The sequence below is a fragment of the Pelodiscus sinensis genome, chromosome 23 (assembly GCF_049634645.1).
Source record: "Pelodiscus sinensis isolate JC-2024 chromosome 23, ASM4963464v1, whole genome shotgun sequence".
NCBI lineage: Eukaryota > Metazoa > Chordata > Testudines > Trionychidae > Pelodiscus > Pelodiscus sinensis.
In genome coordinates, this window is record NC_134733.1 from 13,393,830 (window position 1) to 13,535,949 (window position 142,120).

Genomic DNA, 142,120 nt, shown 5'->3' on the forward strand with positions numbered 1-142,120 from the left:
TTATATGTGAAGTCACTACTAACTATGGGTATGTCTACACTACCCCGCTAGTTCGAACTAGCGGGGTAATGTATGCATACCGCACTTGCTAATGAAGCCCGGGATTTGAATTTCCCGGGCTTCATTAGCATAAGCGGGGAGCCGCCATTTTTAAATCCCCGCTGCTTCGAACCCCGTGCAGCGCGGCTACATGGGGCTCGAACTAGGTAGTTCGGACTAGGGTGCCTATTCCGAACTACCGGTACACCTCGTTTCACGAGGAGTAACAGTAGTTCGGAATAGGCACCTAGTCCGAACTACCTAGTTCGAGCCCCGTGTAGCCGCGCTGCACGGGGTTCGAAGCAGCGGGGATTTAAAAATGGCGGCTCCCCGCTTATGCTAATGAAGCCCGGGAAATTCAAATCCCGGGCTTCATTAGCAAGTGCGGTATGCATACATTACCCTCCTAGTTCGAACTAGGAGGGTAGTGTAGACATACCCTAAGTGTGTGTGTGTGTGTTTCTTCTCTCCTTCATTGATGCACTACAGCTGATTGGGAAAAGGTGGGGGTGGTTGGTATGTCAGATTGTCCCTACTGAAGAACTTAGTCTGTTCAAAAAAACACCCCGAAAATCAAGTCAAAATATTTTCAGCAACTGAAAACATTTCCCAAAAAACTTTTCTTCTAATAAAGAAACTTTTTGAGGACAGTGGACATTTTACCTGAAAAAAATTAATATGTCAAAAACCCCATTTTTGCATCTGAGAAAAAGTTTTCATGGAAAAGTATTGACCAGCCCTAATAGGTACCCAACTCCTAAAGCAACTATCCATAATAGAAGCCGAGGGTGTGACACTAAATCCTAGCATCCAGGATTTGGACCAGGCAAGATCAGGTCTCTTGCTCCACTTGCTCTGAGTCCCCTGGAATTTTGTACATCTTCATTGGTTGCATTGTGCCAAATTCTGCCTCTGGCGGTGCTCATGGTACCTCTCGCAAATCAAGGTGGGCTTCCCAGGAATAACAGACGATATAATTATTCCATGTGGCCACTTCTATTCTGTATTTCACTGGCTTCCATCACGGTACCTCCATGTCCTTGAAGAGTCTGTCAGGCTGCCCAATTGCTCTGAATTTTAATATATTCCTAATGTCTAGCGAAAGTTCTCCTTCCTTCACTTCATCCATTATTGCTTGTTCTGCTCTCTTCGGAGAATCTGAATAATTCCCTTCTTTCCTTTAGGCTGTTACCTTGGTGGTATTTATAGACTGTGTGTGCGCATGTCTCTCTCTGTTCTGCATTCTTCTCTTTACTGGAGCCTGTGTCACTGTAACGAACTGGATAAATATCCTAGATCTTGTGATTGCAGACTGTGCTTTCTTTTCATATGCACTTCTTGATGGCTTGTTCCATGTTTATAATAAATAGGGGACTTCCAGCTGATGGATTTTGTTCTGATTTTTTTTTTGGCAGCTTAGTCTTTAGCACATTATGGATCTATTTTAGAGGATTTAGCGGAAGTTGAGCTAATGTTGTAGGGTTTGTTTTTAAAGTGGGGATTTTAAAATACGTTTCCTCCAATTATATCAAAATACCCCCCTCCCTTAGGCTCAACTCCCAGCAAGCTGCAGAGATCCCTCTGGGGCCAACTTTCAATCTTTCAGTGCTGAGAAAATGCAAACCTTTGGGTGTATGTGTGTGTGATCTTCAGTATAAGCTGCCTCTATGAAACTCACAGTAGGACAAGCTGCAGTTCTGAGAGTGAGGCACGGGGAGGTGGAAAATATTGGGATCAGCCCCCGCAACTGCAAAGATTCTCCGCTGTGCCAGGGTTTGCAGTGGGAAGGGGCAGCTCTATGGGAGGAGGTTTCTTTTTTATTGAGCCCATGGAGTCGTGCCTGTCTGCATTGGGGGAAAGAAGGGAAATGCTAGTTCCTGAGATTAACTGTTTCCATGATGGGGCTCTTCATAGCTTAACGGTCATTTTATAAGTCTGTTCTTGCAAGGGGAATTGTAAATGTTAGAGATGGAGGATCCCTAATCGGTGAGAGGCCAGTGCTGGACTGCCTCTATTGTATATCTCCTACTATGTCCTGTCTACCTACAAAACGTCTCCCATGAGACTCTCTGTGCACTGACTCCGTGATCTATACCAGTGGTTTTCATACTACGGGTCACGACCTAGTACTAGGTGGTGGAATGTCAGGCACCGGGTCACCTTGCTGCAGGGGGATCAGGTGACCAGTGGGGGTGCTAATGCCTGTCCTGGCACTGCAGACTGTGCAGAGCCCCAGAAGCTGCCGGCAACAGGCCCGGCTGCTTGGTGTGTGTATGGAGGGGAAGAATACAGGGCTCTATGCATGGGCCCTACTCCGAACATTAACTCCGCACTCCCACTGGCTGCGAACCTGCTGCTGGCTGCTTCTGGGGCGCAGCATGGTCTGCGGTGCCAGCAGAGGCAGGAAACCTGCCTTAGCGCCCCTGCTGCACCACTGACCAGCAGCCACTCAAGGTAAGCCCCTCCTGCCTCAGACCTGACCCCCCCCCCCCCAAGCCAGAGCTTCCTCTTATACCCCAACGCTCCTCCTCAGCCCCGCCCTGGAGCCCACACTCTAGTCAAATTGTGTTGGGTGGTAGCATCAATAGTGGGTCATGAGAAGAAAAGTGTGAAACCCCAGCTAGTAAAGGGAAAGATCAGGGTAGGCTCAAGCCCTCACATTGCAAACCCGGAGAGGAATCATTTGCTTGCAATTTTTGTAGCCCTTCTAAAACTGGAACAAGCCTGAAATTCACACGCTTGGAAACGGCACTTGGTTCCCCTGCCTTCGGCTCCCCACATCACTCCTTATCTCTGGCCTGGGGAAGCGGGGGTGGGTCCCACACCCTTCGCCCTCCCAGCCCTTTGCCCTGGATGTCCTGAGCATGATGAATCTCAGGCTACCTTTCCCCCACGCGCATGCACGCACTAGCACTCTCCCCACGAGGTGGCATTCCCCTTTAAAAGTCCCAGCACATGCTGAGCTGCGGCGCTCCTGCAGGCTGTGTTGCGGCACTGAGGGACTCTGCTGAGCTGTGCAGTTTGAGCTGCCAGAGATCCCGAACAATGTCATTGTGATCAAAAGGCACTGCAGCACGCAACTTTCTCCGGGGCTCTCCTCGCCGCTCTCCTTCCCCGCCGGCTTTCCCAGGCTGCCAGGCAAGCAGCGCAAAGCAAGTAAGTGATACAGCCCTTTGGCAAACAGCTTCCCTTGAATCCTGGCCTTAGCGCTAGATAGTCCAGGGTTTCGGTCTCTGGTTCCTACCGAGACTGGTGCCTGTGCTTTAACCTTTCTGCGGTCGCTGGGAAGGAATGTGTCATACAGCAGCTTCACCAGCAAACTATGCTAGAACTTCAGGGCAGAGTAGCCTACTGATAGCAGAGGCTTCCAAATTCTCTCCATTTTGGCAAATCAGATGACTGTGCACAGAAGTTCTTATTCACTAGTGAGGCATTGGAAGGTACCTTCCATGGCCAGGCGCACACAGCGCTGCAGGTGTCCCCTTTATGATGTTTAAAGGTTTCTTTTTTTTTAATGATCAGTGTCTTAATGTCATTACAACCTAGATACCTATAGCCAGGACTGGCTCTGAGCCACTCCGTCTCTTTGCAAGTCATAGGGAAAGAGCAGAGAGAGCAGCTGCAAGAAGGGTTAGTGTACAAGCAAGTTCGGATGATCTTTGTGACCTCTGGCCGTGTCAGTGGGAATTTTTTATTCCTTGCTGCCTAAGAATCACAACGTTGGGTGTTTTTGACATAGTTGTCATTTAGTATAGATGGCTGGATTTGAGGGGCCTGTCCCTGTGTTCTGTTACACAGCTGTGCAAAAGCCAAGTAACTCAGTTGAAGTCTCTGGAGTTGCACTCACCTGAGAGCAGAATCCAGCTTAGCAGCCTTGTCAATACATAAAAATAAATGTGACCATCCCCTGATAGGGGAAGGGGGGATGGGAAATATTGGCCTTGTGAGACAGCAGAGGGGAAGCTACTGCAGCTGTGTGTCTGATGGGTTCTTTATTAATTAGCCGGGTGTGCTGCAATGAATGAGGAGCAGGGTGCTCAGCTCCGAAGTGTCTTCTCTCGACCTCTTCCCTCTTGGAGCACAGCTAGTGTGAGAAGAACAGAACGGTGCTGGCTGGGTGGGCAAGAACTGGAGAGGGCAGGAGGAGGGAATCCGGTGGAACCTGCCGGAGGGATCGGTCGCTCACGTGCGTGCCTGAAACCCGGCTTCCCTGCATGGTTGGTTTGGTGATGTCATTGCTGCAGTATGTCTTGGCAGTTGGCTCTTTCTAGTTACTAAAGCCTCCAACGTGAGTGCACAGTTTGTGGGTTACGCTCCTTTTCCAGGAGAAACCCCGGCATTCTTCTTGTCACCGGTGTCTTTCAACACAGTGGATCAAATTCTGCACTGGGGCAACTCACCTGAGTGATCTATACCTGCCTCTGTCCGCAGGCTGTGTGCTCCTGGTAGCGTGACAGGCCGCCTGCGGTACCCAGCTTCAGGGCACTTAAGACTGATCAGTCTCTTTCTCTCTCCTCTCTAACCAGCAGGATTAGGAAGTGGCTTCGCTTGGGCTTGTCTGGGCTTGTTCAGGCCTCAGCCTGCCTCTGTCGGTGATCAGAAGGATCGGGGGTGGCTCTAAAGGAAACTTGCCTCATAGCTTTGCAGCCACTGCGCTGGCCTCAGAGCTTCCGACAAGCCAGCCAAAGAAATCTGCTTGCCTTTCTGCTGGGTCCTTTATCCAGGTAAATAAGAAGGTGTGTGTGTCTGTCTGTCTGTCTGTCTGTCTGTCTGTCTGTCTGTCTGTCACATGCATGTCTGCAAGTATGATGTACTCGGTGCACATGCCTGCTTCATGCATACCGTGTGCGGCTCGGTGTACTCGCGTGTGGACAGCGTGTGGTACGTGCAGTGGGAGCGGCACAAAGTCTCACCTGAAATGGACTTACCGAAACTGAGGTCACTAAGCCACCTGGAAAGAGTTTACACAGTAACGCTCCTCAGCCCATCCCTACAACAGCGTTAGGGAACCCCTTGGGCGCCTACCCCACCCTTCTGCCCCTTCCCCTCCCCCAGATCCCCTGCTTCCGGGCTCGAAGGTCAGCGAGGGGCCTGCGTGAAAGCACACAGGGAGAGGATGGGGAGTCTGGAGGCCAGGTGCTCTCAGTGCTGAGCAGAGGGACAGTCCTATAGGGGCCAATGGCAGGGGAGTCCCTGTTTTTCAGAAGGGGTGAAGCAGTTCTGTCGGCAGGGAGCAGAATTTGAACGTTCCCCAGGGCTTGGGGGGGGGGGGGCCTGGCATTGGTGCTCTTGCCCTTAGCTGCTGGGATCTGAGGACTTGGTGATTTTATAGAGGATTTGCTCCTTGTGTCACCAGCTTCAGAGGGCTGCTTTGATGGCCTGTCTTTACCTGGGACTGTGTCCTGTATGGAACTGATTCCGTTCTGCCTCCAGCTCCTTGCAAGGTCTTTTCCTCTCCCATTTCTCCCCCTCCCCCCAGCTCTCTCACACTCCCTGCTTTGCTTGGCTTAGCAGCGGTACCTGCTCCATCAGCTTGCCCCAATATCTGTTGGGACATGGAATCGCTGGCAGTAATTGTGTCTGTGTCCTGTGCTCAGATGTGACTAAATGCTGATCTCCCTCTCATTCTGAGCTCTGGAGAGGTGAAACCTTATGGCGCCCTGTGTATTGCCTACCTATTTATCCCGAGGTTTCAGATGTCTGTGGATTCTCTGGTATCTAGGTAGCGATTCGATTACATGAGAGAGGAGTGAGGAGTGCACGCTGGAAGACAAGAATTCAAAAGACAGCAAGGAGCCGCCAGGCGTTACCCCTGCTTCTTGGCTGCTAATTCAGACTCTTTGCTGGGCCTTTCTCTGAGTTGCCCCACTTGGACCCAAAACCCATTGGAGCTGATATTTCTGCAGCGGGTTCCTTCCTCTGAGATTTGGGAGGCATCCCCAATACCAGCCTTATAATAGTCCCTGATCTTAGCACGGTCCAAAAAACGTGCTTAATTCATTTTATTAATGATTTCTCCCCTTGCTCCACACTGTAGTTTCTAATGTGGTATCTAAACTCTGTTTCTCTTTAACTGTCATCTTCCCTCCCCATTTCACTTGCACATGCACAAACTGGTTTGTCATTGTCGGGTTGCTTTGTAGTGTTGCGCTAAGCACACCTGTGTGTTTGTCACAATCCTCCCAGAGGCAGGCTAGTTTGCATGCAGGTTTATTGTAGAACCAGTCTTTTTTTTGTAGGGGAAAGAGTGAGGTTGGGGTTTTATTGTTGTTTTTAGGGTAAATGAAAGGATAAAAAAATTTCACTGAAACATGTATTTCCTGCTTTGCAAAACATACTTAATACTCCACACACGTAGTTTTCCTCCCTAGTTGCTGGTCTGCAGATAACCTACTACTGCTTCAGGTACCAGTAGGGTAGAGGTCAGTGCTGTGCTGAAGAACCTAGATTTATTGTGAGCTAAGGGTTGTTCCACTTGTACAAATATTTACACGTTTGCAGACAGGCAAAAGGAGTTTAATTTGGGTCCTAGCAGACTTTCATTACTACTGATAGTGCTGTACAATGTAGTTGTAAGCGTGTCGGTCCCATGGTATTAGAAAGATAAAGTGGGTGAAGCTCTATATTGTACTGGAGCAACTTCCGGCAGCAACACCCCTGCATACAACAATGGAAGATATTGAAGGTAGCTGTCTGAAATGCAAATGCCACACCAGGAACAAAAAGGAAGCAAAACTTAACAGCAACATCTACTTCCTGAGTAAATGCAAGAAACAAACCAACATCCCGGGAGGTCTCACCATCTATAGCCTAGGGATGTGAAATCCTAGTTAGTTAGTTAACCAGTTAAATGTTAGGTTTGCCTATTTTTTAACTGGTTAACTGACTAAAGAGGGATCTCAGGCTGGGGACTGCTCCAACCTGGCTGGATTGCCCCATCCCCGCACTGGGGCTGGAGCTGTTCCCAGCTGGAGCAGTCCCTGCCTGCATGTCACCTGGGTCCACCATGGACAAGCGCTGTTCCAGACAAGAGCAGTCCTGTTCATGGCAGGCCCCCTGCAATGCTGGAGCAGCCCTTTGCCCAGGGTAAGCGGAAGCTGCTTCAGCCCACCCTCTCATCCCCGATCCTAGTTAACCAGAACCGGTAAACATTACCCGTTTAGGGTGATGCTTCCAGGTTAACCGGGTAACCAATTAGCCTTTCTCATCCTACTAGAACAGAAGTTGGTCCAATAACAGATACTACCTCACCCACCTTGTCTCTGTACATACAGTGCTGTCAGTGAGCATGGTATTGGACAAACAGCACAGCTCTTTCTCCTGAGGCGTTTATGTTCTAAAGACATTTGCAGTGTAGTGCATAGTTGAGTGATGAGAAGGCATTAATAACAACAACATGCAGGCTCCTATGGCATCCTTGGGCTTTTTTAAAGTTGGGGATGAACTGAGCTCCTCATTCCAGGAGGAGTAACAATCAATTTGAACTAAGGACTTAGTTCGAATTACCGTTTCACTGCCGCGTGTAGCCGTGGGGAGTTACTTCGGGCTAGTGGAATTTCAAAATGGCGACCGGACGGGAACATGCAAATAAAGCCCTGGATATTTAAATCCCGGGCTTCATTTGCAAGTTTGAATGCCTGCATTAGCCTCCCTACTTCAAACTAGGGGGCTAGTGTAGACATACCCTATGTGTGTGGGATCCTAGATCAGAATTTCCCAAAGTTTTGGGGGCGTGGGGTAGGGGATGAGGTTGAGTGTTTTGGCTTAGGCCTCTCTCCCGGAATTCATCAACCAAGCATGTTCTTTGTAAAACTGCGACAGCAAGTGTTCTGCAGAGACTGCTGATTCCAAGGATGTGCAGGGCACTGGAGGCCCAATTAATAATATTTCCCCCACTCCAACTTCGTAGGGTTACCAGGTGTCTGGTATTCACCCGGACAGTCCGGTATTTTCGCCTTCTGTCCGGTAAAAAAAAATTTCAGAGAATACCGGACACCTGAGATGTCCGTTATTTTCTGAATTTTTCCCCGGCCCGGAGGCGAAAATGCCGGGCATCTGGCAACCCTACAAACACTCAGCGCCTGGCCTCCTCCCAGCTCCCAACACCCCCCAACTCCAGCCCCCATGCTTAGCTGGTTCCTCAAGGCTGCCAGCACAAAATGGCTGCTGGCCAAAACCCTAGGGGAAGCAATGCTTTCTCCTGGGTCTTAGTGCTCAACTGCTCCCCATTTCCTATCCCTGCACTAACTCTTAAAGAGGACATGCTGTTTTAATGCTGTTTTTTTTGTTTGTTTTTTGTTCAACAACTTTGGTCTCCTCCCCTCCCCTTTTTTTCCCCTTCAACAGAATTTTTCCCCCGGTTTTTGTGTGTGTGTGTGTGTGGGGGGGGGAGGGGGACATGTTCGGTATTTTTGTTTCAACCATCTGGCAACCCTAATTCCAAGTGGAGTATGCAGCTCCCACTGAGTGCAGTAGAATTTCTGAGGGCCAATGCCTCTGGAAACTTGAGTCTTATAATGTGTTTCTTAATGCAGATAAAAAGTTATTTGAGTATTAAATGGCTATGAAATGCCTAGGCACAGATAATAGAAGAGGCAGGGTGAACATTGAAAGTTACTGCTGCAGTTATTTAGAGCGCCAAATTCAACAGTGTTTTTTACACCAGGGATGCTTGGGTCTGTCCTGATATTGAGTTAAAATTCTGGCAAACTAGTTTAGTGTTCATGTTTTGTTTTTTAAAAACATTCCTCTGATTCCCATTGCAAAAATCTTTGTGCCAATAACATCCATCTAGGGAAATTTTTAAATGCAGGATCAGCTCTTCTGATGGTCACTCACTGGAGAAGTAGCATGGGCAGACAAGTTAATACCTAATATAATGCTTCATGAATAAGCCATTACTCTTGTGAATAAACTATTGTATCAGGTGTTACCTTTCTTTCTGTTGTCAGGTGTTATGTATTGCTGGTGCGTGGCCAAGCTGATAACATAGATGAGATAATAGTGGCTTTAATGGCATTAATGAGAAAGAACAATAAAACCGCTCCCTTTATTTCTTTAAAAGGAGGCGGGGGGAGGGGGGAGGATGCGGGGAGAGAATTTCATCCTCCTATAAAAGTTACCTTTAGACGCTTCTAAACCAGAATCAGCCCTCCTTATGCTCCTGCAGAATGGGAGACTGTGGAATTCCCACATCCTCGAAAACAGTGCAGAAATGATCTTGGTTTTAACATTTGTTCAAAAGATTCTGATCCCTTAAACTATGTGGGATGCTGTTTATCTTCTCAGGAAGCTGAGTCACACCTGCAGGGATATTGAATGTGTGTTTGTGGGACCTCCAGCTCTTGCAAGCTGAGGGTAAAATTTTCAAGGGCTCCTAAATGACTCAGGAGACAAAGTCCAGTTTTCAAAGTGACGTAGTCATTTTGGGAGGCAGCGTCTTAATGAAAGGCAGTGGGATTCCATCTCCTAAGTCCCTTTGGTGCTCTTGAAAATGTTACCTGGACCCTTCAGCATGGGATTTTCCAAAGCATTTATTTTGTAGGTTCTAATATTGCCCTCATGGTGTCTGAGGGCCTATCTCCAAGGGCTTGTGTTCCACAAGGGCTTTTGAAAAATCCCACCCATCAGACTCACTATAAACTCCCCTGGAGGCAATTCTGTACTCCCAGGGAGTGTAGCTGGAACATTTTGGATTCCTAAGGAGGCCTTCTCTTTAAACAAAGAAATCAGAACATTTAGTTCTCCCTGCTGCTCCCCCGAACATAGAGTCCTGATGAGATGGTACAACATTCCATCCCAATTAGGGATGTAAAATCCCGTTTAATTAGTTAACTGGTTAAACGTTAAGTTTAACCATCAAGAAAAATAACCCTGGCTATAGGTACAGTATGTTGGGGGCTAATTTGGCTATGACAAATCAGGAAAGAGATCTTGGAGTTATCATGGATAGTTCTCTGAAAACTTCCACACAGTGTGCAGCGGCGGTTAAAAAGGCAAATAGGATGCTAGGAATTATTAAGAAAGGGATAGAAAATAAGACACAGAGTATCTTGCTGCCCCTGTATAAAACTATGGTACGCCCACATCTTGAATACTGTGTACTGACGTGGTCTCCTCACCTCAAAAAAGATATTTTGGCCTTGGAAAGGGTTCAGAAAAGGGCAACTAAAATGATTAGGTGTTTGGAACGGGTCCCATATGAAGAGAGGGTAAAACGACTGGGACTTTTCAGTTTAGAAAAGAGGAGACTGAGGGTGGGGGATATGATAGAGGTATATAAAATCATGAGTGGTGTGGAGAGGGCGGATAAGAACATAAGAACGGCCGTACTGGGTCAGACCAAAGGTCCATCTAGCCCAGTATCCTGTCTGCCGACAGTGGCCAACACCAGATGCCCTAGAGAGGGTGGACCGAAGACAATGATCAAGTGATTTGTCTCCTGCCATCCTTCTCAAGCCTCTGACAAACAGAGGCCAAGGACACCATTTTATCCCCTGGCTAATAGCCTTTTATGGACCTAACCTCCATGAAATTATCTAGCTTCTCTTTAAACTCTATTATAGTCCTAGCCTTTGGTCTGACCCAGTACGGCTGTTCTTATGTTCTTATGTAACTAATAAAACAGGGGTGGTCCAGGAGCCCCATGCTGTGGGCAGGATCTAGACACAGGAGGGTGGGGAGAGCTCCCAGCCTTCAGCCTGCACTGCATCATGGTCTGGGAGTCAACAGGCTTGTGCGGGGCAGAAGCATCACCATTACGAGTGATACTTACCAGTAACTAGCTAACCGGTTACCTATGCACAACCCTAGTCATAAATCCCCTTAGAAATGCAATTAACGTACTCTCCCTCCTCCCTGCATGGTGCCTGACCTTTCTCTTCTCTGTAGCTGTGCCTGTGATGATGACTTGCTCAGCCAGTTCTCTTTGGCCCTATGTCTACACTGGCACGATCTTGTGCCAGAGATATGCAAACGAGGCTAAGCGTGGAATATCGCTGAGCCTCATTTGCATACCTAATGAACTGCCATTTTGCGGAAGAGGCTCTTGCGCTAGAAGAACCCTCTTGTGCAATGCCATTATACTGTCTTCGTGTGCCAAGTGTTGGTAAGTAAAGGGGAAAAAGCCAATAGTCCCCCCAACCCTCCCAACTAACCCCCCCTAATTTTATCCACCTCAAGGATAAAGCTGCTGAATTTCTCCCTCTTCTCACCCCAGGGCCAGTGGGCTGCTTTCGTTTGGCTAGACCTTGATGTTCGCCTGGCGGTACCTCCACTTACACTAATACACCTTTAGCCCCTTTCCACACCTGCAGCCGCGTGTCCCCCAGATAATCCACCCTGGTGCTGTTAGTGCAGCAAAGCCAGGCAGCATGGATCCAAGCATTTGCCCAAGAGGCCTGTTGGCTGCAGAGGGGCAGGCTCTACTCGGCAGAGGGAAGGGCATGGACGGGGACTAGAGCAAGAGGGCAGTGTTGCTGGGGAGGGCAACCTCTTTAGACAGCATCCCAGCCTCTTCACCAGGCTGTCTCTGCATAGGGTGTATCCTTCGCTTCCCTGCTAGGCAGGGGTGGCGGGTATAATAGGCAGGGGAAGGCTCTGCCTTCCCAAACTGCCAACCTGGCCCCCCCCCACATCCCTCCCCTCCCTGCCCCGCAGAACGCCTGCTGTAGGTGTAATGCGGGCTGGAGTGTTGCTGCCCCCGAGTGCCTGCCCTCCCTGTGCTTTGGGACTGGGGGGGGACTGGGGCCGTGAGCCACCCCACCTTCCCCTGGTGCTCTGAGCAGGGGGGTGGGCTCATCTCCTGTGGGGGCGGGGCTTGGGCAGAAGGGGCGGGGCCGGGGGCTTACCTCCCTCAGCCCTGCTTTCACCCACTCCTCATGCTGCGAGGGCACAAGAGCCAAGCAAAGAGCTGCTGGAAACTCCTCAGAACTTGCCTACATGCTTAGTGCATGACTGGCACCTGCCAGCAAAGAGCAGGGGAACGAGCGGGAGTTTCCAAAGGTCTGTGACGGTGAGTGGCTGGCCAAGTAGGCCTGCACGCAGCAGGCCAGATGGCTTAGTACGGTCCATCCTAAAGACAAGTGCAGCAAGCGATTGGCCCGTTGGGCCGTATCTGCCATAGGATGGATGGAGGATTCAGGACTCCAGTTTCCAGGAACATGCTGTTCTGGGTCCTGCTAGCAGAGGCGGGTCCTGAGCTGGCCCAGGCCCTGGATGCATCAGTACATTGGTCAGGAAGGTGTCCTGAGCTTAGCCAATGGCAGCGGACAGAGCTGCTCTGACCAATGAAGTGATGGCCCTACAACTCAGCCACAGCAGCATGAGCCTGCAGGACTGTGGGTGGCTTGTGTGTTTCAGACCCTAGGATGGATGACTTTAATCAGTGGTGTGCAGCCAAACCCGGCGTGCGAACAGCAAGGCCCCTGGGTGTAGGTGGCAGCCGCTGTCACCAGTCCTGCCAGCTACTGACTCTGGGTTATTGCCTGATGCTGTCTCTATCAGTCTGCTGGGTTAATAAGTCACGGGTGCATTAGGTGGGGCTTAAAGTCCTCTGGAAAATGTGCAGGGGTCTGGACTCTGCCCAGGCCTCTCCTGGGATTCTGAGTCACAGCGGGGCTGCCGAATGGACGGGCCTCCAGCTGCAGACTTGGCACTCAGCAACGGACCTAGAGCCGAGCCAGCTAGGAGACGGGATGACCCTGCTTCCAGGAGCTAGGCAGTATTACACAGGCCGTGGAGAATTTGCTTTCAGCTTGACTTTGCATGAGCTTCTCCTACACGCCCCTGCCCTGCAGGCTCTGGGTGTGTTAGTGCCCCAAGAAGAAGAGGATTTCTGTGCTCTGGATCAGTGGGCATTGCATCTGCAACCACTAGTGTAAAAGTGTGTGCAAGTGCTCTGCCTATGGGCTTCCTGGTAGGGATGTAAGAGGTTAACCAGTGGGGGCTGGAACAACTCTCCGCCCGCTGTGGCTGCTGCAACCTGGCGGGGCCTGCCGCAGACAGGGGCGCTCCAGACCTGTTCGACCAGTCCCTGTCCCCGGTGGGCCCAGGCGTGTCGCAAGTAGAGGCTGCTCTGGCCAGCCTGGAGCAGCCCTTCCCTGTAGTGTGGGGGCCGCTCCAGCCTGGCCACGTCTTGCAGGGAGGCCTGTCAGCCCAGCTGGGCTGGAGCAGCCCTCCTGCCCGTCCCCCCTTTAATCAGGTAACTAGTTAACCATCACATTTAACCAATTAAACAGGATTTTACATCCCTACTTCTTGGCCTTCAGCCTGTCCTCCCGACTCCTGTCCATCCTCTAATGGAGTTCATTGCTCTCCGTGGGAGATGCTTGTGAACGAGCTTCATTGCCCTGTGCCTTCCTTCCCTACCGTCAGGTTCTGGCCATTACAAATAGGGCCACTTTGGAGGGGTGAAACTAGAACTGAAAGGCCCTGTATCCTCCTGCCAGCCTCCTGCACCATCCAGTTCTCCTCAGACGAGCCAACTTCAGCACCTTCAGATAGCTGGGATCCTCGGGCAAGACCCACAGTGCAGGCATGAAGGGAGGGGATGCTGGCCCAGTCCTGGGCATTGGGCTGGTCCCGGTGTGTTGGCAAGTGTGTGCTAGGCCACCCTGTTCCAACATAAAGGTACACCAATGGTGGTCCCCACCTCCCAGCATATGGCGTAAGGGAAATGGGGAAGCAGCAGCCGTGCGTGGCAATTTGGAGCTGTGTGTTTGGTCCCATTGTTCGTGGTGGTGTTGGGACTGGAATTAAGTGCAGCTCCAAGGCACGAGTGGGGTGGGAGAGGAGAGAGGGACTGGTTGCTTCTTCCTCTCCTGGCCAGAGAAAGCAGGAGAGGGATGCTTCTGAGGTGCGGCAGCAGGCTGAGGATCACAGAATCATAGAAGATGAGGGTTGGAAGAGACCTCAGGTGGTCATCTAGTCCAACCCCCTGCTCAAAGCAGGACCAACCCCACTGGAAGGAGGGGATGCAGATGTCAGACAAGCAAGGGGGGAAAAGCTCCCTGCCTTCCCCTGTGTGATCTGTGCTGTAACTAGGGCTGTCCCTCCTCCTCCACTCCATGGACTCGAGGCTGGGTCTTCTCTTCTCCCTGTATGTTAGCTTCCCTGTCTGCCTGCCTGTGTGCCCCATGCCCAGAGCACAGGTCAAGCCTGCCCAGAGAACACCAAAGGGCGAGGCTCCCTGTTTACCCTCTGATACAGTAAAGGGGCTGGCGCAGTGGGGAAAGTGAAGTTTTGTGTAGCTGGGGAATGTGTGTGCAGCCAGCTCCAGATACTCTGCCCAGCTGACGGGAAGTTGGCACTAACTCTGTTGCACGGATGCTTGCTGATTTGCTGTGACTACCGGTCCCTGGAGTAAGCTGGGGTGTTGAGTCTCTCAGTTCTTACTGTGTGGACACAAGGAGGTGACTGGGGAATTCCAGATGCTGGGGGGTCTCAGCTTTCTCCGGATAACGCAGCTCACGTCCTTGATTTTATTCTGTCGGGTTTTTTGTGCCCCAAATCATTTGTTCCGGGATGACTTTAAATCTTGGATTCCCCCACATTCTCTCGGCGAATACCTGGCATGCTCCTAGTGCTTTCACCGTCTAAGCATTGTACACATGTTCCTTATTTGACCATGTCTCACTTCCCCATGGGGTGTAGGCCACCATCATTGCTCCCATTTGGACAGGTGGGGAAACAGAGGCAGAGACCGGTTAAGCAGCTTGCCCGAGGTTTCATGGAGTGAGTGAAGGAGCTGGGAGTTCCTATGAATGATACATGAGACCTTCCCCCCTTTTCTGTTCCTTCTGAGGGAAGTACTCAGAAGTGTGGGGAGACATCGGATGTGGGTTGGAGACCAGTGTCTCGTTAGCAGAGATTGGGAGGGGAAGGTGGCGGGGGAGGGGGAATGTCCTATCACAGAAGTTCTCTTAGTTGAGTCACACAAGGGAAAGACAAATGTAAACCATTCTGAAACGATAGCTCAACCGTTGGTCTTAACACAGTGGGATTGTGTGAGTTCTGGGCCTGATCGGAAGCCCGTTGAGGTCAATGGCAGACTTTCCCCATTGACTCAAGAAGCTGTTAGTGCCAATCCTGGCAAACAAAGGCCTAATCTTATCCACTGAACAGATGCAGCTGTGTAAGCTTCCCCCTTCCCCGTGTTACCTCAGCCCTGATCTCGAGGGACCCATTTCTGAGGTGGATGGATTATCTACAGCCCATTCAAACCTTGACACCTCTTCCAATTGGTTTTGGTTGTATTGGCAGAGATGCGGTAACTGGGACATGGAGCAAGATGTCGCTCAATTTTGGTTGTCTCAGTGCTTGTATAAACTCCAAAATGTGGACTTTTTAGAGACATTTCTTTGTCCTGTGTCCCTGTGTGGTTACAGTGCTGATAATCACAGAGGACTGTGGCTCTGATTCTGCAAAATGCTTGTGCACACGCTAAAGGGCTTTGCGGAATAAGACTAGGCTCACCCATGTGCTTTGCTACAGCCAGGCCTGAAAGCAGATGTCCTTTGTCAGGAATCCTGGTATGTGGGTGGCCTCACATGCCGATCTTGGGGTGGGAGGATGTGTGGTAGCGTGGAGCTGTCTTAAAATGTGGAACCTTTGTTACTGTTAGTGCAATTCCACCAATGAACTAGACACTCCTTGGTCAAATGAGTTCATATGCCCACCCTGAAGCGTTTGCAGTCTGAGGCTAGGTCTACACTATAGAGTTTTTGTGCAAAAACAGCCTTCACACCTCAAGTGTATTTTTGCACAAGTAAAATGAAAGAACAGAGGGGTTTTTCTGGTGTAGGTATTCCTCTTTCTACGAGAAATAACTCCTTTTTGAACAAGAGCTCTTGTGCAAAAAGACGTGTGTGGATGGGGAACAGGGTTTTTTTTTTTTTCAAAAAGAGGCAATCGAAAAAAGCACAGGTGCCCTGGTGGCCATTCTGTAAATAGTGATCAGAGTTTCCTTTCGAGAGAGCGTCCATGCAGTCTGGACGCTCTCTTGCGCAAAAGCGCAGTGCTTTTTCGATGTGCTTTTGCGGTGTGGACGCACTCTTGTGCAAGAAGTTTTCTGCAAAAAGCTTCTTGTGCAAGAAGAAGCCTGTAATGTAGACCTAGCCTGAGTGACCGCCTGATAAGATGAGGGAGGGCGGAGCTGGGCTACACTATAGCAACAACTCCCTGCAACTGCGTTGGTTCGGAATGGTGTCTCTTGAAGGATTTTTGTTAAGGGTGAGATTGTTCCAAAGAGTGGGTCTGAGCCGAGGTTAGACGGGTGTGAGTGTGAGCCGCCACACTGGCAAACCCTGCTCGAGTTACTGTGTTCACCCTGCTGCTACACCCACTGGGGAAGGAGCTAAGGCTTTTCTGGGAGCAGGGCTCTTAGCACTGCAGTGAGCTGAGGGGCTCTAGGATTCTCTCCCCATAATTGGGGGGGAAACTTGTCAGTCCTCCAGTGCCTTCCCGCAATTCCCTCTGCATTCCCAGAAGGACAGTGGGCACGGGAGTGGGTTAGCCTGTGTCCTCACAACAAAGCAGCCCAAGTGCACACAGCACCTGGTCTTTAGTCAGTCACCCCAGATGGGTCAGCTAGTTTGGCTATGAAGCCCCACTTCACCCAGACAGGTAAGAGCCAGGTTAATTGCCAGGAAGAGCAGCCGGATCAGCAGTAAAATAGCTCTTTCCCCTCTCCTGACTTGCCGGCAGCTGCATTTAGTGCCACTTCCCACCAGGTTTTGGCCTGTTGCCTCCTGGCTGAGGTGGAGTCCGTCAGGATCGGGTGGCAGGGCTTGGCAGTGGTGAGGCGGTACCAACGGCTCGAGCATGTGTCCAGGGGAACCAGTGCTCCCTCCCTGCCTTCGGGAGGAAGGCCGAGAGAGGGAGGTCAGCCTCTGGTGTTGCCAGGAGACTTAGTGTAGGGGCCTGAGATGTTAGTACCGCTGTGCCTCAGCTGCCGAAATGTGGGCATGGTCTCCAGCTGCCAGGAGGGCCACAGTGCTCTTCAGCCCTTGCTTTTCTCAAGGGTAATGCGACGGTGACCCCTGTGCGGAGCCAGCACAGCCTTTGCACACACACTCCCGCCCTGGTCTCTGGGCCTCAGCCGGTTTGAAATAGCTTCTGGGGCCGGGCCCGTGCGCAGGCCTGAACTTCACCTGACGGGCTCTGCCTGCAGGGTGGAGGTGGAGGCAGCCAGCCAGAGAGGAACCCAAGTTCTTCCTGGTGACTTCAACCTGCTGGGGGTGTGTGATCAACAAGTGAGAGCAGGTGAGCCCGGGGCCGCCCTCTGCTCAGATCTCTCTCTGTTCCTCCTTCTCCTTGCCTGCCAGCAGCGTGGGCAGCCCAGAGGGCGGTGTCTGGGTCAGCTACCCCGCTGAAGTGCCAGGATGAAACTACCTTCCTGAAATAGCTGCATGTGGGGAGAAGAGTCCATTTGATGTTGGGCAGATTGGACCCTGCTCTGATCGCGCCTCTGTAATTTCTCCTCCGCCCTGTCCTTCCCCATCATGCTCCCTTTCCCCAGGTCCCTGTGTGTCTAGCAGCCCATCTCCGACACCGGCTGTCTCTGCCCATCGCATTCTCCCCTTTGCCTCACAGGGAGAGTTGCGGGCGCTGTCTCTCCTCTTTCCCTTCGTTTCTGATTTCGTTCCAGAAGACAAATGACTCACTGCAAAGGTATCTCCCCAGTTTTCTCATTTGTTCCCAGGTTCCCTGACAGGAGGGTGACGAGGGGCGGGGCCGCTACTGCACAAACAATGCTGATCTAGGAGAGTGACCGCACGGTGCAACCGGTGCAGGCAGACGGCGCTGGGCTCAGGTGCTGCAGTGCCTGTCTCGCAGGCAGGAGAATGAAGGTTAGTGGGGGAGCTAGGACAGACTCGCTGGGCTAGCTCAGGGCAAGGGGGGAACGGACCCAGGAGAGCCTTACGAAACTGGTAAATGTCTCTCCTAGGACAATTTACATGTCTCCGAAGGGAAGTTTGTGTGGTGGATTTAAAAAAAAATCTGTCCAAGAGGAAGATGTTAAACCCTTTTCACTTACTGGCAGGGAATTTGGGTGCTGTGGGAAATGGAGGTGGAGACGTCGAGATATGATGCTAATAAGCGCTTGGAAAAGGACAGTGCCAGACCGTGGTTGGCTTGGTGGCAATTCCAGGATGCAGAATCAGTTTTCTAAACCACCTGCCATGCAGCACGGAAGAGAAAACTCTGAGGAGAAGCTGAACCAAAACCCTGGGTCCAAATGTCCTAGTGTTTTGAGGGAATTCCGATTGGGGTCAGGGAGGAGGGGAAGGGAATTCCGATTGGGGTCAGGGAGGAGGGAAAGGGAATTCCGATTGAGGTCAGGGAGGAGGGGAAGGGAATTCCGATTGAGGTCAGGGAGGAGGGGGAACTTTTGTGGCTCAAACTTCTCAGGGTTTGTTTTTTAAGTGGACATAGTGTTTGAACTTGCAGGTGGCAAGAATCCAAGAGGGCCTTTTGCTAGCCTGTTGAAAAAGGAAAATTGGCTTGAAGGCTGGGTCTTGTCTGGAGCCTCTGTCTGCTAGCTCAAAAGAGGGAGGTCAAATGGCAACTGCTTTATTGGGGTGGAGGCTGGTAGTTTGTTGGGAAGGGGTTGATGTGTCTGTCTTCCTGCGCCCATAACTTTTTTATTTTGTGTAGCCTGTTTCTGATGCCCACCTATGCAGAGTATGGCTATGTCTATACTACACTTTTTTTTCGGAAAAAGGTATGCAAATTGCACTCCACAATTTCCGTAACTTTTTCCAACTGTTTTTTCAGAAGAGGCTTTTCCGAAATTTGGCCCGTCTACACTGGACCAAATTTTGGAAAAACCTCCTCTTTCGGAACAGCCCTTCTTCCTCATGAAACGAGGTTTACAGGGCTTCTGAAATAGTGTGTCTGCTCTTCCGCAAAAAAATATCAGAAGAGCAGACGCGTTCCCTGGATGAGGTGGAGTTTTTCCGGGATACCGGTGGTATCCTGGAAAAACCCCGTAGTACAGACATAGCCTGCATGTCTGTGGTTTGTACGGGGAGAGAATTGGTCAGAAAGGCTAAATCAATCTCTATAGAATAGGAATTGCTTTAAATAGTCATCTGACAATCTTGGGGTGCGTGATCGCCTCTGGTAATCCTGGGTTCCACCCACAAACTGATGGGCTAATGTTAGCCTCATAGGTGTTCTGGCCTGATTAGAAACAGGAAGTATTGGAATCCTCCATGGGGAAGGATCTCTCCTCATGAAAATCCCAGCAAGATTAACTCTTCAGAGGAGCATCTGAACATCTCTGAAACTTGTCCCATCACTGCAAGAGGCTGGCCACAGGACCCTAATATATCCAGTTCCTAAGCTGTGATTTCTGGCCAGTTCAGTCATTTGGGTCCAAAGTCATCTCGGGTAATTCTACAGACTTGAGTACAATGGTGAGATGTTGGAAATGAACTTGGCCCTTTCTTGGTTTATTTGTTAAAGGGAGGTTTTCAGCAGCAGGGGGAATACCGTGCACATTCCTGCACATCTCTTTTGGAACTGACTCCCACATTCCTTCTTGCACTAAAGGGTTGATCCAATAGCATCTTCTCCCCTGCCTCTTGGGGTGTGTCTGCACTGCCAGGCAAACCAAACACTGCAATGAGGCTCAGAACCTGGGTCTACAGACTGAGCTTGTACGGCTCCTGCAGTGGTGCCAAACGTAGCATCATAGACATTCCTGTTCTGTGTCTTGGATCCACTCCCTTGCTGGGTTTCAGAGTTCTAGCCCGAGCAGGAACATCTACAGTTCTATTTTTAGGGCCATCATGTGAGCCCTACCAACCTGAGTCAGTAGATCTGGGCTCTGAAAGTCGCTGCTGAGGCTGTTAGAAGTTTGAGAGACGGAGCATGGCTCCCAGGAGCCAGGGACTGGAGCTTCAGCCCTGCTCCTGCTGAAGCCCTGAGTCCTGGCAGGTGCACTCTGCTGGACAGAAGCCCCAAGACAGTGGGCAGAAGCCCCTATCAGACCACCCTGCTGCAAGACAGAGATACCAAGTTCCTCCTACCACCTCAGTGTAGTAGTCAGAGAATGGGAGGTAGCGCTGCAAGCGACACTTTCATAGTAAAAGAGCCGCATGTGACTCACAAATCCCAGTCTACGTCTATACTGTGCTCCCTTGCGCAAGAAAATATGCAAATGAGGTGAAGTGGTGAATATCGCTGCGCTTCATTTGCATACTTAATGAGCCGCCATTTTGCACAAGGGGCTTTTGCACCAAAAGGAGCCATCTACACGGATCCGTTTTGCGCAAAAAAACCCTCTTGTGCAAGAGCCATTCTCCCTGAAAAAAAGTGGCAGAATGGCTCTTGCACAAGAGGGGGGCGGTTTGTGCAAAACGGAGCCGTGTAGAGGGCTGCTTTTTGCGTAACAGCCGCTAGTGCAAAAATGGCGGCTCATTAAGTATGCAAAGGAGGCATGGCGATATTCACCACTTCGCCTCATTTGCATGTTTTCTTCCACAAGAGAGCGCAGTATAGACGCAGCCCATGTGTGGCTGCCCCATAATAGAGTGACTCACACTCATTTTCTCTTTGTGGGTTAATCTGTTGTATTGTGACATGATCCACAAGCAGTTTCTTCCTGCTCGCTAGTCCACCACCCAGACTGGTAAGGCAAGGGTGGAGCATGGAAGCTTCCAGTTCTGTGTCCTTCTAATATCTCAAATGCAGGGGAGCCGACAGCCTGCATGGGCCCCTGGGCAAGGTGTGACAAGGCCCAGCTCTGCATTCCCAGAAGTGGCAGGGCCCCGGGTGAAAGGGGCAAGGCCAGAGGCAGCCACCCCTTCACTTCCTTCATCGAAGAGTAGCAGCAATGGTGGCCGGAAGCCCTGAGCCCCTTTGTAGCTCCAGGCCCCAGGGCAACTGCTCCCTTTGTCCCCTCCCTGTGCCCCCTGTCAGCAGGTCTGCTCCAATGAACAGCCAAGGCCCACCAAAGAAAGCAATAGATTGGGATCTAACTCCAGAGCTGGTGTGAGCTGGTGTAATTTGCGCACCAAAGAGCTGAGTTGTACTAGGAAAGGCAACTGGAAGTGGGGGGTTGCATCTTTCTTGCATCCTTCCCCCCACAAATCCTGGTTGGCAGCCTTTCCAGAGGGAACCCCTGTGTTTCTGTGCACGACTTAACCCCATTGAAGTTTCACCAGCATCTCTGTTGCCTTTGCTCCACAGTAGTCATGCTATAAAACACACACCACCGTGAAAACGTTAGATGGGAAATTGGAGTACATTAGAGGGGGAGTAAGTTAGATGGGAACTTGGAGCAGTGGGGAGTGAAACAATGGCTGCTTGGACAAAGGAAATACAGTCACTTCAGTGACTGTCCAGGACCAACACTGCCAAGCAAAACTCTTCCAGTTCTCTTTCTACACGAGTGAGCTTTGTTTTGTGCCACAGCTGGTTCTTGGGCAGCCCACCAGAGAGAACCTCCATCTGGCTGGAAATGAAAGAGCAAACAAATTCCCTCTTACACGTCACAAATGCCCGCCTTTTCTGCAGCAGCATGGGGCACAGTGTGAATGAAATGACCCTGGCTCTTTGCAAAGGAAGATGATGCTTCCCCTCTTACCCCTTCACTTCCTTCACACAGCTTTTAAAATATACATGGATCAATGACATATAGGCCACAATTTCTGGTGACAAATCCCCTCCAGTGTCCATGGAGGAGGCATATATGTTTCCTGCTTATGAGAAATCCAGACATCCCAGACTCAGAGTATGGCATAAAGATTTTAGTGGCATGCCATCAGATGTTCCGTGTGTGTCCGTGTGTGTGTGTGTGCACTCAGTTGCCTTCATGGCACTCTGATCTTAGGTCCAACCTAAGAGGGAAAAATTACCTTTTTTGAATAACTCTTAATAGACTGGAAAGAGGAGCTAACATATTGTTCGGGATGTCCTAATGCCTTCTAGATATTCAGAGATTTATATTGTAAGCTCTTTTGTGCAAGACTGTTCTTTCCAGGTATGTCTCTGCACAGCATCTAGCACCATCTTGCAGGTGGGCTGCGGGCTTGGGGCTCACCCCCTTCCCTGCAGTGGGGAGTCCATGATGACACTCCTGCTCCTTCCTTCCCCCCCCCCCCTCGCCGCCCTGCGAAGTTGGAGTGCCAGCTCCAGCTTCCTACGGTGGGGAGGGGTGAGTCTCACAAGCTGAATCCGGCTAATGGGGGCAGGAAGCGGCTCCAAGGGGGAATGGCAGCGCAGGAAACTGCTCGCCTGGAGGCTTTGCCCACTGCTCCCATTGGCTGGAATCATGGCAAATGGGAGCAGCAGGGGGTGGTGCCTGGGAGTGGCTGGAGGCACAGAGCCAAGTAAATGCCCCCAACACTTTCATGCTCCCTCCTACTGAGACCCCACATCCCCACTCTGCTCCTGCACCCTCTGTCCCACCCAGGTCCTCCCACCATCAGTCCGCTCCTGCATCTTACCTCTGATAAAGAGGCAGCAGTGCTTGTCTGGGGGGGGGTCTGAGCTCCCAGACCTGGTGCAAGCCAAAACTGAGTCAGGCTGCTGGCCAGCCTGCTAAAAAATTTACTGGCAAGGGGTGGGAGAGGGAAATGCATGTAGTCTATAGCATTAACCTATAAGCTTTTGCTTATTGGTTAATCGGTTAATTGACTACACTATTACATCCCTAGCTGAGGATCATCATTGACCGGGCAAAATAATTTTGCGTAGATTACTCGTATAGGAAAGTTCAAGAAATTAAATATATGTAATAGAATTCTTTATTAATGTGCTGTAGGATTTCAACTTCAAACATTATTCATTTTATTGAATAATTACCATGATAGTAAATTTGAATCAAACATGTAATGCTTCCATTATTCTTTCCGTAACGAATTTCAATTATTTTATGATTTCTAACAGTACACATTTTCTTTGCACTAAAATGACAGTTGAATAGGCAACTCGATTTTAATTTTGTTAGCAAATATTTTTTATGAACTCTAATCATAATAGTCATGACTTTTTTCCCAATGAAAAATAAATATAATTATTTAAACCCTTCACCCAGCATATTCTGGTGTAAAAAGTAGTGCATTCAGCTAATTTAGGTGGCAGGATTGTTCATGCAAAATTTGGAATCTGTAGGTAATCGCGAAGTATGACTTTATTTTGCACAAACAAATCCACAAACAAACGCTTCAAAATATAATACATAGGCAAAATATAATACATTGCAACCACATATCTCTGTGGGTTCATTATTATTTCTGGACATATAACATAGCCCCATCCAACAGGATATTTCAAAGTTCTTCCTGTGGTTGCAGAGGGACTCTCATTCACCCAAATCAAGCTCCTTCTTCCCACCTCAACTGGAGTTTCCCCTCTCCAGTCCTCATGTGCACACAATTAAAGAGCAGATTGGCTCTGCCAGTCCCAAACCCATGAGGTGCAGCATCTGATTTGACCTTCCGAGACCCTGGGGACTTGGGAGATCTTCTGCTGGTTTCTTGCATTAGGTGCTGCATTATTATCTAAAATGTATTGGCTTCTGGTGCTCTTGGCAAAGATGAAACAAAACCCCAAGCAGAGATCTCTGCATGTCTTCCTGGAGCTAGATTCCAACTAGTTAGACCTAATGGAGAGATTAAATCATGTCAAACTTGGTTCCAGCAACTTGTAGTTGAATGCTTGAGTAGATTAGCCCTAAATAGCTGAGACACAGCAATGCCTTGTTCTCCACCTCCTCGTCCCCACTTTGGCGGTGCAGCATGTGCATTCAATTGAACTGCTCATCCATGGAGGTTTGAGTAGAAGTCCGTAAGGCAACGATGGCCAACCTAGACTAGTGGTTGGGCCACATAAGTGGCCCACCTTCATCCCAGTGGGCCACAAGATTGTTGTAACCAAGACGTTCTCCCGGGATTGGGTAGTTTTGCTCACTGCATTCGCATGTCTAGAATTTGCGGACTGTGCCGATTGAACCGTAGCAGCGCTTTGATTGGATGCAGAGGGAGCACACGGATCTCAGTCAGTGTCGTGTGCAAGCAGTACGCACCTCCCTTCATGTGGTCTGGCTTTACATGCGTGTCACTTTAGTAACACCAGTAGGGAAAAAAAGCTATATGGACAGAAACCAATGGAATCTGACAACTCCGTGTGTGGCCATACTGGGGCTATGTCTAGACTGCAGGCTTCTTTTGGAAGAAGCTTTTCCAGAAGAGATCATAGGAAAAAAATTCTTCCGAAACAGAGCATCTGCACAGCAAAAGCACATTGAAAAAGCGATCTGCTTTTTTGAAATATAGAGTCCACACTGAATGGACATTATCTCGCATGAAAGCTGTGATTACTATGGATGGAGTGGCCACCAGGGCACCTGTGCTTTTTCCTTTTTCCTCTTCTTTCGAAATAACTCCTCTTCCCCATCCACACATGCCTTTTTCCGAAAGAGCTCTTTTGGAAAAAGGCTTCTTCCTCGTAGAAGGAGGTTTACCAGTGTTGGAAAAACACCTCTGTTCTTTGGAGTTTTTTTGAAAGAACACAATTGCAGTGTGGATGTAAGTGAAGTTTTTCCGGAAAAATGGCTGTTTTTCAAAAAAAAAAAAACAAAAAAAATCCCAAAAAACTGCAATGTGGACATACCCTGAGTCAGACCAAATGTCCATCTAGCCCAGTATCCTGTCTTTTGACAGTGTCCAATGCCAGATGCCTCAAAGGGAGTTAAGAGAACAGGAAATCATCAAGTGATCCCTTTCCTGTCATCCATTTCCAGCCACTGACAAACGGAGGCTAGCGACACCATTCCTACCCATTTTGGCTCATAAGTATTGATGGACCTAACCTCCATGAATTTAATTCTTTCTTGGACCCTGTTAAAGTCCTGGTCTTCACAACCTCCTATGGCAAGGAGTTCCACAGGTTACTGTGTGCTGCATGAAGAAAAACTTCCTTTTGTTTGTTTTAAACCTGCTGCCTATTAATTTCATTTGGTGACCCCTAGTTCTTATGTTATGGGAACAAGAAATAACTTTTCCTTATTCACTTTCTCCACACCTGGCATGATTTTATGATCTCTATCATATCCTGCCTTAGTCTCCTCTTTTCTAAGATTAAAAGTTCCAGTCTTTTTAATCTCCCACATATGACACTTGCTCCAACTTCCTAAACTGTTTTGCTTCCAAACAGTAAACAAAATATCTCACAGGCCACGCACACAACCTCGCAGGTTGCCCACCACTGTGATAGAGAGTTATCATGTTGGCTCATATTCCCCACAGCACTAGCAGAGTTGGATTATTGGCACCCTCCCTTGTCAGAGCACTTTGAGCTCTGCAGATGAAAAGCATTATAGATCTACATCTAGACTGCATGCTTCTTGCACAAGAGCGCGTCCACACTGCAAAAGTGCATCAGAAAAGCAATGCACTTTTGTGCAAGAGAATGTCCAGACTGCATGGATGCTCTTCTGCAAGAAAGATCTGATTGCCATTAACAGAATGGTCACCAGGGCACCTGTGCTTCTTTCTATAGGCTGTTTTTGTGCAAAAAAACCCCATTTCCCATCCACACACACCATTTTGCGCAAGAGCTCTTTCACAAAAAGGCTTATTCCTCATAGAAAGAGGAATAACTATTGTGAAAAAAGCCCTCTCTTCTTCTGATTTACTGTAAATTTTCTTGCACAAAAATGCGCTTGTAGTGTGGACACTCCGTAAGTTTTTGCTCAAAACCAGCTGTTTTTGGCGCAAAAACTCTGCAGTCTAGAAGTAGTCTAGAAGACCTAAGCATTTGCTGGCTTTAATCTGCCCAAATCATTGCACTAAGTAGCCCAGAGATATGAAACTGACTAGGTCAACTAGCCTGCACCTCTTGCCCTACCCATACAAAATTTTCTCCTGGAGTTTGTCCTGTCCAGTTTTCAGAAGCCCAAGTGATGGGGCTTCTACCATTTCTCCAGAGAAGCTATTCCAGTCTCACAGACATCACAGAGAAGGTGACTTGAAATACCAGTGTCCCCTCCTCCCATTTCTGCATTTGACTGCTTTGTGCCCCAGGAAGGCACATCAGTGAACTATTTGCTTTTGAGATAAAGTCTGACTTGTTTTGATACTGACAAGGCATACTGGAGTGCCGGTTAGATCACTATTCAAACAAAGCAGCTAGTTCCAGATTTTGGGCCGTCTGGGTGCTAGGGAAGGGGCAGATCACTCACCAGCCTGGGAGGTGATTGTTGCTTGTTTGACCCTCTGACTTTCTTGCTGGGGTGATTCAGCTGCTTAAATAACAATTGCCTCCTCTGGGATGGACTGGTTGCACTGCTGGTCACCTCTGCTCTTTGCTGCACTGGTTTTATTGGAGTGCAGTTACTATTGCTCACTCCATCAGTTGGCCTCCTCAGACAGACCATTTGCAGAGCTGGATTTATGCCTTTACGCGCCCCTAGGCACAGCATCTTCAGTACTCCCTCCCCACCACTTGCAGCCGACATTCATGTTTTCTATTTAAAAAAATGCAGCTTTTAATCCACTTTTAATTTTGGGGTGTCCCTCGAACTAGGGTTGTTAAAATGTGTTTAATTAAGTAATTGTGTCACCACTGAAAATTTCAGCGATTATGCAATTTACATGTGGGGGCAGGCAGCTCCACGGGAACCGGTATGCGTGGGGAGTTGGTTAGAAAGCTGGCTCCCCGCGTGTGCAAGCTCCTGTCTGCCTCCTGCTGCTGCCTCTGATACAGAGGCAGCAGCACAGGGGTGGGGAAGAGGCTGCATGTAACTGTGCACATTAACCAATGAGCCCAGGCTCATCGGTTAACTGTATACATGGTTACACTTTCATATCCCTACCTAGAACACCAGCGCCCAGAGGCATGTGCCTAATTGGAAATCCAACCCTGACCATTCAAAGAGTTAACATAGTTAAGAGTTAAGATGACGGTTAAGACCTCCAGCTTAACACAGGCTACAGAACTTCAACCAGTGATTCCACCATCAAGCCCAATAATGGACTGGACCTGGGGATGCTTTTTAGGAAGACATCCAGTCTCGATATAATGCCTCCAAGTGCCAAGAGACTGCCACATCCCTTGGTAATCTGCACCAGAGCCTAAATACTCAAGATATAGTTTGTTGATTTTAAAGTCTTATTTCCTGTTTAAAATTTTCTAGCCTCAATTTCTGACAAGTTAAAAAGATTTGGTTTTGGACCCAAGAAGATGTGGTTTCTCTGGGAGCAAAACTGGGTCACTAAAAGAAGTCACTGTGGCAGTGCTCCTAGTTCAGCTACTGTCCACACACACAAACCTCCGCTCACATCCAAGGTTGGGACTCTAACCCAGGCCAACAGGGAAGTCAGAGGTAAGATAGAGGGAGTAGAGGATATTCTATAGCATTACCAGCTGACCATGCAATGGAAAATAGACAGGAAAATCTGTACAGAAGAAAGGATGGGCTGCCATATAGCACATCCTGTTGTTGCACTGGGGTGTTAACCCTAGTACCAAAGGCCCTTAGGGAAGGCTCACAGCATTTAGGATTAGACCTTAAGGGTAAACTTTCTTTTTAAGTAATCAAAGTTGACATTTTCGTTCTCATTCTGGCTGGGTAAAGGGAAGTGATAGTGGACTTAGTGTAAATAAGAATGGGGCCCTTTTTCTGTTTCATTTGCAGATGGATCTGCTCAGAGTGAGTTCTTCTCCAATCCTGAGCATGGCTCAAAAATGGCCGTGTGCACTTAAGGGAAACCACACATGTGTCTCAGAAGCTGTGTGTTAGGCATTTGGAAATGAGTAATATTTCCATTCTCCTGAAGGAGGCTCTCTGGAACTAGAGGACTAAGGTAGGTAAGTACGGAATCCAAACAGGAGCTGGCTTTCTTTGTTGTTTCAACAGGCTGTATCTGAGATTATGTTGCATGTCTAATTTTGAATCTCTCTGGAGAGTCACACTTTTTTTCCTCGCTGTTTTAGCTGTTTGTTTATTGATTGTTTCTTTGTCCCCAGATTCTCCTACCGTTTTTCAGTCAGAGAAAGAAAAAGGGAGACAGAATAACCTGCCACAGCTCCCATCTCGTCAGTTAATGCCAGCTGTGAGTGTTTCTTTGGCAGTGTCTTAGCTGGTTGTTGTGAGCAATAATCAAGGAAGCAATCAGCAAGTATACTGCCCTAGAAGTGCTGCACGTTGGGCCCACACCACATCTCGACGACACACAAGGAGGCTGCCCATCTGGAGTGGAATGCGGCCCCGTTGGTCCCCTCTCCTTTGTGCTGGGTTGCAGAATGGTGTGGTGGGAGCAGAAGACGGAGGTGAGAGGTGCTGAAGGATGCCAAGATAACATGGTGATTGTATCAGAGGTGCCAAAAGCGGCTGAACTGAGCATTGCAAGGGGGTGCTTGCTCATTTTCCCCTCTATCCTCCCACCCATCTCCACCACTGCTTCAATTATGCCTGTTAGTGATGCAGCAAAAACCTCTGGCTATTGGGAAGAGTCTCTTTGGGTTCAGGGCCTGGAGAAGGAAAAGTTGAGACTGATTTTGGCCCTAGTGTTGCTTGTTCCTGTAGTCATTGCAGTGCCAAGGCCCTGTTCAGCAGGGAGGACAAGCTGTGGAACAGGCCAAGCAAGGTGTCACCCAAAGACCCCGGGCCTGGCTGTGCTGCCACGCCTTGCCATTCTGTTCAACAGCAAAGTCATTCGGGTCACAGCCATAAGAATCACATGATAGATAAGTGCAAGCCATGCGGATGCATGAGGAAGTGGAGGGGTTGTCAGATTTACATTGCCCCATGCCCTGTGCAAGCTGTCTTTGCACTGGATCCTAGGCACTAAAGAGCCCATGTGTAAAAGCACTTTTCAGCTGTTCCATGTTTTCGCCTGTATAGGCAGGATACTTCTCTAAACGCTGGCAGCTGGCATTAGAACTCCCCTGCCTGATGGTTTTTAGGGTATACACAGCTGTTTCTCAGCCTGAGACATGCCACTCTTATATATGTAGATCCTGCCAGGACAGAGTTAGGTGGGTTTTACTGTGGACTTATTAATCCACCTGGATATAAGGAATACAGGGAGTGGCTTTATGGAGGTAAGGGATCTAGGGTGTGGGCTGAGCAGTTCTGAGGGAGGAACCCTAAGAACAGCCAAGATCAGGGAGAAGAATAGAACTGAACGTTATCTGTGTCTGATGGTAAAACAAACTCCAGGAAAGGGATGAGAGTGCAGGTTGTCAAAGGCTCTCCAAGAACTGGAGGCCAGGGACTCAACAGCTGGAATCCCAGCTCTAAATGGACTCTCACTGTGATCTGGGGTGAGTCTTAACTTTTGTACCTCGGTTTCCCTTGATTTTAAAATGGGGATGATTGTACAACCTGCCTGACAGAGCAGGTTGTGAAGCTTTAAGGTATGAATGTTCGTAATGCAATTTTGAGATCAGAGAGTGTAAGATGCTAGAGAAATAGGAAGTCGTGTTTTGTTGCAGCTGTTCTGGAACACTGGACTATGCCTTGTTCGAGACCATAAGAGGTCTGGTGGGGGAGAATTGGGGCCAATACTTCACCTCTCAAATGGCAGACACTGTCCAGAAATCTTCTCGGGACAGGGGTTTTCCTAATTGCGACGCAAAAGCTGCAGTTAGTCCCTGTGTTTGATTACCCAGGTGACAGTATTCTGAGCATTCTTTTATGGAAATCCCTAAAGAAACAAGAGTTCTGTCTTTCATGAAACACCATTTCTCAGTGCTCCCCTTCTCTTTACCCCACCCTCAACCCCCTTCCCAAAACTCCACTGCCCTGCATGCTTGAGTTCCACCAAGCTGGGTGTTGGCCGAATGGAACTGATACAATGTGTGGAATGTGGGTTAGGATGACAGTCAGACACTTAAGGCCTGGATCTACTCTTACTTATGCGGGTGTAAAGCCATAATAACTCCACTGATGTAACAAACCAGTGCGGCTCCATTTACAGCAGCCAGTAAAATTCCAGCCCCTTTTATGATTTTTCTGTAAATACCTTCTAGAGTTGACTTATGTTTAGTGGTATGGACTGTACTCAGCTGAGAGTACATGGTAGGAATGACACAGCAGAAATAAACTGGATTGTAACTGGGCTCCTCCTGTGCTCTGTACAACCTCGATGGAAACATAGCACACTGCTGCGTCCAGGTGCAATGATGCTGGGGGCAGAGCCGAGCTGGCAGCTAGGAGCTCTGCGTTTGCTGGGACGATTACTTACGTGCCAGCCTATCTGAGGGTCATGCCTATTTGATGGCAAATTGGAGTGTTCAGAAACCATCCTCGGGCGGGGAGACGGGAGGAGAGTCAGCTCATTTATAATTCATCGGGCACTTTTCCTGCAGCTTTTCATTAAGAGGTAAATGAAGGGAGCAACCGGCCCTTTGTTGCTGTTTAACACTCACAGAGTCAGCTGGGGCACAGAATTCTGGACCAGGGCCCTGCATTAAAAGCCATTGGATGCTGAGATATTATCAAAGGTGAAAGCAAGCTGGTGCGCCTCAGTGCAGCACACTGACAAGAGACTAGGCAACTTGGGCAGGGCTCGGTGGTCACCAACCAGTAGATCAGGATCTAGGAGCCTCTGACAGGTGATCTTGGCTGGGAGGCTGTCAAGTGTCAACTCTTCAACTGCGGCTCCCTCCACTGCCCTGCTGCTCCTGCCCAGAGACTCAGAGCTGCCCCCTGGGAGCCTCCTGCTTGGTGTGTAAGGTGGAGGAGACCAAGGCAGGAGGGCGCTGACCTCACTCTGACCCCTCTCCTGTGCCCCATCTTCACAGAGTGAGGGGGTGGGGTGGCACTACGGGGGCTCCACTGCCCCCGTCTCCTGCACCCCCGTAGTGCCACGAACAGACTCTGCCAGCCAGTAGAATAGAGGGAGTTTATTGCTTCTCCAGGATACATCGCAGCATAGATGTAATCTGGTTACAGGGCAAGCCTAGGGTGCCTCAGCCCCCATGAGATGGGGGAGTCTGGGCCCCTAAATCCCAGCCCCTTCCTCAGGCTTCTTCCTCCATGATACCAGACAGAAACTAAAAACCTCTCTTCCAGCCCTGCCCCCCAGCCAGGTGCTGGTCTCCGCCTTCCTCCCTTTGTCTCTCTCCCTGGGAGGCTGAGCCTGGGTGTCTGGGTTAATCCACATTTGGGAGAGTCAGTGAGAATCTCCCATCACTGCGCAGGGGGACCCCGGGTCACAGAGCAGACAGCCCCCCCCCACTCCACCACAGGGGCCTCAGCGAAGGGCCGGGGCACGGGCAGGCCCTTGGAGAAGGGGCGGGGGTAGGGGTATTTGAACTGACTTATATTCAAAAAGTGATCTTGTGCTTAGAAAGGTTGGAGACCACTGGATGCTGCCGGCACCCCGGGCGGTGGGGCCACAGCCCACGCAGGCTCCAGCCCTGGTGCTTGGGTGGCTGGGCAGCATGATCCCCACTGCCCTGCCCAACCCCGGGGGTCTCACAGCCAGGCAGTGCAGTGACCTCGTTCCCTGCCTTGAGCTCCACCCCGCCACCCAACTGCTTTCCTTGAGTCCTCCCTAACCACCTGTCCTGACTCCTGCACACTACTGCCTTAACCCCCTCACCCTCCACCCGCGTTGACTCCTACACCCCCAACCCAACCCCCTGCCCTGACTCCTGCCATCCCCCAAATCACCAAGCCCCCACACTCCTCAGACACCTACCGTGAGCTCCCACATACACATCCTGACCCCCCCGCACTCCATCCTACACTTACATTTCTTACATGTACTGTCCTTTACCAACTTTCCCCAACCCCCTGTCCTGACAGACACACACCCTGCCCCCGAGGGGGTTGCAATATGACAGTATGTGTAAGAAATTAAAGTTGCTTTCACTCTTGGCTTATATCTTTAAAGAAACTATAGTTCTGCTGCACCCCGTTCGGGTCAAAAGCAACTGGGTTCTTGCACTGAGCATTTCATCAGCCAGATGAAATAACTCTGAGTTCGGGTGTTTCTTCTCAGTAGTAAAGTTGACATCTCATCACAACACTTCTCCCTGGTCTCACCATTGTATTTTTCACTCTTTCCTCTCTCTATGCTGCTATGTCGTCTGGGTTCAATGGTAAGTACTGTAGGCAGGAACGTACATTGTAACTGTATATACAATAAAACCTGTGTTATCCAGCACGCCCGGGGATTAGGACATGCGGGTAACCTAAAAGTTCTTGTTATCTGAGGGGGGAGTGGGAGTTATGCAGGGCCTAAGGGGTGGGGTGGGGAGGGGAGCTGTGCAGGGGGCGGGATGTGGCCTGCGGGGGGGGGGGGGGGACGGGGTGGAAGCAGGGAGGTGGAAATGGCAGAGGTGGCCTGCAGAGGGTGCCAGGAGACACGGGGTGGGAGCTGAGATGCTTGCTGCTTGCTTTCCTCTACCATTCACCCTTCCCCCCAGGTATGTGCTGCACACTCCTCCGAGGAGCGGCCCAGCACTTAAAGGGCTAGTTTCCCTTTTTGCTTTTCCTGGCGTCAGAAACTTGCCAGTTTCTACAGTTTTCCAGATGCTTAAGTTCCAGATAGCACAGGTTTTACTGTATTACTGTACTATCCTGTATATGGGAAAAGCTGCACAAAAAATCACCAAAAATACAATAAAAAGAGGTGGGTGTCTTTCTTCAAAGGGTACATCTACACTACAGAGAAGCGGGAAGCTGCCGCTGTAGATCTTCCAGGGTTTGAATGAGCAGGTCTAGTGAAGACAGCTAATTTGAACTGAGAAGGGCACTCCGGTTGATGCCAGTAATCCTCCTTCCTCGAGGAGTAAGGGAAATCGAAGGAAGAGTGTTCTCCCTTCAACTTCCTGCAGTGTAGACAGTGCCAAAAGTTAAGTGAAGGTACTTTAACTTCAGCTACACCATTAATGTAGCTGAAGTTGCTTATCTTAATTCGACCTTGTCCCACAGTGTAGACATACCCAAACAGAGCAGAATTTCACTCGATAGGTGTTTTATTAGAAGACCAGATCTGATAAATTATTGATTGCTTATGCTGAGTGCCATTGTGAACATACCATCCATTCAATAACAGTAGCTGGAAGGAGTATCTTTTAGCCCCCTTGTAATTTAAATTTTAAAAGAAAACTATTATAACACTGGAAATGTAGCTTAATTCAGTGATTGTACTGGCCTGATTCCAATTCCAACTAATTACCTTCTGCCTCCATAACATTTCCCTATGTAGTTGGTGAGGTTTTTGGTCAATTACTGTCTTGTGCTGTCTTGCAGCCTCACTACAGCTCTACCACAAAGTTTTCATATTAATGGGAAACTTTTCAAAGTGCTTAAGGATTTGGACATCTTTGATATCATTCAGCAAGCATAGGTACCTTTCTCCATCAGTAGTCTTAAGAGAGACAAAAACATGCAAGGCTGCATGCTGCCAGGACTCCTGCAATATACACAAGCTATCTGTTAGCCTAATGGGAGTGCACGTAAGTATATTTGCATTGAGTCACCCCCTGCACTGATGCTAAGTTTGCAAACAAAGGATTTGGTCTGGACCCTGAAAATTTTGCTATGGGGCAACAGAGCTTTCAAGGCCAATATTGGTTTGTTGGCCTAATAACCTAAAGTGCGTCCATAAGGCAGCACCTCACAATAGGTGGATTAAAGGTCTTTCCTCACAGCAGTGAAAAGGGGGGAACTAATGTGGGGTTGGAGGTGGGAGAAATGACTCAGATTGTAGCAGCTGCATGAGTACACAATGTTTTGGTTTTATGATCATAAGTCATAGAAGAAATTCAGAAAAAGTCTGTTAATGAAGCAGGCTGCTGGAGGAACTTTAATAGTTGGTTTAAAATGCTTAATTCTGAGGGTGTTTATATATTAATGAGCATTTCTGTCATGCTTCACAGGTGTGGCCTTTGGCACTCAACCCATCCTTCCTCTGCTGTAGGGTAGGTATGTTGGCATGATCCTCACTGAGTCAAACTAAAGCAGAGCAAGGTTAGATGCCTTGCCAAAGGTCCTAGAGGGCATCAGTGTCAGGAGTGTAGTGCAAGAGTTTGAGACTTTGTAAAGACTCAAGCTGCTGAACCTTACATCACACTTAGCTCTTTCTATAGTTTTTAGGACTAACTCATGTACTCCCACAAGATAAAAGAGAGTTCTTTAGCATCCATTAGCCCTTAATCCTTGGAAGTACTTCTTGTTTGTAGGTGGACACTTAATCCTGCTGCCGTGCTTCAGCCCTTGAGTGAATTTACGTCATGCTTTGGCCTTGAATCAGGGTGTCTGGGGTTTATTTTAGATTTAGTGAAGAGCTTTCCCAGTGGGTTATTTCTAATGAAAGGGAGAGCCCTCTTCCCAGCATCCACTGGATACAAACAAACCCATTAGCATGATCAGTTTCCAGGAATGGGCGCAGACGCAAGTAGCCCTTGCAGGTCCGGAACGGCAGTCTCTAGCAAAGGAGAAGCAGTCAGGGCAGAGTTACAGACCGATGAACGATGCATTGGGCCGACGGGTCATAGTGGTACTAGCCTCTGTCATGCGCACAAGGATCTGGTCTAACAGGCATGCCCAGGCCTCATCTGATGTCAAGCAGTGATGGCTTATCATGGTCCATGACACAACGAGGTTTCTAGCCCATGAAGGTTGTGATCTCAGGGGCCGGGAGGGGAATACAGGGTCTCCGTTTTGGTGACGACGGGCACTCTTTCTTGTATGCAAGCACTTGCAGGAAGGGATTTGCGGTTTAGTCAATTGTAGCTATTTGCCACGTTGAACGATGCTAACCGTGCATTAGAGCCCAGCACCTGTCCTCAACCGCTGCAACCCAAAAGTTCCTTTTCCAGGTGCCGTTCAATATACCAATGAAAGCCCTTCCTCTCTAATAATAGCCTGGTTCCCTCCAACACGCTGGCACTGCTGGCGCAGTTGCACTATGAGGGTTTTTTTTTAACAGCCACCCAAACAGTGAGGCCCTCTGGCTCGCAGCTGCTGTGAAAAGTGACACTTGGAGCAGCATGGCGCAGTTTTTCAGCGCTGGATGCTTGGACGTTGGTTCTGTGCAGGTGCAGCAGGAAGAGTTCCACCTTGCGGACGGCAAACACCACTCACTGCAGTCCCTGGGGTTTTCCTGGATGGCTTTCCACCCACGTACACATACCGGCTCAGCCTGTATTGTCAGATCACGCAAGGGATCACTACCTCAGGTGCTAGGCCTGGAAGGCTATCCACAGCCCTATGCTCTTGATGGCTGTCATCTGATGTCTTCACGTGAATTTGGATGCATAAATACCAATATGTATAACTAATATCTCTGCATGTAACAAGAAGCTGTATAGGCTTCACATAGAGAACTCCCAGTGTGACCGCTCACCTCTTGCATCTAAAAAGTCCTGTACATGCTGAGGATTCAGCCAATGTATCAGTCCTTTTACCTATGCAAATTTTGACTCCAGCCCGGTGGCTAACATATGGCTGTGTGTGTGGCTTAAGAGCAGCTACATTCAGGGATGTGCAACTAGGTTTTCCAGAAATATTACAGGGTCTCTCCTAATGCTTCTTTCTGGGCCAACTTATTGCAAAGGGCAGTATCAGAAGAGGAATGTATTTGTAGACTGGCCTTACAGGTTTTGAGGGGCTTTTCAGAGTTTTGCTGTGTAACCTCAGTGTTCCCCTTGCTACCTATTCACAAAGCTCTGTTGTATTAGACTGGACCCAAGAAAGGCCTATATTGAGGGAACACAGTCATTTTTCATATAGCTAATCTGGGGCAGGTCTGTTGGATGTGTAGACACTAATTCACATATCATAATACATAAGAGAACAAACATTGGAATTACCCTGCCATGAGGAGACTGGCCCTTTAATGGGAGAGGGGCCCCTGCCCTACCTGTGACTAATCAGCTGCCTCTCAGGTGATGTTCAGAGGCCAGGGATCAGATGATAGCTTGATGATCATCCAGTCCTCCTAGAAAAACAGAAAGATTGCAGTTGCTAGGCAGGTGTGGGTTAGTTCCCTCCCGCCTGTAGCAGTCCCCAGGTGCGGGAAAGAGGACTTTGTATGCAACTCTCGCAGAGATGGCTTGCAGAGCGCAATGCTGTAGGGTTAAGAGGCCGCAGAGGGAAATAGCGCAGAGTCACTGCCTTCTACCAGGTAGACGTGTTGTGGAGCACCATCTTGTCAGGGGTGGGTAGGGCCCTTGCAGAAGACCTTGGGTCAAGGCAAGGGGGACAAATGTGATGCTGAACCAACCTGTGTTATTTTGAAGAAATAAAACTAAAGCTGAGGAGATGGGGATGTTGTTGCTGGAAGGTGTTTAGGATATTGGTCAATGAGTGAGCCCCATGGGCTTACACCACACCAGTGGCCCATCTTGTCTATCATCCTTTCTCTGTGCAGCCCCAGGGATGTCGGAAGAAAGGGTGAAATATCCCCCATCCGCTGTGACTGGCCTACGCCTGCAGGTAGCTAGCGATAGACTGGGAAGTTACAATGAAAGTGGACTTTGACCCATGCTTCCAAATGTGAGCATTTCATAGGACAGAGTTGCTCCAATGAACATGTAAATGCCCATTTAATGCACACAGATGAGGCCCCAATTCAGAACAGCACTGAAACACATGCAAAACTCCATCTTCTATTCTTCAGGACGGCTGTTCACATGTGCTGAGCTGCTGGAATGCTTTGTCTGTATTCAGGTGAGGGATTTGCCTGTCCTTTGGTACTCTGCTTACTTGTAGACTGGGTTCCACAAGGCTAGGAGTAAAATGCAGAAAACTAGTACAACAATTTGCCTGCGGGGGTCACTGCACAATGATTATAGGGCACAACTACAATGGAATTGAAATGGAGGGGGAAAAAACCTTTAATTCTCTCTGCGCGGTGTTTTGGGGGGTTTTCTCTAAGATTTATACTGGTATTCATTTCTTTGCTCATCTGTATTGCACTCTGCTTTCCCACACCTGATTCTCTATCCTTAGGCTGGGACCTTGCCTGCCCTGAAAATTCAGTACATATTTATTAGTTAATCTGCAGTGTCAGGCCAGGTGAGGTGAGTGAGGATGATCAGGGTAAGAATATTGGCCATCGACACACTTTACTTTAGTTATGATCATGTTATCATCGGGAGGTATTTGTCCAGTGAAACTATTTGAGAACATCTGCTTCTTGGAATAAAGCTTAACTGTGCTGGCAACTGGAACAAGAGTGACATCTTGAGGCTGATAAGAAGAATCATTGATCTGAGTTCTAAATAGGCATATGGCAAGAGGGCAGCTAGAGAAGAGTTTTTAAAGGATAATTGCAACAAGACAAAGGGTGCCACCTTCCATGTTTTCCCAGCTGTGCACCTCTGTGATTGGTGCTATTTCTCTTATCCCTCATACAAGTTATTTCAGTTGGAGGCCAAGGTCTTAATTGGCCATGGACTCCCCAGTTCCTTCTTGCCCTCTTTCATGCCCTCTTTGAGATAAGTTTGAGGCATATTTGAGGGAATGGTGGGAAGTGTATCTTTTCTTCCCCACTCTACCCCAAATAGCCAGTTATTTCTCCAAAGACACCTTCCATTCCAGTCTAGCAAATTTCATGAATGTAACCAAGCTGGTTGGCTCCCAGACAGCCCCATCCTCTCACAAAACAAGCAGACTTGAAGGCTGCATTTTTCAAAAGCACCTGAAGATGCCTTTGAAAATCACAACACAGAATGTAGTTGCTCAACTTCAAATATTGAAGAAAGTGCCATGAGCTTTTGAGTCAACAGCCAGTAGTGGTCAGGGCCTTGGTTTATGTCTCATCCAAAAGAGGGAACTTCCCTCGTTGTGTCAGTCGCTGATAGATTTCCAAAAAGTACCTTCTTCCCAGCCCGAAACTGATATTTTATTCGTGGAAAGTTTCTACAAAAATCCCTCTTGCTGGCTTAGTTTAGATGGGAAGTGACAATTTCTTTAAACTGTTTACAGGAATGTTCAGATTTATTTTTGTTTCAGAAACAGCTTATTTTGAAAACTTCCTCACTCCTTTCAACTCAGATCTGCCTGAGGGCATCACCCTTGACATGACTGAAGAAATCCTATTTACAAATGACATGTGAAATGCTAAAAATGGTGTGGAGGGCCAGACTTGATTCCCCTTCTCCCCCCCGGTATAGTTTACAGTGTTTGGGCAAAGGTGCAGCCTTAGCATTATGCATTCAGATACAGCTTAACCACAATCTCTCCAGCCAGTCCGTCATTCCTTCCAGTCCTGTGACCTTACATGTTACCTGACAGATTCTATAGACTATAGTATGCTATTCCCCCTGAAGCACCTGCATTCTCAAACTGGCAGTCGAGATGGACTCACTAGATTAGTGATGGGCGACTAAAAACGGAATGTGGGCCGTATGAGTGGCTTTCCTTCACCTCAGTGGGAAGCAGTAACCTACAGCCCCCTCAGGCTCTACCCGCTGCCCACAGCTCCCCTGCCTGCCCTCCTCTCCCATGTGTCTCTTCCACACAGGGGCACCGGAGCCCTCCACTTACCTGCTCTTCCCCCTTCCTCCCAGAGCTGGAACAGCTGTGAACAGCTGAATCTCCGTGTTCCAGCTCTGGGAGGGAGGGGAATGGAGCAAGCATTACACACTTGGCATGCTCCAAAAGTGCTGGGAGGGAGGGAGAAAGGGAGGAGTAGGAAGTGCAGGCTGTGGTGCCCCAGTGTGCGAGAGCCACATGAAGGAGGGGGTACGCAGGGGGGCCCATGAGCCATGGGTTGTCCGCCATTAACAGTGGTTTCCTAACTTCCACATCATACCCCCTTTTTGATTTTTGAGAAACCCTCACGCCCCACCCCCACCCCAAAAAATATAGCAGCAAAACTTGTTGAGCGGATGCCCGAGCGGACGGATGGACCGGGCTCTTTCTTGGCGGGGGAATTGATGGGGGAAGAGGAAATGGGTCACCTCACACCCCCCCTGGAATTTCTTCACACCCCCCAGGGGGGCACACTCCCCCAGTTTGGGAACCCATGCACTAGATGGACAGCCAGACATCACACTGCCCTTCCAAGTCTATCTTAAAAGTAGGAAAAAGCTAGTGACCCCATGCCTCATCCTGCCCCACTGTCAGTTTCAAATTGCACGTTTGATAAGTAGGTTTGGAAGATTAGATCTTTCTCAGTAAATGTCCATTTCACTATATACACACAAGCCCAAGAAAAAATATTTCCATTAATAAGCATCAAAATTTACAGATAGGCAAAGTATGAAAAATGCTGAGTTTGATTAAAGGATGTTTGGACATGATATCGACAAGTTGTGTTTTAATGATTGGGAGCTTTAGGTGTTTGAATCTCAGTATCTCATGTCATTAAATAATTATTGTGACTTTCCCTCACCTCTAAAAATTTAAATTGATACAAAATTTTAAAATGCTTAAAATAAACATTATCTACCAAAATTAGATTTTAAAAAAACAAATTCTGTCAAGCTTCTTTTATAATGAGCAACTGTGAAATCTGAATTAATTGTATGATCTCACATTCAGCTAGGGCCCTGATCCTGCAATCTGAATCACGCAGTCACACTTCTACATGTCTGTGGGAACCCTGTTGGATTCCTTGGGACTCTAATGGTACGTCTAGGCTACATGGCTCCGTCGATGGAACCATGTAGATTTGTTTGTTCTGCAAAGGGAAATGAAGCCGCAATTTAAATAATCGTGGCTTCATTTAAATTTAAATGGCTGCCCTGCTCTGCTGATCAGCTGTTTGTCAGCAGATCAGGGCAGCCTGGATGCTCCCCTGTCGACATGAAAGCCCTTTATCGACCCCCCCCCCCCCCGGTAAACCTCATCCTATGAGGCATAACGGGACGGTCGATAAAGGGCTTTCAGGTCGGCATGGGAGCGTCCAGACTAGCACGCTGAGCCGACAAACAGGTGATCAGCTGTTTGTCGGCTCAGCGCGGCAGCCATTTAAATTTAATTTCCCTCTGCTGATCAGCCTAATCTACATGGCTCCATCAACGGAGCCATGTAGTTTAGACACACCCTAAAGGTATAAACTGCATAGCTTATTCAGAGCTTATTTTGAGATTGTTTATTTGTCTACACAGCACCAAATTTTGAAATAGACTGCTATGCCGACAAGTCCCTTAATCCTCGTGGAATGAGGTTTACTGGAACGTTTGACTAGCACGCCCGTTATTTCAATTGCATTTCGAAATAATGGGCATGCTGTAAAGTTGTGGAAAATGCTATTTCAGGATACCAGATGTATCCCGCAATTGCGCCTCAGTCTGACGTACCCTATATGAGCAAAGACCTACTCAAATGGATCAGATTGTGGCATGCGGGCTAGATCTTCAAAGATATTTAGGCTCCTAACTTCAATAGATTTATTGTAAGAACCTCATTGGGTTGTATCCTTCCGCTTTTGTGTGATTTTTTTGTGTGCACATAAGATGAACAGTACCAAACTGCATTCATGTAATCTAGAGATGACTGCCCCCTAACCCAGAGCACATGAACAGCTGTTTTTCTCTAGCTACAATTCCTACTGTCAGACATATGAAATGGGACAGTTGTCAAATCAATAGAAATGTTTGGAAACTGACTAAAAATAAGTGACTAGCCAGTGTTCTAATTCACTGTGTGCATACAAAAAATCTACTGGAATAGTTTGCTTTAAAAGCAACTGACTAAACAAAATGCCCCTGCAAAAGTCTGATAAGATATATTTATATGCCCAGTGAAGAGTCAAAGCTGGTAAATGGTAGGGACAGTGATGTGAGATGTCCCCTGGCTTTCCGTTTATTGCGATGCTAGTTAATTGCACAGTAAAAGAGCTTCTACCTCCTTAACCTTCTGGCCATTTCAAGTTATGAAAAAAAATTGTCTGAAAATTGTAGGTACATAAATACTTAATTTTTTAAAGGGGGGTACTTTATAAAAAAAAAAAAAAAGGTCGGGAAACACTGGTGTAGCTGCTTCCACTGGAGAGAAGGGGTTTCCCACTGATGTAGGCAAGTCCCCTCCCAGAGGGGGCTAACCCCGCGTTTGAATGGATTCTTCCGGTGCTCTAACCCCCTCTCCTTGTGGGACACGGGCCGGGCTCAGCACAGCTCTCGGGGTGTGTGGAGTGTTCACACCCGCGCGCAGGCCGGAGGGGCTCCGCCCCAGAGGTGGCTGCACGCCAGGAAAGGCTCCCGGGGCGGGGCGGAGGAAGCACCCAGCGCTGCAGGGAAGGTGAGGGGCAGGCCCGGATGGGGCGTGGGTTTCTCGGCCGGCGCAGACACGCGTGGCTCCGGCAGGGCTGAGAAACGCACCGGCCCCAGCAGCCGCCTCCTCCGCGCCCCGGGCAGCCGGAGCCCGGCGCTCACATGATGCAGTGAGCCGCGGGGCGGGGGGCGGCGGAGTGTGGGCGCTGGAGCCCGGCAGAACTTTCCTCTCGCAGCCGCGGCAACTCGGGCTCGCCCCCGGCTCTCTCCCGGGCCCCGCCGGCACTTGGAGCCGCTTCGCTCCGCCTCGCTGGCGGCTTCCTCTGTTCCCTTCTGCAGCTGCCTGCCCCTCCCCTCCGCCGGGCCCCTTCCCCGGGCTTCCCCTCCTCCTCCAGCCCTTCGGTTTCCTTCCCAGTCTGCTGATTCCTCCCCCTTGCCTGCTCTCTCCCCTCTGCCTGCTCCCCAGAGCGCCCTGCCCCCCCCATGCCCCACTCCCCCATGCCCATGGGGGCCATGCCCCCGACGGAGCTGCACCCCTTTGAGCGGATCATCGTGCTGGTCTCCTGTGTCCTCTCCTTCCTGGGTGCCAGCCTGCTGGTCTTCACCCATGCCCTTTGGCCCGAGCTGCGGACGCGTCCCCGCCAGCTCCTGCTCTACCTGTCCCTGGCCGACCTCCTTTCGGCCGCCTCCTACTTCTACGGGGTGCTGCAGGACTTCGAGGCGTCCTCGTGGGACTGCGTGCTGCAGGGCGCCCTGTCCACCTTCTCCAACACCAGCTCCTTCTTCTGGACCATGGCCATCGCCCTCTACCTGTACATCACCATCGTGAGGGGCACGCCTACCGGCATGGGCTTGCTCTGCTTCTTCCATGTCATGAGGTGAGTTTGGGCCACACAACCCGTGTTTCCCTCACCCTGTGTAGGTGACGCCTGTTAGCACTTGGGATGTGCGCCACCCTCCTGTGCTCTGCTAAAATTTTAATGGCTAAATAGGGTGCCTCCCCCCGCCCCCCTCCTTCTTCAAGGTGGCCCTCCCTGCACCCCTTTTCCCCACAGGCACCAGTCGCCTCTGTCACCCGGGGCTCTCATTCCAGCCAAGAAGTGCAACTGAGAGCCACTGGGTATCCATCCCTGGATGCTTGGTTGGTTGGTAGGAGGGCTGGGTCCCATTGTCTTCCCCTTAAGCTGTCAGGATGGGTGGTGAGCTGCTGAGCCTACTTTGCCCTTTGTTAGCTTCTTTCAAGCCAGAGCTTTGTGGCCATTAACAATTGTCTCAGTGTTTTTGGGAGGTGGCTGTCATTAAAGCCAGACGAGGAAAGTGAGATGCGGAGGGATGAAATGGCTCGCAGGAAGTCAGACAGCGAATCTAGCAGACACAAGAAACGAAACCCAGGAGTCCTGGTACTTCTGATTTCCTCTCTGAGTGTCCCACTAGAACACCCACATGAATCCAAGCATAGAGGCCTCTGTTCTAATGACGAAGTCCTTCATTTAGAGCGTATTTACCTAAATTCTCTATACTCCCCCTGCACCTGTAACTTATAACTTTCAGAGCATGCAGTTTTAAAATGAGGAGGCTGCTGGAAAAGCAGGCAGAAAGCTGTTTGGCATCTCAGAAGGAAAGCAAAACAGACTAGCTCAGGGTTTAACTTTGGCCAGAGTGTTTACTGTTTAGCTAGCTGATTTTCCACATCATGTTTAATAAAAGCCTTCATTATGCAATCCATGCTTGTGTAATCATGTGCCACCTCCACGCTGTGCCTGACAGTGATCCTTTGGTGCTTTGGGCTGCCAGGTTTTTCTAATAAATTATATGGAAAAGGAGACAGTTAAAAAGACCCTCCGAGGCAAGCCAAACAGTGGGTCTGGAGGTCTTTTTTTTTCTTTGTTGAATGCTTCAAATTGTCATCTTGTCCTTGCAAACAGCATTATTTTGCAGACGATTGGTTAACATGGTTGTGCCAATCAAAAAGACAAGTCAGAGAAAACAAGTCTAAGGGTTAAGTGGAGAAGAAAATTGAATTCCTACCCTATCTCTTTGAATTATCATCCAAGTGTAACCTCTACCTGAGTAGAAATCAGAAAGTTTGCGAAAGTTTGCTTGGTAGCTCAGAGAATGTGTGTGACTAATGTGTGACCTTATGTTACAGGTTTGGGGAGGGGAGGGGTTTCATTCTGACTTCAAATAAATAGAAAATGATGGCAGTAGGGAATGGAAACTATGGAGAGAGAAGGGGCAGGCTAGTGGGAACAGGAATAGGAGGCAAGATACGTGGGTCCAAATTCTGTAAGGACTCATGTCTCATCAGACTTGATAAGAATGAATGAGTCTCTGCAGAATCTGGCCTGTTTGTTCTTTTCCTGTCTTGGCCCGTGATTTATGGGACCATGGTCCGCGCCTCAGTTTCTCCATCTGTTTAATACTTCCTAACCTAACCGAGGGGAGGCGAGGAGATTGTAAGGATGGATTGATTAATGGCTGCAAAGCAGCGTGCAACCTGCGAAGAATTTAAGACAGTTCTTTGCCACCAGTATTCCCTGTAAGCTGAGCTCTTGGACAGCCCCCCAGGGGAGATTCAGGTGCTGCCCAGCTGATTAGCAGAGCCAGCAGTATGTGTTTCTACTGGTGGTACACACCGTACAATGTATCTGTACATGGGTGGGGAAAAAATGAGAGGGAATGCTGGCATGGGGAGAGAAGATTGAGAAGCTTAGCTTTCCTCTCTTTGTGAACCTTGCGTGGTTTTATTTTCACACTCTGTATAGTCCTATCGCCATGTTCTCTCTGCCCTAATATGCGTCAGCAAGATGTCTTGGCATCGTTCAGCTCACACTTTGCTATGTTCAGAGGACGAGGCAGGTCACTGACATCCAAATCCAATTATTGGATTCTGCTTCATAAATGACCCTGCAAAACCTGTGAAATATTTTTACCAGCTTTAAATCTTCTGCAAGAAGTCCAGGAGGAAAGCATGCACCAGTTGGGGCTTGTTCCGTGTGCTGCCTAGCACCACACCCTGTTCTCTTTCCCGTCCCCTTTTTGTTGTAGCATAGAACTTGACTACGAAAGTACAACCTGGGAAGGACGCTGTCTGCTGTTTTGCAAGGGTCCAAAGTGCCATTTCCCAGATTGAATTGATGAACAGATTTATTGGGACATAAGCTTTTGTGGGTAAAAACCACTTTGTCAGATTCAGGATGTGGGCTTTTACCCACAAAAGTGCCTGCCCAAAGAAATCTGTTCATCTTTAAGGTTCCACAGGACTTCTCATTGGTTTTGAAGATACAAACTCACACGGTTACTCCTCTGAAACTAGCCAGACTGAATTGTCATTTGTAGACTGTTCAGAACCCCTTAGCCAACAAAGCAGGTCAAATCTGGAATAGCCACAAATTAACAAATACTGGAGGAGGTGGTGAGAAATAAATAGAAGGGCGGGTGAGAGGGGACTTCATCTGAAGAAGTGGGCTGTGCCCATGAATGCTCATGATACCATCTACATGTTTTGTTAGTCGATAAAGTGCTACCAGACCTTTGTTGTTTTTTAAGTTTAAAGATAAGCTGTTATAATTAAGAGTTAAAGACAAGATAAAATCATTAGGATCCTTGAAGCATGATTAGGGGTTAATGGTCGATTAGATAAGAGTTTAGGCATCTTTGTGATAGCTCACCAAGGCCTTGATATGCACTGGCAATAAAGATTCCATACAGACATAGGGGACTAGCTGTGTGTAGGGTACACATGGCAAGATTGGGGTTGATCAGAATTAAATTACCGGTAAAAGGGTTACAAGTCTCAGAGGGGTAGCTGTGACTTGAGAAACAGCAGAGCTGCAATTCATTTGCAAGTTTAACAGGATTAAATTAGGACTGAATAAAGATTTAGAATGGTTCTCTCACTACAAAGGCAATTTCCCCTCTCTTGGTCAACCTTCCCATCAGCTGTTGGGAGTGAGCCACATCCACCCGGACTGAACCGACCTGTTCCTAAGTAACTCCCTTCTTTTGATATGTTTCTATACATATAGAACTCCTTGCCTCTGTGATTTCCACTCCATGCATCTGACAAAGTAATTTTTATACCCAGGGCTCGAGAAATAATGTAATCTACTCACCTGTGGCGAGTAGATTACAACCCAGAAGATTACAACCCGGAAGAGCTGGCACAGAGCGATCTGCGCATGCGCAGAACCGCGCGGCTGGCGATGTTAGTCTTTAAGGTGCTACAGGACTCCTTGTTGGTTTTGTAAAAGGGTCGACATTTTTAAAAAGGCAGATGCTATCCTGTGCTTGCCTGCATCTCAGGATGGGAAACGGAGTTGCAACTCTCTTTTCACACTGTTTAAAATCCATTAGAGCTTTTTTTAAATTGACTTGTCCCTATGACAGTTGAATGTGCTGGATGGTTGTATCCTGACTTTTTCCTGTTAAGGAAATAGGCTTGTTGCTTTAGATGAAACCGGCCAAACTGGTTCCTTGGTTATTGACTCAAGTGGCAACACATGCTTAGTTTTAACAGCCAATCTGGGGAGCTCCATCATACATATACAGTTTTGTTGAGCTAGGCTCAAGACAACGGATTTAGTTTTGAGTTTGTTTAAATATTTGCAATTTGTGTGTTAGTTCTAGGATCCTGGCCAAAAAATTCCAAGTTAATTATGTTCTTATTCTCTTAATAGCCCAGAGAGAATCTCATGTGGGCACAATATTCTTGGTCTTCTGTTGTAATTGTGTAGAATGGTTGTGTCTCTGCTGTCCAGAAGTGGCTGCATTCCATTGGAGAGCTAAGCAATTAGCATGTGTATATGTTAATGTATCAGACATGTCTGCAGTGCACTTTGGGATGCTTTCAAATACTGGTCTGTGTAAATGTATAATTTTACCAGTCTCAGATTTCAGTACTCTGAAACTTACTCTTAAACTTATTGTGACAGTACTAGTGACAGATTGTTTTCATAGGGTGTGATTGTCCATAAACTCCCTAGTGCTGTTGGCAACATGTAAGAATCTGTTGCAGTTTGCTTTGGCCTATTGGATGTCTCACCAAAGGCTTTGACAGGGTAGATCAAGTTGACTGCAAGCACCTGATCAGTAGTGCTGTAGCGTGGAACTCCTTAGTCACAGGCATTCATGAAAGGTGCTTTCCCTCGTGACAGAAAGTGCTGTACTGTACTGGTGATGCACAAACCAAATACACTCAACAATCTAGAGTATGGATTCCCAAACTGGGGTGTGTGCCCCAGCCTCCCCCCCTCCCCCCATCAAGTTTTGCTTCCCTGTTCCTTCTTTACTTTTTTTTTTTTTGCTCAACAAGTTTTGCTGCCATTTGGGGGGAGGGGGTGTGAGAGTTTTTCAAAAATAAAAAAGGGGGGGCATGATGCCAAAAAGTTTGGGAACCACTTATCTAGAATGACTGGATCTGATATTGGTCCCCCACAATTGCTGGCTACCAAGGCTGGTAGGAAGAGAAAGTGAAGATAGTGGAATAGAAGAGAAATATTTTTTTTATCAAAGGATCCCAAAGCGTTTGGCTAATGACATACATACAGCACAACTGAAATGCAGCTGCCTCTGAGGTGGCAGGCAGCAGCCCGCCAGTGACTGCCCACAGATCTTGTGAATGCTGAAGATACCAGGGCAAATGGCTGATTTGATTCAAAAGTGCTGTGTATTCTTCAGTGTCCATTGGGAGCAAAGGGAACTTCAGCTTTTAAAGTTTCCTGAAGAGACCCGTGCACAGAACTTGAAGTATTGGCCTCCCCCACTTACATAACCTAATACCATGTTTGTATATTACACACCTGAGTGTATTAATATTAGCAGGTATCTATTAAAACCAATACTTAGCTTGTTGCCTGATAGCTAGTAATAGCTGGGGACATTTCTTCTGGACTAATTGTTCTAGGTCTGAGTGTGTCTGCTGAGCATCACCCGCTGTTACTAGGTAGAGTACCATTCGTGGCTGCATACATGTCCGAGTATTTACACAGTAAGGCAGCACCAGTCGGGTGTTTATGCTTCACTTGACCAGATCTGTAACAGCCTTTCGTGAGTCCCTATATAATAACGCAAATTGCAACACTTGACCTCAGTGTGTCTCAAAGTACTTTACAGAGAGGGTGAGTATCATTATCTCCATTTTACAGGTGGGGACGCTGAGGCACAGAGGGGAAGTGACTTGCTCAGAATCTCTCAGCAGGAGGCTGGTGGCAGCGCTGAGAACAGAATGAAGGTCTCCTAGGGTCTAGTCTGTTGTTCTAACCTCTAGGCAACACTACTAAGTGTTTTACAAAAATAGGGGAGCACAGCTTATCTCATTTGATGAGTGAGGGAAACTGAGGAATACAGAAACTGAATTAGTTTAGTGTCCCCAGCCATAATTTTCTATGTTTAGAAACAGCCAGTGCACCCAGGTTTCTGATTCACATTGGTAGACACCTCTCTTGTTCAGACCCACATTGTTCATTTACTCTTAAGTAGCTGGGAAGCTCAGTAGAGTGGAAACATTTCAAAGATTTCAATCAAATCTCATTTTCAGCCACAGCAGGGGCAGTTATTGTGAACAATAATCAGGAATTTACTCCCCTCCATTTATGAGTCCATCTGGTATCTAGAAATATTCACTGGCTGCAACTCTTCAGCCTATGCGGTGACTTGTGAACTGTTCACTCCCCATATTCATGGAGTGTGTGATTGGTCATCTCTGTCACATAGACGTGGTGTTATTTTTTGCTTCCTGACTGGATGAGCATATGTTATAAAATTGGAGAATGATAAAGTAGTGAACAACACAAGCTTAGGCAATAATTTTCAGGCAAGCGATTGTTCATGCCAAGATGTTCGAAACTCCTGGGATTCAACAGCCATTTTCACAAATACTCAGTACTTGTCTGAATATTTCTGAAAAGCCAGTGCATCAAGGGACTCCTTCATGAATGAGAACATGTGGAACATCTTACTGCAGAAGTATTTTCAAAGGGGGGCCTGGGATCCGCTTTATTAGTACTTACAGCTGCCAAAAGCTTTCTGAAACATCTTTGCTTCTGCTGTTTGAATGACGGGCTTGGTGTGGTGGAGAAACTTGAGTGCTTTTGTGACCCTGAGAGCATTTCACCTAGGAATCTCCGCACTCCTGTGAGGTCATCCAAGGCAGCAAGGTCGAAGGTAAAAGTCCAGGCAAACAGCTCCCGACCCCACCCCGAGTCCTCAGCATCAGAGGCAGGCGGATGAAGAAATCATTTCTCTCAACAGCTGTGAAGGTGGATGAAGGCTACAGCATAATGAAGATCTCCAACCACCTTGGTGTCCTTGTTGTTAGATTATGATCCTCCTCCTGCCAACCACTATGTGTGCAGCAGTGACTGCACATTCGAAGAAGTCCCGTACAGATGTCTTCCATCCAGATCTGTCTCTTCCCTTGGGAAGTTCCTGCCCCAACTGGGACAAGATCTGGGGATCCTGAATTGGTCTCATTAGCTACCTGCAGGTCCACCACTGATAAGTGGTGATTGTTTTATGGAAAGCAGCTATCCTTGAATGCTGAAGGAATTGCCAACCATGGCAAATTCTCATTTAATGTTGTGGGAGAGGATGAGCTGAGCCCAAACCGCAGCACCAGGCACCCCATGGATAGATGGATGCAGTGCTTTTTTTGTGACGGTACGCCCCAGTCCCTGCTGGCCCCATGTACAAGAGTCCCCTTCATGCAAAGTTTCAATCTTTGAAACATGCACGGTCCCCATCGGGGATTCGTACATTTCAAAGATAGAACGCACGGCACCTTCGCCTTTTGAAATGTAGCAACAGCCGGCTGGGCTCTTGAAACATTTCAAAGTGGAAGCGCCCATATCAGCTAATCGAATAGTCGATGGAAATTCCATCGACTATTCAATTAGTCAATAATTCTAATTTTGATATCCCTAGTGGCAGGGCCAGGTTTTGGTCCCAAGTAAATGTGGGTTGGTCTTTTGCAATGGAGAGAGTCACAGCTAGCTGGATCAGAGGCTAGGATTGTCCTTTGCACTATATGTTGGGTGGGATGTATGCTTGAGTCTGTGGATTCTTGTGGTTCTCATTTATGGATTTTTGAGAGCTGCCCAAACTGTCTCGTGACTTCATTTGCCTTCTGGTTTTGGCTGGAATTATCTACTAGATGTGATCCTGAAACAGAACACTCTCTGAAGACCCTGAAACTTTGGAAGGTTCCTCTCTGGGTCTGAGCTCTGTGCATCAGGCTCATCTCTGTGTTCTTATAAATTCTTGTATTTGCCACCAATGCTTTTCCCTAAAAATATGCTTGTACATTCTGCCCCCTCTCCCCAAAGTTGCTACCATGTGTCCAGTTTTCCAAAATAGTTGCTCAAAGAAGCAGTAGGATGTTTGATTCCTCTATTTATTTAGATGTCTAAATGCAAGATGTAGGTGCCCAATGTCATTGTCCATGCTTGAAAACTCTCTAGAATTTTCCAACTGGAGCAGAATTGTCATACACACAAGCTCAGGTGCTTGTGTGTTTTTCAGGGAAAAGACTGAAGAGTATAGAGCTACTGCAGATAATTGCAATTTGGCAGTGAAGAGCCAAGAAAAGGGTCCAAGTGTCTCAGAGGTTTTCTTGTAGAACTCAAGAGTTTGGGCTGCAGAGAGAAAAAGGATGAAAGATTATATTGCTGTTCGCCTGCGGTGGGAGTAGCAAATTATAGATCTCTGAGGGCATGTCTAGTCTACGTTCTATTTTCGAATGAGGATATGCAAATTCCACGCGAATTTGCATATCTTCTTCCGATTGCTTTTTTGAAAGCAGGTCTTGTGAAAGTAGTCTGGATGCATTTTTTTCAGGGGGGAAAAAAACCCTTTTTCCAAAAAACTGCTCTTCCTAAAAAAAGGAAGTAATCAATGTTACTGATCGACCACCCTATGTAGTTCCCTTCGGCGGGTTTAGTTGTATCCCTCTTTCCCCACTCTTTGAGGGGTTTTTTTTCTTCCCAGTGTTTGGCTTTTCCTTCCATCAGATCGAAGATCTGCTGCGCTTCTGACTCAATGATCTCCCTGAGTCATCCCAGTGATTGTCTCTAGAGACGAGAAGAAATGCCAGGATGATGTAATTGCTGCATCAGGCCTCTCTTGAACGGAGCAAGCCACATTGCCCTGTTTAAAAAACCAAACGCACCTCTGCTTCAGTGTGACGGTGGGGAAAACAAGGGACTAGAAGAGGAAGGAGGGGGATGAAATGCCATGGTGGCTCTTTCACACAGCTGCCAGGGTAGATGAATAGGGATGTCTCCGGCTGGTGGGCAGATCCAAAGACAGAATTAAACCAAGGGAGTTGACCTGCACTGTGCCTTGCTGCAGCATGGGGCTCCCCTGTGTGCTGATGGGATTTCCCAGCTGTCTAGGTGCTGGAATCACCACCTGATTATCCAAGGAGAGTTCAGTGTCCTCAGCGATGGGGGTTTGTTTACTGCCTGGGACCTGTTCCCCTGCTCTGAACTGTGTGTGATTTGTGAACCCAACTCTGTCCTCTCCCCTTCCTGTTCTCTCCTCTCAGCTGGGGAGTCCCACTTGGCATCACGGTGGCTGCTGTCGCTCTGAAGAAGATTGGTTATGATGCATCGAACGTCTCTGTGGGCTGGTGCTGGATCAACTTGGAAGCGGAGGATCGGATCCTGTGGATGCTGCTGGCAGGGAAATTGTGGGAGTTGCTGGCATATGTGATCCTACCAGTCCTTTACATCCTCATCAAGAAGCACATCAGTAGGGCGGTTGGTACCCTGGCTACTTAGCTTTAAACAAGGCTGAATGGTGATGGTATTGTTATATCCCTACAGATCTCAAGGCACACTAGCAAGTGCATAAATAAGAACTACTTCGCTTACCTCTGAAATGCAGCCACCTCTGGGGAGCAACAGTGCACAGCACTGCTACCCAGTGACTTAGCATGAGATAAACAGGGCATTTAAAAACAGTAAACAGGGAGGGGCATGGAAAGGTAGAATGTAAATATTGGAGTAGGATGTTAGGGGGCAAAATCCAGACCTGGTGTAATTGTAGGCAACTTCAGTGGAGTTGCATCCACTTACATTCACTCATTGGCCCCTTGAGGTGGGGTCAATGATCCTTAGCCAGGCAAAAAGTGCTGTGTGTTTTTTAGTGGCCGCACTGTGCTGGGCACTGGATACACACACCTAATAAAAAAATTGAGCTCCTGCCCCAAAGAGCTTTCAATCTAAACAGCAAATATAACTGAAATCCCTGGCGAGCGCAGGAATTAAGAGGGCCAGGTTAGCATTTGAATAATGTGGAAAGATAAACCTCAGCTATGCCGCAGTGGCAGAGCACAGGGACTATAGAGGACAGATTCCTATTTTTGACCTAAATTATGGATTTAAAAAAAGCCAGCTCTAAAAATGTCTTCCCCCTGACTGCCAGCACAGCGACAGATCTGCTTGTTGGGGTGGTAATTAGAGACCACAGAGAGCAAACGGGTTTGCTACATGCGGACCTGGGGGCGTTTCTCTTCTGAGCTCTGATCAGGAAACCTGGCTGGCCGGCTTTCCTACCATGAGATCGGGCATCACCTGGTCACGTCTGTATGGAAACACTTGACTATCCCCAGTGCCTGGAGATCTACAAAGAGGGGAAGAGGAGTCTAAGCAAGTTTGCAGCTGTGGGTCACCTGTTATCCGTCTCCGAGACTCTGTGTTCTAGCAGCTGTCAAAGATGCCAGCGTGACTGTCTGGAAACCTGATCTGCTCCCCTCCCGCCCGTCTGTCCTGGGTGTTCAGGCACTGTCCTCTCCCTCGTATGCCTTGGGCTCTGATTCCAGTGCAGGATGCGGGCTGAATGCAGGCGGTTGTCAAAGCTGATTCTTGGTCTAGGGGCTGCAGGCAATAGCAAGCTGGGTCATCTGGTTTCCCTTCTCCTGTGGCTTGGAGCAGTTCTGAGCCTGGTAACCCTGGGACTGTAGCCTCACAGCTCTCTTCCCCTCCGCCCCCCAGCAGGGTGCAGCTGGCTTCGGAGCGCCTTATAAGCCAGTGTGGGTTTGCGACACGTGCTTTCTCGTGATTGTGAGAGGAGTTGGGTTATGCCAGGCATGCAGAATGCTGGCAGGGTGTCGTCTTTCCCCAGAGAGCCTTGTCCCCCTGTACAAATGGCTGGGGGTTTACGGATGCCCTTGGAGGGGGTCTGTGAGCACTATATGTGATTGCACTGAGCTCTTCTAGGACAATGGCCTTTTCCTGGTGGGGCTGTTAGCGTTGGGAGGTGCAGGAGGAATAGTGGTGGGGGAAGGGTAGAACATTCTATATACTCTGCAGCACATGTGAGGGGGAGGAAGAGTTTTCTGTTGGACTCCTGTGCTGGGTTTTGAGCGGTGTCAGTTCAGTGGCGCTCTGTTCATTTAGACAGGGAAGGATCTGTTCCTTAATCTCTTGATTTCCCCCTCTGTAAAATGGAGATAATCCTTCCTTGCCTCTCAGCATAAGCACATGGAAACTGCTAAGTCCTTTGGAGACCAAAGAGGCAATAATAATTAATACTTTACTCTTCATAATGGCTTTTTTTATTTGGATTTTGGTTTCATGAAAGCAAGTCACTATTTTCCACCCATCTCATAGGCACATTGAGATAAAGTGATTTGCCAAAGGCCATCGAGCAACTCAGTGGCAGAGCCAGGAATGAAACCCAGGTTTTTCAACAATCAGAGAACCTATTTTGTAAAGTGTTGCTGGTGTTCATGTTGCTATAGCTGCAACTGTTTTTAATTATTTAGCAATGTAGGTGTGATGTTCTCATAGAATATTGAAATATCAAGGTATCCTGTTCTGCCTTCTTTTACATCTGGATGGCCTTCTTGGTTTCACTAAGGGTTGCTTATATTAATGAGCAAAATTTGGTCCAAAATCTTTGTTTCAAAGAACTAATAGCAGGACTCGAGCCCAACTTGGGCAGTCTCTGTCTGGACTGGCCATTTCTTTGGCTGACAGTGTAGCCGAGGGCAGGTTTATCGGCTTTGGCAAGAAGCCACCAGATTGTGCATTTGCCATAAATTAATATTGGAATATCAGAGTCTGACTTTCTTTCTTTCTTTCTTTGTTTTTGAAGCGTGCAGCCCTCTCCGAATATCGCCCCCTACTGGCCAGGGCTCCTGCCTTTCAGCCCAGGACTTCCATAGCAGATAAGAAATTGATCCTCATCCCCCTTATCTTCATCTTCCTCCGCATCTGGAGCACTGTCCGGTTCATCCTGACCCTCTGCAACTCCTATGCCGTGCAAAATTCAGTCCTGGTGGTCCTGCACGTAAGTACCTGTCGGGCGCTGCACTCCCCTGACAGATTCACAAGGAAGATGGGGGGAGAAGTAACAGGCTTTGTCTCAGGCAAGCAGTTCTCGGTCCCTGCCATTTTTGTGGCTAGAAGTAACAGTGCAGGGACTCTGCAAATAGCCTGCACGATTTGTGCATGCAGGCCGCCCGCAAAGACATCATGCTAGCCCAAGATCATAGAAAGGTAGGGCTGGGATGGGCCTTTAAAGCCCTGTCCTTTAGAAGGACCAAACCAATGTAGACCATCCCTTGCAGCAGAGGCGACAGATGATGAGGGAGCTGGGGGGGAGCACATGACACCCCCTCCCCCACTCCCAGCCTGGGGAAGAGCTGGACAATCCCCCTTTGCCTCAGACCCTGCCCCCACTTTGCTTCTTCCCCCCCCCCCCCCCCACCACTGCTCTGCCTTCTCCTTACCTTTTTCCCCCAAGAGGTGGTTTGGGAGACTAGGGCTACGTCTACACTGGCACCCTTTTCCGGAAATACTTAAAACGGAACAGTTTTCCGTTATAAGTATTTCCGGAAAAAGCGCGTCTACATTGGCAGGATGCTTTTCCGGAAAAGCACTTTTTCCGGAAAAGCGTCCATGGCCAATGTAGATGTGCTTTTCCGCAAAAAAGCCCTGATCGTCATTTTCGCGATCGGGGCTTTTTTGTGGAAAACACTACTGTGCTGTCTACACTGGGCCTTTTACGGGACAGTTTTCCGGAAAAGGGACTTTTGCCCGAACGGGAGCAGCATAGTATTTCTGGAAAAGCTGCTGATTTCTTACAGTAAATCGTCAGTGCTTTTCCGGAAATTCAAGGGGCCAGTGTAGACAGCTGGCACGTTTATTCCGGAAAAGCGGCTGATTTTCCAGAATAAGTGGCCAGTGTAGACACAGCCTAGGGGTGTTGCAGGGCTGGAGAGGGAAGTAGGGATCTGGTCCCCTCCCCTGCACTCACTGGCAGCAGCGGGGGGGGGGGGGGAGTGGAGCCAGGAGGCCTTCGCTTGCTTTGCTCCTCCAGTCACATTGCTCCACTTCCCACCGGGGAGTATGGGAAGGTCCCACCCCCTCTCCTGGTTGAGCAAAGTATCTGGGGCTGCCTTGCTCTGCTACTCCTCCCCCCCCCCCCCCCCCAGCCCTGCTGCTGCAGGTGAGTGTTGGGGGGTCAGATCCCTGTTGCTGGTGTGGCCTCCCATCCCCGCTAGTCCCCCTGCCAGCTGCTGGTTGTCCCTCCCACCCACAGCGACTAAGGGACACATGATCCCCCCCATGCTCCCTACTTATGGCCTCTGCCTAGCAGGTATTTGTCTAATCTCTCTTTAAAAGCCCTCAACAGTGGGGATCCTGTTAAGCTCTGGAATAGGCTTCCTACTCTTGTGGTTAGAAAACATCTAACCAAAATTCCCTGGCTACTGATTAAACTCTTGACTGCCTGTGGGCACTGAGAACAATTGATCACAGTCCTCTTTATAGCATAGTCAAAGACTATTATCAGATCCTAACCCTGACCAGAGTTTTTTTTAACTTTTCCTAGAAGGTCAGGTTTTTTGAACCTTTTATCATTTTTATTTTTTGTTGCTCTCCTCTGGACTCGCTCCAGTTTGTACAGATCTTTCCTAAAGTGTGGTGCCCAGAACTGGACAAGGTACTCCAATTGAAGCTTTTCTCCTGTTCTCACTGAATGCTGTGCACAAACTATGTAATCTGCCGTAGGCACAGGATGCACACTGAACGGGATACTGTATGATTCTGCCAATTCTTCTTACAAAGCACTTGGGGGAGGGTGAAACTGTGCTTCCTAGAAGAAGTACTTTGCGTGTGTCTCTTGAATTTCACCTTCCTGAAATGCAGACCACTTCTCCAATTTGTCAAAGGGGTTCTGAACTTGTATCCTCTTCTCTCATGTGCTTGCAACCCCTTCCCACTTGGTGTGTCTGCAAATTGTACAAGCATCTTTTGCGCTCCCTTAGCCAAATCATAATTGAAGGCCTGAGATATGGGGGGCTGCTGTGCTTCAGGGTATTGCAAAGCCACGCTGGTTTGGGGTTAGTTTAAGGAGGAGTTGTTAGAGCCGAGTCTCTTTGAATTCATAAAGAAATGACCCATTCTGTAAAGCAGGGCTTTTGTGAAATAGAACTGCCTTAGTTTTCCTGTCCCTGGTCTCTTTCTCTCTCCATCTCTTGACACACTTTGATTGTCTGTCTGTCTCTGATCAGCTGTCACCAGTGTTCCTTGTAAACTGTGCAATTGTACGGCCACTCTGCAGAAATTGCAACACCGCCCAGTTGATTAGCAGAGCGCCCACAGCTAGGTTTGTGTTTCTATGGGTGGTGCACATTCGCATGTCTTAGTGCACATTAAATTATTCTGCACATGAATGAAAAAGATTTAGTGGGAACATTAGCTCTCACTCTTTTTTTATTAAACACTCTGGTTTGCTTTCTGTCCTGACTCCTTTTTTCTCCTTGTCTCTGCGCTTTCCTGGTCTCTCTTCCCTAGTATATCTCTCTCCCCTCATTTCTCCATATCCCTATGTCCTGATGGGGCCAGAGCATCGGTTGTCTTTGACCTCGTAATGCAGGTGATTGCTTAGGAGGGGCATGTGACTGTGGGTCTGTCCCCTTCCGAATGCAGGTGAGTTGTCAGTTTTTCCCGACTGCTCAGGATAGCAGTGGGGGGTGTCTCTCAGAAGACAGGCAGGTTGGGTTTTCTTTTGGTGTAGGACTGATGTCCCAGATCCTCTTCCTTTCTTAAAGCCAAAACCCATGCTCTGCCTGTTCAGTGACTGTCGTGGCCAGATTGAGAATCTGGAGGTGGGGTGGGGAAGAGACATCTCCCGCAACTGCTTGGAGTTAATTTTCTCTTCCTGCCCTTGCAGGGAATTGGGAACACGTTCCAAGGAGGTGCCAACTGCATCATGTTTGTCCTCTGCACCCGTGTGATCCGGACCCGGCTGCTCTCTTCCCTTTGCTGTGGTTACTACAGAGGCTTGAATCAGCCTTCGCAGAGCCTAGAGGGGGGTTACCAGCCTGCCGAGCCCTGCAAGAATAAGGATGTTGAAAAGACAAAGGCTAAACTCACAAGCACCTGAGCCTTGAATTTCCATGGCTGAGTGTGAGACTCCATCATTCTCGGTAAAGGTTTTACTGCGAGTCCTAGCTGGGCACAATATGGGCAGCGCATGAACTGCTGGTTGTGGGAGGCTCATCCCCAGCCCCACCCCTTCCAGCTGAGGCCTCGCCCCACAGAACCCAGAGCCCCCTCGCTGTGGCTACCTGCCCCAGGCTGGCTAGTACTGCACATGGCCCTGGGAAGGTAGGCAGCTTGACCTCAGCCCCTGGAACCCAACGGCATAGCCTGGGGGGTGGAGTGAGGGCAGGGCCACACCTGGCTGTCTGGGGAGATACGTCCTCCCTGAGCCTTGCCTACCCGCTTCCCACGGTGCATAGCCTAGCTCCTGTATTCAGGGTAGTTGCCATTGGCAGAGTAGGAAAACAACAGCTAACTTTCTCGAGCGAGAGAGAGAGCAATTCAGCTGCAAGAGCGAACAGTTTTCCGTTATAAGTATTTCCGGAAAAAGCGCGTCTACATTGGCAGGATGCTTTTCCGGAAAAGCACTTTTTCCGGAAAAGCGTCCATGGCCAATGTAGATGCGCTTTTCCGGAAAAAAAGCCCCGATCGCGAAAATGACGATCGGGGCTTTTTTGCGGAAAACACTACTGTGCTGTCTACACTGCCCTTTTCCGGGACAGTTTTCCGGAAAAAGGACTTTTCCCCGAACGGGAGCAGCATAGTATTTCCGGAAAAGCGGCTGATTTCTTACAGTAAATCGTCAGTGCTTTTCCGGAAATTCAAGGGGCCAGTGTAGACAGCTGGCAAGTTATTCCGGAAAAGCGGCTGATTTTCCAGAATAAGTGGCCAGTGTAGACACAGCCTAGGAGTGTTGCAGGGCTGGTGCCGGAAGCAGGGATCTGCTCCCCTCCCCTGCACTCACTGGTTGTGAGAGAAGTGAGAGAAGAGAATTCCACGGCAGCTGCTTCTGTAGCACGCCTACAGGAGGAGTTTCCATCTCAGGGTGTTTTACGAGCATCGGTGAATTGATCCACACATAGCCTCTGACAAAGAGAGGTATGGAAAATGGGGAACAAGGCACAGAGCCATTTGTGATTAATACAGGAATAAAAGCCGCATCTCTTGGTGGTTTAGCTGCCCAATCATGTCTCCCCCTATGTCAGATGACAAGCATGCTGCTGAGTGTAGATCAAGATCTGTACTTACTGCTACTGTCTGCGATACATATTTTACCCTCCTACGCACTTTATCGCATTTATCTGCACTGAGAAGCTAAGTGACTTGACCCCCTGGTCTCCTGTGTCATAAGTTAGTGTCCTGATTGCTGGGCCATCTTCTTTCATGATTCCTGACTGTGATATTTTTTAAGATGTGCCCATATCTTGAGGTGTAGCCTGGCATGAGCTGAGAGAGTTCGGAGACTTCGCTCACCTGAGCACTGTGTGGGTAGGAGCCTGAATATCATGGAGCATTGGATGGAACAGATTGTGACAACATCCTCTGACTTCAGTATGGAACTGCAGCCCCTGGAAACAACAGGTCCCACGATGCCATGTTCAGTCTGCTCAGATTCATGTACTCACTGTGCACCAGGTCTTGGAGTCTCTGCAAAAGCAAGTGCAAACCTTGCTGAGTTCCCTGACCTGCAGCGCCCACCAGCGTTAGTACAGAGGGGCGAGCTTGAAAAGGGCAGCAGCAGGAGTAGCCCGAGGTGGGCTGCGGCAGCTGGCACCCCAGGCAGAACGCGTGATTGGCGCCCCCACCTGCAGAGCTGTCAATGGACTGACATCATCGGGCGCCCCGGGTGCTCAGTTGAAGGTGGTGCCCTAGGTGGTGGCCGAGTCTGCCTATAGTCACGGGCCACCCCTGGGCAGCAGTCTTTCTGGAGTCACTGTTAACAGCTGGGTGTGCATGGACTTTGGTGAAAACTGGGTGTTGCACGCGAGGGAGGGACACGACGTATCTTTGGGCAAGTGGCCCCTACCATCCATTTTTCCACCTTATTCTCTCCTGATCAGACTCACCGGCGGGGACAAAAGGGGCATCTGCCCCGGGGCCCAGAAATTCAGAGGCCGCCAGACCCCGGGCCCTTTAAATCGCTTCTGTCCAAAGCCCCACCCCTTCTAGGAACACTAAGCCACTCCCCAACACGTTGCTCAGGAGCCCTGCATCAGCTTCCCTGCTCCTGATACAAATGCAGGGCCTGAAAATGAAGAGCCGGATGTTGCTGCCTAGCCAGACTTGTTTTTTAAAAGCTGCATAAGCAGCTTTTGCAGAAAACTAGCCACTCATGAACTGTCTGGGGACAGGGAGCAGCAGCCCAGCTCCCCTTGCTCTGTGCGCACAGCTGTTGAGAGGCTGTGCTCCTGAAGGTGACTAATATTAATACTGACCACATGACTGTTGAATAATGTAGTATGCATCCAAGGTCTGACCCTGGCTGGGGTGACGAATTCGGCTGTGGCATTGTGCAACGTCTTGATCTTCTTTTCTTCATCTGTGTTTGTAAAACGAAGTGCACCCGGGAGATGGGTGCCGGTATTATTTTGTATTATAGAAATGCCTCCGCTTCCTGCTTGGGGTGGGATGCTGTGGTGCAAAATGCTACACAAACCTATAGGAAGGCAAGGGCCATGCGCCAAAGAGTTTATGATGTGACCCGGGGATGTAAAATGCCATTTGAAAGGTCAACCAGTTAAAAACGTTTAATCGGTTAACCGGCCCACCTGCAGCACTGTGGGCCCAGCTGGGCTGCTCCACCAAGGCTGGGCAATGGCTAACCAGTTACCAGTCAGCATCAGCTTGCGAGGCTGAGGCTTATAGGTAACTGGTTATCCGTTTACATCCCTAATCTGACCTGCCACCTCACCAGGGTGTTGAGTGGCTGACTCAGTTAATATTGGTAAAGCACATGGAAGGCGCGTTCACATAAGTATTAGGTGCAGATGACTTAGTTAAGGTCACTACCTTTGAGAGAAAAAAAACCACCCATCCTACTCCCCCGCAATCCCTGCAGCAGGCAACTCTGCAGCAGCCCCTCCCCTTCACCAGCCACTGGGCAGATGGATAACAATGCAGGTCTCTCACTCTCACACTCACACACACACAGTGCCGTTGTGTGGTAGGGGGCCGACAGCTGCTCTGTTCTCAACAGGGTTGGTTGGTTGTCACTTAAACTGCAGAAGTGGGAATGTTACAGTGTCTTCTGCTGGAGCCAGCAACTTTTAACGTTTGGTTCCCCCCTGTGTTGTGAGAATAATGCCAATATAAGAAAAAGCTGGCAGAGGATGTGATTTTTCTGGCAACTCTGTTTAAAAAAAAAACCTGGCCAGGCTGGTCAGATACATTGAAGGTGGTGACCCTACACCTAGAGTGTGTATGCACAGCAGCTGGAGGGTGTGACTGCAGCATGTACAGATTTACCAGAGCTAGCTCTGGAATAAGAATGGTGGCATAAGCTTGCTACCGCAGGACATTCCTAGGGTCCCCGGCACGATTATGCACAAGCAGCTAGCCCTGGCTGCCATGATTTCACTATTCGTGTTATTCCAGCCAGCTAGATCAAAGATAGGGCAGGTGAGTCGGCACCTGCTGCAGTCACACCCCTGACTGCAGAGTAGACAAACCCAAAGAGCGCCATCCTCCAATCACAAGCTTCTATTACTGTGATAACAAGCAACAAGGGTGGCAGGTACCATAGGCTGGGGGAGGCTGTGCCTCCTCAAACTGCTGGCCATGTCCCCCCACCCCCCGCTCTGCACCCAAGCTGCCCCCAACCCCCACATTTCTGCTCAGCATGGGTATTCCAGTCTCCCTGTGAGGTGGCCCCAGCCTGGATTGTGCCATGTGCACTTCAGGGCTGGGGAGACTGGGGCTGTGCCAGCCACCCTCCCACAGCGTCAGAGTTGGGGAGGCTGCAGCTGCATCACCCACTTCAGAGCTGGCAGCTGGCGGCACTAGTCTGGTACAGGGGGCCAGCAGCTGTGAATGGGAGGCTGTCGGCTGGGGGAGGTTGCAGAAGAGATGGGACCTCAGTTAGAAGGGGTGATGAGCAAGTAACCAGCCCAGTGGCTAAGTCTCATGTTCCCAGTGGTGAGCATTGCATGTGGTTTGGTGACGGGCAGCTGTAGTTTGGAATGCCTTCCTTTTGTATGCGGGGGGAGGGGAACGACTAGACATAAAAAGTGAAATTAAAACCTTTTGAGTTCTTTGAAGCTGCCCCCAGAAGAGGAAATAAGAATTCTGATAGTCACCAGGATCGTTGTGAAAATACAACTAAACCACCGTCTCTCTCAATTCCTGTTTCCATACAACTCTAAAGAAAGATTGAAAAGACTGGATTTGATTAGTGTGGAGAAGAGAAGGCAGCAGGGGGTCTGTAAAACTTCAAGTATGTAAACGGTGGTTATAAAGAGGAGGGTGATAAATTGTTCTCCTTGTCCAATGGGGACAGAACCCGAAGCAATGGGCTTAAATTGCAACAAGGGAAATTGATCTTAGACATTAGGAGAAACTTCCTGTCAGGGTAGTTAAGTACTTGAAACAAATTACTCAGGAAGATTGTGGAATCTCTGGCCTTGGAGGATAGCCAGACTCCTGGTGGGGTGGTCTGGATGATACTGAGTCCTGCCTCAGTGCAGGGGGCCGAACTAGACAAACCAACCAAGGTCCTGCCAGTCCTATGTTCTGTGACAGCTCTGAGAGAAACAGGCTCTGTGCTAGACTCTTGCTAGCTGACCTGATGAGCATCGTCGGCTGACATACCAGGGATTTAAGAGAGGATCTTGCGAGCTAAACGCAGGAGCTATTGCAGCTTGAGCTAAAGAGTCCAGGCTCTGCATGTAGTAGTTGTAACAATGCATGACCAGTATGGATCAGCACAGAAGGGGACCTGTAAGACAGCCCAGCAGGTCGCACTAGCACATCTGCAGCTCAGTGGCAGCTGTAAACCTGGTCGGGGTGAGTCGAGGTGACCGTGATGGTGAGCCCTGGCTGCCGTCCACACTAGTGCTCCCGTCAGGAAGCCAATGTGAAAGTTGTGCTATGTTGACTCCTTGTGTCACCTCTGGATCCACAAACCTTCCACTTCTACCTTCCTGGGCCATGATTGCTGAGCCTGCCAGCTGCTGGGGCTCAGGAGCAGAGGACACCTGCCTGTGGGTTGGGGCCAGCCCCAGCCTGCAGGGGATGACTTACCGAAACAAGGCTTCTTCCCAAAGTTGCTGCACCCTCATCGAAGCCACAGTGGAAGGAAAAACATGGGCAATGCCCCTAACTTGGGCTGAGCAGAGGGAACCTGCTCGGGCACCTTCTGCAGCAATACCCTGCCTGGCTTGGGGCCACCATGCTCGGCCCGCCCCGCCAGAGTTACCTGCTGCACGTGCTGCTGCCAATTCCACCGCTGGGCTCTCACAGGCAGTCACCGCGCTGCATCAAGGCAGTGACCTGGAGCAGCCGCGGGCAGGAGAAGTGGCTTCATCCCACCCCTTTTGCTCCCTGCCCAGGCCCAGCTGTCAGGGAGAGGGGCCAGGAGAGCCTGATATACCGCAGAGGTGGGGGGTTAGGCACAGAAAGGACAGAGGCGCCATTCTACAGCAGGCCAAGCAGAGCAAATCCTGCAAGGGTAGCTTGGTGCTCACAGAAATTGGCAGGGGGAGGGGTAGCATGTGGCCTTGTGTCCTCCCTCTCTTCCCCCCCCCCCACACCCTGTGGGGGACAATGCTCCCTTTATGCCTTCCCCAAACTGCACCCAATAAAAACACTGGTGTAGACAAGGCCAGGGACATGAACACACACGCAGAGGAAGCCAATGGAGGTGGGTTTTAGTTCCCTTTGCTGCGACTGAGAGCTGCCTAAAAATAAGCAGCCGTGTGGTGGGAAGAGAACTATGAGCTGGTTTGTAGAAAACTGGCAGCTCCTGGCGCTTGCTGCTGACCGCAGTGGCATTTCAGGGAGATGGGGTGGGAAGTTGCTGATGACAACGCTTCTTGCAGGCTATGCTTCCTGCGAAAAGAGAGAGCTTGGTCATAGCCCTTCCAGGCCAGCATAGCTCTGGTATCCAGCTACAAGGGTACCTATGGCAGGAGGGGGTTAGTCCATACTGGAGCACATGTGATACTAGCGTCAAAGAAAATTTCCATCAGCTGGCATAGGGAGTCCTGTCCAGTGCTGCATATCTTCCCTCTGTGCACAGTAGCCCATGTGCTTCTGGTCCACAGGAAGCTTGGTACAATGACTAGGCACAAGGATGGCTCCAGAACTCAGCAAGGCCCTCAATCTTAACTGGTTTGCTTTTGTCTTAAAACAGGGAACTGAAGTACCTCCAAGTGCCTGAAGAGGGAGCCAGCGACCTGAGAAAAAGAAACTCCCTCTTGGACAATTAACAAGCAGGCCAGGACTGATGGGGTCTTTATGGAAATCTCCCTCCACGGAATTGAGATCTCAGCTGCAGCTACCTTAGCTCAAGATTGCCCCAAATGCGCTACTGGGTGGCATCGCAACTTCCAGTCTCATCGCCACAGCCCTCCTGCGGAGGTTTACCACTTGTGCTGTTTTACTAAGGGGATTTCTCACCCGACGTGTGGGGTGGAGGGAAATCCACAAGTGGAAGCACCTTGGACATGGGATATATTTATCGCCTGTTACAAGAGGCCTCCTGCTCTTCCCTTTGTGGATGGGGACAAAGTTGGCCAACTTTGTCTTTGTTCTCCTTGGCTGGGAGGTGAGGGGTTGTCTTGGATGTTTTGCTCCTTTTTCAGGGCCTCAGCAGTTTGTCTTCCTTCTAGATTTGAGATGTGAATGAGCTAGGGTAGCTGCTTGATTAAAGGTTGGTTCTGTGAACAGTTTGGTACTGAGGGTAGCTAAGTGGGCAAGCATGTCAACCCAGCCATCAAGCGACAGCATAGCTGTATAGACACATCTTGTTGCAAAAATCCTACATCCAGGTTTTCCTTTTTCCCCGAGGCATAATTTGTTGATATTAATGCTCTCCTCCTCCCACCATGCTTTTTAAAATCGCAGCTGGGACTTGAGGAAATGCTGTCCTTTTTGGAATACGTCCTGTTTACAGCTCCTCGACTTTCCTGATGAACTTCCAAAACTTTTATCTTTTTAACAAAGTCCTTACCGGATTTCTGTGTCTGTATATGGACAGAGATCTGCTTCCGATGCATTTTTTTAACGGGGTTGTTATTGTTTTAACAGAGATGTTCTTGTGTGATAAAGGCACACAGATTGGTCTGCCAACACTTCCCCAGAGTGAGTGGAGGGAGAAGCGAAATTGTGACAGTGTTTTTACAAGTTCTCGGCGTGTCTGTAATTTAACAAATGATTGTGATTGTCTAAGGCATGTACATGGTGACTAAGCGCAAATCATTTGCAGATGCCAGTCGTAGATGTTGTTCTTCCTGATTTTTTTTTCTTTAACTTGGGGATTTCGAGCTCTCACCAGCACAGGGATCAACCTGCTGAGCTGTAGGCTGGTTGATGTCACTTGGAATGTCCACTGCCCTCTTGATATAAAATTAAAGGACTGTGTGAAATGAGCGGGTGGATCTCTGTTAGATTCCCAGCACACACGTGCATATCTTGGGCACTCCCACCACTGCTGGCATTGTCAGGTGCTGGTCTCAGCAGAGAGTTCAAGGCCTGAACAAAGCGATGGAAGTTTGTGCTTTCTTGATATGGGGTCAGCCCTAAGGCACGGTGTTGGTGAGGTGTAGAATGCTGATGGCTTCCCGAAACCCTGTGCGAGGGAGATAGATGATATGATGAGCAGCGCTGTCTTGCCCTTGCTGTGGACAGAGCCACCCTTACCTATATGCAGCTGCGTAGGGCACCAGAAAACGTGGGGCACCACTGGATCTTAATGTCTGCCCACTCGCTTCTTCCTGTCACTGGTCTGTGGTTCTGATTCCTCCGGAGAGGATCTACTTACCTTAAAAGTGAGAGAGCCCACCAGGTCCATTAGCAACACACTGAACCTGTGACAGAGCCAGTCACGTGGTAATGAAGCCATTGAACAAGCATTTGCCAATCCCAGGTATAGACGGTCTGCTTCTGAATTTACTGTGTTCGTCGATTGTTTTGTTATTGTTTGTTTGTGGTCTCACCTTCAGGAGTGTCTGCCTGCCTCCAGGGCTCCTCTGCCTCCAGGTTGCACCTCTAAAATCCCAGATTCTCTGGTCTAGCGATATCTGTGGTCCAGCAAGATCATGGATGTTCCAGGACGAGAGAGTCCCAGCATGCTGTGGGGACACCACCAACCTCATCTTAAGATAAGCCAACTCCAGCTATATAATCTAGGTAGCTTGAGTGGTGAACCTTAAGTCGAGCTGCCGGGCCTAGTGTAGACCTGGCCTAAGTTACACAACTTTAGCTAGGTTATTCACGTAGCTGAAGTCGATGTACTTAGGGCTGCTCTGATCTCAAAACAAAGGAAGAGAGAAAAAAACCCTCTCTTGGTTTGAAATTCCTATCTGCATTTCATTGGCTGAATGCCCGAAGCCCCCAGGTAACAAGGGAGACAGGCTCTCCCAGGAATGGACTTCCTGAAATGCATAAATAGAGAAAAGTTTAGATAGTCCATCAAGTTTTATTGTTTTTCTTGTTTCAGGAGTTGGAAATCATGGTTGAGCTGGTTAATTGTTTTTTCTCTTTTGTAACTAAAGATTACAACCCAGTGATTTCCCCTGAGTCTATTTCACTTCATAGCTTTTATCATCCAGTCATTTATTATGCTTGCTACAGTTGTTTTGTTTTGATAATAAAAGTGTTTTCCTTTTTGTTTTGATTAGCCAGTATTGGCTGATTTTTGTGTCTTTAAACCTACGAGCCCAAGTTATCCGTTTTACTGGAATACTGGAGTCAACAGGAAAGCACTCGGTGGTCAATTCATTGTGTCTGTCAACCTCCCCCAGCCCCGATCTATCTCTGCCCAGTGAAGACATGCCCTTCCATAGGGAAGCGGAAATAGGCTGTAATGTCTGTAACAGCTCCATCACTGTATAATCTGAACACCTCCCTTCCCCCCACCCCACGTTTCAAACACAGCTGTGTTGTCTGGTCTCTTTCACACTAATAATCTCTTCATTAGGCCCTAACAAAGATTTATGGTTCAGCCCTAGCTCCTGCTCTATCTCCTCCCCTTTTTCCCTTGCTCACAAGCTGATTTTCTCCAGTCAAGCATGATTTGCTGAAACTTCCCATCCTAGAGCCCATTGCTTCTTCTGAAAAAATCAAACTTGGGAGCTTTGAATATTTTGCCCCTTTCACCACAAAATTCAACTTTTCTTTCAGCTCCTAGTTTTGTGACCCTGGACAGCAGGAGTAAATGCAGAACGTTCCCAAACTCTCACGCACAAACTCCTCCCCCCTCACAAGTTATTCAACAGGCACAGGACTGCTGTGGGCAGCCGAACTGTAGCCAGTGTCTCCAAACAAGTTCTCCTCTTTGGATTTGGGTGCAGGGGTGAAGCATGGACCCTTGGGAGCTGGAAAATTCTTTGATGTGCACGGTGGCTGAAATTAAACCCTGCCTGTGAAATGACAATGCTGCTGCCACACTGGTGCTAGAGGCAGCAGATAAAAGAAATGGAACACCCTGGAAATATTTCCGGTACAAATACTTGGTTGGTTGTTTTCCTTTTATAATTTGGATTCAGGTGGCCCCTTACAGCTCCTGGCAACATCAGGGCCCTGCTGTGCAACATGCTGCACCAAGGAAGAGCAGCAACGAGCTCAGGCCCATAGGTCAATGCCTGATGCAGGAATGGAATCCGGGTGTCCTATGTCCTATCTACTGATGCTGTGTGTGTGTACCCAGCCTGTAACAAACTGTGTGCGCACATACTTGGGGGGGTGCCCTGTAACATGCTGGCTTCCTGGAGAATTATTAGCTACAGCAGATTAGACTTTAATCCTTGGTTCTGGGCTCTATTTGTTGTCCAAATGACCATGCAATCACAAAAGAAAAACAAAGCTTCCAGCTGGGTCTGTATACCCAGTCACAACTCCTGGAGCTTGCCACCTGGAATCTTATTGCAGGAGCCTGTCCCTTCCTACAGCTTCTCCCTGTAATCTCCCCCCTCAACTGAGTCACTTACTGGTTGTTGTAATCTCTTGCTCTTTTTCCACTGTGTGTGAAAATTGACCAGGGCTGGCTGTCTCCAGGCCATTAGCCTTTAAAGGATCAGTCCCACCTGTTGTATTCCCTGCACTGGATGGACTTGGAACTGCTCAAGCGTGTATCATAAACTCTGTACTGCTGTGAGTTAATGGGGAGTCTCCACGTGAGCAGGGGCCTCCTTTAAAAGCATGAGGCAGCACTTTCTACCCTGTTCTGAGTAAGAGAGCACGCAGCAGACTGATTCCTGTGAAGTCCTTTAGGTTATCACATGTTTGTTACAGTCTGATAGGGCACCTGGTTGCCATAACAAAAGGCTTAGCGTAATCTATGCACTTCTGAGACTAAACCGTGTGCTTATCTCGGAAGAATGTGACTGTTATAAAACAAAATTAAATGAGGCAAACAACTTAATTTGCTGTCAGGTGGAGCTTGATAAGTTAATGAGTGAGTTTGTATGATGCGGCTGCCGGGGGTGGTGGAGAACTATGCTGGGTAGGACTGGAGGGTCACTTCTGTCTGATGTTCCTAAGATCTCCTGCTTCAGAAGTTCAAGTGGTCGCCTGTAGGGGTCAGGAGTGGATATTTTTCCTCCAGTGTATTCTGGGATCTTTGCTTTGGCTCCGTCCCCTGCAGCCTGGGATACGGCAGCTAGATTACTTGGTGGGATCATCTGAGCATACGTCCCTTAATCAATACCCTGGCATGACGGGGGCCTCCGGCATTAGTCCAGCTAGCTCCCTCCTGTTCCCTGTCTGTGGCACACAGTTTAGCCTTCTGAGGGCAGTAATAGTTGGGTCTAGTTCTGGTTGTTGGGCCTGGTGTGGAGTTGGCTGGGTGCTGATGGGCAGCCTCTGATCTGGTGGTCTCCTGTGATCTTGACTCTGACTAGAAGGCCGGATGGCTGGCTAGAAACTCAGCAGCAATTTGTTTGGGCTGCAGCATAAAGCCGCCTTCCCCGTCTCAAGTTCCTCCAGCTACTATTGCCAAACGGCCTTTTGCTAATTGACCTTGATGAGAGAGGCAAATCTTCTGCCAAATGCAAATATTTGCCCCCCACCCCACCTCCCCCCCACCTCCCACCCGCCAAAGGGCATTTAATGCGCCCTCTCAGCCCAGGCTGGTTATGGGGGAGGGCAGTGTTTTCTTGTGTGGGAGGGATGACCTCCAGGCCCTTTCTACAGCTTGGAAGATCTCTTCCTTGCCTGTCTCATCCTGTACCCCATCCCACTGTGGTTGTGGAGACTTGGCCAGAGCTCCCTTCAGAACTTCGGCTCTCCTTCATAATCAGAAGAATTTATTTATTGAATTAAACTAGGCAGCCATTCATCTTCCCACTCTGCCAACTCTGGAACCCTATGCCACACTCCCATACCTCTCAGCCTAGGGACACATGGGACTAGGAATCAAAATGAGGACTACCCGGGGGCAGTGCACGTCACCTTGATCTCAGGCAGCGCTCATGTGCTTGGCACATTTTAGTCCAGCAACCAAAGGCAGTAACTAACTCTGAGTTCCATTGCATATGGCAGAGTTTCCCAATTTTATTTGGCCACGGAACCCTTTTCAGCTTGAAAGAATGTCAAGGAACCCTTAGGATTGCCAGGGTAAAAAAAAAAAAAAAAAGACCCGACACAATTTGTTGAGCAAAAATGTAAGAGGAGGCGGGGGAGTGCCGACTTCTCGCGGAACCCTTAGCTTCGCCGAGTTCCGCGGAACACCAATTGGGAAACACCGGTGTATGGGTTAACACAAACACCAAGCTATCCCTGCTGTGTTCTGATTGGTTAGAAGAGCTGATAAATGTTCTGCAGATTATTGTTACAATTAATGTTCTGTCTGGCACCTGTGTCCTAAGACTGGTGATAATAGCTATGCTGAAGAGGTGAGATACTAATAGAGAGAAGCAGTTTTTGTAAGATGAAGAAGCTGCTGTTCAAGCGCTTAGCTGTTTAGTATCTCCTTTCTTTAAGAGGTTAAGGATTTTGTTAAGGGCATTCAGTGGGCATTACAGTTTTTTATTACAAAACAAGCAGCAAAAAGCCACTGGGGAACAATTAGTTGTGGAGTGTGTGTGTTCTTACCAGGACTGGAGAGCTATTTTTGTTTGCATTTTTAAATCCTAAGAATGTTTGTGAGATATGTAACATTTTTGGCTTCCAACAAAGCAAATTACCTTCTGCTTTAACTGTTCTACTGTGTGCCATAGGGCCTGTACTGCTCACAGAGATTCTCCTTCAGCTCAAATGGTAGGGTCCTGTGTTTTTTGAAATAGAAGAATCTGAGTTCCATCCCAGCTGCCGCTGATGTGTACATAATGCCTCTCAAGTACTTTCCTGACAATGAATTTGCTACAACTTAACTTTTTCTAACAGCAAAATTCTACTAAACATAAATCCATGGAGCTGCACAGATATAATGAGGTAAAATCTGAGCTTGTGATGTTCTTTTGTGTATCCATAGACAAGGATCTGTTATTGAATTATTCCTCCACAGTAGGATTTGCCAATTATTTTTTCATAGAGTGGATCACATCTTAATAGATCATCTCATAAACCCCTCTCCTCCCCTCAAACCACATAGGATGCTTCCCCCTCCCACTGGCAGTCATGTAATTAGAGCCCTGCAAATCTGCCAATATCAGCATCCTTGGATGCAGATTCAAATTATATATTTGTGCAGGGCTGTATGTGTAATGCCACTGTGGCAACTACAGCAGTCACTTCCAGAAAGCTAGAAACAAGGAGACCAGACATCATGGGACCAGCTGGCTCCCTATGGGCCTCCAGGAATTCACCAACTTCTGCTCTCTGATTAATTCTCCTCCACAGTGAGATTCTTCTCAGCCAGTGGAAGTGTGATTTTAGACATCGTTAATTTCCCTCCTGCTAGCACAGAATAGTAAACAGACCATTTAAACAGCTGCTTTCTCTAGTTCATTGCATCTGCAGCACCATGTGTACTTCGATTCAGTGTTCCTTCATTTCCCAACCCTGGCACATGTTTTGTACTGACATCAGTAAAGAATTGTGCAGTGCTGGATATTTCTTATTGCCAGAATGTGGATGCCGGGATTTCCTTCCTCCATTGATAGGCAACTCAGCCCCTGCATACCTTCTTGCACACTTTAAGTCCTAAAAGTTTGTGGAGAGGTGCAGCTCTTGGGGATGCCTGCATAATTAAGCTTAATTAGAGAAATCAGAGCTTGGGGCATCCATGCATAACCAACCCCCTTCCACACTGGATCATCAGAAGGATTTTTAAACCCAGGATTGTTCAGCATTGCAGTATTGCCCTCCATTTGTATGTGCTAAGCAGTAATTAGCTCACTCATTCTATTAGCTGCTGTCAGCAGTAGGCTGTTATCCTACCAGGATGCTTACATGGGCAAGTTAACATTGGGCATTGGTCTCTTTTCTGCTGTTGGAAGGAATCCTTCCTGGAAAGGCAGCTGTGCTCAATCTGTTTTGGCGTACACAGAATGAAGTTGTTTTGGAACGAGTGTGGTTTTTATGAGTCTGTTAGTTTGCTGCTTTCGGATTTATCTGTTCCCCTAATTTTTCTTTCCTATCCCTCTACTAGCCTTGTTTCTAATAGGTTCATTTGCCCTAATTACAGTCAGATAGCTGTTGATTACTATTTACATTGTTGCTCAGTATCATGTGTACACTTTTAGCATGGCCATTTGTAGCACACATCACATGAGCTTTATTTGCATCCTGGGTTTGGGTTAGCTTGAAAGGGACTTGGCATAAACAGTCACTACTCTGTGTTGAAAACAAGCCATCCCCAAAACAAACCCTGAAGACAAAAGAAAGGAAGAAATTAATTATGGGAGCTGCTGCTGAGATGTTGTTACTTTGGTCTGAATGGCCATCTCATTCCTTTGATATAAACCGGGGGGGGGGGGGGGGAATGCTGAGTGTGGATTCTGTGCCCTGTCTTGTGTTAAGTCCCGTAAAAGAGGGAAAGAAAAGCAGGCCCATGAGCGACCCACGTGCAACTCATGAGGTTCCAAGAGGGCAAAGTGCAATTAAAAACAAGGGTGGCCATGAACAGTAGCAATGGTTGGTAGTACAAATCCTAGATGAGATGAAACAATCTGTGAACTTCGCTTCCTAGTTTATCAGCAGGCTGCAACCCTGGTTAACTTATAACAAGGTGCCGTGCCGTGCAAAAAAAAACCTCTCGGAGTTAGAATGCAGAGGAGAGTTGTACCCGATCCCTGCCACTCTTCCCCCTCTTGTCCCCCCCCCCCCCTCCAGTGCACTTTGTATGCAGTGGGATTTGGGGCCGGAGGGGTTAATACGCTTTGGGGCAAAAGCAGCAGATCAGACAGCTGAGCCAAAATTGTTAAGACCTTTTTAAAAATGAAGGAAACGTGTCTCACTTGTGCGACCAGCAGCAATGCCCTGAGCAGCCGGCCTCGGACAAGTCACCGCGCTGCGCACTGTGCTGCATTCCAGGGCAAACTCGCTGCCATGAGAAGGTTCTAACCCAGTCTGGACTCGTGCCAACAAGCAGGACTAAAACCGGGCTGTCCCGTAGTTGGGGTTTGATCTGTCTGCACCGAAGTCAAGGGCAAGACTCCCACCAGCTGCAGGATCGGACCCCGAGAGCGCAGTGCTCAGACAGGGAACGCTGTGTAGCCGAAGAGGGCCTGGAGCGAGACTGAGACCAAATGAGAACAGACACGTGCTCTGCAGGCCCCATGCTAAGCTTCGTCGGCTGAGCCTGTAACGTTGGTTTGGGCCAGTCTCGGAGCCCTGCCGACGCCAGCAACGTTAATACACGGCGGCTTCTGTCTTCGTTTCCCTGTGCAGCATGGACGAGGGTTTTCTCTCGTGCAGGACTGTAGCAATACCAAAGACTTACCGTGAGCAGGGCCTGCGATTCAGAGGCGCCGAGCACTCTCACCATCCAGTGATATTAATATGAGCTCAGAGTGCTCTGCCCCTGTGTCTGGCTCAGTACCATGTGATGGTTTCCCGAGCGCTATCAAAGCGTAGTTCAAACAAATGCCCGATTACCCACTCCAGCGGTGGCCCCAGACTCTTCAGTAGCCCTGTTGCATGATGCAGAGGCTGGATTATTGGTGGATCGTGCATGTGTAATAGGAGCATAATTGGGTGTGTGATTCTACCCTGATTTAACAAACGGAGAAAGCGGGATTCAGTGACATGAACTTGTTCCATGCCGCAGAGGGTTGGAATCCCAGGAGTTCCTGGCTCCCGGTCCTGTGCTCAGGCACCTAGATTGCGCTGTCTCTACCTGAAGAGCAATTTACAGCACCTGAGAAAATATTATCTCTGTGCCCGCAGGCTGGCTCGTAGTGCTGTGTCTGCAGATGTGAACCTGCTCTCCTGGGGCAGAGCCAGCCTGTTGCAATTGCCTTTCCAGCTGCTTTCCCCACCGCGAGGGCAGCACAGAGCCTCTTCAAACAGCCACAGCAGCAGCAGGCCAGTCTGAGTGGGAGTTTGGCACAAGAGAGACTGATCCTCGTGGGGACGGGGCCTTCAACAGAGGAAAGGAAAGCCGAGCCATTAGGGAGACACGAGGGAGTCATGCAGCCCCCAGGAAGGTCCAGAGGACAGACTGATTATGGTGGGCAATAAAGCGCATTATTGGGTGTCCCTGCCACACTCTCAGCGCATTATCATTCCTCTTGGGGCATCCCCGGCCGCACTTTGCCTATAAAAGTCTGAAATCTGAGTGTTCGCCTCACCCACCAAAATGAAGCCGACAAAGAAGCTGGAGAGCGCTGGCACCTGTGAGGGCAGGAAGGGGGTGAGTTCACTTGGTTCTTTCTGGCTGACATGGTGAAGACTGCAGAAAAGTTTCATTGGGGAAAATGGGGAAGGGGGAGAACAGGAGGGTCTGGCAAGCTGTGCTCAAACTGATCCATGCACTATTACAATTATGGACCTATTGATGTCTGGGGCTGTGCTGCCTAGGGGACACAGGAGCTTGGATCTATTCCAGGTTCTGCAATTGACCAGCTGTGTGAGTCTTGGGCAAGTCACTTTGCCCCTCTCTGTCTCTCCCGTTGATCTCTCTTGTCTGTTCAGTAGGTGTTTGGGGAACTGTCTGTCACTGTGTGTTTGTGGAGAGCCGCACAGAGTGGAGCACCTCTGCGCACTGCTCTCAGGCTGGAGATAGGGTTGGATGGGGCTGGCTCCCCCCCAGCATAATCAAGAAGACTGAGAATGGAACTGGGCGTCAGGCATGCCTAATCCTGCCTCTGAAACTGACTCACCGCAGGACCTGGGGCAGCTACCTCACCTCTCTGTCGCTGGTTTGCATGCAAGCTGCTGAGACAGCTAGGCTACGTCTACACTGGCACCCTTTTCCGGAAATGCTTAAAACGGAACAGTTTTCCGTTATAAGTATTTCCGGAAAAAGCGCATCTACATTGGCAGGATGCTTTTCCGGAAAAGCACTTTTTCCGGAAAAGCGTCCGTGGCCAATGTAGACACGCTTTTCCGGAAAAAAGCCCCAATCGTCATTTTCGCGATCTGGGCTTTTTTGCGGAAAAGACTACTGGGCTGTCTATACTGGCCCTTTTCCGGAACAGTTTTTCCAGAGAAGGACTTTTGCCCGAACGGGAGCAGCATAGTTTTTCCAGAAAAACACTGACAATTTTACAGTAGATTGTCAGTGCTTTTCCGGAAAAGCAAGCAGCCAGTGTAGACAGCTGGCAAGTTATTCCGGAAAAGCGGCTGCTTTTCCGGAATAAGTGGCCCAGTGTAGACACAGCCCTAAAGAGCAGAGTGTGAACAGGGTGGGGGAGGAGGGAAAGTACTGCCTACTCCTGAGAAATCCTCCAGTTAAAGAGGCTGAACAAGTCCTCTGTGCTGGAATAGATACACTGATGACTGCATTCCGGAAGGATAAGGTCCAGGGCCACTAAGGCAAATGGAGGCAGGAGAAAACAACCCATGGCTGAATGGAAATATAATTCAATTGCCCACAAAAAACAATAGTGTGCATGAGTAAGCTGTAAAAGGCAGCTCTGCCTACAGCACAGCTGGCTGCAGATTGAGAAGTCCTTAGCAACCACCTGGGATACTGTAGCCCAGTGGTTCCCAAACTTTTCGGCATCACGCCCCCTTTTTGATTTTTGAGAAACCCTTACCCCATCCCCCACCCCAAAATAGCAGCAAAACTTGTTGAGCAAAAAAAAAACTGACTGGGGCAGCAAAACTTGATAGGGGGAGAGGGCTGGCTCACCTTACACCCCCTCTGGAATTTCTTCCCGCCAACCCAGTTTGGGAACCCATGATGTAACCTATTGTGGAAGATTAGTGGCTGGTGATCCCAAGAACTGTCTGCCTGTGAACAACATACACAGATCCTGCACTCAGGTTTTCCCCTCTGGACAACCGCAAAGCACTGCTCCCATAGGGCACAGTCTGACATCCAGGGAAAGGTTCCACTTGAGTTTAACAGCAGCTGGAATGGGCCCATCAGCAGGTTGATTCCAAAATGCAGCTGGCAGAGCGGCCATGAGAGAGAAAATAAGAGCAACGGGGAGGAGGGGAATTGTATTCATTCTTCAAAATTTTATGATATTTATTTTGGCTCTTGGCATCTCTTTGATTTCAACACCCAATTGATTCTAGAGAAAGGGTGTTGCCTTGAAGTTTCATATAAGGGAAAACTCAGGCAGAATAAAGTGAGTTTTACTGTGAGCGATCTTTCAAATGTTCCTTTTAAACCAAAGAGAGACATAAAGGGGCAGGAGCCCAATTGTTTCAATGTCTTTTGCTGTAACAAATGACCTGGGGGGTTCTATATGTAAACGTGCACAGGGAGAAACCAGTGCTATTTCCACATATGTAACTGCTCTTCTTCCCTGCAGAAAATGACCCTTCTGCTTGCATGTGTAACACTGGTGTCTGCCTTTGGATCCTCTTTCCAGTATGGTTACAATGTCTCCGTGATCAACAATCCAGAGGTGGTAGGTTGGGCTGACTGGGGGGGCAGGAAACCGCCTCCAAAGGGGAGGAAAAACAAACAAATGGCAGACTAGAAACAGTGACGTGTGTGTGCATGCTTGCACACTTATGCACAGCCTAGGCTTTCTGAACTCCCTCTGCCTTAGGATTACCATGGTGGGGAGGAATCCCCCAAGACAGAAGTGTTCTCTCTCCTCCTTCTGCCTGTGTTGGTAGCATGCCGTGATCATGGTTTGTAGGCATGAAATATAACCTCAGGATAGCCCTGAAATTGGCTCTGTTGTCTTCCTAGGCTTTGCCTGCTAACACTTGGTTCCAGCCCCTGTTCCGTTCTGTATGTATTTCTCTTGAGGGCCTTTGCTTTCCAACCCTCATAACCCATTGTATGAATTCTAACCCCCCAACGCATCTGGCTAGTGTGTGCTGGGTGTAGGAATTCCCTCTGCGCCTGCCCACTGGACAGCTGTGGGGATGGAGACAGTGAAGCACAGGCCTGAAATCCTTTATCATGGAAAGTTGAGAGGGCTGGACCCTTGGTAAGATTCCACTTTGGGCTTCGGGCATTTCTCTATAGAGCTGGTTATCCTGTAACACTGTAGTGTGGTCATATTGGTCTTGATAAATAAGTAGACTTTGTTCCCAAGCACAAGTGACGCATGGCAGCACTCAGGAGGTGCACCCTCCCTATGCTCTCGCCAGAATTTTAATTGCTAAATGGGGTGTCCCCACCTGTCCCCTCCGTGCCCCTCTGGGTGGCTGTTCCTGCACCCTTCCCCACACAGGCATCAGTTCCCCCTGTTCCCAAGGACTGATATTTTTAGATCCATCTGAGACCCCAACATTTCTTTTACCTTTTGCCCATAAAGTCACCATCCTCCTACGTATGACCAAAATTCATGTTCCAGTGGGCCCGCCCTCTGCGCTGTACACTATCATACTCACTTCCTGGCTCGACTTCTGCACTTCCTTCTTTTATGATCTTCCGAGGTCGGCCTTGCTGAGGAATGAGACCTTCTCCTTGTGTTCGTTTGCTGGTCTCTTATCGAAGTACGGTTTCCCTGAGACTCTGAAGGGTAGCATTGGTCATGGGAGGCCTGGGATACATTTCCCTGTGCCCTGTCTCTTCTTAAGTGTGTCTACACTGTAACTGGGAGGTGTAATTTCCCGCTTTTGCCACCAGACATACTCACAGGTCTCTGACTGAGCTAGTGCAGTAAAAACAGCAAAGCCTGATATATCCACTCAAACTGGAAACTCTTTCTGTTCTGGTGTGTTGTATGCTTGGAACTGGACATATGACTCGAATAGATAAATAGTTGTGCAGCACAGGAACAGCAAGTGGCACAGGCCAGCTGTACTGAGTACAAACCACACATATAGGCCGTCATTGCTATCACTGCCTGCCTGTGCATAGCAGCCAGGGTTGCTACTATTTTTGGGGCTGTAGCTCCATGAGAGCTAGCGTGTACTCACACCAGTGTTCCTTCTAAGTGAGCACTTAGTCAGCCACCCAGGAGGTATTAAAATACCACCCAGCTGATGCACAGTGTGCCAGCAGCTGGCAGCATATGTTTCTGTTGGTGGTGCACATCTGCACATGCCTCCGTGCTCATGACAAAATTTATTCTGCACACTAATGGAAAAAATTAGAGGGAACACTGACTCACACCCCTAGCTCCAGGAGTAAACTTAGCTTAAGGGTTTGGTGCTCTGCTGAAAAGTTTAGGGGGAACCACAATTGGGAAACAGGGTGTGGTCCAACATAAACATTTTCCATATGCATTATGGGATTACATGTGTTTTGGGCTTTGTGCACAGAAAACATAGGGCCCGATGGCAAATGAAATCAATGGGAGTGTTGAAAATCAAGCAAGTAATTAATGCAACAGGACCTTTTAAATAAGTCACGGCCTTAACTGTAGGTTTGTTAAACCTTCTCTTGTTAATACAAGCCTTAAACTAAATCTTCCTCTTTTAGCAAGAGAAATTGTTCAATGGAGCTTTACTCTGTTTGGCCCCCTGCTAGGTTTATTGCATGAATAACCAGAATTTTCTCCCCTGCCAAACCAATTAAGTCTGGTTTTGTATCTTTTTCTAGATCATGAAAAACTTTTACAATCAAACCTACTTTAATAGGATGAGCAACTTCATGGACAGCAGCTTCCAAACGCTGCTCTGGTCTCTCACAGTATCTATGTTCCCACTGGGAGGCTTCTTTGGGTCCCTTATGGTAGGCCCTCTGGTGAACAAGTGTGGCAGGTGAGTGATGGGCCCCATAAGATGGCCTGTCTGTAATCTGTTCAGGGGCAGTTTGCTGTGGTTTGAAGAAAGGTCTTCTTACAGGAACATCTGATTCAACACTTCCCGTTATGCATCCAGACCACTGGTTTCCACTAGGATGAGGGAGGAATCGAACCTCTCCCCATGCAGAACAACAGATCTGGTTGTGCTGTGGGCAGAGTGGACATGTTCAAACTGCAGGCATGACACTGAACCAGATGCACTATTTGGTTCAATCCATTAGGCCAAGGCCTTTGGTCTTTATGCTCTTTGCCCCATCTAAATATTAATTTTTAAGCCTCTTAGTTTGTCTAAAGCATTTGTGGTTAGATCCCACCGTAGGAGTCTCTGATCCCTTCCCCACTGGTCTCAGCTGCCCTGCTTTCCTGTGTCAAATAGTGAGAAAAATCCTCCAGAGGCGAGTGAGTAAACTTGAGAGGACTTGTGGCTGAAGTACTGAACTGGGTTAAATTCCCAGTTCTGCTACAGGCATCCTAAGTGACCTTAGGCAAGACACTTAATCTCTTTGTGCTTTAGTCCCTTACCTGCAAAATAGGATATTTCCTTTGTCAGTCATGTCCAGGGGAGCTGACAGCCACATTGGGCAAGGTGTAGGGGGTGTCTATACTTCCAAAAGGGGCGGGTCCTCAGGCAGAAGGGGTGTAGCTTTGGCAGGTAGGCCTCAGCACCACCCTGAGTGCACCATGCTGGTCCTTCCACAAGCCCTTAGAGATGCCCAGAGCACACACTGAGATTCTCCAGCCGTATTTTAAAGGGCTGGGAGCTCTGGGCATCACCACTGCAGCAGTAGCAGCAGCTGGGAGCCCCAGGGCCTTTAGAATCGCCAGGTCCCAGGGCAGATGCCACTTTTGCCTGCCCCTCCTCCCCCTGTTGGCAAGCCTGGTCTTGTCTGTTTAAATTATAAGCTCTTCCAGGCTGCAGGTGTGTCCTGGGATGCCAACAACCTGCATGGGCCCCTGGGTAAGATGGGGAGGGACCAACTCTGTGCTCCTGAAAGGGGCGTGGCCCTGGGCAGAAAATGCAGGGCCATCTGTGGCAGTGGCTGGGAGCCCCAGGGACTTTATAATGGGTGGTCCCTGGGGCAACTGCTACCTTTTTCACCTTCCCCCCGCTCCCATCGACAGGCCCCCATTGGGTGGTGTTGTCTGGCTATGTGCTTGTATAGCACCTAGAGCAGCTGGGTCCCATCTCAGCTGGGGCCTTTAGGCAATACCACAGTACAAGTAAAAACAATAATAAGCTAGAACTGTGACCCTCTTGATCTCTCTGCAGAAAGGGCACTTTGTTGGTAAATAACATCTTCTCCATTGTCCCTGCGATCCTCATGGGAACCTCCAAAGTGGCAAAGACCTTTGAAGTGATCATTCTCTCACGAATCATCGTGGGGATATGTGCAGGTAAGTGAAAAGAGGTATGCAGAGGTAGGAGAAGGGGCAGGATTTTCTGGGCTAGGTGGTTCATGTGTTACAGCGGGTTGGTATGCAAGGAGTAAATTGTAGGGACAGTACGCGCAGTAGTACAGTGTCTCCATGTCTGCTTGACTCCTTGTGCTGTGCACAGAGTGGGTGGGGTTACTGATAAACAAAGAAGACAAGGCTGGAATATGAGCTCTGTGGAAACCCATTGGTCTGTAAATGTAGTTGTTTTCTTTAATAAATTACTCTTGTTTAAGATAGACCGTGGTTCTATATGTCATAACAGCTGCAGCTTTGCTAGTGGCAGTTCACTTCTCAAATACTTTAGGCAAAGCTTATATTACCTGCTTCTTAAAACTATAACCCCAAGCAGAACTCTTCCAAGCTAAGTGTGGCCAGATCCATAAATCCATTCCAGGAATGGAATGGTGCCAAAGGTAAAAAATTGGCACTGCTATCTGATAGTTTCAGCACCCTTGTAATCTATTATACCAAAATGGACTAGAGGAGAAGAGAGTGGCTCAAGCTGTGTGGGTGGGGGATTCTGTTTGACCCAGTTTATCTTTTGTCCAGCACCTCATATGCTGGCAGCATTATGTAAGTAATGAGCCTCCAGATCTGATTAGGATCAATTCACTGACTCTCTAGTCCAATGACACCTAAACTCCACCCAAAGTTTACTAGGGGACTTGCATGTCCTATAAAGTAAACAGGAAAGTCTGGGTATAAGGCCACATTAATTCCCATTTCACAATGAAGATGGAGAATTTACATTAAAAGTGACTCCAACCTGTGTAAAAACTTAAACAACAACGAATGGTCCTGCAGCACCTTAGAGACTAGCAAAAAATGTAGATGGATCATGGTCTTTTGTGGGCACAGCCCACTTCTTCACATGAGCAGAGCAAGGGGTCCAGAGCCACAAATAAATAGCAGAAAAAGAGGGGAAGGAAAGAAAAGGGGGGGGATCTTGTCATTTAGAGTGTCCGTGCTAAATGAGGCTAATTGAGTGGGAGTACGTGCCCAATACTTAGCTTTTGATGTCATTAAAGTGTTGAATGCAGTGGCCCATCCAGTTCAGGTCTTTGTTTAAACCTTGATTAAAGGTGTCAAATTTGCAAATGAAGGCTCCATAGACTAGACCTAACTGTGCCCCTGTAATGGGGTTGAAACCTTGGGCAGTCAGAATCCTGATTAGTCCTAGGATGCTAACTTGTGCTATAACCAGGTCCCCAGACTAGCCCTGGTATAGAGAGAGCCTCCATCCATTTCTCTGTGTGTTAGCCAACACCCATTGATGGCACTAAGTTATGGAGAGCGAAAGGCTTGTTTATCCATGCAGCGTATACAGTGTGGGAAGGAGCAGCACACGCATCCAGCCTTAGAACACCAGCCCAATAAAGATGTCAGCCAAGGTGATGGGCTTTGTACCCTGGACACCTTCACAGTAGGAATGAAGCTAATGCTGCCGACTCTTTTATTCTAAGCTCCAATGGAGAGAAAAAAATACCATTGGCTTTCATCACACAGGCCAGCAGGATCATCAGATGGCAATATGCTTTCAGCTACTCTGGGCTAGCTGGGAACCTGTGAGGCAGCAGCAGACAGCAAGCTCCAGTCTCATGTGCTGATCAGCCCTTGTGTCCTACAGGAGGCCATTTGTCATCTTCTGCCAAAATACCTTAGTCAAGTCCCTCAAGTGGCTGCATCCCAGAGCAGGACTAACCTCTCTCTCTTCACCTAGGCCTGTCCTCCAACGTTGTTCCCATGTACCTGGGAGAGATGTCCCCCAAAAACCTGAGAGGTGCGACCGGGGTGGTGCCCCAGCTCTTCATCACCATAGGCATCCTTGCAGCTCAGGTCCTGGGGCTTACTAAAATCCTTGGAACCATTGAAGGTAAAGCCCCGCGCTGAGGATGAGGTCTCTGACTGCTCCTGCGTGGATGAACGCTCTCATGGGGAACCTGGGGATCTGTTTCTCTGTTGCAGGCTGGCCAGTGTTACTAGGGCTAACTGGGATCCCTGCAGTGGTGGAACTCCTCCTGTTGCCCTTTTTCCCTGAAAGTCCCAGGTACCTGCTGATACAGAAGGGCAATGAGGAACAAGCCAGACAAGGTACAGCCGCATCCGCTTAGCAGTGCTAGCAGGAGAACTAGGGCAAGGCGAAGGGCTGGGTGGCATGGATTTGAAATGAGGTCTCCATTCATAAACAAACTAGGGAACTACTACCTGTATAGAACTGTTCTAGGGCCGTGTTTCTCAACCTACCTACGAGTACCTACGAGTACCCTTAGGGGTACTTGAGAGAAGTCTGGGGGGTACGTCAACACAACTGAAATTTGGAGAAAACGGAACTTTTGTTTTATGTTTTAAAGCGCTTGATTATTTTTGTACTTTTTACACCTAAAAGTTTCCTCACCCGCCCGGCTACGATTAACTTGTTTAAATTGCAATGGTAGAACATTTTTTTGTGTGTCTGAAAATTGTAGGTACTGGGGGTACTTATAATTTTGTGTGTGAAAAAGGGGTCCTTTATAAAAAAAAGGTTGAGAAACGCTGCTCTAAGGTGCATGCATAACTGGCTGGAAAATCATTCCCAGAGGTTGTCTCACAATCAGAGGTTCAAAGTCAAGCTGAAAGGGCACATCGAGCCATCAGGAATGGCTGCAGCTCTGTTCAATATTTTTATCAATGATTTAAATAATGACACAGAGAGGAGGCTTTTATAAAGTTTGTGAACAATACTAAGCTGGGAGGAGTTGCAATGCAAGTGTTTGGATTAAAATTCATAGTGATCTGGAGAAATGATCTGAGGTAAACAGGATAAAATTCAATAAGGACGAATGTCTGTCAAGTTCTTCACTTTGGAAGGCACAACCCATTGTGCACATGGAGGCTGTGTCTACACTGGCCACTTATTCCGGAAAATCAGCCGCTTTTCCGGAATAACTTGCCAGCTGTCTACACTGGCCCCTTGAATTTCCGGAATAGCACTGACGATCTAATGTAAAATCATCGGTGCTTTTCCAGAAAAACTATGCTGTTCCCGTTCGGGCAAAAGTCCTTTTCCGAAAAACTATTCCGGGAAAGGGCCAATGTAGACAGCACAGATTTCTTTTCCGCAAAAAAGCCCCGATCGCGAAAATGACGATTGGGGCTTTTTTGTGGAAAAGCGCGTCTACATTGGCACGGACGCTTTTCCGGAAAAAGTGCTTTTCCAGAAAAGCATCCTGCCAATGTAGACACGCTTTTTCTGGAAATACTTATAACGGAAAACTGTTCCGTTTTAAGCATTTCCGGAAAATCATGCCAGTGTAGACATAGCCGGACAGTGAGAAGTGACTGTTTAGGAAGGAGTAATGCAGAAAGGGATCTGGGGTCCTAACTGATCACAAGCTAAATAAGAGACAATCATGTGACACTGTTACAAAAAAAAATAGCAAACATTCTGGGATGGACTAGCAGGAGTGGTGTAAAGAAAACACGAAAAATAGTTATTCTGCAGTACTCTGCACTGATTAGGCCTCAACTGGAGTACTGTGTCCAGTTCTAGAAAATATGAGGATAATTTAGAGATAGTCCAGAGAAGAGCAACAAGAATGATTAAAGGTCTAGAGAACATGACCTATGAAGGAAGGCTGAAAAAATTGGGTTTGTTTAGTTTAGAAAAGAGAAGATTGAGGGGAGACATGATTGCAGTTTTCAGGTATCTAAAAGGGTGTCATAAGGAGGAGGGAGAAAACTTGTTCATCTTGACCTCTGAGGATAGAACAAGAAGCAAGGGGCTTAAACTGCAGCAAGGGAAGTTTAGGTTGGACATTAGGAAAAAGTTCCTAACTGTCAGGGTAATCAAACACTGGAATAAATTACCCAGGGAGGTTGTGGAATCTCCATCTGTGGAGATATTTAAGAGTAGGTTAGATAAATGTCTATCAGGGATGGTCTAGACAGTATTTGGTCCTGACATGAGGGCAGGGGACTGGACTCAATGACCTCTCGAGGTCCCTTCTAGTCCTAGTATTCTATGAACTAAAATGATAAAAGGGCCAAAAAACATGGCTTCTGAGGGAGATTGACAAAACTTGGTTTGTTTGATCTGGAGAAGAGAAGTTTGTGAGGAGACATAAGTTTTCAAGTACATCAAGGATTGTTGTAAAGAAAAGGAAGAAAAACTGTTCTCATTAACCTCTTAGGATAGGACAAGAAGCAATAGGATTAAATTGCAGTTATGGAGGTTTGGTTAGAAATTAGGTAGTTAAGCACTAGAATAAATTGCCTAGGAAGGTTGTGGACAGTGTTCCCTGTAAGATGAGCACTTGGGTGGCCACCCACAAGAGATTCAGGTGCCATCAAGCTGAAAAGCACAGCCACTCACAGCCAGCAGAATGTGTTTCTGTTGTTGGTGCACTTCCAAACATGCCTTGGTGCACAGAACAAAAACAGAGGGGACAGTGATTGTGGAATCTTTGTCACTGGAGAGTTTTAAGAGCAGTTTTGACAAACACCTGTCAGGGATGGTCTAGTTAGGACTTAGTCCTGCCCCAAGAGCAGAGAGCTGGATTAGAAGCTCTCTTGAGGTTCCATCCAGTCCTACACTTCTATGAGTCTGTGATTATAGGAATATGCTGTGGGTAAGGTCAGGTTGGGATGCATTAAGCTCGCAGTCCTACCCTTTTATAGCACATCTGAGGCTTTCAAAGCACTTGGCAAACAGTAGTTCATTTATGTTTCCCTGGCAGCAGATACTTTTCAACCCAGTTTAATGGGATGGGGCTGAAATAGAAAGAGGCTAGTCAGTGGTAGAGCCGGGGGTAGAATCCAGGAATCCTGGCTCCCAGTGCCTTATGCTAATCACTAGAACTCAAAGTCCCTGAACTCTGTTTGCAAGATGGTTTGGCGCTCTCCTTGGAGACCCAGGCCTGGTCAAACTGTTAGCGAGGGGAACTCTGGCCACCTTCTCATTGTTCCTTTGTTGGCTCATATGCTCCAAGGACCCTCCTCAAGACCCTCCCTCCAGTCCTGTGACTGTTGCTGGTCGCTCTCCCTTTTCCAGAGAGCAGAAGTGGCCAAGACTGACCTCTTGTTCCTGGGGTAGCTCAAGTCCCCCTTTGGTTTCCATAACTCCAGCCTCCTCCCCTTAACTGAGTTTATGGGGAAACCCAACTTCCCCTTCCCTCCTCCCATCCAGCTCTGAGGAGGCTGAGAGGCTGGGATGACGTGGATGACGAGATCGAAGAGATGCGCCAGGAAGACCAGTCGGAGAAGCTGGAAGGTCGCCTGTCCGTCTTCAACCTCTGCACCTTCCAGGCCCTGAGGTGGCAGCTCATCTCCATCATTATTATGATGATGGGCCAGCAGCTTTCTGGAATTAATGCGGTAGGTGAGATGCCACCCAGAAAGACCAGTGGGCGGGCTAGGAATGTACCTGGCTTCTCAGGCAGGAATGGCTGGCACAGGCACTAGAACCCATTCCAGATGGGCACCAAACCCTACTCTTGGAAAACAAGATTGGTCCCTTGCCGTGAAATTTGGATCAGGGTCCGATTGTTTAGGTGGGTTCTGCCCAAGGGTTTCAGGTTTGGAGATTTATGGAGCAAGGAACTAGTCCCCACAGCTGGGGCCACACGTGGGCTGTTCCAAAGTTTTGGGGGGAGGGTTCAGAGTTTGGATTTGTGCCTGGCTGGTTTAACAACCTGGAGGTGCCTGACTCTGTGAATGGCCACGTATAACCGCAGGTATGGTTTGATTGCAGGTCTTCTACTATACAAACAACATTTTCGAGCCAGCAGGTGTGAACTTAAATGATGTGCAGTATGTCACCGTGGGGATAGGTGCAGTCAATGTGGTCATGACATGTGTAGCGGTAAGTTTTTCCCCCCTGACCTCCAGGTTCTAATCCTCACTGCCCACCTTGAATTTTCTGGGCCCATTTATACCATTGCAATTAACACAACGGACCCTCTCACATTGAGAGAAAAAGTCCCCTGGTGCTGAAATCATAATAAACAGGGGAAAATTGTTTCCTTAAACTCATGCTGTGCAATAGTGGGTTATGTCAGTGCATGCAATGGGAAGGTTCTTGAAGAAATAATGGGATTTACTTATTATCCACTTAGCTTCCTTCCCAGGTGTTTCATTGCCACTTTCTCGAACTCCCCCTTTAAGTCCTTGTGTCTGCTGTGTTGCTGCAATGGATGGGTATTATGGTAACTCTGAGGAGATTGTGGATATGGTCCAGGGCAACAGCCCTGCCCATATGTCCATGAATCACAGATTGCCCATGACATTCTGGGCTAACGTGGAAAAAAGTCTCTTCAACTCAGACAGGTGATTGGGTTCTGGGGCTGCACAGGCAGCCATAACAAAAAAGGGGACTTTTTTTTTCTTGGTGCAGTGAGCAGAGCCTGGGGCCAGGAGCCTGGGGTTCTATTCCCAGTTCTGCAACAGGCTCGCTGTGTGGCTTTGAGCAGATCCTGCAAGTGCTCTTTGCCTCAGTTTCCCTATCTGTGAAACTTGGTTAACGATGCTTATCCACCCCTGTAAAGTGCTGCAACATCTGTGGATGAAGAGCACAGTATAAACCTGAAGTGCCCCTTGTAAGAGAGGAGAGTCAGGACTTGACTGGGATCCTCCTTGAGGCTTCTGGACTTGGGCACATCTTGTCTTGGACTGACATGCACAGCTTGCCCCATCCAGTGTCTCTGCACAATGTCTCCCTAAATCCTGGTCTGGATTAGACAGTCAGGGAAGGGACTGCTCACTTCCCTACAAGAGCACTAAGCCTTTTGGGCTGGGGGCGGGTGTACAAGTCCTCAGCTTTCGCAAGTTCTAATTGATTTCCAATCTGCACTTCACTGGTGATTCTGAAATTTACCTCATAGAACCACCTCATGGAATCTACAAAATACAAATGTCTCTATAGGGTGGTTTGGTTTTGAGGGGAGGGGTTTGACCCATCCTCTAGAATTTGCTGGACAATTATCCCCTGCTGTCGACTTCCAACTAGGGATGTTAAATTTAGTTTAATCAACTGGTCGATGGAATCCATTAACTAGTTGATTAGTTGATATGCTGGGGAGCCACAGCAGGGTTAACTCCTGGCCCCAGGAGCTAACCCTGCAGTGGCTCTGCCTTTTAAATGTATTAAGAGCTGGCCAGGTTTTAAATGTATTAAGAACACTCTCCCTCCTCCCCCAGGAGCTGACAGCCACTTTTCCTCTTTCTCCTCTGAGGACAAGGTGTCTGGGTTCCCTCGGTGCCCTGTTCCTTACCCTCGTGTCCTGTCCCTCAGGTTTTAATCATCGAGTCCCTGGGGAGGAAGCTTCTGCTTCTCGCTGGCTTTGGCATCTGCTGCGTAGCCTGTGCTGTGTTAACAGTGGCCCTCAATCTCCAGGTACGAGCCCTCATGGCTTAGGTAATGGAGTGTGTCTGCTAATCTGTGTGACCTTCTAGGGCATGTGGGCAGGGTGACTATTCCCAAAGCAGCAGGGAAAAGATGCCAGGCCTCCCTGCACCACCTTGTCCACTCTCCACAAACCCTAGCAGGAAGCTGCGACCTGGCAGAAAAAGAGCAGCACTTCCATTAACTACATGGTTGGGTGAGCAGCGAGTGCACTCAGAGCTGAATTGGGTTGCTTCTCCCTCCCTCCCCCTAGCACGTCTGACCCTGTGCAACTCTGGTAGAGCCCCGTGGGCCTGCTCATAGGAAGGGAGGCTCCCGCTTGATGTAAGCGTCACTCAGGTAGTGATGCTGCCTGGCCCGACTCCATCACGATCTCAGCCAGACACAAAGCAGCCCCCTGGGGCTTACAGCTTCCCAAGGTCTCCTTGCAAACAGCACCTTGACTTTGTGGGCCATGTTAGGAGAGAACCGACTGTAATTCGATGCCTTAATTTCCCTCAGTTCACTGTCTGGTGGATGAAATACCTCAGCATAGTCTGCGTCGTCGCCTATGTCATCGGACACGCCATTGGAGCGAGTAGGTGTGCCAGGCCGCTCGGATGCCCTGCGTCAGGGCAGTATAACAAAGACATTACGCCTTAAACAGCAACTTAAGCTGATATAGAGATCAGCTAGGGTACGTCTACACTACATGCCTCTGTCGGCAGAGGCATGTAGATTTGTTTGTTCAGCAAAGGTAAACGAAGCCGCGATTTAAATGATCGCGGCTTCATTTACATTTACATGGCTGCCGCGCTGAGCCGACAAACAGCTGATCAGCTGTTTGTCGGCTCGCCGCTAGTCTGGATGTTCCCCCTGTCGACATCAAAGCCCTTTGTCGGCAGCCCCGGTAAACCTCATTCCACGAGGAATAACGGGGCTGCCGACAAAGGGCTTTGATGTCGACAGGGGGAACGTCCAGACTAGCGGCGAGCCGACAAACAGCTGATCAGCTGTTTGTCGGCTCAGCGCGGCAGCCATGTAAATGTAAATGAAGCCGCGATCATTTAAATCGCAGCTTCATTTGCCTTTGCCTACAACCTTAATCTACATGCCTCTGCCGACAGAGGCATGTAGTCTAGACACAGCCCTAGTGTGTTGGCTGAGTGACCTAGCTGTAATGATACAGGCCTGTTGTTTGCCAGCTAGGCTGCATGCATGGGCCAGGGAATAGGGTTTTCTGCCCCAGGCATGCAGGCCCCTTCTTATGACAGCTAATGGAGGATCTCTGTGGAGTGTGTAAGTATATTGGTAAGAGAGAGTTGTGATCTTATATTTTCAAGATCTGCACAGACACAGTCTTGCTGGTGTCTGAGACATGCCCCAGTACGTTTTGGAGCAAACCCTTCCTTGAGGGTGAATCGCACTGGTTTACTCTGAATGCTGTTATCTTGCATTTATATGCTACAAGTGGGCCAACGGGGGGGGGGGGAGGGGAGGAAAGGGCCCAGCTATCCCCAATCAACCGAATTCTGCCCAGGCTGTGCCAAGAATAGGGTTGCCAGGTGTCCAGTATTGACCCAGACAGTCCGGTATTTTCACCTCCTGTCCGGTAAAAAAATTCAGAAAATACCGAACACCTAAAATGTCCGGTAGTTTCTGATTTTTTTTTTCCCCTGCCAGGAGGCGAAAATACCAAACACCTGGCAACCCTACGGACACATTCAGCAGCCAGCTGCTCCCCCCACCCCCTTGGACCATGCCAGGCCCCTTTCCCCTCCCCGCCCCGCTTACCTGGTTCCCCAGGAGAGCTGTGTTGTGGCTGGAGCAGAAAAACAAGATGGCTGCCGGCAAAAAAGCCTCTTCTTAAAGGGGCCATACTGGTTTTTTGTTTTATTTAATAACTGCTGTCGGGGTCCTTTTTTTTTCCTCAAGAGAATTTTTTTCCCTGATTTTTTTTGGGGGGGGGGGTCGGTATTTTTGGTTAAACCATCTGGGAAGCCTAGCCAAGAAGTGTGAGACAGCAGTGTGTGACATGATCGTGGAGACATTGTCCAGGGTGTGTAACTCCTTACACTTGCCTTGCCTGGTTGCTGCAGAGGGGCTTTGTGTTGGTTTGCTGAAGGAGCCTTCCTAACACTGCTGCAGCGGACTCTCAGTCAAAGCTCCTGCAGGGATTTCACTGGCGAGTGGAAACTGCCATCCTCTCCCCCCGCTTACCCCTCCTACAAGAATGGTCAGACTGGCTGGGGAATGCCAGCTGGACACGGGAGGCTCTCCTTGCAGAGTGGCAGTTTCCGGTAGGGGTGTGTTGGTGAGATCTCATCTTCCCTAATTGCGCTCTGCCTAGGCTGTAAACTCCCAGCCAAGGAATGATCCCACCTCCCTCTCCCCATTTCCTTTTGACCCTGATGTAACTAGCTACATGAATGGGTTTTTCAGAACTGCACAGAGGGGGAGATGTGGGGCAAAATCCAAAATGGAGGCCAACCCTCTTCCTGGAAACTTAGGCTGTGGGACTGTGGGGGGGATCAGGGGTTGTAGAACTAGCCTGACCCACGCTCACCATGCAGCAGTAGCTCCTGGGCCCGACTCCCTGCTCTGGGGATTCTGGCCTAGCATGCAAAGTCACAGGGCCACTCTGGACTAGCCCAGCCTTCCTTCTGACAGGACAGGGGGGTGGCCAGGCCAAATCTGAGTGAGTGGGGTTGTCAGCCACTGGGCCAAACCTGAATGATGCTGCCATGTCACATGAACACTCAAATGCCACAGGTTTGAGAGCCCCCTCACAGAGGCCCCCTGTGCCTTTCTCTGCCAGCTATGGGTGGCAGTGAGGTTCTTAGATTGCCCATCAGGGAGCTTTGCCCATCCCTGACCCACCAGGAACGTCACCACTGCTCAGTTTCTTTAGCAGAGACAGACAGCAGCGACTGTTCCACCAGCCGCCTGCCCTCAAGGAAGCCATTTTGCCCCATCAGAGATCCTCACTTTGAGGGTGCGCCCGCTCTGCTGCCCACTCAGCCCCGTGGCTTCTGGTGTTGATATGCTAGAGCACTGCCAAATACAGCAGTGTGGACGCGGTAGCCCAGCTACATACAGCAGGACTTTCTCCAGGGGGAAGCAGGGCAGTTGTGGTGCGATACCTGTTTGAGAAACCAGATTGGCACAGGCACGTGGCGTATGGGAAGAAGTCAGGCCTGCCTGGGTTATCGGAGGAGAAGTGGGGCCCTTAGGGAAGATAGACACAAGGGCAGTCTCTTTGTTGTTTTAAAAAGGAGCGGGGAACCTTTTGTGGATCAGGAACCGCTGACCCACAGGAAAACCTCACATTCCTCTCACACACCAGAGCCTGGGGGGCCCATGCTAATAGATTTTGTGGGCCCCCCTATGTTCTGGGGTGGGGCCAACAATGAGGAGTTCAGGGTGTGGGAGGGCACTGCTGGGAAGCAGGCTTGGGGTGTGGGGTGTGGGCAGGAAGAAGGGTGCAGGAGTGGATTGGGAGTTGGTGGATCTGGTAGGGTACAGGAGTCACGTGTGTGGTCTGGGCAGAAGGTGGGCAACAGGGTTTGAGCACAGCTCCCCGATACTGGGAGGGTGGAGCCTTGCTTCAGGGGCCAGATCCAGGCAAGCCGGGGACTGGATCTGGGCCCCAGGCTATAGGTTCCCCACCGCCGTTTTAAAATCTTTTTGATCTTCCTTCTTGTACTCACTGTGAGAACAAAAAACAGTTTGGTTTAAGAAGCCCATCTGATCACTGGGTAACAGGGATCACAGAGAATCCTGTCAGACCTGCTGGGTAGGCTAATGCAGGCCCAGTCTAGCAGTGGGAGACTTGAGGAATTCCACCTGGGGAAAGGAAAAGGCAGGAGGGATAACAGTGACAAAGGCTAGCTACACCTCTCTGCTTTCTGCTTTTTATCATTTCATCCTGTGGTTAGTTTATCCAGGTACTTGTAAACACTAGTTCCTTAGAGTAAGTCTACACAGCAGCGTTACTTCGGAATAACTGACGTTATTTGGAAATAACAAAGCGCGTCGATACAGCAAACCATTATTTCAAAATAATGTCGAGCTGGAGGGCTTCTTACTCCAACTCCTGTAACCCTCATTTCACTAGGAGTAAGGGAAGTCGGAGGAGGAGTGTTCTTCCTTTGCCTTCCTGCAGTGTAGACAGCTCCAAAAACTGAATTCAGCTATTTCGACTTCAGGTACGCAGTTGATGTAGCTGAAGTTGTGTATCTTAATTCGACTTTTGCCCTGCTGTGTTGACGTACCTTTAGAAACCATTGCCTCCTATTGTCCATTCAGTGTAGTCCCTTCTAAGGATTTGGTCAACAGAAATGGCTGCAGAAGTGTTCAAACTCTTCCTTTTCTTCAAGGTCCAATCCCCTCCGTGATGATCACTGAAATGTTCCTTCAGTCATCCCGGCCTGCAGCCTTCATGGTGGGTGGATCTGTGCATTGGCTCTCCAACTTCACGGTGGGGCTTGTCTTCAGCTACATGCAGGTGAGTGGGGAGCAGTGTTCCCTGTACACTGGGCGGCTACTCAGTAGGGATTCAAATGCTGCCCATTTGATTAGCAGAGCGCCCACAGCTGGCAGCGGATGTTTCTACTGGTGGTGCACATTCACACATGCCTCCGTGCACATAAGAAAATGCATTCTTCACATGGGTGGAAAAAATAAAAGGGAATATTGGTGGGGAGCAATCTCCAGAGTCACTTAAGGGTTTGTCACTCAAGGCTAGAAGCCCCTTCCTGCCTGTAGGGTGACAGTTTTAAAGGGGAACACTGAAATTTGAAAAATGAAAAAGGGCTAAAGTTCCCAGTTAGTCCCAGAAGGCATGTGTGGAGAATTAACTGTAAAGGGCCAGACCCTCCTCTGGTGTAAATCAGCATTGCTTTAGTGACTTCATTGTCTGCTGAGGATCCAGCCCCCCAGTGTATCTTGGTTCCTCTTTGAGCCCTAGCCGAGTGCTGAATTCAGAGACATTGAAAGTTTAAAAAAAACTCAAACTCTTCTAGTGGACTCCCTGGTAGGGACACAGTAGATGTATCACAGGGAATTAAAGGCATTTATAGTCTTTCACCTCAGTGGTGAGATCTGACTACCCCAAGCGAGTGAGATCTGACAACTGCTACCCCCTCAGAACTGGGGGTAGTTGCCAATCTCTTGGCAGGGGTGTGAAAAATGGAGAGAGAAATTCTCAGCTCACCTCCTGCCCCACTTGCTGGCAGACTCAAGTAAAAGAGGGGAGCGATTTCTTGAGCATTTTAAGGTGCTCAAGGGAGTGATACATAAAGGTTGAGTGTGATGTAAATACTTAGCCAGACAGAAGGACTGACAGCCTGGTCTGGTGCTTATTGAACCTAACACACTCCCACTGATTTCAGTGAGCGTTGAATTGGGCTCAAAATGGGCTTTGGAGATGCAGATGCTCCAAGGAGAAGGGATCCCCCTCACTCAGCATGGACATGTATTGGCATTACTGTGTGGGCAGCTTGTGCCATGATGGTGCTTGACCTCTCCTGCCTGATCTTGTCTTTCACACTTGTGCAAAGCTGGTGTAAAACCCCTCAGAACAGGGGGTGCTTGCTGCTTGCTTTGCACGGGTGTGAATGAACAACCCAAGACGCAACACATAAGAATCAGGTCTGCAACCCAGACTGTGCCTGTTCATAGCCATCAGGCCCCATGGATGTGAAGCCAGAACCTTGCACATGGTTACAATTAAAGTAAATAAGGGTCTATACTGCTGCCTTTTGTACAGTTACTGCAGAGTTTTGTGCTCCCAAGCCGTGTGACATGTGAACAGCCGCATAAAGCCCACAACTTATCATAACCTGCATCCCTTGACATGTTCCCTGACTCCTCCTCCTCTGGTTTTTATTCCTCCAGAAAGGGCTTGGAGCCTATTGCTTCCTTGTCTTCTCTGCCATCTGCCTGGCCACCGCCATTTACATCTTCTTCATTGTCCCTGAAACCAAGGGCAAAACCTTCATGGAGATCAATCAGATCATGGCTAAGAGGAACAAGGTAGAACTCCAGATGGACAAAGAAGAGCTGGACGATTTCCAGCCAGCTCCAGAGACAGAGAAGAAGAAGGAAGGACACGCGGTCAGTGTGCTCTAGCCCAGTCCAGCATGCAGACCAACACAGCAGTGAGCAGGGGTTCTGTTTGGTGTGGGAACAGCAGCTTGGCTGGACCTTTGCTTTTTCATTCGAGACTTTTTCGTATGTCTCCCACAGCAGCAGAGTGTCTGTAGAAGCCAGGAAGCGGAGTCACGCTAGCTGCCCCCTGCCAGTACTAGCATGAATGGTGGTGGTAATAGTTTGAGTTTAAGAAGGGAAACTACATTCTCTGAGCTAACTATGGGCCTTAACTCTCAGCCAGCAAAAAAAATGTCACTTAATGCTTATGTGGAGCTGACGAACCTTGGTCATTGGCAAGTGGGATTGAACCTGGGGCCTTAGGAGCTAAATCCACATGCCTCTATCACAAGGGTAGAGAACCAGGGGCCAGATGCAGCCCCCGGCTTGCCTGGATCCAGGCCTTGAGGCTTGGGGTTCCTCCCCCAACATCAGGAGCTCAAGTTGATGCTCTAGCCCCTCTACCATCTCCCTGTAGGGCTGGAGCACACAGAATCACACTACTCTGGTGTGTGAGGAGAATGTAGGGGGTGTCTTTCTTCTTCTCAGTCAGGGGGGCCAGGGCAATGAAGACTTTTTGTTGTTTTTAGTTTTGTTTCTCATGGGTTTGCGATCCCCGACTGATTTTTCTGTGGGTCTGTGGCCCCTGACCCAAAAAAGATTCCCCGCCCCTGTTCTGCTGCATGAGCCAACTGGCCCTCAGCTAAGGCTGTAGAGCAGACTTCACTTTCCCTTTCTCAGTCTGCTGGGTTACACTGAGTTGGTGCATCCAAAGTGCTCTGCAACCTAGTCCGAATTGTGGAGGGGCAGGTATTGCTATCCCTGTCTTACAGACAGGGAAACGGAGGCAGCGAAGTTTAGAACCAGGATTAGATGCCACAAATGCCTACCTCCCAGCGCTATTATGGCCAGTAGACTGTGCTGCCCTCTGGTGGATGTAGGCTGTCAGTTCAATGGAAGCCACGTACTAACTGGGGTCATTGCAGTAGGAACCAAACCAAAAGATAAAGACAAAGAGAGTATGGTACAATGAGAGCTCTGGGGCTGGGGAGGGTGTGGGTTAGTGAGGGACCCTGGTCTATCTTCAGAACCTGCTCCAGGTGGCCCATCCCAACAGCAAGAGAGACCCCACTCAGTGGGGGAGACACTGCTCGTCTAGCATCTAGACCGCACTGCACAGAGAGGGGAGACCCCTCGCCATAAACCTAACATCCCGACATCCCTTCTCCCTGAACACAGAGGGACCTGTGGGCATCACCCCCAGCATTCCCTCCGGCAGCTTGGACCCTTTGGGCCTCTCTGGCATCCCCCAACTCTGACATAATCATGCAGCCACGTGGCTAGGAGCAACAACAACATGATATAGGGCTGAGCTTTGGTGCTGTGTGGGACTTCCCAGCAAAGGAAAAAACATGGCTCCTCAACCTCCTTCCCGCTGCAACTCTGGGTAGTTTTGCATCCTGGGGTTCATGAGTTCTGAGCCCCTCTCCCACTGAAGTCCCCCCAGGTACGGCCTCTCCACTTCCACATGCAGTTTCTGTCACATTGTAGGCCTGGGACAAACCAGCGTGGCGCCAAGTAGACCCCTCCCAGGTCAGTGTAGGGTTGCCAGGTGTCCGGTTTTGAACCGGACAGTCCAGTATTTGAGCTTTCTGTTCAGGAAACAAATTGAGAAAATATGAATGAGAAAATATAAATGTCTGGTATTTTCTAAATAAGATGTAATGTAGATTGTGATGTAATGTCAAGTGTGTCCGGTATTTTTGTTGAAACCATCTGGCAACCCTAGCTCAGCTCTCTGGCTTTCGTCCTCGCTTGAAGCAGCTTCCCGCTCTGCCGTTCAAGCCAATATTGCCTAAACAGCAAGGAATGTCGAGTGGCTGGCCCTCGGCTGTAGTCCACCTAACCAGACAGCAGCAGCTGGGGCCTCAGAAAGTCAGTGACAAGTGAGGAGGGAAGCTTGCAGCAGCAGGGCATAAAGATCACAGTGAATCAGAATCAGAACAGAGTAGACAAAAGTTCCCTCAGCCAGAAGGCTGCAACTTCTTGATGTGGCGATAGTTAGCAGAAATGGGGAGGTCTCAGAAAAGAATTGGTGAGGAATAGAGGAACATTAGTTCTTCCTGCAGAAGAGAGTCTTGACAGGTTGTGCTGGGACAATAGGTTTGTAGCTGTAAATAAATCTGATTGGATGACGACCGACTTTGGCCAAGGGCTCTGGTATGGTGCAGGCTGAGAGAGGCTTCTGTGTTGCTAATGGTTGCTCGATGCCAACCTTCTTAGTGCATTGAGGATCATGTCAGAATGGCCAGCTCACTCTTGCGGCCTGGGTAGAGGTGTTGAGGGCCAACTCTGCCACTGAGAGCTGGAGATGAAGAACACAATAAAATCCTACCTGCTCCCCTGAGCCCCAAAGAGTGACACTTTCCAGGTCGCTGGGTAAGTCATTGCTTGAGATAGGAACTCTCATCTTGGTTCCTTGACGACATCCAATAATCCAGGTTTTTAATACAGCCAGAATTTAATAGGTTGTTTTAAAACGTACCCTGCTTAATATTGCATATGAAACACTTAGGGTATGTCTACACTACCCTCCTAGTTCGAACTAGGAGGGTAATGTAGGCATACCGCACTTGCAAATGAAGCCCAGGATTTGAATTTCCCGGGCTTCATTTGCATAAGCGGGGAGCCGCCATTTTTAAAACCCCGCTGGTTCGAACCCCGTGCAGCGCGGCTACACGGGGCTCGAACTAGGTAGTTCGGACTAGGATTCCTATTCCGAACTACCGGTACACCTCTGCTGGTTGGAATAAAGACCTGGAGGGTTGGAGATCCCTCCGGACATGAGTTCATCCAGTGGAGTTTAAAGTTTGAACTGTATTTGACAGAATCTGCAAACTTCTGAGCAAGTCCTGCTAACTTTGAGACAAACTCATATTTTTTTGGCCATGAAGTAGAGACACCCACAAGTAGCTTCCTCTCTCCCTGTGGGCCTGTCATCTTGGTTATCACAATACAGAAGCTTGGAAAGCAGCTTTCCAACCTCCAGGCCCCAGGCCTTAGATGTTTTGCTGTCTCTTGCAGCGCCTGAGTAAAAACGTTTGAATCTTTATGCATTTACTCCAGATGAGAGAGATGAGTGTAGAATGCATGAGAGAGAGAGAGACGTGCCAATGGTGAGTCTCACACCGGATGACCAAGACTTGACATGTCTGTCTGCTGTAGCTGCTCACCCTGCTATTTGTCATGGAGCCTAACCCTAAGTATTATATCTGAGAGGAAACCACAATGAGGCCTCAAATTACAAACTGAGCAGGCTCGGGTTTGCTAGGGGTGTTTCAATCCATACAGGGCTGTGCTGTGTAGATGTTCAGCCAGGTTTTACCACCAACATGTACTTCTAGGTGCTGTTACAATGATTTGGACATGTAAATAAATGATTTTGCCTGGAGTTCTAAGTACTTCCTTTGCATATGCCGTCAGGTATCTCTAGGTGACCATATTTCTAGCCACAATTTGCTGACACAAAAACAGAAGCCTGAAAACCTGTTCTGAAGTGTTAGCCAAAGGAGAGAATGAAAATTAATCTGAATCCAAATTGCATCAGAACAAGCTCAACTCTTCTTTGGGAAGGGGAAGAAATGACTGTCCAGCTTCCCCACAATTCCCTTATCTAACTTTGATTCTCTTTTGATTCTGATCTCTCTCCAATTTCACAGCTTGACTTCATGAGAGTTATGCCAGATTTATGCTGTTGTGATAGCACAGTCAGGATCATAAAGTGTAAATTGCTGGAATCAACTGTTCCTGCAAAGTGTGGTTAACATCAAACACTCCTAAAGCCCTGAGCACGTCGATAGAAGTAAGGTTTTCTTCCAACAGAGACTGGAGCAACCCCAGAATTAATCTTTCTATTGGCATTGGACCAAACTGCTGAGTTACAAATGCAGCTGCAGATTGAAGTGCATGAAATCTGGTCCCCTCTTGGTGGCACTGTGCTGTCACTTTTACAAGGGGGAGAAATAACTTTTGCTGCTAACAAAATGTCAGCACTGGGAAAATCAGGCTTGTCATCCAGAAGCATGAATGGTAAATGGTTCTCTAGTAACACCAAGTTGTTATGAAGGAATCAGAGGAGAATTATTGACTGTTGCCTATTTAGCACATTTGTGCCTACTAGCAGCACAAAAATATATGAAACTTGTGTGAATTTTCTTGTGACATGAAAACTGATACTTGAAGACCTTGTCAGTCCAACACTGGCCCCAAATATGTGTTGATCACATCACATGTTTTCCTTTCGTTGACGGCTGTCAGAATGTTATACTTCCACTTGGAAGAGAGGATGAAAAATGTTCTTCTGATATATGGGGCCACATTCTGCATATGCACAAATATAGAGTAAAGCCAAGATTCAAGACCTGCAACATACCAGGATTGTGTGTGAATAGTTCTCTCTGCAGTGGAGGCAAGAGTGTAGGAGGAGATCAAGTAGTAGAATTTGTGTTCTTTAATCTTGGACATTTTTGTGTGATCGGGGGGTGGCCTTGAAAGGTCATTTTGCATCTTTGGGGTCACTTGCCTTGAGTCTTGCAACCAGGAATGGGTGTTTTTCTTAGAGAGGCTCTAGACTATTTATGACTTAATGCAGGAATTGCCGGGTGCAATTATTTGGCATTTGTTACACCAGATGTCAGACGAGATCTTCACAATTTTCTCTTCTAGCCTTCAAATCTATAAAGAAAAGTCTGTGCTGCTCATTTTTTCCCCAGAATCAGGATATCCTCCGGAATTTCCACAACGCTGCCCTGTTGATGTGCCACCATGCTAATCTGTGTAGGGAACAAGGATAATTTAGTCTTCAAAGCTGTTCAGTCCTCCACTCCTTTGCTGGGTCTGCCCAGAGGGGAAACCATGTGATATACATTCCTAGCAGCTGGACTGAAACCTATCAAACTCCTAAAAAAAAAGGCCACCGGATTAGAGTCAGCCCAGGCAGAGGTGAAAGGCTCAGCATTGAAGACCATGTATTTGAGTACTGTGCAAAGCGTGTCTTTCTGGTCAAGTATCTGTAAATCAGACCCTGATGGGGTCATTGTTCTCTTGGATGGGTGATAAAGGGAAGGGCACAGTTTAATTTGATGAATTGGTGGGCTGGGTTTATTTCATGCACATCCATTCCATGGGGTTGACAACTCTTTCCCTCAAGGGTATTTGTGGGGGCTCTGTGATGTGGAGCCAGGTGTGTGGAGAAGGCAGCAGGGTTAGAATTTGGCCTTAATGCAGCTGCAGTCAAGGATAATCCAGCTGTGCAAATCAAGAAGAAAAGATGCACTGGTCAAGCCGGGTAGTAAAAAGGATCTACTAGAGCACCAATAGTGAGGGGAATGTGTGGCCTATCTCCAAGACAAAGGGAGGTAACTGGTATGATTTAGAGCTCCTATAGGGGGCAAATCTAGAAAAGTTTCATATTCCCAGGTAGCTTAGATGCTGCCTTCTCAACATGTGTTTTTCTTCCCTGCTATCCAGACAGCTGTACTCCTCAACTAAGAGCCCCGTTCTGCCAGTTGCTCAGCAACTTCAGCTCCTGGGCGTTGACCATCTTCCATGCCATGCTGGATCAAGCCCTAAATGCTCCTTGATTAGAAGAATGTAGAGAGAGGGTGTACAGGCAACAATAGACATGCTTACAAAAACAACTGAAGAGTTGATACCAAGATTTGTTCTGTTAAAGAACACAATGGCGGCCTTCATCCATTCCTGCTCAACAGGGCCATGATCCTGGAGTCAAGAGGAGTCTTGCTACTGGCTCTGCTGAAAATAGGCTCAGACATCTATGTCTCTATCCCATTGAAGAGTTGGCCAACTCTTGTAGGCTTATGGTAGCCAATGCAATTTAGCAAGACCTGTGTCTTCAAGTGCCCACTGGGACTGCTATTTTTGGGTACCCAGCTTGAGCTAGGTGGGGTCAGATTTTCGAATGAGCAATTCTAGTATTCCATCTAAACAAGAGTCCGATTTTCAAAAGTCCCCGGCAGGTGCCATTTATGACACTTCTGGGCATATTTTCCAAAGCAATCAGTTGCACCCAACATGCTAAGCACGCTCAAAAAACTGGACTGTGGAGCCCTGATTTTCGGAGGAACAAAACACAACTTCTCATGTATGCTCCACACCATTGAAAACCAGACCCAAGATGTCAAGCTGGACAACCAGGGGCCTCAGCTTCGTTACTGTTTGTAAGGCTAGTTTGGTCTTAAGAAGTTTTCCATAGCTGGTTGTCAACTAATTATACTCCTGAGTGGTCTCTTCCTTCTGACAACTAATGTTTTGGCTCTCGCAGGGAAGGGCAGTACAGAATAAGAGCAATGGAAGGCTTTTTCTGGTATTGTGTTTACTGGTCTATTTTTTTTTTTTTACAGTTAATTGCGTATTTTAAAGTTGTAAAATAAAATAAAATGCTAGTTCCCGTGGTAGGGATCTTACAGACCAGATACAAATCATTCTATTCAGACACCTGTTCCCAACTCTCTTGTATGTGTTGCTGCCCCTTTGCTGGACAGAGGCAGAACTATTCCACAGGAGGTTACTGGCTTTATTTCTTGGTGGTGACTGTGCTTTAGCTCAAGTACTCCTGTCTTCCTAGAGAAGGAGGACCAGAGATTTACCCCCTGCCTTGGAAAGTCAGAATGGCTGCAGTGTAGCTCCCAAATGCAGAGGAGACAACAGTCTAGTTACAATAATCCACTGCAGGCACAGCAGTGGGGTGGGAGGAGGCAATCGTGCAGATAGCATGTGTGGAAGATGCAAGGCTGTTTGCTTGCTCAGTTCTTTTTTAGTGATTTCCCTTTAGAAGGAAAAACAAATGGTTGAACATGGAAAGTAGAATCTGAAAACACTGTTCCAAATGAGGTTTGATGATGAGTCTGACTTGGCCCATGGGTCAATCTCAGTCCAAGAAAGAAAATCCTGGAAGGGGGTGGGATTTGAGGAGATGACTGCGTAGGGGCAGTGGAGCAAGATAATCCCACACTCAGGGGGATGGAAGGATCACGGGGATGGTGAAAGAGAACCCATGTACGCATGGGGCTGTTCCCACGTGTGGGGTGAGTGGATGCAATTGCATGCACGAGAAGCATGGAGCCTATTCACAGAGAAAATGGTAATGAAGCCACCACAGAGGCAAGGAAGTAAGTAATGGATGGGGAGAAGGCAGAGGTGAAAGTAAGTGGGTGAGTCCTGGTACGCAGCTCTAGCAAGAGCTGGCTGAGCTGCGGCAGAAGCCAGCAGGGCAGGGACCTGGGTTGCAATTGGACAGGACGGGTGAGAAATCTGAAGTTACTTTAACCATTGAGAGAAGGTAGCCCCTATGAATGGAAGGAGAAAATACCATGCATGAGGCTGCTGTGTATGGGAGATCTGTGCATGGGTTTCTTGATTGTGTGCAGCTGCCACAATCAAGTCAAAGTACTAGCAAATGCTTGAGTCTGAGTTGTTCAGTTATGGACGGTGCCCTTCTACCCTCACTACCCTTGCATGGGGCTTAACCTCTGCCAGATCCCTTGAAACAAAGCAAAACCATGGGGGTGCCATTTTGTGAATGACCCAGAGCAGTAAGTGGGTTTGTCCTGCCCTGTAATCTCGGCAGGGAGGAGGGGGCTTTGATTCAAATCCCAGAGCGGAAGAGCACAAGAGCTCCCCTGACCTCTCTCCAGCCTCATTACTCCTGAGAGAATCACACCAACAGCCTTCCCCTCCTGGGTCTCCCTGAACACGTCCTCCTGAGTTCAAGTGTCTGGCAATGAACTTTCTCCCTATGGTTCATCGCTCGCAAAAGTGGGATCAGCTCACAGGGGCGTGCATACTCCATTCAGTGACCTGCTTGGGGGGCTGTGTGTGTGGAAATTAGCAAGAAGTTTATTTAACAAGATTCCATGGGGAGCAAACCCATCCCAGTTACACAATAGTTCCACGCAAAGATGCCGTTGCAGGCGTTAGGCGTCTAAACTGAATAAAACCCTTTTTCTAATCCAAGTTCCCTATTGCTTGGGACTTGGAATGGTATCCCAGAGACACCCTCTCTTTAGCAGGGAATCCACTGTTCATACACAGGCTCCTGTCCTCAAGCTGGCCCCAAGGACTGGTTTTCCCAGACAGCCCGAGAATGGCACAGCCGTCAGCTGTAGTGCTTTAGCGAAGACATGTCTCCCCAAGAGGCAGTAGCTACAGCCTGGGAGGATCTCCCCTGCCAGCATAGCTGTCTACACAGCGTTAGGTGGGGTAACTACAAACACTCATGGGTGAGAAAAATTCACATCCCTGAGTGACGTAGCTAGACTGAGATAAGGCTGCAGTGAAGGCCTGGCCCCAGGTTCTGGGTCAAGAGTTGACCTGTTCCCAGCTTCCCTTGTAAAATGTTTTTTTCTTCTCTCCCACCCCCATCCCATGCTGACTCATGGTTATTCATGGAGGGGGGAGGGAGTCTAGCTGGGATGTCTGTGTCCGCCCATTAACTAATGGCCCAGCACTTGTCTTTGGCTGAGTTGTACAATACTAGGTGCTTGGGGATAGCCTCAGCTGACTGGGGATGCAGCAGCTCCCTGCCAGCTGGCCTTGTAACAGAGCAGTTGTCGATATACATCCATGTGTAATCACAGTCTGCAGACACATCACATAACAATGACCATTGACATCAGAACATCACAAGTGTCCATAAAAGACCTGACTCAATGTATCTTTACAGCACACAGCCTAGAGCAGTGTTTTTCAACCAGTGGCACAAGTACTTTTAGAGGTACTCCAGAGACGTCTGGGGGAGGGGGGGTGTACTTCAACACAACTGAAATTTGGAGAAAACTGTTTTTTGTTTTGTTTTAAGTTTTGCAGCATTTTATTATTTTTGTACTTTATACACCCAAAAATGTCATCACCCGCCCAGCTATGATGAACTTGTTTAAAAAAATGTGTTGCAACAGTAGAAAAAAATGTTGTCTGTCTGAAAATTGTAGGTACTGGGAGTACTTATAATTTTGTGTGTGTGTGTGAAAAAGGGGTACTTTATAAAAAAAAAGAAAGGTTGAGAAACACTGGCTTAGAGTATAAAATCAATCGACTGGACTGCTCTGTTTTGGGCTTTAAACCACGTGTTCACGGCTTGGTGTGTCTGGAACCTGAGGCTTTGTCTACACTAACAAGTTTTGTCACCAAAAGCTGCCAGCCAGTCAGAGCGAACACACTGCAATGCTACATTTGTTGGGACAGGTGACAAAAATTTTTTCTTGCCCCTCCCTTTATTGTTGACTAAGAGCCAGTGTGGACGCTGCTGTTTGTTTTGTCAAGCGAACGGACTTCTGCCAGTATCCCGCAAACCCTGCTCTGCTCCCCACCCCTGCCTCACCTTCTCCCCTCCTCTTCCCTGCCCTTGTCCTGCCCCCACCCCACCTGTACCCTCCCCTGAGCAATGCAGCGGAAGTGCAGAAAGCTGGGGCTGGGGCTGTCACTGCTGGTGAGTGTGGGGGAGGGACCTCTGTTGTGAGCACCAGACCCCCCCCCCCCCCACTAGTCTTCCCCCTCCACTCGTACCGGCCGTTCTCTGGCCCCTTGCCCCTCCCACCCATAGCATTTTGGCCATGTGCCTCTTTGTGCCCCATGCATTGCCAATGCTCTGCTCTGCTCAGTGTTTTGCTCCTGCAGGGGTGCTCCCCTCCCCGTCAAAGCTCGGAGAGCTCACAGCGCTACTCCGGATGCTGCTCCCAGCAGCTGAGGTGGCTTTGGGAGACCCTGGAGGGAATCCAAGCTGTGCAGGGATCAGCTCTGCCTTCCCACCACATGGCACTGTGGGATACTTCCCCACAATGCACTGCTCCCACTGTTGATGACATGATCTGTTAACAGAGAGAGGAAATGAAAACACCCTCTGGTGATTTGTGTTTTGTTGACTTTTGGATGAACGCTGATGCCCAAATCGACCTGTTAGTCTCTACGGTGCCAATGGACTCCTCGTTGTTTTTGCAGATACAGACTAACATGGCTATCCCTCTGCGACACACATTTTGTTGTCAAAACTTGGGAGTGTAGACATACCCTGAATGTCACACTGTGATACGACGTGTTTAAGGACTCTGAGGCTATGTCTACACTGGCACATTACAACGCTGTAACTTTCTGGCTCAAGGGTGTGAAAACACACCCCCACACCCAAAGTGCAGCAAGTTTCAGCACTGTAAAGTGCCAGTGTGAACCAGGTTACAGCGCTAGGAGTGGCAGTTCGCTACTTCCTTCGAGGAGATGGTTTACAAGCCTTGGCCACACTTTCAGTTTAAAGCGCTGCTGCAGCTGCACCTGAAACTTTTAAGTGTGGACAAAGCCACAGTGCTTTAGAAAACTCACACACTGTGCTTCTCCATTTCCTCAGGAAGATGGGACCAACTCCACCTGCTGTCATCGGCAACTGGGGTCTGACTCCAGCACCACTCCCCCAGAGAGACTCATGCGGGTCTCCCCCCAGGCGATCACATCCCCCTTCAGCTCACCCTGCCTGCACAAAGCAAGTGCTCGAATGTCGGCGTGACTGAGGATCCAGCTCCACAGGCTGAGGTGGCTCATCCACCCGGAGAACCCGTTGGAGAAGATTCCAAGGAGCTCATCTCTGTCTTTCCCAAGGACGAGCGTCCCGCCAGCCTGGGTCTCGTACCCTCTCTGGAGGTGCTTCTCTCTTCCCACGGCGCCGTTGATCCACAGATGGGCTGCCCCAGAGTGGGAAGCCCATGTCACGCAATAGTGGAGCCACTCCTCAGATGTGTGGTGCAAGGGGAACTCAACAGAGTAGCCCCCTACCCACAACTCCACCGCAGAGCCCACAGTCACCAACAGCTCGTTGTCTCTTTCCTGGGTGCTGTAGGAGAGAACGGTCTGACTGCCTTGGTTCTGGGCGTGGATCCAAAAGCACAAGGTGAAGGAGAGGAGCTGCATGCTGCGGAGGGGCCGGACGGTCACGTAGCTGATGATGTTTTCAGCAGGGAAGTAGAAAGCAGGGAAAGCACTAGATTTATGGCCTGAAATAATCAATAATACTCTCAGCCATTTTGAAGACATGCTCTCCTGTGTCTCTACATTGGGTTGCCAGGTGTCCGGTATTCACCCGGACAGTCCAGTATTTTCACCTCCTGTCCGGTAAATAAAATTCAGAAAATACCGGACACCTACGATGTCCGGTATTTTCTGATTTTCCCCCCCGCAAGGAGGTGAAAATGCCGGGCACCTGGCAACCCTACAAACATTCAACGCCCAGCCTGTCCGTCCCCCCAAACCCCTCCCTCAGCCCCCAACACCCTCCAGCTCTCCGACCCCAGACTTACCTCGTTCTGCAAGGTTGCCGGCACAAAATGGCTGCCAGCAAAAAGACCAAGGGGAAGCAATGACTCCCCTGGGTCTTAGTGCTCAATCTCTCCCCTGTTCCTATCGCTGCACTCACTCTTAAAGGGGACATGCTGTTTTAATGCTGGGTTTTTTTTTGTTTGTTCATTTGTTTTTGCTTAAGTCTTGGAGTCTGTTGGGTTTTTTTTGTGTGCTCAACAACTTTGGTCGCCCCTGCCTTTTTTTTTCTTCAACAGAATTTTTTCCTGGTGTTTTTTTTTTTTGGGGGGGGGGGGGGGGGCAGGTGTTCGGTATTTTTGTTTCAACCATTTGGCAACCCTATCTCTACAGGGCAGCTGTGGGCCCAATACGCAAGCTGCATTCAGGCCCACCGATGAGAGGAAGGGGGCAAAGAGGGCAACTGCCCCGGGGTTTGGCAATTCACAAGGGCCTGGGGCTCCCAACCACTACTGCATAAGCAGCAGCCAGAGTCCCGGGCCCTTTAAATCACTGCAGGAGCACTGTGTGGTGAGCTGTGGGTGGCTCTGAGGGCTGCCTCGGGGCGGGGGGGGGGGGGGAAACGTGGCATGCTTCAAGCAGCACTGAGGGCTGTCTGTCCCAACCCCACCCCTTCTGCCTGAGGCTCCACCCCTTTTGAGAGCACTGGGTTGGAACACTACCCCACCCGACCCGTCGCTTGCCCAGGGGCCCAGCATTCCTATAGACCTCCTTCCCCCTCAGCTGCATTGGCAGAGCTATGCCAGAGTCCTAGCTGGCTTTGGCTCTTATGACTTGTATTATCTTCAGCATCTTGAAAGTGCATGCAGCACTTTACCCCAAACGCTTTAACATCCAAAGGCCTGACTTAGAAGGGCTGAGAAAGGTGGACTGATACCATCAGAGCTGAGCAAAAAGTAGTGAAGAGCTTTCATTTTAAAAAAATCCAGAAAATTGCGAATACATTTTGTTCCACAGGTTTTGTTGAAATTGAATGAATGAAAAATAGTTCTTTTTCAATTTGTGCAAAAAACATTATTTTAAAAGTCAGTTTTGTGGGTTTCTTTCCCCCTACTCCTTTCATTCCTTCCTCTTTTATAAGACTCCCCTCCCCCGTCCCCTTATTCATTTTGCTGGTGAAAAAAGAAGAGTGGAAGAAAGGGGAAGGAGCCTTCTCGAGTCAGAGCTGGGTTCATTTTTTGGCTCGGTCACTGACTTATTTTTGGGCAAGTCATTTAATGCTCCATGCCTCCGTTTTCCCCATCTGTAAAATGGGGATAATAATACTTGATTCTGCCATACTGATGCTCTGAGTTTTAATTCTTTAATGTGCTGATTTCTGGAGCCAGCGGAGTAGGGTGAGGAGAGGCAACTGGCTGGCTGTCAGATGGATTTAAGCTCACTTATGCTGTGATTGATGGAAACTCGCCAGTGGGACCCTATAAGGGCCTGGTTCTAGTCATATTTCTATGCAGCACCCACTGACGCTGAGGGCAGAGCTATTGTGGGCTCCTCCCTGGGGGAGAAAGGGATGGTGACTTCTTGTGCAAGTGAAATTCATTGAAACAGAAGTGGCTGGAAGTTTCTTACTTGTCATGCCCCCTCCAGCCAGCAGATGCTTCTTCATCTCCTGGATCTGAGTGTGTATTTGCTCCAGTTTTGAGTTGAGTTCTTCTGGGAGGCAGCGTTCTAGATGGGGGAGAGAATAGCAATCACTGATACACACCCATTCATGGTTAGCTGGGATATTTCTCCACCATGCAAACACCAGGAGCTTTGGAGGCACCTCTCTTTTACACTGAGGTCTGTTTCCCCTGTATAGTGGTTGGGATGGAGAACTGTTTGAGTGGGTAGTCATTCCTGCGACAGGGCCTCACCTTTGCCTTCTGTTCAGAGAACAGTGGCAAAACTGCCACCATCTGATGAGAACCAACAGGCCAAGGTCTGCACCCATTGACAACAGGCATAGGCGTGCGCACAGGGTGTGCCTAGGCACACCCTAATGTCTCGGGCCAGCTAGCGGCTGCTGGAGGAGAGGAATTTGTGACGGGACGCCGCAAACGCTCACTTTAAATTCCCTACAGCCATCTACGGGGCACTGTGGGGCAGAGAGAGCGCATGCGCGGCGTGCTGAAACGCCGCGCAACAGGTGAGACACCCGGCCGTGGTGTAACGTCACAGCCCAGGACTTTCAAACCATGCGGCCCAGCTCCACAAGCAGCTGAGGCCCGACTACAAATGCCGGCCGGTCCGAGCCATTTTTGCGCTCCGGGCCCCGCAGCATCGCCTCTTATGCACCTGGGGGTGCCCCTGCCCAGCCCAGCAGCACTACATGGCCCCCCTGAGGGACCTCCCCCCGGCCCGGCAGCACTGCGTGCCCCCCGGCGATGCCTCCGCTCAGCAGCACTGCATGGCCCCCCCTGAGGTGCCCTGGGGATGCTGCATGGCCCCCCTTGAGGTGTCCCCCCCAGCCCTGCAGCACCACGTGGTGCCCTGGGGACACCCCTGCCCGACCTGGCAGCACCGCACGGCACCCCGGGGGCGCCCCAGCTAGGGCCTGGGTGGCCTGTAGCTTGGGCCAGCTCTGACTCCAGCCCCGCAAATTGGAAGGTAGAAGCCGAAGGTAAAGAAGGGTAGGGGAGGGCAGGAGGAAAAATAAGAGGAAGGGGTGGGAGAGGAAGGGGATTGTGCTGAGGGGAGGGGTGCTACGGGGAGGGGGGCTGAGGGGAGGGAAAAGCGCTAAGAGACAGGGTAGAGGAGAGGCAAATGCCAGTGGGCCAAGTGCAGACAATGAGGGAAAGGGCAGGAGGGGAGGTGTCAGTGGGAGGGGGGACAGGGTGATGCTGGGAGAGGAGAGGGTAAGGACTTTGGGGGCTAGAGGGGAGAAGGGGAGGTGCTGGGAGAAGGCTTGAAAGAAAGGATGGGCATGAGGAAGGCAGGGATGGAGCAAGGCATGTGTGAGGGCACGGGGCATGAGGGGAATGGGGCAGGAGTTGGTGAGGGGGTGGGCATCAGGAAAAAAGGGGGCAGTGGCAGTAAGAGAAGGGGGAGGCACCAGGAGAGTGCAAGGGTAAGGGAAGGTGCAGGTGCCAGGGGATTCTAGGGGTGAAGCAGAAGGACAGACACCTGCAGGGGAGGGACCAGCACCAGAGGAGAGAGGCAGGGCAGGTGTGTAGAGGGAGGTGTTAGGAGAGGGAATGAGGAGGAGTAGCTCACATGATCAGAGTGGGGCTACTGGAGGAGTAGGCACGGGGGGGGGGGGGGAGAAAGGCTGGTGGAGGGGGGCAGGTCTCAGGAAGGCTGAGGGCAGTGAGAAGGGCAGGAGTCAGGACAGCAGAGGAGGGTGAGGGGTTGGGAGGCAGCAGGCACCAGAGGAGCTGATGGAGCAAGGGGAAGAGACATGGCAGCAGAGGGAAAAGGTAGAGGTTTATGAGATATTTATTAATAACTTGGGTGCCACAGTGACACATCCAAACAAGCCACATGAACTCAGTACTAGTGCACAACACAAAATTCATTCTGCTCATCGGAGGAAACTCTTAGAGGGAACACTTCCCCCAGCCTCTCCACCCCGAGTTAATGTCACACACATTGGGGTAATGCAACTGCAGGATAGTTGCATGAGGAGAGTTTTTTGGGGGGGGCAAACTAATCCCTATTGGTAGGAGGATAGCGGGAAAAGTCCTTGGGGGGGGTCACATGACACCTTTTGGTCATGTGTTCATCTTGCCCAGAGAGTGTTACCTCCAGAGGTGTGGCCAGTGGGGGTCAGGAGCATGGCTAAGAGGGTCCGGGGTGTGGCTAATGGGGGTCAAAATACATTTTAAAAACATTCTTTGGGTGCACACCCTAATGAAATGTGCTGTGCACACCTATGACAACAGGGTGTCTTACCCCAGACTTCCAGGTGACCAGGTGCTTAGCTACACTACAGATGGCCTGGCAGTAGGACTGTACTGCTACAGGCATGCTGGCAGAGCCCCCTGGTGGAGTTGCAGAATAAGCTGACAGAAGGGGGTTTTGGATCAGCTCTTATAAACCATCTCCCAACACCACATTAGCTAAGCCAACAGCACCACTCTTCTACTAGAACAGTTGCATATACATGGAGAATTTTGTCAGCATAGATGTGTTGGCTAGGAGGTGCCATTCTTCCCCCCACCCGTCTAGTTACCATGTCAGCAAAACTTGTCTTTGGATTTGGCTTGTGATTGTTTCTCCCTGGCTGTGGATCCTTCTCTCCTTCTCTTAAACTGCACAAAGCATTCCACAGTACGGCTTGTCTGAAAAGCACTGAGCAAAGGTAAGTTGTCTAGTGGCCTATGAACCTGGAGAGCGATTTTTAACCGGTGTCTGAGATTGTGTCAATGTTAGTTTATTGATAATGTTCTTCCCACTGATTTGCTTTTATCGGGAAGAGAAGGGTCAAAGGTGCTGGGAGACAGGTCCAAATCTACGCCCCAGCAAACACTGGTTCTTGCACAACACATGGTGATGCATTGCACAGCCTCCAAATTCTCACAAACTCAGGGTTATGCAAGATCTCATTTCCAGACACATCCTGCACAAAACAGCCTTGCCCCTCGCTGCTGTAGGATGGGCAGAGTTCAAGCTGCAAGGGGCTCAATATGCAAAAAGCTCTAAAAAATAATCCATGATTGTGGGTGCGCAGTCAGGGATGCTGCGGTGACTTATCCTCACCTGTGCTAGGGAAGGGTGGTTTAATAGGCAAGGGGCTAGCATGAGACTCAGTTTTCCTGCTTTGCCACCCACAGACTGTGTGACCTTGGGCAAGTCATTTAGTCTGTATGCTTCAGTTTCCAGGGGCTAAATGGGGATAATATTTCCTTACTTCTGTGAAGGGGCACAACAGCCCCAGACTGGTACTGTGAGGGTTAATTCCTCTCTTTGGGCCAAGGAGGCCACGCCCCCATGGCTCCGATGAGCATGCTCCAGCTGGGGACCAGCTATAAAAGGTAGTAGCTCAGCTCATACAGGGTGGATGGCTGGTGGGGCAGGATTTGTGGTGGAGGTGTCTGCAGAAGAACTGCTATTATCTGGGCTGGAAAGATCTGTGTGCCTTTGAAGCCAAGAACCCAGGGAGGATCCACTCTGTGGAGGAGCTCAGTGATTCCAGCAGCCCATGGATGGCAGCCTCAAGACATAGGGTATGAAGTGACCGAGAGGAAATGGTACCTCTCACCCCAGGAAGTCAGTGTGTTGCGGTTGGACTCCTCATTCACCCTGTGGTGGACCACCCCTCTGTTAAGGCCCTGTGGGCGGGACCCAGGAGAAGAAGGCCATGGTAACCAACTCTGGCCACTAGGCTGTGCTGCCCTGAAGGCTGACTACTGAAACTGATTTAGGCCTTCAGGCTTTGGTGTCCTGTGTAAGGAGGGGGCCACAGGGAGAATAAATGTCCCCTCCACATTCCAGGTGGGAATGGGGCACATCAGCCCTCGACAGCTTCACACAGCACTTGTGTGGATCAATCTGTTAAAGCTGTGTTTCTTAAACTGTGTTCCGTGGCACACCGGTGTGCCGCGAGGCAGTCGGAGGTGTGCTGCTGAAAACAGAATTCAAAAGGGCTGCCCTTAAAGGGGCAGGCAACCTTTTTTTCTTTTCCTCAATAACTTTCCCCCTGACCCTTTTTTTTCCCCCTGACTTTTTTTGGTGTTCTTCATTAAAAAAAATATCGTTTGGTGTTCCTCAGTCTTAAAAAATTTAAGAAACACTCTGTTAAAGACTGAGGTGCTCAGGTACTCCAGTAATAGGAACCATGAGTACTCCAGATAGCTCATGTTGTTTCTGCTTGTAGATATTGGAGGTGTTGTGCCAATTGGATATGATACACCCCTGCACCTTTTCTGACACAGAGTCTGAGGGTATCATTAACCCTGCCTTGAGTGTGGAAAATCTTGGGTTGTCCTGCATAACAGATGACAAACTAAACTCACCTGAGATGGTTTCTCCCGCCTCACCTACAGGCCTGCGCCCACCTCGAGGTGCCCCTTGAATGCCATTTTCTGTCCCAGGTACCTGTCCCAACCCTGCCCTGTTCTTACCTGTGGTGCCTTTGGCCTTGAAAGAGGATTCCACCACTCGGCTGTGGAGAGGCTGAGTGTGGCGGTAATCGTTCCGCAGGGTGTTGTTCTGCCAGTCCAGCAAGGTGTTCTCCAGCAGTGAGATCTTTAAGCAACAGGCACTTGTTACGGTGGGAGAAATGGGGGGGGCTAGTTCTTTTAAAGAAAACAGCCCCCCCCCCCCCCAGACAAAGAGAGCAGTGCCTACAGAGCGTGTTGAATAAGTCCTTGCATTGCAGTGCTAGGTAGAGGCTGTCTAAGCTATAGCTGGAAGTGAGCCTCCCCATCCAGCTTGGCAGACTCGTGCCAGCTTGACCTGAGCTAGCGCGCTAAAAATTGCAGGCTGGACAGTGAGGCTCTGGGGCTCAGACTGAGGGTCCCAGGTGGGCTGGCGAATCTACTGGGCTGCACCAGCCAGGTGGCTATTTTTTGTGTGGGAGTCTGTTGCCGGGGTTGGGAGGTGTGTTCCCAGCGGCCCTGTCTCGAGGCCCAGAAGGAGGGTGTTGCAGTGTCAGAGCTGAGGTGCATAAGCCAGGGGCAGGGACACAGGAGTAGAACAGCAGGAGCACTTCACCTGCCAGACTGCACTGCAGGGGCTGAAGGAAGTGTGAGGGGAAGTTGTTCTGACACTCATCCAGGCTAGGCATGTGCTGAGGATTTCCCAATGAGACCTATTTCCTTTAATCACAACAGCCAGGGGGGGTCTTCCAACATTGGAATGCAAGACCCTTTATTGAGATGTAAATTAATCTCAATCACACACATACACCCATTCCTGTCTCTTAAAGAGGAGGTTGCACCTACCATTATTAGCCTAGGGAAATTAATTCATTTTAAACTCCTTGCCATTCTCAGAATAGTGATAGAAATGTAGCCGTGTTAGTCTGGGGTAGCTGAAGCAAAATGCAGGACAATGTAGCACTTTAAAGACTAACAAGATGGTTTATTAGATGATGAGCTTTCGTGGGCCAGAAAGATCACTTTTTGATCTGAGGAAGTGGGTCTGGCCCACGAAAGCTCATCATCTAATAAACCATCTTGTTAGTCTTTAAAGTGCTACATTGTCCTGCATTTTGCTTCAGCTGCCATTCTCAGCATATTCTGAATGGTATCCTTCCTGCCTTATCCATCCACTGACTTTGATTTTTATCTACTCAGGGTTAGCACCCTTTCTCCTTATACTTTATGCATAGAGGTAGGGGGGGTGGGCAACAGAACATCTTTCTCCTCCCCCCCTTCTCTTCTATTTATTTTGAGTTTCCTTATCCTCTAATCATAATTCCGGTCATCTGAAGAAGTGGGCTGTGCCCACGAAAGCTCATGATACCATCTACATGTTTTGTTAGTCTATAAAGTGCTTCCAGACCATTTGCTTGCTGGTTTTTTTCAGCATATTGCTGTTGCTTATGCTGAGTCTCTGCCTTAGGCTAAATGCCTTGGCAGGCAGATTCCTGTCCTTCCTGAAGGGTTTGGTCACCATAGGAGGTTCAGGCACCACTTGTAATCACTCATCAATAGATCCCCTTTGTATGCAGAGTGGAGTCATCAGCTCAGCATAATAAAGCCTGCCCCAGCCACTAGCTAAAAGAATGCCTCCATTGACACATGGCAAATATTAAACAAGAAAATGTTCCTTGTCTATAAATGCCAGTTATTATGCTGTAATTATCTTCAATCTGATCCCAGGGACCTGCTGGTCCCCAAATTCCTGATGCTCCTGGCTTTGTAGTCAGCCAAGACTCGGCCTTAGCCATTTGGCTGGCTGGCTCTGGCTTCTTCCTTGCAGTTTTTATTTCTGTTGGGTTCTCACAATGTTGCATTTAACTGAGCAAGGAGCTTTGTTCCGCCTTATCAAACATCAGCCACTCTGCTGTGCTGTTGCAGAGAGAGTCTCCGCTAGACCAGCAGTTCCCAACCTTTTCCAGATGAGGATCCATTTTGACAATTCAGGAAGACTTGGTGACCCAAGGCAATTAAAAAATGGGGGGAGGAGAGAGGGCAGAGCCACCTGGGGAGACGCTTGGGGACCCTTTTGAAATGTAATGGTGACTCATATTTGGGTCCCGACCCATAGGTTAGGAAACCATGGTCTAAACCAGTGTGTGATCTTTGTGTAAACCAGTGTGGCTACAAGATGCGTCTGCAGCTGGCAGTCTTGCACTGCTATGTTGTCTGGGAGAAAGGTTGAGAAGTGCTCTAGCTTGAATAGAAACATCACACATGTATGCCAAGGCTGAATTTGGCCTAGAGGAGTTAGAGATTGGATAACCTCAGACTAGAAACCCTTTCAATTAGCAGTGGCTGCTTAAACAGCAGATGAGAGCATATGAGCAGGGACCATCTAATTCCAAAAGGGCCAGTCATGGCCCTATGATTTATGTCATTTTTATACTAGGTTGATTTTCATTCCTGTTCGTAAATAAGTCACAGAAGCTTTTCTGCCATCTTAGATTACAATGTTTGCTGGAAGTGTTGAGCCAAACACCGTGTGCATGATATGGTCCAGGGTGCTTTGCAAATAGATGGATCCTCACAAACACACTCTCAAGTAGTTCAGTGTTTTCTAAATCATTGGCAGGCCTAGAACAGTGGTTCTTAGCTAGGGGTACACATACCCCTCGGGTTATACAGTGGTCTTCCAGAGGTACATCGACTCATCTAGATAGATGCCTAGTTTTACAACACTCTACCAAAAAAGCACTAGCCAAGACAGTACAAACTAAAATTTCATACAATGACTTGTTTGTACAGCACTGTAAACTGTACTCTGAAATGTAAGTATAATAGCTATAGTCCAGTTTGATTTATTTTATAATTATATACTAAAAATGAGACAATCTGCATTTTTTCAGCAATACTGTGCAGTGACACTTGTATTTTTATGTCTGATTCTAGAAGCACATAGTTTTTTAAGTGCAGTGTACCTTTGGGGACATGCAAGCCAAATCAGACTCCTGAAAGGGATACAGTTGTCTGGAAAAGTTGAGAGCAACTGGCCTAAGGAACCAAGGCTAAGAGAGATGAAGGCTGTGCAGGGAGTCAGTTGCAGAGCTGGCCACTCCAAGGCCTGGCAAACGTTATTTGTGCTACATCCCATGAGGCCGGTAAGTATTATTACACTGAGTCACTGTCAGAACCAGCATTAGAATGGGGGGGGGCTCCTGGTTCTGAGCAGTATACTCAAACCACTGTGCTGCACTACCTCTCTCATCCAGTGTGACGACCTGAGTATTGATAATCCTAAATCTATTTGCCAATGGTCAGCTTCCCAGAGTCTCAGGTGTAAGGCTACTGGCTGGCACAATTGAAGCATTAGTCATCACACTTCAGTACGGGGAACACACTGAAGCAAATGGCCTGTCACCATCTGGATCCAGCCCCAGCTTCCTGTGCAGCCAGGCAAAAGACAGAGAGGGATAAACCTCCTCGCTCTTCCCAAGAACAAGAGAGGGCAAGGATGAAAAATGCCCCCACATCAGGCATGAGCAATGGCTAGTGGCTAGAGCAGGGACTTATAAATCAGAACGCCTGGGTTAAGATCCATAGATTAACAGTGCAGCCTTGGGCAAGTTACTACTTCCTGCTGTGCCTCAGTGACCCATCTGTAAAATGGGATGATGTTTCCCTGTCTTGCATAAAGGGAAGCTATGTTCATTCCTGCCTGTAAAGCACTGTGACTTTCCTGGACGGAAGGCCTTAGAGAAGGACTGAGTAGTATTATCTCAAGACATTACTACAGCTTTGTGCTCCTTTGTGACTTTATTCATTTACAAAATGCCATGAAGATGCACACACATCCACAGGGCCCTGCAAAGCTGCAAATAATGGCCCCAGCTCCCTGGAAAGCACCAGACCATGTCTTAAAGTGTCTTAAAAAGGAGTGTCTGCGAAGGAGCAGAAATAAATTTAAGCAGCCTGCCTGGAAGGGGATGACTGCCCAGGATAGGTATAGTGTGCTCTAGGTGCTAAGGCTGCTTGGGGATGCTAGCCCCAGCTCTGCCCTTCCACTTGAGGCGGTCTTCCAGGAGCATGGAACCACCCTCCTTCTTGCTAGGCTCCTGTCTGTCACATCTGGCAGGCAACAGAGGGGGCCTTACCTGTGTGTGTGACAGGATGATGGGAGAGTCAAAAACTGTCCAGATCACACTTTCAGAGCAAGGTGGTGTGGTCAGCGAGCCGTGATATCTGTAGAAGTGCGAGAGGTTTTCAGGCAGCATGGCTTGGACATCCAGTGAACTGAGCTTGGTTGATTGCCCTACAAAGGAAACAAGCAACATACAGACACAAAATGACCAAGGAGAAGAAAGCAGACCAATCCTAGCTCCTATGGCCAGATGATTGACAAGTCACTTCCCATAGTCCCTGGTGCATTATGCTACTGACAGAGTCAAGCACAGACACGCTGACAGGAGCTGACAGCAAACAAACTTTCTGTCTGAGGAAAAATTCTGAAAATTTTGAAAAAAAATTAATTCCAAATCAAGATGAAAATTTAGACTTTTTTCATGAAATAATCTTCCAAAAATTAATTTCAGGCCCTTGAAATAATTTCATTTCAATAAATGCAAAAATCATTTATTTATGTTTTTCAATCTTTTCTATTTTTATACAAAATTTCAAAACAAAAAAGGCAAAATGTTTTTTGGCCTGAAAATGTTGCAAAGAGACATTTTGATGTTTTTAAAATAGATTTTCTCCAATGTTTGTAAATGACATTTCCTCAAAATGGATACTAACTCTCACCCCACCATTTCAGTTTTGTTGAAAGGTCACGTTCTGATGGAAAACCTGTTTCAATCAAAATTTTCTACCAACTCTAGTCGGTGTAGCACCTAGCATAGTGAGGCTGGGGTCCATATGTGCTGCCCCTAATAGAGATAAATAACAATCATACTTGACAAGCTGATGTAATAGCTCTCTTCCTGCTCTAGGCACTTTTGAAAATAAAAACCACACTAGATAGGGCCAGGTATTTAAGAATATTTTTTTTATGATTCTGGACATTACAAGGTCCCTATGGAATGTGCCCTAAAGTAATGGTGGGGGTATGTGGACTGAGAACCAGTTTGGTGTTTTTCTAAAAGACCTGATTACATAGGTGAATCACCACCTGCCCATGCAACTCAGCTCAGGACAGCCCCAAACTTATAGCCCAGTATATTGTGCAAGGAGGTTGTATTATGCATATTGCCTTTTTTGCATACTGCAGCTTTTTTTTTTTTTTTTTTTAAAGACACTTTATTTTCTCTAGTGGAGTCACAGAAGTCTTTCCCCTGAACAGGCTGTCATGGATTGCTTAAGACTAGCAGGATGATTCTGCAATCAGCACCATTGTTTCTGGTGTGCGTGAAGGAGAGAAGTTAGAGGTATGTGTTCGGGGGTACTAGGTTACCTAGTTATTTAACTGGGGGAGCTGGCTTTGTCTTTATCTGCAAAACCAATGAGGAGGAGTCCTGTGGCATCTTAAAGACTAAGGCTGTGTCTAGACTGGCAAAATTTTGCGGAAAAACTTGCCAGCTGTCTACACTAGCTGATTGAATTTCCGGAAAAGCACTGACTATCTCATGTAAAATCATCAGTGCTTTTCCGGAAATACTATGCTACTCCCGTTTGGGCAAAAGTCTTTTTCCGAAAGACTTTTGCACAAAAGGGCCAGTATAGACAGCATAGTACTGTTTTCCACAAAAAAAGCCCCAATCGCGGAAATGGCCATCGGGGCTTTTTTGCTGAAAACCACGTCTAGATTGACCACGGACGCTTTTCCGCAAAAAGTGCTTTTGCAGAAAAGCATCCTGCCAATCTAGACGAGATTTTTCCAAAAATGCTTTTAACGGAAAACTTTTCCATTAAAAGCATTTTCGGAAAATCATGCCAGTGTAGACGTAGCCTAACAGATTTATTTGAGCATATGCTTTCATGGTCAAAAAACCACTTTGTCAGATGCATGGAGTGGAAATTAGAGGCAGGCATATCTTTGCAGGTATATTTATGCCTGCCTCTGTAATTTCTGATAGCTCTGCGTGACCTCTGGCTCATGGGACAGCTGACCTGGTCCTTAAAATCAGGCAAATAATATTCCCAATCTCCTACATGATTCATCTACCAGGCAAAGATCTAGCTGACCTAATCCATCAGAATGAGACCGATATTCCTCAGAGGGGGTAGCTGTGTTAGTCTGTAACTTTAAAAATGAGTAGTCCTGTGGCATTCTGTGTCTACACAGCAGTGTTAGTTCAGAATAACAGCCGTTATTCCGAAATACCAATGCAAGTGTCTACACAGCAATTCTGCTATTTCTAAATAAATTTGAAATTACAGATGGTTTATTCCAACTTCTGAAAACCTCATTCCATGAGGAATAACGCCTATTCCAAAATACCTAGTGTGGACGCTCCACTACTGCTATTTCAAAATAGCTCCTCCCCAGGGCCATTCAAAGTAGTCACTCCCCAGTGCCTCCTGGGGCTCTAAATCGAGGTAGCATGTCCACATTAGGGAAGCCTGCCTTGGATTAATTTTGAGGCTTCCCTGTAGTGTAGATGTGCTATTTCAAAATAAGCTATTTCGGAGTATTTCTTCTGGAATAGCTTACTTCAAAACAAGCATGCAGTGTAAATGAATCCTTAGAGACTGCCAAAAATATAGATAGTATCATGAGCTTTCATGGGCAAAACCCCCTTCTTCAGATGAGCTTGAGTAGAGGGGGGAAAGGGGGACCCTCAGAATAAGTAACAGGAAAAAAAAAGGAGAGGGGAAAGAAAAAAAAAAAAAACTGTCAAATGTAGTGCCCGTGCTAATGAGGTTAGTTGAGTGGGCTGGAAGTGTCCCATACTTAGCTTTTGATGTCAATGGAGTGTTGAATGTAGGGAAAGCTGGTTTTATGGATGGCTCATAATATAAAGTGGGTTTTGCCCACCAAAGTTCATGATATATACACACACACAGGCAGTCCCCGGGTTACGTACAAGATAGGGACTGTAGGTTTGTTCTTAAGTTGAATTTGTATGTAAGTCGGAACTGGTACATATTGTAGGGGAAACTCTAGCCAAACATTTCTCCAGAGCTCAGTTTTATTCTTCCACACCTCACTTCCCTCAGTCCTTTATTCTCAAGCTGAGGTGTCTGCTGAGAAAAGCCGCTCCGTGTCTCCCTGGTCTGCTGGGGAGGGGGGGGCTAGCTTCGCGTCTCCCTGGTCTGCTGGGGGGAAGCAGCTAGTGCGGGGTTGCCTCACCCCGTTTGTAAGTAGGGATCCGATGTAAGTCGGATCCATGTAACCCGGGGACTGTGTGTGTGTGTGTGTGTGTGTGTGTATATTAGTCTCTGAGCTAGGGATGTAAGAAAGTAGTCGACTACCTGATAAGCCTACTACTCTCTCTCTCTCTCTCACACACACACAGAGGCAGCAAGGGGGGTGGGAGGAAAGAGCCAGTTCCCCCTCCAGCACTGTCGCTGTGGTGCCACTTGCTCTGCCCCATGGTGCTGCAAAGGTCGGGGGTGGAGGCAGGGGAGGTTGCTGTGAAGCAGCCTCTGCCCACTGGGGGGGTCTAGGCTTGCTGTGGGCAGAGGCTGTTCCACATCCTACAGACGGGGCTGCTGGACCTGGCGTGAGCGGCGAATGAGCAAGCAGGCTCAGTCCCAGCTCATGCGGGCAGCTACCTCTGCTTCAACTCTGCATTTTAAATGTAGCAATAGTCGGGTGGTTCTTACAACATTTATAATGCAGAGCAGCAGCAGTCCCAGAGCAGGTGTGAGCTGGGACTGAGCCCGGCTTGCTCAGTCCTGATTCATGCCAGATCTGGGACCTACCCTCGCTGCCACTCTGCAGTAAATATAGGAGCCAAGCTGCCTGCACGCCCAGCTCCTACTACATTTAAACTGCAGATCCACAGCAGGAGTAGCTCCTGGACCTGGCATGAGCCAGGACAGACCACCTTTCCTTATCGACTAATCATGCAGTCAATACAAATTGTATCAACTACACAATTAGCCACTTACCCACCTCTTAACATCCTTACTCTGAACCCTGGTCTATACTACGGAGTTATTTTGAAACAATGCCCCTTATTTCAAAATAACAAGCAAAGTGGCCACACTACCAAGCCTGTTATTTCAAAATAAGGGGCTGGTTATTGCAAAATAATAACTCCTGCTTTCCACAAGGAATAACCATTATTTTGAAATAATTATTTCAAAATAGCAAAAGTTTAGATGCTCCAGAGCTGCTGTTTCGAAATATTTACTCCCCAGAGTCAATCAAAGTAATTGCTCTGCAGTGCTTCCTGGGGCGCTAAGTCAAGTTCGTGCATCCACATGAAGGCTGCATCTACACAGCACCCTAAACTCGAAATAATTTGTGCTATGCAAATTGGGTATCTTATTCCGAATCTGTTTTGAAATTTGGTTCATCTACACAGTGTCAAATTTTGAAATAACGGGCTATTTTGAGATATTCCTTAACTCTCATGGAATGAGGGTTACTGGGATGCCAAAATAGCACGCCCGTTATTTCAAAAAATATTTTGCAATAACAGGCAGCTTGTATAGACATGGAGTAGCTATTTCAGGATACCTCTGGTATCCCAAAATAACTGTGCAGTGTAGACACACCATAAGGGAGCCTGCCTTAAGGGATTAATTTTGAGGCTTCCCTGTAGTGTGAACACGCTATTTCAAAATTATTATGTCAGGATTTATTTCAAAATAATTTCCTAATGTAGACATGCCCTAAGGTGCCACAGGACTACTTGTTGTTTTTACAGATATTCCTGTTCAGCCAGCCTGCCCTGCCCTCAATCCCTTATGCTGTCTCCCGCTAGGGCCTGCCCTACCCAGTTCTTACAAGTACTGGTTTTTTGGATGACAAGAATGAAGGAGTGTGAGGGACTTACCTGCAAACCTGATTTTGGCCAGTTTGGAGATGAAGTCACTGTAGTAGGTGTTCTCAAAATTCCCATCCTAGAAAGAGAACAGGGCTTGATGAATCAAATGTATAAAAGTCAACCCAGAACCAGCGGTAGGTCAGTTCATCTTGTGAGAGTCACCGAGGCAGGAGCTCCTGAAGCCAAATACTATAGCAAGATTGCTTAAGGAATTGGATTTTTTGTATGAGCTATAACCACACTTGTAGTTATGGATCCTGAAGGTGGAAGCCTGCACTGAATAGCACAAGTGTGCTAGGGGGTTAGAGGTGCAGGCCTCCTCCTGTATGTCCTCTTACATTAACACAAGCATCCTAGTTGTCTCTGATATGTTAGGTGGGGGAAACTGAGGCACAGAGATGCTAACGGTGACACTGTCAAATGTTGGGAATATGAGGTTGGGCACCTAAGTTAGTATCTAAGCATCTAAATAACTAGCTAGATTGTCAGGTACCAGTGACTTTCATAAGATTTGTGGGTGCTTTCAGCACTGCTGGCAAGCCAGTTATGACTCAAAAATTGCCTCTGTAAGGAGTGAGTTAGATTCCCATTGCTAAGCAACTGCATCTGGAAAATCTGTGCCTAAGGTCCTATACCCTTTTTGACCCTACATAACTCACCCGAGCTCAGTGCATGAGCTGGAAGTGAAACTCACAGGCCCTGCCCCAACCCTGTCCCACTGCTCTAAACACTAGACTAGACCACATTGTCCTCCCAACTCTATAAACAGAACCCAGGAATCCAGACTCAGTCCTGGCTGCTCTAATCACTAGGCACTGCTCCCCTTTTCCCTCCCCAGCTGGGAAGAGACTCCAGGAATCTTGATCCACCCTTTCCCCCCAGCCTCTGATCAATGCCTCTCCTGAACTGTGAAGCAAGAGGAAGAAAGGGAGATGTCAGTGCCTGGAAGCTTCTTGTGAGCAGGAGCTCTGAAGCAGAGCAAGGTTATTCCTCTTGCACCACAACAGGTTCCCGGTGGCCATGTCAAATCCTCTCTCGCTAGGACTGCAGATCCCTGTCAGCAGCTTTTTGTAAACACACAGCAGCACTAGAGCCTTTGAAACTCTGTGAAACAGCTGCAACCTGGAGCAGATGAACAATGCTCTGGTGGTGGGAGCTGAGGCATGCTTCCGCAGCCAGCAAAGAGAGGGGAGGGAGAAACTCTCCCAGCCGAGAGCCAGACTTCCGAGTCCAGTTAGTAATATCAGATAGCAAATAGCAAACACAGTGACACCCAGACAATTCCATGGCCTCAAGCCAGTCACTGCACTCTGGACTAATTGGCCACTAGGGTCATGTCTACACTAGGAAATTATTTCCGCATACTAACTCCTGAAATAACTATTTTGAAATAGCATGTCCACACTACAGGGAAGCCTCAAAATTAGACTGAGGCAGGCTCCCTTAGGCTATGTCTACACTGTACAGTTATTTCGGAATAAGCTATTCTGGAAAAGTTATTCCGAAACATCTTATTTCGAAATGGCATGTCTACACTGCTGGGAAACCTCAAAATTAGTCTGAGGCAGGCTTCCCTAATGCAGATGTGCTATTTCAATTTAGAGCCCCAGGAGAAATAACTTAGAATGGCCCTGGTACGGAGCTATTTTCAAATAGCTGCAATGGAACGTCTACACATACCTTATTTTGAAATAGTTATTTCGGATTAGGCGTAATTCTTCATAGAATGAGTTTTATTTTGGTCCATTATTCCAAAATAACTTTGCTCTGTAGACACCCTTAATGTGGATGCGCTACTTTGATTTAGAGCACCAGGAAGCACTGGGGAGTAATTACTTTCAATGACTTGGGGAGTAGTTATCTTGAAATAGCCGCAGTGGAGTGTCCACACTGCCGCTATTTCGAAATAAGCGTTATTCCTCGTGGAAAGGAGGAGTAGGTATTTTGAAATAACCAGCCTGTTATTTCGAAATAACGGGCTTGATAGTGTGGACGCTTCACTTGTTATTTCAAACTAACTCCCTAGAGCAGACCAGGGCAAACTGAGGTTTCCCTGCCCCCCATCGAATAATTGTTCTATTATACAGGAGGCCCCCGACTTGTGACGCGATTGGTTCCGGAGGAAGCATCACAGGTCGGGGGTGTCGTAACTCGAACCTGCATTTACAGTAAGCACCATGTGCCATCGTAAATGCGGGCCAAGGACGTAAGTCGGGGGGTTCCGGCCCCTTCCCCACTTACAAAAATGGTTGTAAGTGTGGGGGGTCAGAACTCAGGCGGTCGCATCTTGGGGGGCCTCCTGTAATTTTCTTTCAATTTAGAGGGGCTCCCCATCATGCTAGGAGGAGACTCTCCCTGACATCCCCGACTCTCCCTCTCCATACATCTAGCAGGAGACTCTCCCTGACACAAAGAACTTCTAAACAAATGAGAGAGAACAGGCGGGAGAAAGGGAATGTTATTAGTCCTGGTGCTCCCTATGCTGGGATAGGGATGGGGGACTGATGGATGGGAAGACTGAGGCCCAGGCAGTTGATTTCAATGGAAGCTAGGAGCCTAAATACCATTAAGGATCTGAGGCTAAGTGACTTGCACAGGGTTGCACAGGCAGTTGGTGACAGAGCCAACCTAGGAGTTGAGCCCAGCTTTCCTGTATCCCGCCCCCAGCCCCTAACTGAGCATCCCTCCTCCCTATTATTATTTTTCCATCATCCATCCAGCTCTGCTACTTCCGTTGTTTGCCTTACTGCTGCTGTTCCTACCCTCACTCACATCCATGTGCCTAGGGGGCCCTTGCTTTATCTGCTAACATCTGCCACCTTGCAGCTTCCCCCAGGGGCCAGGACTCATGTGCAAGGTTGTCCAGATTAGTCTGTGCAAGTGTGGGTAGAGGGGTAGGGGTGTCAGCTCAGCTTCCTCCCTGCTCCTGGGCTAGGAGGCCCTTCCTTAAACAGCTCTGATCTTGGTATCTGGCTCTTTGTACTAGGAGGAGCTGCCTGCAGTGCGGAGCCCATGTACTTGGCAGAAGGGAGCCGCTGGCCACAGGAGCCTGGAAAAATAATCTCCGCTGGGATGAGGACCACTCCAATGACAACGGAAAGCGGAGCCTCAGCATTGTCCACAGGCAAGTTTTACTTCCCGCAGCAAAGAGTGGCGGCAATAAAAGGAAAAACTTACAATGGGGTGGGGCAAATTAACAAGGGGGCTGGATGGCACTAGGGATTGGTGATAGTTTAATGAGGCCTTCCCCTTTTAAGATGGCTGCTTCAGATTCATTCACATTGGCCATTTAGGGGTTGTTTGGTAGCCAGTGTGTGTTGAATTTACTGGGTCTCTGCTCAGTTCCAGTGGACAAGTATTTCTCTAGCACACAAACCGCTGCCAATAACTGGCCACCTCAGAGGTTGACTTGCCTGCTAAGGAAATTAGCACCACCTGTAAGACAACCAGGTGGGGAAAATGAAGGTAATGTGACTGGCATGACTCACCAATCAGGCAGGCATGTGGATAAGGCAGGGTGGGGGCATGGGCAAAGAGACATTAGGTGCCAAGTTAGAGGATTGTGAAGGTTATTACAAGGTTTTTTAAGAAGCCAGGGACAAGTCCTTGCCAACTGGCTGGGGGGAGGCTGGATTACGCCCCCCCAGCAGAGTCCCCTTTGAGAGAGGGCTGGTTTTGTTTTGAGTTTTGTATATCGAAAGTCTATTGCCCAGCCTGGGTGAAACTGGAGGAAAACTTTTAAAAGGGTTGGAGAGAAGCATAGCGTGAGAACTGGAAGGGGGCCTGTATAGTCCCCTCGAAAACAGAAGGGTTTGGGCCTGGAAGGCCACCAGAAATTGTGGGAAGATTTAAAAAAACTATACCCCAGAATAGGAGTTTTGCTTTAGGTCGCTGATGGGCAACCTAGGCTAGTGAGTGGCCGGCCTTCATCTCAGTGGGCTTCAAGATTGTTATAACCAAGAGGGTTTCCCAGGATAGGGGACTTTTGCTTGTTGCACATGTGTGTGTACCTAGAATTTGCAGGGAGTGCAGATGGAACCATAGCAGTGCTTTGATTGGAGGCAGAGGGAGTGCACACTCTCACAGCTGATGTTGCATGCAATCAGCACCCACCTCAGTTCACATGCCTTTGCTTCATGTGCAGATCACTTTTGTAATACTAGTAGAAAAAAAATTACATGGGCAGAAACCAGGAAAATCTGGCAGCCCTGAACGTGGGCAATGGGAAACAAAAAGCCAGGCTTGCTCAGCGGTGGCTCATGCCGGATCCAGCAGCCCCTGTCTGCAGGATGTGGAACAGCCTCTGCTCACAGCAAGCCCCTGCCCCACACACCGCTGCGCAGTACCCCGGGGCAGAGCAGGGGGCACCACAGAGATGGTGCTGGGGGTGGAATTGGCTCCTTCTTCCCTCCCCCTTTGCTGCTTCTGTATCAGAGGGGGAAAGGGGAAGTGTGAGTAGCAGGCTTATTGAGTAGTCGACTACTTGCTTACATCTCTAGCTCCGAGACTAACAAATTTTATTTATACTTTTGTGGGCTGCATGGAGGTAGTTTGGACTGGGGCAAGTGCCTAGGACATCCAGGGAAACTGAAGGGGGGGAGGGTCGCACCTCCAGGCACCATGTCTTGCCATGAGGGGTTGCTTTGGAGGGGGTGTTCTCAGCAGAGAAACCAGTGACTGAATGGACATAGAGACTGAAGTCTCTCATTCTTAACAAGAGTTTGCTCAGATCAGGGAAAAGAGGCCCTTAAAGTATGGAATAGGGGGTGGAGTGTGAAATCTGCCATGTGTGTTCTGTGCCTAAGTAGATTTCAATCCAAAACCTTTCAAATGTGCTGAACTCCCACAGAAATCTTAAATTAGAAATATTTCCAATTATGAAGTGGGGTCTCTGCGAGGACTCAGAGCATGTTGTTTCTGTTACCAGGCAGATGAACTCTGTTGTGACTATTCCAGTTGCTGTTCCTTGTGTGGTGGATGCTGCAGAACTTCCATTGTCTCTGTGCTAATTTAAGGATGTAAAAGTGTAACCCACACACCTGGGCTGTGTCTAGACTGGCCAGTTTTTCCAGAAAATCAGCCGCTTTTCCAGAAAAACCTGCCAGTTGTCTACACTGGCCACTTGAATTTCTGCAAAAGCACTGACTTCCTACTGTAAGAAATCAGTGCTTTTTGCGGAAATACTATGCTGCTCCCAGTGCTTCTTGCGCAAAAGGGCCAGTGTAGACATCTCAGATTGTTTTCCGCAAAAAAGCCCCGATTGCGAAAATGGCGATCGGGGCTTTTTTGCGGAAAAGCGCGTCTAGATTGGCACGGACGCTTTTCCGCAAAAAGTGCTTTTGCGGAAAAGCGTCCATGCCAATCTAGATGCTCTGTTCCGAAAATGCTTTTAACGGAAAACTTTTCCGTTAAAAGCATTTCTGGAAAATCATGCCAGTCTAGACACAGCCCTAGTGTGGTTCACTGTCCCATGTGGTGGCACTTAGACCGCTTACAGCAAGAAATAAGAACAAGGGAGCTCTTCAACAGTGGTCCCCAATGACAGGGCACCCGCCGGGGCATTTACATGTGCCTGCCAAGTGCTCGGGGCTGGCCCTCCCCGGGCGTGTGGTGCATGCATGGTACCGGTCCCGGGCATGCAGTGCATGCGTGGTGCCATCCCCGGGCGCATGGGCGTCCCCGCTCCCGGGTGCGCGGCGCATGGCGGTGCCAGCCCCGGGCGCGCGGCTATGGGGGTCGCCGGCCCCGTGCCTGGACGCGCAGCTATGGGGGGCGCCGGCCCCAGACGCACGGCGCATGGGCGGCCCTGCACCCGGGCACACGGCGCATGGGGAGCGCCGGCCCCGGGCACGCTGCTATGAGGGGTGCCGGCCCCGGGCATGCGGCTATGGGGGTGTTTGCCCCCGGATGCGTGGCGAATGGGCGACCCCGCCCCTGGACGCGCGGCGCATGGAGTCGCCGCCCCCAGGCATCCAGCGCATGCACAGCTCCACCCCTGGGCGTCCAGCAGCTCCAAAAGATTGGGGACCACTGCTCTACAACCTAGTCTGAGTGCCAGCTGAGTTTATAGTTCAAGCTGTAGAGGCTCCTGTACTAAGCTCTGGAAGTCCCAGGTTCCAATCTGCCTGCTGGCAGTTACAAAAGGTTAACTTATAGGACCTCCTGTGGATAGGGGCTGCCCTGTGCTGGGCTAGGGGGCTGGAGCAGTAAGATCAGAGTCAGTTAACTAGCTAAGTGTTAGGTTAACATAATATCGGACCGGTTAGCTGATTAACAGTGATTTACTTCCCTTGCTAATGTGGCATTTAGTGGTTTTTTTGCTGTGAGGCTCATGTTGCCCTAAGATCGGATGAGCGATTTCACTGTGACTGGAGACTCTAGCCAGGTGATTCTCAGCCTTTTGGGGCTGAGGACTCATTTGTGCTGTGATTCAGTAAATATTCTGGGGGTGGAGCCCTTAGTGATGGTTTCAATTGGGTCCTGTCTGGCCCTCATCCTACACTGCTGTGGCTGGCCTTGTGTCTCAGCTCTGGGGGTGGCAAGCACTGGGGTTGCAGTGCTGCTCAGGTTTGACCTCATCTCCCTGACTGCATCAAATGTGTGTGAGTGGTGATGTGACCCGGCACATGGGGTTGCAGTGCCACTCACTCCAACTTGGCCTACCCGGACTCCCGTCGTCATGACGACTGGGTTGACCCTGGCTGATGCTAGGGTCCCGGAGGTTGCAGAGCCTGGAGCTGTGAGGCCAGCCCTGTTGTCCCGGTGGGACAGGAGCTGCCATGAATTGCTTTGAAACATTCTGGCAACTCAATTTTGAATCCTGACCCTCAGATTGAGGAAATGCAGCTCTAGCTGACTCCTGTCCTTGCTGACAGCCTACCCCAGCTCAAAATATGTCATAACAACCACCCAGAATGCATTCAGAAGGCACAACATGGCCTGTCCTGTGGAAGGTAACTCTTTACATCCGTCCCCATCTTTCAGAAAAGCCCTCCTGGCCAAACCATGGCCTGCTATTGTTCTCTAATAGCAGTCTTCTGCCCCTGAATGAGTTGAGGGCATCTCAGAACTCTGCAATGGGCAACCCTTGAAAAGCCAATAACCTACCGCAAGCAAAATGAATATAGTGTATAGCAAGTGCTTTCCTAAATTACTGTGGTTCAGAAGATAGTGCCCTGGACTAGGTCAAGAGACCTATCTAACTTATGTAACCTTTGGCATGTCTCCTCACTTCTCTATGCCTCAGTCTCCCCTTGTATGTTCAGTCTGCGAAGGTCGGGGCTGTCTCTTCCGTGTCCGTACAGCGCCTCGCCCGCTAGCGCTCGGTTCTTGGTTAGTGGTGCATTCGCAGCATTAGACAGCCTTCTGATGGGAGTATTTATGTTTCTGTCTCACTACACTGCCGTATTCAGAACAACACAAGCACCCAACAAGGGAGAGAGAAAACAAGCTGCTTCCTAAGGCAAGGAGGCACAACTCACCCCACCTTGTTTTAAGCTGGTTCTTTCCAGAATGACTCTGATCCGAGCCCCATTGCCTGCAAGCCAGGTTTTAGTCACACCCTACGAGTCCAACACAGTACACCACCATTCCGTCCTCTACATGCAACTGCAGTACAAATAATAATTATAATGCCCTGCACCAACTCACCAGTCTGCTCCCTCTCCCTGCAGAGCAACAACTTACCACATAGAGGAAAGCAAGCACTGCCAGCCCATTGCGTTTGTCTTTTGCTTCTTCAAAACTGGAGTAGTTGCCCGAGTTGTAATGAACAACGTGCAGCTGTTGGGGAACAAGACAATGTCAATCCAAGGCAGGGGACCGATGGTTTTGAATGAAGTCAAACAGGCCTTCAGCAACATGGGAAAATACTTCAGGGTTAAATTCTTCCTTCAATGACACTCATGCAGTTGTGCTGACATCGGTGCCCAGTGTTGGCAGAATTTGGCCCTAAATGTTTTTCACAGAGCTGTGTTACTGAAGGGCTGCTTGATTGGGATTGTGCAGGTGTAACTAGAGTGGCAGTGTAGCCTACAGAGGGTAGGGTGTTGGACATAGGGGCTACTCCTGGCTCTGCCACTGATCTGCTGTGTGACCTTGACCAAGTTACTTCATCTCTGTTTCTTTTTTGTTTTTGGATGCAAATGCTTCAGGGCAGGGACTGAGTCTTGCTGTGTTTGTACAGCACCTAGCACACTGTGTCCCTTGTCACATTTTGGGCCTTTAGGTTTTAATGCAACACCCACTTTCTTCCTCTACTTTAAAGCTACTAGCTGCAGCTAGAGTCCTGCTATTGACCTTTAATGCAAGAAAACCTTTCTTTGCTTGTTACCTGTGCTCATGAACAGGTGCCGAAGAGATAGACCTTGTTCATCAGCAAATCTTCACTTTGCAAAGGGCTGACCAAAGGAGTTAGTAATATTACTAGTAAACGTGATTCCCTCCTTTTTTTTTAAAGTAGGAAGGAAAAATATCTCTGCCCCTTTCCCCCTTCTTTTGTAATGACTGCCATTAAAGAGCAGTTTGAGAAAACAAACGTTATGGATCAATCCAAACCCCACTGGCTGCCAGAAGAATTTTTTTCCTTTTTCCTTTAATTGCGTTCTGGATCAAACCTCTTAGAAGGAAAAATAAAACGTATTAAAATATCCCTGAGTTCCTATTAAACGGCCTTTCCTAACTCTGCAGCTGCAAGCATCTGGCAGGGAAAGCATTTCCCATGCTTGTTGCTTTTGAAGGGTCTGTGTTTTGCTAGCAGCTCCCTTCTGTGAACTGATCTGTAACAGAATGGGCCCTGAGGCAAGCAGCTAAGATGGAGATTAATGTAGCACTGTATTCCCCTCCACATCACAATGCATATACTGAACTTTGGCCTGCCACTGTAAGCAAAGAGCAGCCATGTGGAAAAGGGTGGATAAAGCAGACCGGGAACCTTAGACTGTCAAGGGCTGGAGTCTTATTTCTAAATGACATGAAAGAGACTTGGCTAGTGGAATGTCAGAGCTTTTTCATTTTTCTCTTCCTTCCTGCTAGTAGGTTCTTCTAATTACCCTCCTCCCCTTTTCTTTGGCAATAGCAGCAACCCATCAGCCTGATGAAACTCAAAGCTGTTCCCAGCAAACTATAGGGTTCTGCCTCAGTCTCCTCATTGCCTATAGCATGCAGGATTGGAACCTGGCCACAAACAAATTTTGCTCCTAAGTTGTGCAATGTTGGCCCTTAATTTTCTACCTCCTTGGACCTTTTACAGCCATCTGAACAGGATGGGTGTAAAATGCACCCATATCAGAATCTTTCTTCTGTTCACATCAGTGGTAACATTTTACCTCTCACAAAGGGAAATGACTACCCAAGGCAGGGGTGAATCAGGCCTTGGACTTTAGTCGGCTGGGTGTAAATCTAGAGCAATGTAACTCGGACTGCCCTCTGTGCTTAAAACAATTCACAGGGAGCTGTTTGTGCTAACAGAGGTTTTCTTTTAACATGGGATTGTCTTGCCTTTTTTTTTTTTTTTTTTTTTTTTTTTTGATGGGTGGAAAGAAGGCAGCCCCTCCCTCTCTGAGGACATGTCTCCCTGTAAACGGGTACCTCAGCCAGGTATCTCATTCCATCCATGGTGTGTTCAGAGCCGCTGGTCTCCAGGTCCAGCCCACCCCAGTGCAGGTGCATCTGGACAGCAGTGTAGATGCTTGAGAGCCCTTTGGTGATGCGCATGGTGGGTGGCAAATCAATCTGGACTGCAAGGCGGGAGAAAATAACACAAATGGATGCAGCAAATACTTAATACAGGGCACAACGCCTAGTGGGGAGAGCAGCTCCCCTGAAGTCAATGGCCCTGCTCTGGCAGATGGGGGAAGCACCTGGTGGCATAGCCTCTGTTCAGGAGAGCTCTGTCGACGGAGCCACGTAAAGTAGTTTACTTGACATAGTCAATGAAGCGGGGATTTAAATAATCCCTGCTTCATTAAAATAAAAATGGCTGCCGCGCTGTGCCAACAATCAACTGATCTGGCACAGCACGGCAATCTAGACGCAATGCGGTCGACAAGGGAAGCCTTTGTCAATCGCTCCAGTAAATCTCGTTTCACAAGGCATACCGGAGCAATCTGAGGAAGTGGGTCTGGCTCATCACCTAATAAACCATCTTGTTAGTCTTTAAAGTGCTGCATAGTCCTGTCTTTTATTTCAGCAAGACCAGACTAACACGGCGACATCTCTATTACTATGTAGCATGGACACTCTAATTGACTATTTCTTTCCCCTTTTTTCTCCCCCCCCCCCCACGCACCCCAATTTATTTAAAAACTCGAACTTTAATAACTCCAGTCATCTGAAGAAGTGGGTTTTGCCCACAAAAGCTCGTGATACCATCGATATGTTTTGTTAGTCTCTAAGGAACTGCAGGACTATTTGTTGTTTTTTAGGTAATGGAGATTAACCTTTAGCCTTCATTAAATAAATTGTTCTTTATACCTCAATGGAGTAGGCTAAGAGGATTTAGGAAAAGTACTTGAAATAGTGTGGGAACTGAAATGAACCATTCTCTCTGGCCACGTCTACACTAGGAAACTGTCGAAGTTAGTAAATTCAACTTAACTCCTGATTTAACAAAATCGAACTAGCGTGTCCACACTATTGGGAAGCCTCGAAATTAGTCTAAGACAGGCTCTGTTAATGTAGATGCGCTGCCTCAGACTTAGAGCCCCAGGAATCACTGCACGTAATTAGTTTGAATTACTCTGTGGAGTAGTTATTTCGAAATAGCGGCACTGGAGGGTCCACACTTCTTTTGAAATAACTATTTCAGAACTAGCGTTACTCCTGATGAAAAGCAGGAATATAGTTTTTAATTAAGCAGCCTGTTATTTCAAAATGATAGGCTTGGTAGTGTGGACACTCTGCTTATAAATTCGACTTCAGGGGGGTTATTTCAAAATAAAGTCCTAGTGTAGATCAGGGCTCTGAGAGTAAGTTCAGAGATGCTTGGAATTTCACCAATGTAAGCTTTAATCATGTAGGTTCTGAGCACCCTCAATGCTTGTGTTCAGCCTCATTCAGAGTCAGTCCTTTAAAAACCAAAGAACCAAATGCTGCAATCTTTACTGAGGGTTTTCTAACCTAGAGAAATCCACGGATCCAAACAAAACATTTCACCTTTTATAAACTCCCCCCTGCCTCCAAACTTGTCCATTAATTCAACCCAGGTTCACAAATTCTTTCCATCAACCTAAAACTATTGCTTCTTTTTTTTTTTTTTTTTTTTTTTTGGCATAGTAGGCAGGTATATAAACTATTTGCACTGGAACAGAGGGGAAGTTTTTCAAAATACCCATTTAACATCTCTACTCCCATCAGCTTCAGGTGTACAGAATCTCTCTCTCTCTGTGGCCTTGTCTACACGTGAAATTCTAGAGTGGGTCACATGTAGACAAAGTCCTGGAGGCAGTAGCTAGGTGGGTGGAAGAATTCTTCCATTGTAGGGAGAAGAGGGATGGTTACAGTGGGTTAACTGCATTGCTCAGGGCCATGCATTTTTCACTCCTCTAAGCAAGGTTGCTGCCCTGACTACTTTTTAAGTGTAGACCTGGCTTGAGACTCTTGCCTCAGAGCACTATGAGGCGTTTTTTCCACTCCCCATAGAGTCTGCAGCAAAATTCTGCTTGACCATGAGCAGGTCTACACTTAAGATTCACACTGCGGTGACCAGTCCCCCAGGGGTTGATTTAGTGGGTCTAGTAAAGACCTGATAAGTCAACTACCAATTGCTCTCTTGTCAACCCTGGTACTCAGAGCCATCCTTTCCATAGGATGGTTTGGGGCAACGGCTCCAGGCCCTGTGCTTTGGGGGGCCCTGCAGTGGCTGCATCAACCATCCTTTGGATGGGTTCCAAGGCAGCCCAGGCAATTACTGGGGGCCTGGGATAGGGTGGCAGCAGGGGTCACCCCCCCTTCCGCACTCATCTCAGTGGCAGAAGCCGGAACAGCCCAGCAGCCTGTTCTGCTTCACTCTTCTGCCCTCTCCCAGCCTGCTGAGGTTGGCTTCATCATGGTGGCGGGAAGCAGGGCGCAGCAGGCTGGGAGAGGGCAGTGTGGCAGGGCAGAGCAAAGCAGGCTGCTGGGCTGCTCTGGCTCCTCCTGTCATGGTAAGTATGGGAGTTATGGCTGACCCTTGCTGCCACTTCATGCCAGGCCCCCTCAGTAAACCTCTGGTTCGTGTCGCCCGGGGGACAGGGTTTTGGCAAGAGGGCAGGGATGGGGCTTGGAAGGGCTGGAGCAGACGTGGGTTAGGGCCTACAGTGGGGAGGGTAGCCCCAGACACTGAATCTTGGGCACTGGGGGGTTGCCCCAGGTCCTATGTCCCCCTAAGGACAGAACAAGATGCATAATAAGGGAAGTTGATGGGAGCGTTTCTCTTGTTGACACCCCCCGCAGTGGAGACCCGGCAGTAACTCGACCTAAGGTCTGTCAAATCCAGCTACGCTATTCACGTAGCTGGAGTTGCACATCTTATGTCGACATTGTTCCATAGTGTAGACCTGCCCTACAATACAGCTGTGCATAAAGACTCCGGGATTCAGCTCACATTCCTTATTAAAATGGTCTTGGCAGGCAAGTCGGTATTTTGATGTTATTGAGAATGTAGGAAAATACAAATGGGGATGGGAGGCCTGAAAGAGAAAAGCTGCAGGACTTAATGTGCAGGTAGTGAAGCTGATAACACTGACACCAGAAGCCTCCAGTAAATGGTTGGGTGTCTGTGTGACAAACAGGCTTTCTTAACCATTATGGATTCTGAGAGAGACAATTAGCACTGGCTCTTTCAGGAGACAATACGTTTCACCACCTGTGTCCCTCCCCTGCATCTCTTCCTTCTCCCTGTGCATATGGAGGAGTGAAGGACTATCAGTCTGGGATAAGACACCCCACAGAAGATAGGGAATCATCTCTTCCTTTGGTGGAAGCCTGAAATCTCCTCCCCCACCCATGCCAGGAAATTCTTTACTTGGGGATGCATCATTTAGGTAGAAACAAAATACAGGACTATGTAGCACTTTAAAGACTAACAAGATGGTTTATTAGATGATGAGCTTTTGTGGGCCAGAGAAGTGGGTCTGGCCCACGAAAGCTCATCATCTAATAAACCATCTTGTTAGTCTTTAAAGTACTACATAGTCCTGTATTTTGTTTCAGCTACACCAGACTAACACGGCTACATCTCTATCACTATTCATTTAGGTAGGGCGTTACAGTAGGCTGAGCAGAGGGCTAGGAGCCAGGAACTCCCAAATGCTAACCCGGCTGGCTTACCAGGGTGTCTCAAGCAACTCACAAAGGTCCTGGCACCTAAAAGTATATGGGCCAGCACCTAAATTCTGACTGATATCAAGCCCCTTAGAGTTTCTGTTTCCGTCCTGTAAGACAGGGCTGATAATGCTGGCCTACCTCAAAGAGGGGTGGGGTGGATTCATTTAAGGATTTTTATAAGTGGCTTTGAAAACAGGTGGTCTGATTTTTTTTTTTCCCCTCTTCCACCTTGTTACCTTGTGTCATTTATATCTGTGCAGGGAGGTTGCAAATCAGTCACCCCTCCCCCACAGTTACCCTTCCATTGATGTGAGTGGAGAAGTCTATTTTCCTAGCAGACGAACAAAGGATGAGGCTGTGCAAAGCCAGGGAGAAGCTGGCCCCAAGTGCAAGGTTTTGTAGTTCTAGTACCATCCTGAGGGTGTACTCACACACAGGAAGAAAATGCCAGTGTATAATGCTGAATCTGCCTTTTATCACTCTTGTCCCCCACCATGTCTCCTAGAGAAATGCAAACAAACTCTACTTTCTATTGACTGTATGAGTGTTGCTGACAGGCTTTGCCAGCAATTTAATACAATCAGCAAAATTAGGAGACTAGAATTAAATAGATGACAAAGTGGGAAACTGAAATGAGAGAGATCAGGACAGGGGAGCTTGAAAAATGACCTTTGTTTGACAACAGGATTTCTGTCTGCTAAAAATATTCCCCACATCTCAATAGTTTTCCTGCACACAAGTGCACTGAATAACTCTCTCAAAGTATCCGCTCAGCAAGGAGAGAGAAAGAGACTATCTCCCCTCACTGGCAGGAGTCAATGCTGCTATCAGCCAGCTAATACGTGGCACATGCCTGCTATATGTAGCCTTTGGGGCAGGGAAGGTCATTTCACAAGACCCTACTGCTTACCTGAGTGTCCATTGTTGGTCATTGTGAAGTTCCCTTGCAAGGGTCCGTCGTAACCACTCAGCTCTAGCTGCATCAACTGTGGATTGTACTTCACTTTCCTCTTCTGGATGTCAATGGGCGACTGGTGCTTGCCAGCGCAGTCTGCAAAGTGCTTTCCCCAGTGCTCTTCATCCAGTGCTCCTGCTGCAAAGCCGAGGAGAAGCAGAGCAGGCTTGTACAAAGTGCCACAAGCAGTGTTCCCTCTAAGCTGAGTGCTTGGGTGGCTGCCAAGGAGTGATTCAGGTGCTGCCCTGCTAATGAGCAGAGTGCCCACAGCCGGCAGCGTGAGTTGCTAATGGTGGTACACATGCATTGGTGTATAAAACAAAATTTATTCCACACATGAAAAATTACAAGCCTTGAATGCTGCTGGGGATGAGTTGTTCCTTGCTCAGCAGCAAAGCCTCCCTCTCTGGTCATTATAATGCTAGGAACTGCCTTCTGTTAGGCTGTGTCTAGACTGGCAAGTTTTTCCGCAAAATCATGTGATTTTACGGAAAAACTTGCCAGCTGTCTACACTGGCCGCTTGAATTTCCGGAAAAGCACTGACGATCTCCTGTAAAATCATCAGTGCTTTTCCGGAAATACTATGCTGCTCCCGTTCGGGCAAAAGTCTTTTTCCGAAAGACTTTTGCGCAAAAGGGCCAGTGTAGACAGCAAAGTATTGTTTTACGCAAAAAAGCCCCGATTGCAAAAATGGCGATCAGGGCTTTTTTGCGGAAAACCGCATCTAGATTGGCCACAGACGCTTTTCCGCAAAAAGTGCTTTTGCAGAAAAGCATCCTGCCAATCTAGACGCGCTTTTCCAAAAATGTTTTTAACGGAAAACTTTTCCGTTAAAAACATTTTCGGAAATTCATGCCAGTGTAGACGTAGCCTTTGTGTGAAAATCTGCATCATTGTGGCTGCAGGACCACTGCACTACCAGGCAGGAAACCTGCCTCTCTGTAATAACCCATCTCCCCTCTTGGCTGGGGGATGAACTGGGATTGAAACAGAACAGGTGTTTGTACAGACCGGGGTGTTTATATCTATTCCAGGGGCCAGATGCATGAAGTCTGGGTCTTTTGCAATGAAAGCTGTGATCGGTGCTGGGACAAACAGTAACACTGATCAAACGGTATCATTCTGATATCAATGAAAGCTGTGAATGGTGCTGGTCTCTGGGAATGGGGGCCTGCAAAGGACTGTCGGCAAATTGTCTGCCGTTTTTTATTATTATAGGCACTATCAAGGGAATAAGGACTGGACATGGAGAAAGGGTTTCATATCAATTCAACCTTTTAAGTTTTTTCCTGACTCCTATCTGGATTGCTCTCTGGGGCTTCTTTGGTCCCTTGAATGTTCTCTGCTAAGAAACTAACTGGTCAGTGCTTTACTAATCAGGACTGGCACTTTCAATCCCACCTTTCATTTGAGGATCACAAACCTATGTATGTTCACTGATTGAACCACATGCCAGGGATTCTCAGCCTTTGTCTTTCTGAGCTCCCGCTCCTCCAACATGCTATAAAAACTCCATAGCCTACCTGTGCCACAACTGCTTTTCTGTTTGTAAAAGCCAGGGTACATGTTAGTGGGTAGCAAGCCTGAGGACAGCAATGCAGGGAGCAAAGGAGGAAGTTGCCTTGGGGCCTGATGATTCATTTAAATCACCAGTGAAGTGCTATGCAGCTCTGAGGGCTGGGAAGGGAGGGTGGCATGGATAGTATGGCTCAGGGCTCCATTCCCCAGGGGTGGGGAGTAGCTTTCCTCCCTGGGACCCAGCATATCTAATGCTGGCCCTGCTTGGTGAACCCCGTGACACCTGCTCATGGCCTCCCAGGGAAGCTGGACCCCTGGTACAGAACCACTGCCACTCTGTAGGGTATGTAAATAGTACAAATTCCTACTGTGACACATGGGTAAACTGAAGTATGGGGCATTGGGGCACATCTAAACTACATTCCCCTTTCAAAAGAGGAATGTAAATGAAGCCAATCGAAAATGCAGATGGAGCGCGGATTTACAAATCTGGCACTTCATTTTCATAATCATGTGAGTGCGCTTTTTCAAAAAAGGGTTTTTCAAAAAAGAAACTTCAGTTTAGATGGGGTTCTTTCGAAATCCCTCCCCCCTTTTTTGAAAGAACTCATACTCCTGAAAAAATGAGGTGTACAGGTTCTGTCAAAAAAGTTTTTTTTTCTGAAAGAACCCCATCTAGACTGCGGTTTCTTTTTTGAAAACGTGCTCTCACACAAGATTTGTAAATTCGTGCTTCATTGGCATTTTTGATCAGCTTCATTTACATTCCTCTGTCGAAAGAGGAATGTAATTTAAACATAGCACTTTGTCACAGAAGTAGAAATAGAACTCAGGATTCCTGGTTCAGCACTCATATGCACTAAAACCACTAGCTAAAATCCCCTCCTTTCTAATACCTTTAATATATAAACCAACAAACTCCCTGCTTCAATTCAATCTAAGTATCTAACACCTTCTCTTGCCCCAATCCCAGTGCCATCCAAAAAACCTATCTCGCTGCTTTCATCTTTGAAGGGTCTTTGCTCTCTCTGTACAGTTTTATTTAGCACTTTATGACTAAATAGGGATTTTTATGTGCTCTCAGTGCTCTGGCTGGGAATCCATATGGAAACCCATTCTTCCTTTTCCAGCAGTTCTTTGCCATTTACAGTATGTTGATCTAGTTCAGAGTCAGAATTTCAGAATTACCAGAGCCAAGGTAAAGCCTTACGCAGTTGTTGAAATCTCTGAGGATTTTCATTGCAACAGTACAGACTGATGGTCTGGCTTTTTCACATTTTTAAAAACTCTTTTAATGGTTCAAAACTATTTCAGCACCTGCCCCATGTTTTCTTGTTATTTCTTCATTGATTTCCACGGCATCATTATAAACCTATTGCAACAGCTGAGACTTTTCTTTTTCATTTTACTTGGGGGGGAAATCAGTTTTTTTTAATTCTCAGACATGTCCTGATGACGTAATTGCACCGAGGTTCATGAAACATGGATGGAAAGATTTTTAAGATAATTGCAGTAAACTGTCTAGTGTGCTAATTACAATAAAAAAAATTGAAACCAAAAACTTTAGTTCCCCCACTGTGACAGTCGGCTTGAGAGCCCATTAAAATCAATGGAAATGCTCCCACTGACTTGAATGAATTCTGAATCAGACCTCCCTGAAAAGAACTGAGAATTAAGCAAAATTTCACATGAGGGCAAATATGCAAACAAGCAGTCCCTGCTTCTGTATCCATGTTCCACAGGCTGTGAAAGTAAAATAGTGAGCAAGCAGTATCCAAAGAGAAAGCTCTTCTTTTCTTTCCAGGATCAGAAAAAGGTCAGCTTTTATTCTAAAGCACTGTAAAGATTTTTCTCGTTGGTTGCCACCTATTGTTCTGTCTGATAATGTGTCCTGATCACACAAAGGAATGGAGGAGGCTGACATTGAAAAGAACCAGCTTTAAGATACATGATCATCAATAAAGGGAAATAAATTAGCTGCCTTGAGGGATTTTTTTTTAAATAGTCAAGATGAAAAGCCAAGCGTTAGCTGTCTTAAGCAACCTGGTGGAGCCAGAAGCATTTAAAAAGCAGTTGTTTCTTTCCTTGTATTCATTACCTTTATACGTCCACTGTGTTACATGAGAGGTGCTGAGGTGGACAAGGAGCAGGTGCAGCAAGGTGGTTGAAATCCTCATGGCTCTTGTAGTGTCTGAAATCAGAACCAAGCCGGGGGATGCATTTCTCTGACAATCCCAGGAAGTGTAAAAAACAATTTATTCAAAGTCCAGCCTGTCCACTATCCGTCCCACCCTTCTCCTCTCCCTGCTGAAACAATCACCACCACCACCACCCGGGATATTTAACGTGGGCTGCCAGCTACACACGCTAAAAACATTTTATTGATCCCCTAGCAGAGGCTGCCAGTTCTAATGAAACAGGTTATCCTGCTAATGCCCGTAAGGTCACCTTCTGACAGGCACTTGATTTATATTTTTCTGTCCACTTTTTCTGTCTGGTTGCTCCCACTGAACAGGGATAAAAAACAGGACTACGTAGCACCAGACTAACACGGCTACATTTCTATCTCTATTGAACAGGGATGTGAGCTTTCATACCACAGTGCCCTGCAGAGCTCAAAGCAGCTTCATTCCTCAGACAAAGAGTCTGAGACAGAAAAAGGTTAAGTGACTAATTCTCAGAGGTGCTAAGTAATGTCCTTTCAATTTTTTCCATCCATGTGCAGAATAAACTTTGTTATGTGCACTGAGGCATGTGCAGATGTGCACCAACAGTAGAAACACATGTTGCTGGCTGTGGGTGCTTTGCTAATCAGCTGGGCAGCATTTGAATCTCTCCTGGGTGGCTGCCCAAGTGCTCAGCTTACTGGGAACACTGGTGATGAGTATCCACAGTTATATTTGAAATCAACGGGACTTTTAGGTGCTCAACCCCCACCAGCAGGGACAGATTTTCCTGTTAAAATCTATGGGATTTAGACACTACAAACTTTTGAGAATCTCACCAGGATGTCTCATTAGGTGCTTATATATCTTTAAAATATGGGCCCCTATGACTTGCCCAAGGTCACACAGCAAATCAGTGGCAGCGCTGGGAACATACAAGACCTCCAGGTCTCCTGTCTACCGTGCTGCAGTCCTGTTATTTGACTATGCTAATATTGTAAGAACAACCTTTGCAACCTGTGCCCCTCTCTGCCTAATAAACCTCTACTACAAATACCCCCAAACCAAAATGAATAATTAAATCAAAGTGCTTCCTGGAAGCTGAGTTTTAATCTCAAAAGGGAGAAATGTGCACTAAGTACTTTGCTATTGTCATGGATTTTACATGGAAGGTGCTTAGATACTATGGTAATGGGCAGATAGATCATGTCAATCAATCTCCAGTACTTTTACCACCACCGTCTCCGCTAGTTTTAGTAAAGTTGTGCTGTCTGTATTACAATGATGACTTTAGGAAGCTATTGCAAAAACAGGTACAGGAGTTGCAGATCTCACTTAAATGTGGCTTTCTGGGGCTTTGCATCAAGCTGAAGAATGGGAATTGATGTTTTGTATTTAATCGATCATTTGTCCATGAATGATTCATTTTAAAAGGCCTGCCTGCTTCTCTCTCCCACACAACATTTGGGACCAACTATACTATTGAGGGTACATCTACACAACAGCGTTATTTCAAAATAATGTTGAGCTGGAGGATTTCTTACTCTGACTCCTGCAACCCTCATTTCAGGAGACATAAGGGAAGTCGAAGGAAGAATGTTCTTCCTTTGACTTCCTGCTGTGTAGGTGTCTTTCTGGTGTGCAGACAGCAATTGATGTTGCTGATGTTGCGTATCTTAATTCGACTTTTGACCAGATGTGTGGACATACCCTGAGTTACTTAATCACATTAATACTACTGAGTTACTTAATCAGATGTGTGTTTTCTCCCCCCCCCCGCCCTGAAGTAATTCGTTCTGACAGCTGCACTGAACTGTGTAAGGACTGAACTAATTAAACAAGCCTCGCAATGCATTTCATAATCTTGTGTATCCAGTTGGGTAAATAGTCCTTGGATTTAGCTGAGGGAGAAATTTTAGAAGTTTATACCTGTTTATGTTCCAGAATTCTACACAGGACCACACTGGAGTACTCACAAGTCACTGGATCAGAGGTCACTTCTGCACCAACGCAAGCCTGACTTGCATTGAACAGGGATGTTATTTAGGGACAGTTGGTTTCCCTGGCCAGTCCTTTATTGATCAGCTCCCTAGGGACTACAAAGAGGTTTTGAAATGAAGCCTATTGCAAGCTTGTGCTGCTGCCAGCATTGTTGCTGGTGGAGTAAATTCATGTTACGTGGTGCTGATATGCTCAGTGTCCAAGCTGTGGAATTTACTTTGAGTTTTTGGGAGGATAAACAAGCAGTCTAGGCCAAGACTGGTCACTAATTATGGGAACTTAACATATTTTAGAGCCCAACCTGAGACATCCCATGCACACTTTCTCCTAAAACTCCAGCTGAAATCAGCAGGCACTGCAGGAGCTATGCAGCTCCAGAAATTCACCCCTGGGGGCATGTCTTCACTATTGTCTTTGGGCAGCGATCGATCCAGCAGGGGGCAATTCGTGGTAAATCGACTGCTGGAGTGCGCTCCCATCGTAACCAGAGTTGACGGGAGAGTGCTGTCAACTGACCACAGTGAAGGCACCACAGTAGGCAGACCTAAGTACATCGACTTCCGCTATGTTATTCATGGAGATGCAGTTGCGTAACTTAGGTCAACAGCCCGTGGTAGTACAAACAAGGTCTGAGCGTCTCAGGCCCGGCAACCAAAATTAGCAGCCATTTTTGAAAATGTTGGCCTGGGGTTTGTTCCGATTCCAGGGGCAACTTATAGAATCTAATGAGGGTAAGGGGGGAAAAACCTCATGGACAAGGCACCCCTTTGATGCTACCCGGGAGCCCCAGTCACCTTTCGGAGTAAATTGTACCCCCCATCTCTTCCCCATGACATTAGAAGCCAGACTGAAAGGAACAATCCCTGGGTGGCAGGAGACAGCTCTGATAACCTAAGACAGTGTTTCTCAACCTTTTTTTTTAAAGTATCCTTTTCTTTTAAAAAAATATTGTAAGTACCCCCAAGTACCTACAGTTTTCAAACCCACCAATTTTTTTTCTACCATAGCAACACACTTGTTTAAACAACTTAATTGTAGCTGGATGGGTGATGAAATGTTGGGGTATAAAAAATACAAAATAATAAAGCGCTATAAAACTTAAAACAAAAATTAAGTTTTCTCCAAATTTCAGTTGTGTTGACGTACCCCCCAGACTTCTCGCAAGTACCCCTAAGAGTACTCGTACCACTGACTGAGAAACACTGACCTAAGACATCTTTGCCATCTCTAATGCTTATTATGGGATAGATTCTTATCTATTCTTATCAGCAGACAAAGCACAACTGACTCTAACTGGTGCTCCTCCACTAATTTACACCCTGTGATATTCTGAATCTGATTTTCCCTTCAGAGTGAGTTTCACACATGTCTCTAGCAACTCAAAGAATTAGTAATGGCCTTGCACTCCACATGTAGCCTGCAGTTATATCAAAATGGTGGTGTGCACCTTTTGGGGGGTGGGGAGGAGATAGCTGCCCGGAGCCCACCAATTTAAAAGGGCCTAGGCTCCTGGCCACTGCCATCTCGGCAGCAGTGTTCCCTCTAATTGTTTCCATCCATGTGTGAAATAAATGTTATGTGCACTGAGGCATAAGTGAATGTGCACCACTAGGAGAAACACATAGTGACGGCTTTGGGCACTGTGGGTGCTCTGCTAATCAGCGGCGCGGCATTTGACTCTTTCCTGGGTGGCTGTCCAAATGCTCAGCTTGCAGGGAACACTGCGTGGCAGCTGCAGTGGCTAGAGCCCTGGGCCCTTTAAATTGCCGTACCCTGGTAGGTCTCAAGGTCTGGCTGGGGGAGGCTAGCCCCATCCCCAATTCTTCTGTCCAAGGCCCCCCTGGAGCCAGCTTGCCCCAGGTCCTGGTGAAGTCTCTCATCAGCCCTGCCAGTTTTGTCATAAACAGCAACATCTAAGCAAGGACAGTCTGACTGCACCTGTAAATCCACCCTTCACTGCTGTAGGGCTGATCCTTTTTAGAGCCTCAAGTGATTTAACTACTCCTTTTCAGCCTGTCTTCCTAGCTCTGCAATAAGTGAGTCACTTTATACAATGGTGGGTGGAAAGAAATGACACTCTAGATATCATGCTAGCCCCCTACAGCTCAGTAAATATGGGATCTGCTCTGAAGACAGATGCAACAAAACCTTTGTAACTGTACATGCTAAGCAAATTCAAAGCTCAAGTGCCTGGCAGAGTTCCCTGTAAGCTGTGCGCTTGTGCTGCTGCTCAGGTGAGATTCAAATGCTGCCCAGCAGATTAGCAGAGCGCCCACAGCTAGGTTTTGTGTTTCCATTGGTGGTGCACATTCACACATGCCTAAGTGAACATAAAATTTATTCCACACGTGGATGGGAAAATCCACACATTGGTGGAAAAGATAAGCGGGACCATTGGTGCCAGGACCCAGGCTGGTTGACACAAAGGTCAGGAAGGAACTTCGACTTCTGTAAAGCATTGCACAGATGGACAAGTGCATTCTGTGCAAGTTCTGCCTTTCTATGGATCATCAGGTAGTGGTCTTTCCTGGCAGAATATTAGATGTGATGGACTAGTGGTACAACCTGTTACAGCAATGGAGTAGTTAGAGATGAAGAAGAATGATTAGCGCTTAGGAGCCATCACCTACTAGGGTGGACTTGGTCCCCCCATTAGAAGAGGTAACAGATATTAAACTGAGGATACAACTGAGATGGCTGCTGCTGCTGCACAGTTTGGAGCCAAAGTTATGAGGTATTCAGAACTGGAGGGGGGTTGTTTGGTCATTTATTAAAAAGTGGGGAGAACCCCCAACAGCAAAACTCAGATTCAAACATCTATCAAAGGGCAGAGGGTGTTTGGAGCCAGCAGGTCCTGAGCCCACCTCTGCACCTGAGCTTTGTCAACAGCAAATTCTATGTCCAGAAAGCTTAGGCATACATGTTTTTAGCAAGCTTTTGATGCAAAGACAAGCTGCTTGCCCATGGAGGCACTTATACAGAGGCCAGTGCCACAAAATACAGTGGGAAATCAGCCATTCACCCCATAGCCTTGGCCTCCAGACACTCACTGAGTGACCTTCCTTATTTTCATCTCTCCCCTATTGCTCACTCTGTGCCATCAATTAAATTTAGCTTCACCCAGGATGCTCCTTGCATTCCAGGCAGCTAAAGAACTCGGATCGGGTTCCAATTTCAGATCCATCCTTGAAGATGCAACTATCCCCCTTACCCACCAGGAATGCCTAATCACAGAGAAGCCTTGATCCTGCATTGGGGTAGCTGGGTGAGCATCTGACTCCAACCCCCCTTTCTGTACACACACAACTCAGTCTGACTCCTGTCAGCAAGTGCTCAGAACCTGGGTGCTAGGAGCTAATTAAGATTTTCATCCAAAGCCCTGTCATTATGCAACGTGGACACAGACCTACGTCAGAAGGGCTGTGTCGTGCAGGGCAAACGTGTTAGCGTGGCTGAGAGACCCAAATCCAGCCAACGTAAACCAGGTTGACAGTGCAGTCAATGCTCACCCACATGGGTGGAAACCTCTGGTCCACAAGCTCCATAGACCTGAGCTTAGTGCAGAATATAAACAGACCCTTCAGTAATTCCCCTTTGGTCCAAGACACCATATATTGACTACCACTGAAGTCATTGGGAGTTACGCCATTGACTTCAGCAAAAGCTCGATCAGTCCCAGGTCTGATGAATATTTGGCCAGGAGTTAATTGTTTGACTCCAGACAACTAGATTGCCCTCATCCTGGATGTTTAGGGACTGTTAATAAAGACTAATGCCTCTTCAAACAGAGTTTTTCCTGCTAGTGCCAGGCAGAGTAAAATATTCATACTTCTTGACAGCTGTTTGTGAAAAACAGAATGGCAGCCAAGCGATTGGCTAGGTAATGCCACTCTGGGTAATGCTTAGGGTTGCCAGATGTTTTAACAAAAAATACCGAACACTCCCCTTCCCCCCCCCCCCGCCAAAAAAAACCACCCG

General features: G+C 48.3%; 2 protein-coding genes and 1 long non-coding RNA gene across 5 annotated transcripts in view; 2 read left to right on the forward strand and 1 right to left on the reverse strand.

The window, feature by feature from the left end:
• The first annotated feature begins 2,359 nt into the window (after positions 1-2,359).
• On the forward strand, positions 2,360-39,530 carry LOC112546414 (uncharacterized). The gene is made up of 6 exons (XR_012897278.1): positions 2,360-3,195; positions 4,566-4,763; positions 17,741-17,888; positions 27,689-27,861; positions 28,021-33,933; positions 34,944-39,530. It is a non-coding gene; the product is annotated as an uncharacterized LOC112546414 (long non-coding RNA).
• A 1,551-nt stretch (positions 39,531-41,081) lies between these two features.
• On the forward strand, positions 41,082-93,625 carry LOC102462193 (solute carrier family 2, facilitated glucose transporter member 5). 3 transcript variants are annotated; one of them, XM_075906627.1, is made up of 13 exons: positions 41,127-42,056; positions 50,723-50,936; positions 74,540-74,638; positions 76,735-76,895; positions 78,210-78,334; positions 80,097-80,249; positions 80,342-80,467; positions 83,541-83,728; positions 84,105-84,215; positions 85,644-85,745; positions 86,256-86,331; positions 90,113-90,240; positions 91,632-93,625. In XM_075906627.1, the coding sequence occupies exons 1-13, from the start codon at positions 41,662-41,664 to the stop codon at positions 91,863-91,865; spliced, it is 2,112 nt and encodes a 703-aa protein (XP_075762742.1). In that variant the 5' UTR covers positions 41,127-41,661; the 3' UTR covers positions 91,866-93,625. The 3 variants fall into 3 exon arrangements, with proteins under 3 accessions (XP_006127156.2, XP_075762742.1, XP_006127157.2); XM_006127095.4 differs by lacking the exons at positions 41,127-42,056; positions 50,723-50,936 and adding an exon at positions 70,951-72,465; XM_006127094.4 differs by lacking the exons at positions 74,540-74,638; positions 76,735-76,895; positions 78,210-78,334; ... (6 more) ...; positions 90,113-90,240; positions 91,632-93,625 and adding exons at positions 53,278-53,472; positions 56,362-56,617; positions 62,863-65,346 and having other exon boundaries at positions 41,082-42,056.
• Positions 93,626-101,289: 7,664 nt separating this feature from the next.
• CA6 (carbonic anhydrase 6) overlaps positions 101,290-142,120 on the reverse strand; it is a 48,739-nt gene continuing 7,908 nt past the window's right edge. The window contains exons 2-10 of the mRNA XM_006127096.4: positions 136,075-136,167; positions 132,413-132,595; positions 127,786-127,934; positions 125,884-125,979; positions 118,207-118,273; positions 113,416-113,573; positions 109,301-109,424; positions 104,826-104,924; positions 101,290-102,937 (exon numbers count right to left, since the gene is read on the reverse strand). Coding sequence (XP_006127158.1) covers positions 102,324-102,937; positions 104,826-104,924; positions 109,301-109,424; positions 113,416-113,573; positions 118,207-118,273; positions 125,884-125,979; positions 127,786-127,934; positions 132,413-132,595; positions 136,075-136,153 — 1,569 coding nt within the window. The 5' untranslated portion in view covers positions 136,154-136,167 and the 3' untranslated portion in view covers positions 101,290-102,323. The remainder of the gene's footprint in view (positions 102,938-104,825; positions 104,925-109,300; positions 109,425-113,415; positions 113,574-118,206; positions 118,274-125,883; positions 125,980-127,785; positions 127,935-132,412; positions 132,596-136,074; positions 136,168-142,120) is intronic.

What these genes read in the sequence shown, in the direction of transcription:
- LOC102462193 (XM_075906627.1), top strand. Translation starts at nt 41,662, where the DNA reads ATGCCCCACTCCCCCATGCCCATGGGGGCCATGCCCCCGACGGAGCTG. An exon ending in TGATCAACAATCCAGAGGTG is followed by an intron (nt 74,639 to 76,734) that starts GTAGGTTGGGCT and finishes ATCTTTTTCTAG; the next exon opens with ATCATGAAAAACTTTTACAA. An exon ending in AGCTTTCTGGAATTAATGCG is followed by an intron (nt 83,729 to 84,104) that starts GTAGGTGAGATG and finishes GTTTGATTGCAG; the next exon opens with GTCTTCTACTATACAAACAA.